General features: G+C 41.5%; 1 protein-coding gene across 5 annotated transcripts; it reads left to right on the top strand.

The window, feature by feature from the left end:
- The first annotated feature begins 39,289 nt into the window (after positions 1-39,289).
- ogdhl (oxoglutarate dehydrogenase L) lies at positions 39,290-139,401 on the top strand. 5 transcript variants are annotated; one of them, XM_041176287.1, is made up of 23 exons: positions 39,290-39,330; positions 42,998-43,230; positions 47,418-47,603; positions 51,250-51,352; positions 64,232-64,347; positions 66,004-66,158; positions 69,946-70,092; positions 72,092-72,182; positions 83,507-83,686; positions 87,019-87,147; positions 87,274-87,453; positions 89,429-89,581; positions 92,080-92,182; positions 92,578-92,706; positions 104,094-104,244; positions 107,407-107,534; positions 119,840-120,018; positions 126,535-126,606; positions 131,194-131,319; positions 131,530-131,602; positions 133,921-134,084; positions 135,114-135,268; positions 137,405-139,401. In XM_041176287.1, the coding sequence occupies exons 2-23, from the start codon at positions 43,024-43,026 to the stop codon at positions 137,526-137,528; spliced, it is 3,051 nt and encodes a 1,016-aa protein (XP_041032221.1). In that variant the 5' UTR covers positions 39,290-39,330; positions 42,998-43,023; the 3' UTR covers positions 137,529-139,401. The 5 variants fall into 5 exon arrangements, 4 of the variants coding, with proteins under 4 accessions (XP_041032221.1, XP_041032220.1, XP_041032219.1 ...); XM_041176286.1 differs by having other exon boundaries at positions 39,305-39,420; XM_041176285.1 differs by lacking the exon at positions 39,290-39,330 and adding an exon at positions 39,430-39,508.
- Positions 139,402-144,179: the final 4,778 nt, after the last annotated feature.

Here is a 144,179-nt window from a genome sequence, read left to right as displayed (position 1 = left end):
AGCCATATATTCATCTGATATATCCTGTTATTTCTACTCTCGCTAGCATGTGGCACTGGTAGTAATCCTGGAAGTCCTATTTTTAAATTTATGTCCTAACTCCCTGTGTTCAGCTTTTAGGACCTAAACCCTTTTTTTAACCTATGTCGTTGGTACCAATATGTACCATGACCACTGGCTGTTCGCCCTCCCCCTTCAGAATGTCCTGCAGCCTCTCTGAGAAATCCTTGACCCTGGCACCAGGGAGACAACATACCATCCTGGAGTCTTTTTTACAGCCACAGAAGCACCTGTCTGTTCCTCTTACTATTGAATCCCCTATCACTATAGCCCCCCCGTTCTTCTTCCTCCCCTGTTGTGCAGCAGAGCCACCTGTGGTGCCATGGATTTGGCTCCTGCTGCTTTCCCCTGAGAAGTCGTTTCCCCCAACAGTATCCAAAACGGTAAATCTGTCAGAGAGGGGGACAGCCACAGGGGACTCCTGTACTACCTGCCTTCCTCTACTCTGCCTGGTGGTACCCATCCCCCTTTTGCCTGTTCAGTCTTTACCTGCAGTGTGACCACATCACTGAACATGCTGTCCACAATAATCTCAGCAGCACGGATGCTGCACAGTGAATCCACCCGCAGCTGCAGCTCCGAAATGCAGTTAGCCAGTAGCTGCAGCTGGACACACTTCCTGCACATGTGGTCGCCAGGGACACTGGAAGTGTCCATAACTTCCCACAATAGCGAACGGGGAGCATATCACGGGTGCAAGATCTGCTGCCATGACTTCTTTTTAGATTAAGCTCGTCAATTACTTCCTTTAAAGAATACTAACTACGCTAGGGGCCTTATTCCACTCCAAACACTCCCACTACAGTCCAAAGTCCTCAGGTTATTTTGTTTAAGCTAATGCTCTGCAGCAGTTTAATTAGTAGAAAAAAATAGAAGTAGAAGTACTCACCTGACCCTACTTACCAATTGGCTGCCTCCCCTGTGTCATGTCACTTTTTGAATCGTGACGTCCTCTCGCTGCTCTCAGCCCTGAGCCTCCCTGGAACTCTTGCTCTGCCCTCACGCTACTTTCAGCCCCGAGTCCAGCTCCCACTCTTTTTAAATCTCCGCTCTGACTCTCAGCTTCAGTTCTTTTTAAATCTCCGCTCTGACTCTCAGCTCCCACTCTTTTTAAATCATCGTTCTGACTCTCAGCTCCCATTCTTTTTAAATCTCCGCTCTGACTATCAGCGCCCGTTCTTTTTAAATCATCGTTCTGACTCTCAGCGCCCGTTCTTTTTAAATCATCGTTCTGACTCTCAGCTCCCATTCTTTTTAAATCTCCGCTCTGACTATCAGCGCCCGTTCTTTTTAAATCATCGTTCTGACTCTCAGCTCCAGTTCTTTTTAAATCTCCGCTCTGACTATCAGCGCCCGTTCTTTTTAAATCATCGTTCTGACTCTCAGCTCCAGTTCTTTTTAAATCTCCGCTCTGACTATCAGCGCCCGTTCTTTTTAAATCTTCGTTCTGACTCTCAGCTCCCGTTCTTTTTAAATCTTCGTTCTGACTCTCAGCTCCAGTTCTTTTTAAATCTTCATTCTGACTCTCAGCTCCAGTTCTTTTTAAATCTTCATTCTGACTCTCAGCTCCAGTTCTTTTTAAATCTTCGTTCTGACTCTCAGCGCCCGTTCTTTTTAAATCTTCGTTCTGACTCTCAGCTCCCGTTCTTTTTAAATCTTCATTCTGACTCTCAGCTCCCGCTCTTTTTAAATCTTCACTCTGACTCTCAGCGCCCGATCTTTTTAAATCTTCGTTCTGACTCTCAGCTCCAGTTCTTTTTAAATCTTCGTTCTGACTCTCAGCTCCAGTTCTTTTTAAATCTTCGTTCTGACTCTCAGCTCCTGTTCTTTTTCAGTCTTCGTTCTGACCCTCAGCTCCTGCTCTTTCTAAATCTCTGTTTTGATTCTCAGCTCCCGCTCTTTTCAAATCTTACCAAGGCCACTGCTCCTCTTGCGCTGCCTCCCAGGTTTGCTCTGGGGGACCACCAGCTGTTTTTCATATATATAATACACACACACACAATCTATATATATATATGTATATATATATAAATATACACACACACAAATATAAATATACACACACACATAAATAGATTATCCAAATACAGATCAGAAAAAGAACAAGTCAAATTAAACGAGTCAGTTAAAATGGTTTCAAGCTCCTCTTAATGATGTTACCTCATCAAAGAAATGTCGGTGCTATAGCCCTTAGAGACACAAACAGCAGCTGTGGCATGAAGAGATGAAAGGGCTGTGCGTATCATTCATGCTGTTTAAGAGCATCAGTAGCAATATCTGGAATAAGCATCACCCCTGTGTAGAGAAGCTGGAGAATCTGAACTGGAGGAGGGGTACAAACACTAGCTTTGAACTGAATTATCTGAACCTAGGCCAGATTAATCATTCTAGTTATAAATATTGTGCATGAATTTTTATATAAGAGTTTAATTGAGCTTGTGGCCATCCTTGTCTCCATTAGTTCGGTATCCATTCATTTCCCTGTGAAGCACTGGAAATGTTTCTCCATGTTAAAGGGCATTCCATAAATGCACAATGTTGTCGATAGCCTGAATTGAGAGGATGAATCACTGATTGGTTTATTTATTAGTAGGAATATCAGCTATTAAGTTTTTCCAACTCAAAGGTAACCACACCTAAGGTCTAGCAGCTATTATTTGGATAATGGAATACCTGTTTGTTTTGTCCATTTTAATAGATTACTTATTGTTTAGTCTGTTCTCCTGCAGTGGTCAACAAGGGCTATATTTATTGCCCATCCCCCATTAACTTGAGAAATAGCTCAACAGTTTGCCAGGCCATTTTAGATGATATTAAGAGTCAGCAATGCAGCATGGGATTAGATTTGCTTGTAGGCCAAAAGAGTTAGTGATGACTGGTTCCCTTTCCTGAAAGGGGTTTGTTGAATGCATTGTGTTTTGATGATAATTCTTTCTGGTGCCAACCCACAAATTACTAAATTTATTAAATTTAATTTCACAAGTTGCCATGCAGTTGGATTTGAATTTACAACTTCTGAGTTGCTTGGTCTCTCCTATAATTATTGTACAATGCTTTTGCTCATCATGCTGCCTGGCTTTATCATGAACCAGTAACAGGCAATCAGGAAAAATGGCATTCTCAGGCAGGGTGTTGTCACAATGAGCCAAGATTGCAGTGTACAAAGATGGGATTACAGCCCTTAGGGTGTGCATTTCAAGTGAATGGGACATTGCCGTTAAATTAATGTTGTTTTCCTGAATAACGTTCAGAGATAAGCACCAGTCATATTGAACAGGCACTGCAACATGGTTCCACCATGCTGAGCCAACAAAACATATGCATTTGATCTTGTTCCACTGAATGGTTAGTATCCAAGTGGGGAGTGTCAACATTACTGGCCAAGCTCACACCTGCAATAATAGCATTTGCAGATTGAACAACAGTTAATGAGCGCTCACAGTTTCTAGCTTGAAGAGCTTTGCTCATGAGCTGTCCATCATGCAAGCTCTTTCCTGTCACAAGCAGCGCCCCTGTGGAATCCCTCACTGCTTGACTGCCTCATGACTGACAATCCCCTGAAGGAAATATAAGCTTTCAAGACAGCAGTACACAGACATAATATGAATGTAAAAACTGCTTTGAATTTCTTGTGCCAGTTTACTAAATCATAACAGAGTTTTCAATGTTTTACATTTTCTATATTGAAATGGTAATAACTGGCAATCTGTCTGTGATTTTTTTACTATACCATTGCATCTAATGCATGTTTCATACATCACACATCAACTGTTACATTTTGGTATAAATATAAAAGAATCTTTAAAAAGAGAAAGTACGCCCATCATTTAATTTGGATTCTTCTTACCCAGAGCCTGAAACTTACAAGCAAATTTCAATCTGCACAGTTTCCCTACCAATACGTGACTAAACTTTAATTGATCTAGGCAGTGGTTACTGAAGAATAAATGGATCTTATGGCTTTAAAAGGATGATTTCACAATAGAAAATACTCATGGTCATAACATACTTGTTTCCAACTGTTGGGGACATATTCCTAGAAGTTTGATCAATGACTGATTGATTTACAAGTTAAATATTATCACATTTAACTTGTAAAAGTTAAAACTGCAGAATCATACCCAGCAAAAGTTGTGTTTACAAGGGATGGCTAAAGAAAAGAATAGCAAAGAAAAATGCAAATTTGAGCTCTGTGACCCTATTGTCACAATCAAAGTGAAATAGCTCTCTTATCAGAAACTACTTGCTTAGGGATAGGATTCTTGGACTACAGATTTAAAGATTTATATATATTTTTAAGTTTGTTAAATGTTGATTATTTATACTAAGCATCAACAATGGAACTACATAAAGCTAGAATGCTGTCGATAAACAATTGTCAGAATTATTTCTGCAATAACATTTTATAAGACTGTTAATAAGAACATATGAACATAAAAATTGGAGCAGGAAAGCCCATTTGGCACCTTGAGCCTGCTGCACCATGCACTAATGTCATGGCTGATCTGATTGTGGCCTTCACTCCACTAACCTGCTTGTCCCTTGACTCCCTTGTAGATCAAAAATCTGTCTAACTCAACATTGAATATATTCAATGACCCAGCCTCCTCTGCTCTCTGTGGTAGAGAATTCCAAAGACTATCTGACTTCCAAGAGAAGGAATTCCTCTTTGTTTCCATCTTAAATGAGAGGCCTCTTATTCTGAAACTGTATCCCCTATTTCTAGATTTCCCCACAAAGGGAAACACCCTCTCAGCTTCTAACCTGCCTGCTCAAATGTTCCTCATAAAAATTCAGCAATAATATTAATAATTCAAAGCAATCCATGTCCATATGCAATAAGACTTGAACAACATTCAGCTTTGGGCTGGTAAATAACATTCGTGCCACGCAAGTACCAGGCAATGACCATCTCCAACAAGATAGAATCTAACCATCTCCCCAGTAGCATTACCATCACTGAATCCCCCATGATTCAACATCCTGGGGGTTACCATTAACTAGAAAGTGAATTGGACCAGCCACGTAAATACGGTGGCTACAAGAGCAGGTCAGAGCCTGGGAATTCTGTTGTGAATAGCTCACCTCCTGACTCCCCAAAGCCTGTCCGCCGACAAGACACAAGTCAGGAGTGTGAGGAAAAACTCTCCACTTGCCTGGGCGAATGCGGCTCCAACAACAATCAAAAGCTCGACACCGTACAGGACAAAGCAGCCTGCTTGATTGGCACCCTATCCACCACCTTCAACATTCACTCCCTCCACCCTGACACACAGTAGCTGCAGTGTGTACTATCTACAAGATGCAATGCAGCAACTCACCTAGGCTGCTTCGACAGCATCTTTCAAACACGTGACACCTACCATCTAGAAGGACATGGGAACACCACCACCTGCAAATTCCCCTCCAAGACACACACCATCCTGACTTGGAAATATATCGCCGTTCCTTCACTGTTGCTGGGTCAAAATCCTGGAATTCTTTCCCTAACAGCACTATGGGTGTACTTACACCATATGGACTGCAGAGGTTCAAGAAGATGGTTCACCACCACGTTCTCAAGGGTAATTAGGGATGGGCAATAAATGCTGGCCTAGCCAACGATGTCTACATCCCATGAAAGAATTTTTTTTAAAACTGTTGTTTTGTAGGAATAGAAACAATTTTGTAAGTCTCTAGAAAGAAACCTAAATACCAAATGTTGTGGATGTACTCAATGCCATGGGGGAATTTTATAGCCGCCTTGATGAGTGTGTCCTTGGTGGGCAGGGCATGTACCCAGGGTGGGTAGCCCATTGCCTTCCCGCCCACCCCCCACAGGTCCCCATAAAAGGGGTCCACTAGGCCGCCTAAGCTTAGGCCTATTGAGGCCCTTAACTACCCATTTAAGTGGCAATTAAGAGCCTCAATCCACCTCCGCTGCCATAATACCCTGGGCAGTGGAAGGTGGGCGAGATTGGGAAGGCTGTTTTTTCACCAAAGTTAGTGAAAGGGCAGGAAGGAAGAGAGGTTACCTCCTTCAAGGGCTGCCCTGTTCACATCAGGGGCAACTTCCCCTAAGATTATAACCACCTTTGTGCCTTATAACCATATTTGTGCCTCTCTGCCTGGCCACCAAATCCGTCCTCGCCACCCCCTTCCCCCCACTCAGGTGCCTGATCGCTCCCCTCCCAAGAAAGCCCAGAAAGACCTTGTCCAGTGTCCATGACACTTCCTTGTGGGCCTCCTTGCAGTCCCAGCAGCAGCCACTGCTCTCTTCAGATTGGCCAGCAGCATTCAAGGTCAATGAGGAGCAGGAGTCCGACACTCAGCTTGTTAAGGCCTCCTGCAGGGTATTATCACTGTGGGCCGGCCTTTTTAAAATCAGTCAGTTTGCAACTGACTCTTCTTTCAGGAGGAGAAATTCAGCCCCATTTAGCAGGGATGGATTTGCCAGTAACATTCATAACCAATAAATAAACAACAGCCTGAAAGACGAGAAAATGACATCACACAACCCATCACTCCAGCAGTGGCTGCATCTCTGCTCTTACATAAAGCCCTGAATTAGTGTTTACCTAAAATATGGCACCTCAAAGGCCTGACTTCAGTTTCACACTGAAATACTTTATCAACTTCCGGTGAAGATATGGTTGCAAAAGCCAAGAAGATTGCAGCCCCCCCAGTTCAGTGACGCTTCCTTGGGACGCCTTCTAGATGCTGTGGAGGCTGGCCATGATGTCCTGTACCCCGACTCTGGCCGCAGGAGGCCCATCAGTCTCACCACTCCGGCTTGGGAGGCGGTGGCAGAGGTGGTCAGGGACAACACTGCAAACAAGAGGTTCACTACCCAGTGCAGAAAATGGATGAATGATCTCATCTGTGCCGCCAGGGTAAGGCAACCATCCCATCACTCTAAACTCACACACGCACACACACAATCCCATCACACATTCACTGGAACTTCACTCACTGCCAGCTTAAGAGGCATTACCACTCACTCCCTCACACACACCCTCACATCTCCACCTGGCCTCATCTCCTCTGGAGGCTGCCTCCTCAGGCCTCACCATCTTAAGACCACTTGCACAGGTCAACATGTGCCCCCATGCATACCCTGGGTTATCCTCCTTCCCCAGTACAGCCCTCATCCTGAAGCCACTTCCCTTGCCTGAGGCCACTTCTCCCCCTTCCCCAAGCAAGCCCCAGCCCTGCAGCTGTTGGAAAGCCACCGCCCCCACTTATGGCTGGTCTGGCAGACAGAGACCTGCCCATGAGCCCCCCTAAAAGTGATTTTTAAAATATTTGTTTATGGGATGTGGGCTTCGCTGGCTGGGCCAGCATTTATTGCCCATCCCTAATTGCCCATGAGAAGGTGGTGGCGAGCTGCCTTCTTGAACCTCTGCAATCCTTGTGATGTTGTGCTGCCTACGAAGCCTGGTGCTGATGATCATGAGCGCTGCCCAAAGCAAGGTGGGTAAACAAACCTCAAGGTCCCGAACAAAGTGCAGCTAACCAGGCACACGTCGCTTATGTACAGTTGTGAAACACCTCAGCATGATTGCCCAGATGACCCAGCGTGGGTGGATGATTCCGACGAGCAGGGCTTATAATGAGGTGTTAAAGTATTGAAATGAGGTTCCCGACGCGCAGTGGTGGGAAACGTGGTCCGCCATTGGAGTGGTGATCGCAAACTGGTTTCACAATGGTGTGAAACTGATTTTTGGCCTTCTCGCCATATTGACCCCACCCCCACCCACCATGACACCCAACCCCAACAGGGTCAGAAAATTCCAGCCTGAGAGTGAGTCACATTTTTGAAGTTGAAAGAGTTTGGCAAACTTTTTTCTCTATAAATGCGTGACACAGTGACTTTAATTGCATTGAAACACATCATTGCACTAGTGACATGTGACAACATGAAAATAGAAATGAAGCATAATTCTTTTGTCTCTTGTCGCTTCTGAAACAGAAAATATTTTTACAATTTTTTTGAATGAAGGTGGCATCCTTTAAAGGGACTTAAAAGTATTTGTTAAAGTAATTGAAGATTCCAGGATCAGACGAGAATACAAAGATAAAAAATACAATGCGGCTTCCTTTCTATGCAGCAAATCATCTTCTCAAGCCTCTCTCCCTTGCCTCCTCCATCAATAAATGCGAGAAACTCATAGCTTTCTTTGTCGCTAAGATTGAGACCATCTGAGCAGCTGTCCCTGCCACTTCCCTCCCTTTTACCAGCCCAATGGGTTAAGTTTCCTCTGAAGTTTTCCCATGCCCTAGCCTGAATTAGATTCTCTCTTAGCTTACCTTGTCCATGAGCCCCATCTCCTGCTCCCTCGACCCTATTCCCACGAAACAACTGACCACCCAACTTTTCTTCCTGAGCTCCTGGTAGCTGGTATTGTTAACAGCTCTTTCTCCTATCAGACTGCTCATTCCAGTACAGGATAAGCAGAAATTTCCTCAAATTAAAAATTGGGAAGACTGAAGCCATTGTCTTCTGTCTCTGCTCCAAACTTTGTTCCTAGGCTCTATCTGCCCACATTCAAACCTGGGGCTGAGTTTTGCCGTCGGCGAGCAGGGGGCGGGGCCTGCTCGCCGACGCATAAAATGATGTGGGATGACATCGAGGGAAACCCGCGACGTCTTCCCGGCCCATTTAAATTTTCAGGAAGGCGGGGGCGCAGCAAAATCAGCTGTGCGCCCGCCGACCTGTCAATGGCCAAGTGAGGCCATTGACAGGATCATTAAAACGATTAAAGGACCTGCCCGTCCAACCTTAAGGTTAGCGGGCAGGCCAGGAGCCCCAGCGGGCAATAGATAAAACATGAAACCTCATCCACCGGCAGGATGAGGTTTTATGTAGGGATTTTAAAAGTTTAATAAAGTTTTAGTGTAAATTATGAACGTGTCCCATCTCATGTGACATTGTGACATGAGGGGGACATGTTAAGGATTTTCTTTTTCTATTTTAATGTTTGTACAAGTGTAAGTGATCTTCCTGAGGCAGCACTTAGCCTCAGGGAGATGTACGCTCTTTCATGTGCATGCGCAAAAGAGCGCCCTCTCGCTTTTGGGGAATCCCCCCCCATGCCCACACAGGAAGTGCATAGCACTTCCTGGCAGACGTCATGCTGGGCGGACCTTAACTGGCCCACCCACGTAAAATGGCGGCGGGACCCGCTTCTCCGGTGGGGATCTGCTCCCCGCCCACCAGAGATTGGGTCGGGCCTGCCCGCCCGACAGGCAGAAAATTCTGCCCCTGGACTCTTGAACATCTTCGATTTTAAGTTCTCCAGCCATGCCCACAGCTGCCTGGACCCTAAGCTCTGGAATTCTCTGCCTAATCTTCTGCGACTCTTCCTATAAGATGTTCCTTTAAACCTACCTCTTTGACCAAGCTTCTGGCCATCTGCCCCAGTTGTGTCCTATGTGGCTGTGTTTAATTTTGCCCTTGTGAAGTGCCTTCTTGCACTAAAGGCTCTTTATAAACATAATTTGTTGGTGATGTTTATAAAATTCCAGCACCAAATTGCAACATTTTTGAGCCTGTATAAATTCTGATTTAGCCTCTCTGATAAAACTATAGGTTCCTCTGTTACTAAACTAAAGCCAACATCTTTGACCAAGCATTTGGTTACCTGTCCTAACAGCTCCTTCTTTGGCCAAGTATTTCAGATTGTGCTCCTGTGAGGCACCTTGGGATGTTTTACTGCATTAAAGGTTCTATATAGATTCAAGTTGTTGTTGGGTCTCATTTGTATGATGCGATAGCCTGGTCATTGGCAACATGATTAAAAAATGGTAGTCTTGGCAATTTCCTGGCCTGGTCAAGTTAATAAAAAGCATTGATCCCAATTACTAAGACAGGTTGAGATCTCAAATGATTGAGGTTTAATAGTGATTTTAATTGTATGTAGCCTTCAGTGAATTGAAAGCAAAACAGTAACCTAAAGTGAAGTAATAACTCAATTTCTATTGAACCGAGCATGTTTATTTATATGTGGTTTAAGATATGTGCTTTGTTTTGTTTTTATCTTCATTAAATTATATCCAGTTGCAATTTATAGTTTCAGCCAAATATTAATTGAACTCCAAATATTTTGGTATGTCTATCGGCAACACGTCAAAGTTTTAATGAAACTGGTGCTTGCTATACACTGCGCAACATGTTAAACCATCAGATGATAAGTTATGTAATTATAATGTCAACATTACTTATCGTGACCTTAAGGTAATTCACCAGCGGTTTAGAAGCTGCTATTGGCTGAATGTAATTTACTCAAGTAATTTTATCCATCATAGCTTATCAGATCGACTATTATAATGTTCCAGAAAGCAAGAAATGATCTAGTATTTCAGGACATTGGAGCTATTTAAATATCAAAGAGCTGAAATGTTATGTTTTGAAAGGGTGTATAAATGTCACTGCCACACATGTATTGTGAATGTATTTAAATTCAAGACTGCATTCTCCTCACTTTTCCTATTCGTGGTTAAAAGGAAACAGTTTTGCCCCCACATTTGCACAGTTAAACAGCCATGTGTCTGTTTTAAGACATAGATTAGTATGGTATAAGAATTTGTTGATGAGAATAGCAAATTGGTGCATTGCAAAGATTCCCCAATACTGCAGGGTAGATTTTCGACTTGGCATCCAAATGTTATGATCAGGTGAGGAGGGGGTGGAATGGATCCCCTCTTTCCCCTCTCCTCATTTGACTGCGACAGTTTCTCTTTGTTTTCAAATGGATATACGAACCTATACCCATTGGAGTTTAGACGAATCAGAGGTGATCTTATTGAAACACATAAGATCGTGAGGGGATTTGGTAGATACTGGGAGGATGTTTCCATGTGTGGGAGAGACTAAAACAAGGGGGCACAGTTTAACAATAAGGGGCTTACTGTTTAAGACAGAGATGAAGAGAATTGTTTTCTCCCAAAGTGTCATTGGTCTGTGGAATTCTATTCCGCAGAAAGCAGTGGAGGCTGGGTCATTGAATTTATTCAAGGCAGAGTTAGGTAGATTTTTGATAGACAAGCGAGTCAAGGGTTATGGGGGGAAGATGGGAAAGTGGAGTTGAGACACAACCAGATTAGCCATGATCTTATTGAATAGCAGAGCAGGCTCAAAGGGCTGAATGGCCTAATCCTACTCTTAAGTCCTATGTTCCTATGGCATACTTGCCAATTTTGTGAGTACTTAACTGTTTACATGTTATGATCATAAAAGAACCGATAGGACAAGTTTTTTTTGAGTTTAACAAAGAACGAGGTTAGCTTTATTATACTTAAACCGATCTAAGCAAAATAATAAAATACACTTCGACTTTCACACACACACACAAACACGAGTATACACACACCTGTGCACACACACAAACATGAACACACACACACACACGCTCACACTCAAAGGCCACACACACGCAAATCGATTACAGAATGGGGAAGTGTTGGTTGGTCAAATTAGAATCCATAAAAATAAAAGGAATATATAGTCTGTCATTTAGTAGCTGGGCTGGCCTCAGGCTGAATTCAGTGGCCCTGTGACCAATGGTGTAGTGGAAAATTTTGAGGTGCAGGAGCTCTAAGAAAATGTGTTTGACATATTGGGCAGAATTTTACATTCCCTCTGAATTCAATGGGGTTTAGAATGTCTCTCCACATTTTACAGTCCCGTCCCCACTGAAACAGGGCTGTAAAATTCTGCCCATTATTTCTAAATCTACTATTGCCTTGTTTCCAATGTATTAATCATTTGACTCCCCAAAAATCAGCAAACTATGATTTTAAGTGAAACATTTCAATGCCAGTAGGCAGTAGGGATTTTATTTTTGCATTGTGTGTTATTTTGAATCATTAGCCTTTAGAGTAGCTATAATTTCATTCTGCAACAATTTACAGGTCAAGTATCCATTATCCAAAATCCTCGGGGCCGATCACATTTTGGATTTCAGGTCATTTTGGTTTTCGGATATGGCATATAGAACTAGGCCTATTTGCGTTACAATAGCCGAAGCCTATAGGCTAGCTATAGTCTGGCCGGGGTTTGGGCCCTTTAAGGCCTTTTCTTCAGCGCTTGCATGCAGGGCCTTTCCCCTAATGAGGGAACAATGGAAGACAAAATGCACATGTGTCGGCCAGTTCCTGGTTAACGCATGCACAAAATACATTAGAGAGGCTGCAGCCTGCTGGGAACTGTAGTTCCACGGCACTGGAGGCAAGTTCCTCCGGCCCAGGGTCTGTTGGGGCTGTTCGTGGGGAGTTGGGGCTGTTTGGGGAGAGTCAATCCTACTTTGGGGGAGGAGTCAGGGCTTTGGGGAGCGTTGCGGGGCTGTTTGGGGGAAGCCAGGGCTTCAGGGAGAATGGGGGCTTCAGGGGGAGTCGGGATAGTTCAGGGGGAGCTGCAGCTGTACAGGGGGAACCATGGGGCTTTTGGGGGAAGCCGGGGGAGGAGGGGGTGGTGGCTGTTCAGGGGGAGCCCCAGCCAAACGGCACAAAGCTACAGGTCAGGTGACCTGAACAGGAGTGTCATTACGGACGAGGTGGCCAACTGAGCAAGGGGGACAGGAGAAAGGTCCCAGAACTTCCAGAAGAAAAGTTAAAGTTAAAGAAATCTCCAAGTTAAAAAAGAGCTGCAAAGAGAGTGGGCCTGAAGGAAGCGTGAAGATGTGAGGAGTCAGCCAGAGGTTGGTGACTCCTTACAGCGAGCCTTTGGAACAGTTGTGTTTTGACTTGACGTGGCCAAATATCTGAAAGTGTGCTTGGAAGGTGAAACTTGAGTGTGCGTGCAGATGAGGAGCGTGCACCTACATGTGTTAAGGATCCTAAAGATAGGGGGGATCCAGGGCTTTGAGGGGAGACACAGGGCAGCCCTGCCATTGAATATAATGCACAAGCATTCAGGGTGGGGGTTAGGGTGCGCAAGGCTACTGATCACACATTCGGGAAACCTGTATAGAGCGACCATTCCTCTGCAACTGAGACAGTTCAGGCACAGCCACATTGATATGATTGGGGTCGGGCTCTTAGCTTATATGCCCACTCAAGCAGCACAGAGTCATCAAAATGCTACCAAATGCTCCAAAGCTTTCCACCCTCCCACCCTCCTCCCCCCCTCCCCGGCAAAGATTACAAATTCATGAGTATTTTAGTGGACTACAGAACAGTTGGATGACTGCACATGTTGTACAATTTCCTTGCTAAAGCTGGCCATGGGGCAGTCACTGCTGGAGGCACTCACAGCTCTTTGCAATGTCAGCATCCTGATTTGGACCAGTAAAACCCATGGTTCAAGCTAACAGGGCAGCCATGCAGCACACTAATCTCTGGCCACCCAAGTGGTGGCCAGCGCTCTCCAGGAAGCGTTAAGCGGTTATCACACTTAACCAGGACAGGTCCTCAATACGCCCACGCTAACCATGTGTTTCTCTCTTCCACCCTGTAGGAGGAGTATGTCAGGATCATGGAGCCTGGTGAACTAGCTATAGGCCTGATGGCCTACAGAGCTCGAAGACAATGGAGGAGAGAGGGACTGAGGCTCCTGGCTGCACAGAGGCAGGAGCAGCAACCTCAGGAAGAAGGGGTGGCTGGGGCTCCCCCTCTAGGACACCCTAGAGCCACAGCGAGCCGTCACAGGCCGGCGCCTAGCAACACCCAGGGGTCTATAGACGCTGCCTTTCATTCCTGCAGATGACCAAGAACCAGTGTTGCCAAAGACTGCGCATGTCTTAGGGAAATGGTCGGTCACATTTGCCAGCTACTGCAAGATATGGCGGACACGGAGAGCATCCACTGCCAGTGGCTGTGAAAGTGACTGCGGTGCTCAATTTCCATGCCAGTGGGTCCTTTCAGGGCTCCACAGGTGACCTCTGTGGGATCTTACAAGCCTCCACCCACAAATACATCCATGAGGCCACGGAAGCCATCTTTGCCAGGGCACAAAACTTTGCTCATTTCGCCCAGGAACAGGACAGCCAGGATGCAGGGGTGATTGGATTCGGCCAGATCTTGTTTCAGGGTGCGATCGACCGCACTCATGTGGCACTCAGATCTCCGTAGCAATACACGGTGGTTTACATCAACTGCAAGGGTTTCCATTTGCTGAATGTGCAGCTGGTGTGTGGCCACCAGAAACACACCCTGCAGGTGTGCGCACAGTTTCCAGGGAGTGTGCACGACACCTACATTCTCAGTTGGTCACAGATCCCTGGAGTATTCCAGGGTCCACAGAAGCTGCAGGGTTGGCTCCTCGGGGACAAGGGCTACCCGCAGAGATCATGGCTGATGATACCTGTGCAGCAGCCTCAGACTGTAGCACAGCCAAGGTATAATGAAGCTCATGCTGCAGCTCACAACTTGGTGGAGCAGACCATCAGGACGCTAGAGATGAGGTTCAGGTGCCTGGGCCGGTCTGGTGGAGCCCTGCAATATAGTCCGCAGAAGTAATCAGCATTAATCAGACTCCTGTCTGGCCAAGGGCAACTCGCTTGCGCCCTGCGATCAGGGTCATATCATAGAGACGCAGCCATGAAACTTAAGAAGCATCTAATGCTTTGTCCGCCTTCGGCACCTGAGCCCTTCAGGAGCACAGCATCATTTGCTGAAGGGATGGGGGCCAGCCCCCACCTTAAAGGTGCTCAGAGCACACACACAGAATGAGCGAACTCTGTGGTGCCTACCCTCTATATTCTGGCAGCAATGACCAGCACCGCCAAGGTGCAGGCATCAGTAATGTTTCCAGGGAGTTTGAAGCCGGACCATCACTGTGGTCTGAAGGCTGCACAAAGCACAGGGAAGAGGCCCTGGGCTGATACACCTGCCTTTATCTTGTGCAGAAAGGTTTCATATCTGAGTGGCAAGAGCACTGCTCATCAGAATAAGGGGCCGTAGGCAGGGAGAGATTCTTGGGAATTATTGACAATAGGGAACAGTATGTACAAGTGATCAACACCCATGCTCAGGCTGTGTAACTAATTCTTCTTAACTTTTCTAACCCTACCATTACGTCTTGGTTCTCCCTGGACATCCGCAGCAGAGGTGGAGGCAGCCTGCTGACTCTGAAGCTCTGTCTGTGATAATTTTGGTGGGAATCCTCTGGAGGGCCGAGACTTGGAGGGCCCCGGCCTGCTTTCGGGGTCCTGCTGTGTGGCAGTAGCACCTTCCCTGGCTTGTGGAGCTGGAGCTGCTGAGGTCACAGGAAGAGGGGAATCAGATGGGCCGGACACTCTTGAAATCACCTGGGTGAATGGCCCCAGAGCATTCACTTGCTACACCTTCTCCCTACGGGTGCCCAAGGGCCCCAGGCTGACTCCTTAAGGAGAAGGGGTATCTGGACTGAGACCGGTCTGCCCTGCACCCCTCTCTCACACACACTGTTGGAGCCAACTATGGCATCAGTGATGGATTTGAGCCTGCGCAGCAGTGCAGGAGTGACGTCTTGGACCAAGGACTCCATGGCGGCTGCCATCCTACCAGTGTTGACCTCGGTGCGTTGCAATGCCAACGCTATCACTTCAGCCTGAAGGCAGATGGACTCCTCCATTGTGCCTTGCAATTTGAGGAGTGCAGCGGACATCCCTTCCTGTTGTTCCCGAGCTTGCCTTTGGAGATCCAGCAACTGTGACATTACCAAGTCCTGAGTTTCATCTTCTGACTTGGATTCAGTAAAGTTTTGGCCTCCAGCAGTCCTCCGAGTGCTGGAAACCTGGGAAGTCCCTGCCGCCACCTGCTCTGTATCGGACAGTGCATGTTCTCACCAAATTGTGATCCCGAGGCTATTCTAAAGCTAAGTCCCACTGAGGTGTGTGTCACTGTGCTGGTGGAGGGTGTGGGTGAGCGCTGTGTTGGGACTTCAAGGAGGTTGCTTTCAGATTCTCTTCTGAGGTGTCTTTGTGGCTTGACTGGAGGCCCTGGGTCATGCACTCTGTCGGCTGTTTCCCAGATGTGCCTGCAGAAGCAGGGGTTGATAATTAGTGCATGGCAGTGGCCTGTGAAACAGGACACATCACTCACACTATGGATGTCTGATGGATGTTGCGCTGCTGGATCCTCACTTGGTAGAGCAGCACAACCTCACTTTCAGCACAGGACAGGTCCAGATCGTCACTGACCAGCTGGATGACTCTGTTTTCAAAGTTGGTGAGGATCTTGATCTCAGGCATTTCTCCCCTGGTCTGCGACCTCTCTCAGTTGTTGTGTGCCAGCTTGTCCTGCATGAATAGAGATCGAGAGACTGTAAGCAGGATGCCTGCCAGGCTAGATGATAAGTATGCCTGGCCTGTGTGGGTTTTGAGTGGTCCCACGAATGGGGTGAGGACAATGACGGTGGGTGTGAAAGAGTGAATGGTGATGTCCCTTGAACTGGCAGCGAGTGCGGGCCCTTTGGGTGTGTGATGGGTTTGTGAGTGTGTGAGTTGAGGGCGATGAAAATAGTGATTTAATCTGGTGGAACAAAGGAGATCATTCAACCTCTTGTGGCACTGGGTGGCTGTCCTCTTTTAAAGAGCATTGGCGCTGACCACCGCTGCCACCATCTCCCAAGCCCGATTGGTGACATTGCTGCCCATCCTGCGGCCAGAGCAGAGGTATAGGACATCCCGGTGGGACTCCACTGCATCCAAAAGGTGTTCCAGAGACCTGTTGCTGCCCGGAGGGCTGCAGCCTTTTGGCCTTACGGGGCTATCCAGTCTTCCATGCAGCAGTCGTGGTCTGGAAGCACTGAGACGTGTGCTTGCGGCTGGACTTTAAATATGACGCCCGGTGTGATGAAGCAGGGAGGTGACAGTGTGGCAGGTGAATGAGAGCCCGGCCACCATGGAAACGGTGTGTTTCCCTGGAGTGCATAAATATTGTGGTGGGTTGGGACCATGTGGCGATGTGCCATCACCTCAGGCAGGTAAAACATCATCTTACCCACCCTCTACCGCACTCAGTGCAAATCTGGGACGATTCCGACCAATATATTCAGGAAGTTTCAAATATAATTGCAATACAACTGAAGATATCAAGCTACAATCAGAAAAGGAAGGGAACACAATTGTTAACAACAATTGCTAGTTTGGCTTTATTGATTACAAGTTGAATTTATGATCTTTCCATGTTATTTTAAAAACTGGTCTGCCCTTCATACCTGGATAAATGTACTGACCTAAATGTGTATTTAACTACTGTCCTCTCTAGTAGAATCCTAGTAATTTGCAGAAAAGTAATTATTTCTCCCAGCAAAAATGATTGTGATGACAATCTTTTCTTGCCCAAGAATGGAGTGCATTATCTATGTCCAAATAGGAAACAAAAAGCAGTTCTATGAGTCAGTCGAATTCATTTGATGCCTTAATTTCATGTTCTGCCATTAGCATTCTAATATGAACTTTGTTTGTGTCTTAAAGCATGTTTACTTAAAATATACCCAAAGATTAAGGAATTAAACTGGCGGCCTGAGTTCTAAAGCACTGTACAAAAATATAAGCAAGAGATCTGGTTAAATCTGTAAAATAATCTTGGGACTTCCCCAATTAGATTGCAGACTTTTAACACACTCCAACGTATCAACTTCACAAGTATATTAGATTGAATGACATTGGCTTCCTCTTATTGAATTTTTTTAAAAAGCAGCCTTTTAGGGCCTGATAATGGAGACCTATAGCTATGTAACCCAAGTACTAATTTAACATAACTATCCTAACATAATTTCATAGATCTCACTCAGCCTACCTTTTCCAGTTTCCAACTATAACCCTAATTGGAGCTCTCTGACTGTGGTTTAGTGAATATAAGTGAAGAACTGCATTAGCTCAGGGACTGAAGGAATCACCTGTTTAATAATATTACTTTCCTTGCTGGAAAGAGGACAGCTACCACTCTTATTACGCCACTCTGATTGTCTGGTGCTGATTACTCCACTGAGAATGCACCAGATCTGAATTTCACTGCCTTCCACCAGGAGATCAAATACTTTTCAAGAACACAAAAAATAGGAGCAGGAGTAGACCCCACGTGGCCCATTGTGTCTGCTCTGCCATTCAATAAAATCATGGCTGATCTTGGACTTCAACTCCATTTTCCCACCCACTCCCCATTTCCCTTGATTCCTTGAGAGACCAAGAACCTGTCTATCCCAGTCTTAAATGTTTTCAACGATTGAGCATCCAGAACTCTCCGGAATGGAGACTTCCAAAGATACACAACTATTTGAGTGAAGTCATTTTTCCTCATCTCAGCCCTAAGTGATTGGTCCCTTATCCTGAGACTCTACCCCCATGTTTTAAGCTTGCCAACCGGCCGAAACTATCTCTCAGCGTCTACCCTATCAAACCCCCTCAGAATTTTGTAGGTTTCAATGAGATCACTTCTCATTCTTCTAAACTCTAGAGACCAATTTAATTAACTTCTGATCATAGAACCTCATCTCAGGGACAAATCTAGTGAACCTTCACTGTACCTCCTCCAATGCAAATATCTCCTTTCTTAAATGTGGACACCAAAACTGCACACAGTATTCCAGATGTGGTCTCACCCTATACAACTTCTTTACTCTTGTGCTCCAATCCATAGAACCATCGAAAAGTTACAGCACAGAAGGAGACCATTCGGCCCATCTTGCCCATGCCAGTCCCAGGCCACCCAGGTGCCCTTTCTAATCCCACCTTCCTGCACCCAGCCCATAGCCCTGCAGCTTACAGCACTTTAGGCGCAGATCCAGGTACTTTTTAAAAGAGTTTAGAGTTTCTGCCTCTACCACCAACTTGGGCAGCAAACTCCAGACACCCACTACCCTCTGCCAACATGCCATTTGCCTTCCTAATTGCTTGCTGCACCTGCATGCTAACTTTCTGAATTCCTTGCACATGCACACCCAAGTCTCTTTGAACATCAACAATTACAAGTTTCTCACCTTTTTAAAAATATTCTATTTTTCTATTCTTACGACCAAAGTGAATAACTTTACTACATTATACTCCATCTGCCATCTCGTTACCCACGCACTTAACCTGTCTATTTCTCTTTGCACCGTCTCACCTAGCTTGGTATCATCAGCAAAATATGATACATTGCTCTCTGTCTCTTCATCTAAGTCATAAGTCGGTTTTGGAAGAGCGATAAGATAGTACAAAGTGAAAGGAATTGTTTTGATAGAATTTTTGTTGCTCCATACATTCTTATGATCATTAGGTAATTGGGATAAATTACTGATGGGTATTTACGGTTTGTTTTGGCTAATACAATCCCAAATAATATTGGCAACAGACATTTTCTTTTCTTTGGCTCCCCAACTCATTAAGACATCAGAGGGGAAATTACATTTGACACCCTGGTTAAAAAAAATTCTTATCTTCATTCTAAAATCTTTCACAATAATTAAGCTTCCATTAGATTTGATAGGAATTAATTCCATCAACTACAGCAGCAGAAATAGACAGGCCTGGAGGTAGAAAGCTCTTACTGGAGATCACATTTACATATTTTCAGGATTAATTGTGAATTTAATCAGGATTTGGGATCTTTTCCAATCAAATGGTTTGACAGTAATATCGCAAAGTGAGGTCAAAGTGGCTTGAAGTAGCTTGAAGTGCTGAGATATAACAATTGATCTTCAGCTGATATAGGCTGTGGCTTTTCCTGAATACTTGTCTGCCCAATAAGTAGATGGCAGTTATCAATCTATATAACAGGCCAAAGCAATTATTTTACAGGATAGCTGATGTAAATAAATTATCAAGTAGAACTGTCTGAATTATTCCTATCTGATATCAAACCACCATGATTGACCGTGACTGAGCCCTTTTTATGAGATACTTTGTCATGTGCCCTGTAATTTGTATGGTCTCGACTACTGATTCAGAGCACCTTTTTTTTTCTAAATTATCTCCAGCATGCTGAATTTCAAGGGAATTATGAATATAGTGACACAAGGTGACAGGCTACCAATTGCATGGCCAAATCCCATTCCCAAGTTGTTCAAGGTTGGTGCTTACATTGGGATTTTATTGCAAATAAGAGAATTAAAGTATTCAAGCAAAAAAAATGTAGCAATTTGTATGGCTTCCAATTTGATCTATTGTTCATTAAAAATAAATGCATATGAAGATATAACTTGTGCATTCAGATATGATGTTGTAATCTAGCAATCAAATTTACTTCTGGTTGACACCAGTCTCCCTGTTGATGTCAAAATATGGAAAAATCCATCATCAATTTAATGAATTAACAATCTTGTTATAAGTACACAATCTCATTTAGGTAACAAGTATGCAACAGAAATCTTTTAACTGGGTATTTGAATATATTTAAAATTATGAAATTTGTAGCAAACAATATGAAAAATGAGTTGCAGTTCTTGTTTAATTTTAATTCTAATAACAAATTCATGACAGGGTATTACGCATTAAGCTGTGATTGGGATGTTAGTTGAAACTTAACGTGAGGTTGAATTTTATTCACAAAGGCTAATGGGGCTATATAAATTCATGTTCTTCGATAACTAGCTATATGCGACATAAATATTTTTGGAAATGAACTGATGTTGCAGGTATATTAAACCGGTTCACGAGTGAAAATATTGCGCACCCACCCCCAATACTGTTTCGACTAGTATTTGTGAGCTATAGTTTAAGATGTATTTTCTAATTACTTTCAATGGGAACTGTTTTGCAGGTAGAAGCCACTTTAATAAACTCCATGGGCAGGATTTTCCCCTTGTCGGGCAGGAGTGGCAGGCGGGCCTGGGAACGGCCGCGAGACAGACCGCCGCCCGCAATCAGGCTCCGACCGTGATTTCCCACTGGCTGGCCGGTTAACAGGCAGCCAGTGTAAAAGGCAGGCTAATAGCCTCAGCGCTGCCAGGGTGGGAGGAGCGCGAGCGCTGAAGTCTGTGCACAGGCGAGGGAGCGCACACTGAGAGCTGCCTCAGGGGGCTGAAGAATTTTATAATGATAAATAAGCACATTATAAATGATATAAACATGTCGCCACATGTGGTTCAGTCACATGAAGAGGGACATGTTAAAAATGATGTTAAAAACTTTTATTTTTTTTTTAATTAACCGTTGGAAACCTCACCCGTCCGTGGATAAGGTTTCATTAAAAACGCAAAGGCTGTTTGGCCTATTTGCCCACCCGCCAACCAAACAGTTGAACAGGCAGCAAAAGATACAAATGAATTACTTATTTAAGAGCCGTAATAGGCCTCTTAATTGTCAGCGGGCATGCTGCAGCATCTTGCACGTGCCCGCTGGCTGAAAGATCACGAGAGTGCGCAATGACACTGGGACGCTCGTCTGACTTCATCCCGCACTATTTCAGTCCCGTTCAGGATGGGCACGCGCCAGCCCATGGGACAAAAAATTTCTGCCCCATGTGTCTTCTCTCTGTAATATATTTTTATGTAATAACCGGTTTGTAATTCCCACAGTGTCAAGTAAATGGGCACACTTCATAAAACAGAAAGCAATTTAGCTGCTTGTTGTATTAATGCCCTTACTCTGCAGGATTCATTATATTAATTGTTACTTGTGGTAATATTTAAACTGAAATATTCCTTTCTTGCAATTCGGACAATCATGAGAATCGATTTGTGTGTATTTGCCATAAACAAGAAGGTAAGTTTGTTGACATGGTAAAAACAAACAGCTTTTTCCCTGTAACCCTGCACATTAGTCCTTTTCAAGTACATGCTCAATTGCTGTCTGAATGTTACTATTGCATTTGATTCACTTCCAGGTGGTGTGTTCAAAATCTTAACAAGCCTCTGCATGAAGAAATTTTTCCTTACTTTTCCTCTAGTTATTTTGCCAATCTTTTTAAATATATGGCCTCTGCTAAATGTTCCATTTTCCAGAGGTGATAGTTTATCCCTATTTATTCTGTTAAATCCTTCATAGTTTTGAATATCTGTGAGCTTTCCCTTTAACCTTACTTGCTCCAATGAGAAAGACCAATCTCTCCATATAACTGAAATCGCTCATCCCTAGAGTTATCCTGGTAAACCCTGATACTCTTCCTAAAGTGCAGTGTCCAGAATTGTGCATAATGCTCCAGCGGAGGCTGAGCCAGTGATTTGTAAAAGTTTAGCATGACTTCTTTGTTTTTGTATTGCAAAGCCAAGCATCCCAAATGTTTTCTTATCTACCTTCTCAACTTGCCCTGCCACATTCAATGATTTGTGTATCCCCAGGAATCTCTGTTCTTGCACTCTTGCTCAAAATGGTACTATTTAGATTGTGCTGCCTCTCCATGATTTTTCTGCTTCACACTTCTCTACATTTAATTGCATCTGCCATATGTCTGCCATTTCACAGGTCTGCCTATGTCTTCCTGCAGTCCTTGACTATCATGCTCACCACCTGCTACGTTGCTAAGTTTTAATTGTCCACAAATTTCGAAATTGAACTCCCTATACCCAAGTCTAGATCATATTGTTAGGAAACAGAGATAGTTTAAGTAAGTTATATTTGTACTTGTGGGTGTTAGGAATGAGTTTTAGTTCTAATGTTTACATTTGATTTGTATTTCTGTATCTGCGTGTTAAGAAAAGGTCAAGTTGAGTTTTAGTTTCACTTTAAAAGGTGCCTGCATTTCTAATGGGAGTTTACAACTGTAAGCTAGGCTAAACAAACAAGAGTAGAAAAACTGGGCTGTGAGGCAGGTCTCCCCTACAGACAGACACACACACACACACACAGACACACACACAGAGACACACACACACAGACAACTAGAAACAGCAGTTTGATTTGGAAGCTATTTGAGTTCAGTTGGTTTTTGAAGACAGCTGCCAGGCAGAAGCAGCCTAGAAGAGGCAGATAGCCATTCCCAAGCTAAAATTGGTTGAAAGTAGCTGTCAGAGAGAGACTGGAGAAAAAGGGGCAGATAGCAAGTCCCAAGCCAAAGAAAAGTCAGGGGATTGGAACAGGAGAATGTCCCAAGAAGTGTCCCCTTCCAGTCAAAGGAAAGACAGGAACCTGGAAAGGATCCTGTTAAGTGAAGTTAAGGGTGAGGGGCAGAGAAAGGCTCCAATCTTCAAGTTTAAAGCTTCAAGCTGTAGTAAGCAGAGTCAAAGTGATATAAAGGCTTGCAAGAAATCAAAAAGTCCAGAGACAACAGAAGGCCTGTAACTCATTTTTGTGAGCATGTGAAGCAGTGGTGTATTGTTGATGGCTGAGCCAGTGAGAGAGAGTGCGTGGAAGAAAGCTTCAATGAATGTGGTGACCCAAGGGAGAGTAACATCGGAAGGAAAGTTCGAAACCCTGGAGGTGAACCCTTGTGGAAGGAGTCTGGGAGAAGGCTTCAGTTTGGGAGAAGATTTCAAGGCAATTTCTTGGAAATTGGAGATTGGGAACTCTCGTGTGAAACTTGGAACATAGAAAACATAGAAAATAGGAGCAGGAACAGGCCATTCGGCCCTTCAATACTGTGACTGCTGGCAGTGCTTTATATATAAAGCAAAGTTTCCATTTCATACTTCTCTTATTTCGAGGCCTTATTCCTCCTGCTGATCATTATGATCATACTTGATCATCCAACTCAACAGCCTGCTCCCACTTTCTCCCCATATCCTTTGACCCCTTTTGCCCCAAGAGCTATATCTAACTCCTTCTTGAAAACATACAATGTTTTGGCCTCAACTACTTTCTGTGGTAGCGAATTCCACAGGCTCACCACTCTCTGGGTGAAGAAATTTCTCCTCATCTCAGTCCTAAATGGTCTACCCTGTATCCTCAGAAAGAGTATTGTAATATCTTTCATCTTTTCTTGTTTAATAAATATTTTATACTTTTGTTAGAAGTTCATCAGCTGACTCCTGTGACTCTGTTCAGTAGCCGCTCCCCACGTATCTAAACAAACAAATAAAAGTTAGGATCTGTCAAGCTAGGTTCCACCCTGGGATCAGGCTTGTCCAGTGGTAACCTCAGCTGGGATCAGAACAGTATTAAAAGAAAAGCAATTGTCATAATACTGACCCCCGGACTCCTGCATATTTCTATATATAACATATCGAACACCAAACAGACAGACAAACAAATGGAAACATTTACAAGCTTCTTACGCTAAAATTCTATCAACTCTGAGCGCAATGATTGGAGTGAGGAAGTTAGAATAGTAATTGCAATAGATATTACAATACTCTTTCTGAGGATACAGGGTAGACCATTTAGGACTGAGATGAGGAGAAATTTCTTCACCCAGAGAGTGGTGAGCCTGTGGAATTCGCTACCACAGAAGGTAGTTGAGGCCAAAACATTGTATGTTTTCAAGAAGGAGTTAGATATAGCTCTTGGGGCAAAAGGGGTCAAAGGATATGGGGAGAAAGCGGGAGCAGGCTGTTGAGTTGGATGATCAGGTATGATCAGAGGAATGTTCCTGTTTACACTGCGGTCATTTAATTCTTAAGCATTCCTAATTTTAAATACTTCACCATTGATTCATACCTTCAACTGTCAAGGCCCTAGATTCTGGAATTCCCTCTTTAAACGTTTCTGCCTCTCTACGGGCTGAATAATGCGAAGTGAAAAAGGGAGTGTTATGCATTGGCACCAACATATTATCACGTGTGATTATATCAGGTAGCATTCCCAGCATCATCAAGCCCGATCCAGAAAATACAGCAGGCGGATGGGCTAGAAATCAGGACCCTGCCCATGTTACTCAACTTTAATTAAATTGGATATTTAAACTCATTAAGGTTGACTTGTGTTATCATTACAAATCTGTATATATCTGTAAAGGTATCGTTGTGCGTGAATATGAGGTATGAACAATAAAATGCTTGGAGAGTGAATTTCACGCCAGGTGGATTTCTCATTTCTTTAACGTTAGCTTGTTAGAGCGAGTTTAAAGTCTTCTGCTGAGTCCTGAATTTGAACTCAACAGTTCAGGATACTGTGACTGCTGGCAGTGCTTTACATATAAAGCAAAGTTTCCATTTCATACTTCTCTTATTTCGAGGCCTTATTCCTCCTGCTGAGAGGTGAATTTTGACCCTCACCAGTACCTCAGCCTCCTTGCTAGGGAAAACATGGGAATAGTTGTCTCTGTGGGAGACACATCCTCCAGTGAGGAGAGGAGGAGGAGATTGAGAGTGGGAGGAAGAAGGGTGGATCAAGAGGTCCAGAATGCACTGGTGGTGCATAAGAATGACAAAGCTGTGCCAGACCAAGAACGTGATGAAGCTATCAAGAACCTTCAACAGAGAAGAACGCAGAAGGACTTATGTGGCCCTTCAAGTATATAGGCAGAGGCTGAGCTACCTCAAATGACCAAGACACAATGCCAGAGGCTCAGGCTCTCAAGAGCCATAGTCACCTCTCTTTGTGACATGCTGGCAGTGGAGATCTCTTCCAACTGTATTGGTGGTCACCCAATGCCTGTAGCTGTAAAGGCATCTGCTGCACTCAACTTTCAGCAGCATTTGGGGGCCTCAGTGGCATTACGCAGCCTGCTGCTCACCATCCTATCAAGGTCTTCTGATCTCAATGATTGGAGTGAAGAAGTTAGAATATTAATTTTGTCAGAGGAATGTTCCTGTTTACATTGTGATCGTTTAGTTTTGACGTCTTAAGCATCCCCAATTTTAAACGCTCCACCATTAGTGACCATGCTATGCAATGTCGAGAAGAGTAGGTAATTACATTTTTATCTCAATGGACCACCAGAGTCAACCCAAAAGAGCCAGAGGGTTTGCAGCAATTGCAGGTTTCCCCAGGATCCAGGGAGCGACTGACTGTACCATAAAGACTCCAGCTGGCCAGCCCTGCATGTTTATTAGCAGGAAGGGATTTCACTCATTGAACATCCAGCTAGTCTGTGATGGATTATGCAGGTATGCATGAGGTACCTGGGCAGCAGCCACGACTCATACATTCTATGTAACTCTCAGTTCCAGACCTGTTCAGCGGCCCTGATGCCCTGGATGGTTGGCTTCTAGGTGACAAGGATTGCCCTTTGAAGAGATGGCTCATGACTCCAATGAGGGTCCCAGAACAGAAGTGGAGAGGAATTACAACGACAGCCATGGACCATCGTAGAGCAGACAATTGGGCTATTAAAGTTGAGGTTCAGCGGCCTTGAGGTTCAGGTCAGGAGGGGCATTGAGTTCTGCTCCATTACGTGTGTCATTTATGCTTGTAGGATGCTGCATAATTTCACCATTCAGAGACTGGGTGCTCTTGAGGAAGAGGGGCGCCAGAAAGCAGGCATATGTCAGAAGATGAGGGGGATGATGAGGTGAGTGAACACCTAGAGGCATAGAGGTGCAATGCCCTGGACATGATCGCATGGATGTTCATGACACAAGGGCTACCTTGCTAAGGCATAAAGTCCAATAAGCTAAGAAGTCCCAGCCTCATTGATGCGTGCACTGCATGTGGCACAATGGCATTCCATGTGGCATGTGAGATCCATGTCACTGCCCTGTCAGCACACTCACCTTGTCGAGTCCTTGCCATTCGATATATCCTGCCCCGCCTCCAATTATTAAAGCTCATGTTTATCTCCCGAAAGAAGTTCAATGACAACAATATTGAAATAATCTCTGCATGAGGGATAGTAAAACTTAGCTTTATTCACATAGGCAAGATGAGACATACCATGTACAACCAGACTAAATGTTTCCATGTGATCCACTTGGTGCCCATTGTGGAGTTTTGTTAAAGCGTTTCCTAGTGCTCCAGCACAACGTTCTCCCTTCACTTGTAGCTGCACTGGTGCGAGGCTCCTGATCTGCTACTTCCCTTGCCCTGGATGACTTTGGCAGGCGTTCTCTAGGCAACTCAGGCCTCGATGGCCCCACCTCATTGGAAGACTCCTACAGAGTGGCAGAAAGACCTTCTATCGCCACGGCACTAGACAAGGGAAGTGTTAATGGATGGATAGAGGAGAAGCTGCCCCCACCAGAAGCGCCTTGAGAAATGCTTCCAGGTGACAGCAACAGCCGCTCATCCTCTCCCACTAAGAACACTCGGTCCTCCCTGCCTTCCGGTGAGGACCCAAGAGCTGGCTTAGGATTCTGGCTCCCAGTCCCCCTGACGTCCTGGCTCTGGGTCCCTGAGGTAAGAGCCAGGGTGATGGTGTGCAGCTCAGAGCGCAAACCCACAATTGCATCTGCAACACATTCGGTTTGCACCCCCAGGACAGTTGTCGTCTGTCCATGGAGGAAACTGTAGAGTGAGTGATTGCAGTGCACATGGCCTGGATGGACACGTCCACAGTCTGGGCCAGAGTACAGAACCCCTCTGGTATACCTGCCAAATCTCCATGCACCTCATGCTGGATCTCCAGCATCTGCTGCATTACAGACAACTCCAGAAGCTCATCATCTGACTCGGAATCAGTCTCTAGGTCACCTTGGACACTCCTCCAACTGCCCAAGGCTTGCTCCATCTCAACTCTCTGGCAGCTGCATGTGCAATTGTGAAGTGCCCTCATCAGTTGTGGCTGCCCTTGTCCCAACAGGTTAATCCTGCTGAGGTGCCAGTACTTACTCTGGTGCTTGGGGCAGAGGGAGGATGTGATGGTGCTTCTTCATCCTTGGAGGGAATTGTTGGGTTGGAATCTCTATCGTGGTCCACAGAAGAGGCTTCACCTATGCAAGAGACACAGAAAAAGGGCGTTAGTTGGCATTGGAACCAATTCCATGGCTGTGCAAGATCACAATGCTCAGCACCATTACAGTCATGTGTAATATGAGATATGAGCCATTGTAATCATTGTAACATACTTGCAGCAATACCACAAATTTTCAACTTGGAAGTTTCCCTGCCTTTGAATACTGAAACAACAATTTTTACATTCGTCGAATGACACCAAGCATCAGTCCCCTTCCCATTTGCCCTCTCCCCCGTGTCCCTGTTTCAGCCACTTGCTATCTCACCAGATCCATGCCTTCCTCCAATCTCACCTGTGCCAATGGACTTTAAAGATTCAACAGAGAGGAGCAGGAGAACTTCCTCCTCGTACGGCATTAGGATTGCCAGCTCTGGGACACCACCTCCACTTCTGCCTCTCTCCCTGGCATTGTGGGCACGCTTTTCCTGAAAGTAGGTGTAACCTAACACTGTTAGGTTAATTGATGTTATCCTGCCTCCAAGGAGACAGAGAAATGCATGACCAGCACAATGCTTGGCAGCCAAGATGCTGCGCACCTTCCTCATGTATACAAGCTCCACCTCCACCCCCACCCACGGAACCACAATGACAAGTTCACAGAGGCATTGGCGCTAAGACCAATGCCATTGCTGCAGAGTGCTTCCTCGGACCTCAAAATTCTCACAAGCCTCCAGCATTCTTGAACCTGACATCCTGGCACATGAATACACATGAGGATTTACTCACTCTGGACGACCTCGAGGTCATTGAGCTTCTTCTGGCATTGTGTCCATGTGCAAAGCACTAAGCCCAAGCTGCTGACCTCTGCTGCAAGCTCTTCCCAGGCTGCACGTCTCACTGAGGGAGCTCTCTTCTTCCCGTCAGCTGGCATTGGTTACTCCCGCCTGATGGACACAGCCCAAAGGAGGGCATGGAGATATTCGTCATCGCACCTTGGGGTTGCTTTTGCCCTCCTTCCCTGTCTCTCCTCTCGCTCCCTTGTCTTGGCCACCTATAGATGCTAGAACTAGACAGCTCCTATACATTAAGATCTTGAAAAATGCTCTTGTTCAAATTGAATGCTATCTGTGGTCAGTGGCAAGAAACAACTTAGACTATACACGTTTCAGGGAAATATTAAAAACATTCGCGCCTACCTGAAACCAAACTTGATACTATATCCTCGAGATAAATTCTCCGGATCTATGTAGAAGGCACGCATCTGCTGGGTCACCTGATATTGCCCCATGCCAGGTGGCCCTTTAAATGAGTGGCCATGACCTCCTTCTGGGTCACAGCCAACAACCTTGGACACCGAACATCCCACCCTCTAGCATCGATTGGGCCTTGAGGACTGGAAACCCGCCCTCCAGCCTAATTTTGCACAATTGCAGTTTTATATGGCGCACTTTGACGGCGGGAGTGGCAGTTGGAGAGCCGTTCACTTCTGGGTGTGAATCCCGCCCACCGTGACTGCCCTACACCTTTTGTTTTCCTTTTAAGATGTTCCTGAAAGAAAGCCTACCTTTTAGCCAAGCTTTTTGGTCACTTCCCTAATTTCTCCTGACATTGACTTGGTGTCAAATTTTTCTTTGTAACTCCCTTGTGAAATGTCTTGAGATGTTTGATTATGTAAACACTGGTATATAAATACAAATTGTTGTTGTATTTGCTGTCATCTAGAGTTTGAAATTAGTTTTTGGGAAATAGGAGCTCCATGCATCCATCAAAACAGTTGCTAAACTTAATTAATGCTTGGTGCCCATCAGATTAATATTAGTCTGGTTTATATCAAGGCTCTGCTGACTCCATTGCAGCTGGCAGCTACCAATCTCTAACTGCTATCTTCAGTATAACTACAACCTCACACTAGCCCTAAATCCGATCCAATTTCATGACAGTTTTTCCCCCCATTGATACTGGCATGATATTCCCTGAGCAATTATATAGTCAATTTGAGTCAGAACTCCCAAAATATAACCCCACAGGACAGCTAAGGTGAAGAACAGCTTCAGACTCCGTGTGTGAATCAATTAGCAAAGCTACTGCAAAGTATTGGTCAGATTAGAACAGTCCTCATTTTAGTTGCAATGTGGCCAGTTATTTTTTTGACCCCAGTTCGAAATGATCTTGGGAAGTGAACAGAACGCAGTCCTTCATAATGCCCTAAAACTTGAAAAATTGTATACTAAAATTAAAAACTGGAAAGAGTCCAAATACAAATGCTTCAATTAACTAATGAGACTCAAGTTAATAGAGAAATGCTGTATATAAATAGATGAAGAGGATATATAACTCATAGTTAGTGAGGTACAGTCTAAACTGTCAGAAGGAAATCCAATAAAGTCACTAATAGGCATGTTTTTTTGCCAATAACCAAATTACAAGACGATAGAGCTATATTTCCAAAGATTAATTCTAGATCATTGTTGTATTTTCTAAAAAAAAAGTATGGTGACAGGTTATCAATTATCTATTAATAAGAGATTATACCATGGATTTAAAACTCTAAGGGCATACTTGTTCTCTGTCCAGGAAAAATGGATTGGGATATATGCTTGTTTTTGGTAGTTTATTTGGAATGTTAGTTTTTATTTGGTTCTATGCTCTTTTGCATAAATATACTCAAATTTAAAGAGCTAGCCACAGTTCAGCTATCAGCAAGGATGCAATAGAACATTGATTGAAGGTCCATTTGATTCTTATGTTCATCTAAATGATGTCAAGGCAGATGAAGGGCAATATCAGCTGAACCCCTCACCTGTATGAGATACTGAACCATGTAGGTTGGGACATTAGGCAGATACTTACAGCTGTTCTTAGGAAGAACCCAGGGGAGTGCAACTTAAAGGCAATTGTTAAGCATGACAGCTACTGGCAGAGATGTCTGTGAATTTGAATTTCTTGACGGCCAGAAATTTGAACCGAGTGGTTGGGGGTGTGGCCAACCCGCTTGAGCAAAAATGATGCGCGACGATGTTAAGCGAACGTCCTGTCATCATCGCGCACATGCGCGATATTTCGGTCGGTGGGCACGTGTAGGAGTCGGCAGTGCACCCACCGACAATTACCAGGCCTATTAAGGCCATTAAAGTAATAATTGAATGAAATTTTTCATTGCCTGTCCAACCATATGGTTGGCGGGCAGGGGAAAGGGTTTTTAGGAAATCTCACACATGGGCGGGATGAGGTTTCCAGCAGCAATTAAAAATTAAATAAAAATTTTTAAATTACATTTATAGCATTTATAATGTTTTTAACATTGCTAAGTTTTTAATTTTTGAGTTTTGAAATCTTCATCTCCTTGAGGCAGCTCTGTGCCTCAGGGAGCTTTCATTGCGCGCACCCGCAAATCTCCGCACTTGCACTCCTCCCTCCCCCCCCCCCCCCCCAGCAGCGCTGAGCGCTGCAGCATGTGTTTCAGGCTGGCTGGCCGTTAGTTGACCAGTGTGAAATCGATGTAGGGCCCAATCGCGAGTGGTGGTTGGCTTTGCGACCGCTGCTGGACCTACCTGTCATGCCAGCCCAACAAGGTCAAAATCCTGGCCAAGTTTGTTCACAGGAATGTGCATTGTCTGGTTAGGTGCCCTTCAAGCTCTTCAAGCAAATACTTTTGGATATGTCTATAGCTGGCCCTATCCAAAAATATGTTTGTACACGGGCATCTTTTTTTAATTTTTTCGTGTGATTTGGGCGTCAATGGCAAGGCCAGCATTTATTGCTCATCCCTAACTGCCCTTGAGAAGGTGGTGATGAATCGCCTTCTTGAACCTCTGCAGTCCACATAGTGTATGTACACCCACAGTGCTGTTAGGAATTTGGATTTTGAGCTAGCGACAGTGAAGGAATGGTAATAAACTTCCACATCAGGATGGTGTGTGGCTTGGAGGGGAACTTGCAGTTAGTGATGTTGCCATGCATATTCTGTCCTTGTCCTTCTATGTGGTAGCGGTCATGGGTTTGGAAGGTGCTATCGAAGGAGCCTTGGTGAGTTGCTACAGTGCAACATGTAGATGGTACACATTGCTGCCACTGTGTGTCAGTGGTGTAGGGAGTGGATGTTGAAGTTGATAGATGGGGTGCCAATTGGGCTTCTTTGTCCCAGATGATGTTGAACTTCTTGAGTGCCGTTGGAGCTGAACTCATCCAGGCAAGTGGAGAGTATTCCATCACACTCCTGACTTGTGCCTTGTAGATAGTGGACAGGCTTTGGGGAGTCAGGAGATGAGTTACTCTCCACAGAATTCCCAGCCTCTGACCTCTTTTAGCCATAGTATATGCATGGCTAGTCCAGTTCAGCACCTGGTCCATGGTAACCTCCAGGCTGTTGATAGTAGGGGATTCAGCAATGGAAATGCCATTGAATGTCAAAGGGATATAGTTGGATTATCTCTTGTTGGAGATGGTCATTGCCTGGCACTTGTGTGTCACAAATGTTACTTTCTATTTATCAGCCCAAGCCTGAGTGTCATCCAGGTCTTGCTGCATATGGACATGGGCTGCTTCAGTATCTGAGGAGTTATGAATGGTGCTGAACATTGTGCAGTCATCCGCAAACATCCCCACTTCTGATCTTATGCTCGAAGGAAGATCATTGATGAAGCAGCTAAAGATGCTTGGGCCTAGGACAATACCCTGAGGAACTGCTGCAGTGATGTCCTGGGTCTGGAATGATTAACCCCCAACAACCACAACCATCTTCCTTTGTGCTAGGTATGACTAAAACCAGCGGAGAGTTTTCCCTCTGATTCCCATTGTCTCCAGTTTGGCTAGGGCTCCTTGATTCCACACTGTCAAATGCTGCCTTGATGTCAAGGACAGTCACTCTCACCACACCACTTGAGATCAGTCCATGTTTGGACCAAGACCGTAATGAGGTCAGGAGCTGAGTGGCCCTGCGGAGCCCAAACTGAGGATCAGTGAGCAGGTTATTGCTAAGCAAATGCAGTTTGATAGAACTATTGACAACACTTTCTATCACTTCACTGATGATCGAGAGTAGACTGATGGGGCAGTAACTGACTGGGTTGGATTTGTCCTGCTTTTTGTGGACAGGACATATCTGGGCAATTTTTCACATTGTTGGATAGATGCAGTATTGTAGATTTACTTGAACATCTTGGCTAGGGGTGCTGCTAGTTCTGGAGCACAAGTCTTCTGTACTATTTCTGGAATATTGTCAGGACCCATAGCCTTTGCAATTTCCAATGCCTTCATCTGTTTCTTCATATCACATAGAGCAAATCGAATTGGCTGAAGACTGGTATCTGTGATGCTGGGGACCTCAGGAGGGGGTTGGGATGGATCATACGCTTGTCACTTCAGGCTGAAGATGACTGCATATTCTTCAGCCCTTTCTTTTGCACTGATGTGCTGGGTTCCCCTATCATTGAGGATGGGGATATTTGTAGAGTCGCCTCCTCCAGTAAGTTGTTTAAGTGTCCATCACCATTCACAACTGGATGTGGCAGGACTGCAGAGCTAAGACCTGATCTGTTTGCGGTGGGATATCTTAGCTCTGTCTATCACATGCTGTTTTCGCTGTTTGGCATGCAAGTAGTCCTGTGTTATAGCTTCACCAGGATGACACCTCATTTTTAGGTATGCCTGGTGCTGCTCCTGGCATGCCCTCCTGAACTCTTCATTGAACCAGGGTTGATCCCCCAGCTTGATGGTAATGTAAGAGTTGGGGATATGTCGGGCCATGAGATTGCAGATTGTGGTTAGATACAATTCTGCTGCTGCTGATGGCCCATTGTGCCTCATGGAGGCCCAGTTTTGAGTTGCTGGACCTGTTTGAAATCTATACCATTTAGCACGGTGGTAGTGCCACACAACATGATGGAGGCTATCCTCAATGTGAAGATAGAACTTTGTCTCCACAAGGACTGTGCAGTAGTCACTCCTACCAATACTGTCAAGGACAGATGCATCTGTGACAGGTAGGTTGATGAGTACGAGTCAAGTAGGTTTTTCCCCCTTGTTTGTTCCCTCACCACCTGCCACAGACCCAGTCTAGCAGCTATGTCTTTTAGGACTTGGCCAGCTTGGTCAGTAGTGGTGCTACTGATCCACTCTTGGTAATGGACATTGAAGTCCCCCAGAGTACATTCTGTGCCCTTGCCAACCTTAGTTCTTCCTCTAAGTGATGTTCAACAAGGAGTACTGATTCATCAGTTGAGTTTCGGGGTGGGGTGGTGGGTAGGGGGGGCCGTAGTGGTGGTTGTCGGTGGTAACCAGCAGGAGGTTTCTTTGCCCATGTTGTACCTGATGCCATGAGATTTCATGTGCTCCAGAGTCGATGTTGAGAACTCCAAGGGAAACTCCCTCCCGATTGTATACCACTGTGCAACCACCTCTGTCCTGCTGGTGAGACAGGACAAACCCAGGAGTCATGATGGTGGCCCCTGGCACATTGTCTGTAAGGTATGATTCCATGAGTATGACTATGTCAGGCTGTTGCTTGACTAGTTTGTGAGACAGTGCTCCCACCTTTGGTACAAGCCCCTTGATATTAATAAAGAAAGACTTTACAACAGTGGTGGGCAACCTGTACCCTCCAGGCCGCATATGGCCCATCAGGTTTCGGAGTGCATTTTGTTAAATGTTGCCTGTGCGCAGGGTTGCCAGATTCCGCTGGTTTTTGTCTGTGTGGTTTTTTTCCTCCTGGTATTACTGAAGTGTTACACATGCAAAGCAAGGGCACGTGAAGTGAGGTGTGTGCTGATTGCACACAACATTGCCTGTGAAAGCCGTGCGCTTCCTCTGCGTCCAATCAAAGCGCTGCTACAGTTCAATCAGCATGTCCCGCAAACTCTTATTCATTGGTTCATGGTTAGTGCACATGCCTAATTTCAGTCTTGCACCCACTGAGATGAAGGAGAGCCACTCATGCGTCTCACTCACTAGCCTAGGTTGTCCATCATTGCTTTACAAGGTCAACAGGGCTGGGTTTGCCTTTGCCATTTCTAGCGCCTCAGATACTGGGTGATACATTCAGTTTCATTCTTTTTTGTAAGCTTTCTAGGGGTTTAATACAACTGAGTGGCTTGCTAGGCCATTTCAGAGGGCATTTAAGAGTCAACCGCATTGCTGTGGGTGTGGAGTCACATGTAGGCCAAATCTACATGTGTAAAGACAGAAGATTTCCTTCTCTAAAGGGCTTAGTGAACCAGATAATTTTTTTATAACAATAGACAATGATTTCATGGTCACTATTAACAAGAGTAGTTTTATATTCCAGATTTATTATTTGAATTTAAATTCAGCTAACTACCATGGTGGGATACAAACCTGTGTGCCCAGAGCATTAGCCTGGATCTCTGCATTACTATCCCAGTGACATTACCAATACTCCATTGCATCCCTCTGTTGCACATGTCCTTCTCTGTAATGGATGTTGTGGCTTTAGAAGGTGCTGTTGAAGGAAGGCTTACTGAGTTGCTGCTGTGCATCTCATATATGGTACATCTAAACCACAAGGACCTCTGTATGATATATCACCTTTAGACAGCCATCTCTTGTTCCAAGTCCTGCAAATACAGAAGGATACCTACCTCAGCAGCCCAGCATAAAATCTCGTTCAGAAATCAAGCAGCTGTAACTGATGGGCTGTACCTTTAAGAAGCTGAGTACGTTCAGTTCATTTGTGCCAAATATTAACATGGCAAAATAAGTTTCCTTTTGGGCGCAAAAAATACGGCAAGGACTATCATTAACATTCTCCTTTAAGAAGCAACAAGCAGGATAAGGGAATGAGCTTCCATTCCAACACCCATTTCATTTGGGCACTCAATATCTAGAGCGTTCATTGGGTGCTCCAGGTGCTTCATAAGGTATTGTCCTCATTTGCTTGATTTGGGACATCAGCAAGCCTTACTGCCAACATTTTGCACACGGCCTAATGTTGCAAATGTTTTGGGCTGTATTAACATACTCTGTGCATTGGATGCTGAATATGCCACTCCTTAATAATCAGACACGCTGTGTGAATTTCTTCCTGTTTTATAGCATCTATGTTTGCAAGCTGAAACGTCAAAATAATTTTATGCCTCTTTCAGTGGAAGGACAAATTTCTGTGAGAATGAGGCTCTGAATGCCAACTGATTTGCCTAAGACATCATAAATAAGGTCATTATTTCACTTATCTCCTCTGGCCTTCAACCTTTTAGCATATTTATCCCTCTCAAGCAGGATTAGAAAATATTTTTGAGCATTTTTAGAACACGAATTTTGAATGAGGTCCAGGTGGTGAACAAAATTAAATCAGTGCCTTACATTTTTATGATGCTGAAGAGGGTCTGCAGAAATCTGGATAGCAAATCTTTAATCTGGATGAAACATCATTTGGGAATAACGTTACAACATGTCCAGCAGGAGTATAGCCAGTCTTATTTCCTAAAGGTGGCACAGGAACACTAGGACCCTTGAGTCTGTACTGCTAATAAATTACATCATGACTGATATGTACTTGAATTCCACTTGCCTTATCCAAGGGATCTTTATCCCTTGTGACCCTTACCTAATAAAAACCTATCAACGTCAAACATGAAATTTTCTGTTCACCCAGCATCAAGTCTTTTGGGAAGAGGGAATTCCAGGTTTCCAGATGACCATCTGTATTTAAAAATTCTTCCTAATTTCACTCCTGAAATGCCTAGCCCTAATTCTAAAGTTGTGTTCGCTTGTTCTGGACTCACCGTCAGAGGAATTTGCTTCTCTGTTATCTACTCTATGGATCATTTTAAACCCATCAGTTAGATAACATGACTCTTACATACAAACATATGTAAGAACTTGCAAATTGGGTGCAGGAGTAGGTCATTCGGTCCCAGGAGCCTGCTCCTCCATTCAATAAGATCATGACTGATCTGATTGTGGCCTCAACACTACTATCCTGCCTACACCCGATAACCTTTGATTCCCTTGTTAGTCAAGAATCTATCTACTTCTGCCTTAAAAATATTCAATGATCATGCCTCTACTACTCTCCACAGATTCACAGAGGGAAAAATTTCTCCTCATCTCCAACTTAAATGGGAGACCATTTACTTTTAAACGGTGTCCCTAACTCTTAGAGGCTTTGGGGAGTTCTGTAAGGGCTTCCCTTTTCCCCCACACACAAGTTAGTGACACCAGATTCACACGTGTATGGTTTAAACAGAATGACCAGCGAGCCAAGTTTGTTCTGATAATTTACAATTGCTTTATTGAATCACCCACAACTGCATAGTACAAAACCCAAAATTTAAAACAACCTATTCCCAGTACCCGACACAAAGTTACCACAAGTCGGTTAAAATTTACAAAAACACAGGAAAAACAACGCGTCCTGTCCTGAAACCTTAAGAAAAAACCCTCAGACCAATATCATCAAGATATGGCAGAAACAAGTGACAAGGTACCGGCAAAAAACACCAAGTTTTCGCCCCAAACCTTCACAAAACCCTAGACCAGTACCACTACGATTTAGCTGAAACTTAAAATCCTTTACACAGTTGGTCCTTCCAGTGAGAACTGTAGGTCCGCGAGCCAGATTGACTCTTCTTGACCCTCCTTCTTGATTGCAGCCCAAAACATTCAGGCCAGTATCAGCATGATATGGCTGAAAACACTTACAATCCCCAACACAACTGGTTTGTCCGGTGTTAACTGTAGGCCTGAGTCAAGGTGACCAAACTCAACCCTTCTTCCTACTGCAGCCCAGATGCTCAGATCTTCTCTGCTTTTATAATAATTTAACTCCGACATGTCAAAACATATTTCCTGTTATTCCAGTGTCCATATAGTTGGTACCACGCAAAATCCAGACAAATGTCATCATCCTGTTGGTTGAAACAATATCAGTGCTCATTGTATGAGCAATTCTCCTGCAGTTTGATGTGGCAAAGTAACAGCATCCAGCTCCAAAGTTAATAAGGGTTTAAATGACCCTGTTCCAGTACTATTGTCTGTGGTGGTTGAATAATTCCTTGAGTGTATTATATTGATGATATGTCCTTTGTGCTACTGTATTGGGTAATCAGACTTGATTGCATTAGTTGATGGCAGGTAATGGCATTCCCCTGGTACCATTATTCCCTGATAGCAGTCAGGCAATGTCCAAACCCTTATGGTGAGTCATTGTGTTTTCACTAATTGTCCGAATTAATCCCTTGCTGCCCAGCCTTGTACTGCTGACTGCAGCTTATCTTTTTGAAATTTATAATTCCAATCATGTGGTCAAAACATGTCTGTTGGTTTGAAATTATGTTCCATAAATTTCCCAGTTGGAATGGGTTCCGATCCTACAGTTCACAGTGGTTGAGTGGTTGCCCTAAAGTGTTAGCTGGGAAATTCCTACACACCCAAGCTGTTGCTTGTACCTAATACTGTTGCTTTGCTCCAGTGTCAGTGAGATTTATATGGGAATTCTTGGTCTCACAAATGATTAGGAATATCTGCTCTTAGAGCAAAAAATCAGCAAGAGAAGTTGCTAGAGTTTGCAGAGAGATCACCTTGAGATAAGAGTGCTTCTGTGAAAGGATGGAATGTTGAGAGCTGGCAGAGCTTCTTTGTGAATTAGAGGGCTTAGAATGAAAATAGTATCTTTCTGAACTCAGAGGTAAAGAATGTAGAGTATCTCTCAGTTTAGGGATTTGAGGATTTGAGGGAATGATAGAATGCCTATTTAAACTTGTGGATAGAAGGAACAGAGGAGGACGAATGCTTTTGCGAACGAAAGTACAGCAGAGAATATAGATTGTCTTTATGGTGTGTTGGAGTCAATTGAGTGCCTCTCTGAATTGACAGGTTGGAGTTAGGGGAGCATGTCTCTTTGTGCTGAGGAATAAAGGAGACAAATGTCTCTGAACTCAGGGGACAGACTACCTCTTTGACTTGGGGGAGAATTCTGCTCTGAGCTGCTTACCTTGAGCTGAAGAGAATTGAAGGATAAAGGCACCTTTATCTATTTGAGCAGTTAGAGGGCCCATGTATCACTGGACTGATAGCCAGGTAATGGAAGCCTTCTTGAGCTGGGTGAAATTAGAAGTGAGAGTTCCAGTTTGAACCTGGGAAGTATTAGAGGGGCAAGCGTGAATTGGAGGGTTAAAGGAAGGTGAGAATGCTTTTCCAACAAGGGGTTGTCAGTAAATCCCCACACTGGGAAGTTGAAGCAGGTGAATGAGAGCAGGTAACTGGCACAATGTGGGATATGGGGAGTTTGGGATTTGGGTGGATGGGGCTAGGGAATTGGGGATAGGCGGGGCAAGGGAATTGGGGGTGGGTTGTGCTAGGGATTAGGGGTGGGCGGGGTGAGGGAATGAGGGGTGGACTGTGTTTGTGACTGAGGATGGGTGGAGTTTGGGATAGGGGTGGGCGGGGTGAGGAGTTTAGGGGCTGGACTGTGTTTGTGATTGAGGATGGGCGGAGTTTGGGATGGGGTGGGTGGGCGGAGTTTGGGATGGGGTGGGTGGGCGGGGCGAGGGGATGAGGGTGTGGACTGTGTTTGGGATTGAGGGTGGGCGGAGTTTGGGATTGGGGGGGGTGGGCGGAGTTTGGGATGGGGTGGGTGGGCGGGGCGAGGGGATGAGGGTGTGGACTGTGTTTGGGATTGAGGGTGGGCGGAGTTTGGGATTAGGCGGGGAATATATATATGGGGGGGGGGGGGTTGGGGGAAAGAGCATCATGTGAACAATTTGAGCGGGTGGGGCGAACCAGGTGAGCAGCCGGCGGGGGCATGTCCTGGCAACGTGCATTGTGACGTCTAGGGTCTCGTGCGACAAGCTCGAGCGAGTTTTCTCCCACTAGGTTGGTAGGCGGGAGGGAGGCGACGGGCGGCGTGTGGGGTCCGCCCGCTCTTCGTTGCATCGGCTCGGGCTACCTGACTTCAGCCGTGGTCTCTGGATACCGTTTGTGTTGGGGGCGGGGGGGCTGGTGATTTGTTTATTTCTTTGATTTTTTTTTCTTCTCATGATTTATGTCACTTCGACTTTTCTGACGGGGTGGGGTGGGGTGGGGTGGGGGGCGGGTCGGGGGCAGAAAAAAATAAACCCCGAGGCCCGAAGCTACGGTCGGTCTGGGTCTGGGTCTGGGGCAGCCGAGTTTCAGCACCTCCCGGGCGGTCCGTACACCCTGCGCTGCCCCAGCACCAGCACCTGTCAGTGATGATTAGGTGGGGGGAGTGGGGGAGGCGGTTATTCTCCGCTCTTTATTCGGCTTCGCGTTAACCGGCTGCTCTCAGTTATCACCCGTTTAAAAGGCTGTTTTTATTTTTTTTCCCCTCTCTCTCTCTCTCTCTCCCTTTCAGGCCCCAATGGGCGGTGCCTTCGCTTATAAAATCCCTCATTCCTGCAGAAGTTTAAGCCGATTGGTTTCTGAATGTCCAGTCCGTCCTCTTTCTGCGCCCCCCCCCTCCCCCCCCCCCATTATGTGTGTGTGTGTGTGTTGTGTTGGGTGGGGTTTGCTTTGAGGAATTTGGCAGTCATGTTCCTAGGCAGGGCTCATTAATTGTAACTTCCCTAAATGAGCATCTGGCAGTTTGCTCCCTGGCCTGCTGAGCGTTTCCAGCATTTTCTGCGTTTTAGTTATCGCAGTGCTCTTTGTATTTTTGTTCTAAAACTTGAATGAACATATATTAGCCACAGAATCACCCGCCAAGTCTCCTCTCCTTCCCCCCCCCCCCCCTTCCCCTGGTGGCCCCTGAGGGTCTATCCTTGGAGCCCCTCCTATTTGTACATATCCGCTGTTGGCACACACAGCTCTAACCCCCCACCCCACCACCACTGTCTCTAAATTGTCAGGCTTCTTTTCCAACATCCAGCACCGGATGAGTGAAAATTTTAATCCAACTAAATAGATACTGTGAAGACTGAAGCCATTGCTTTGGTCCCCGCCACAAACTCTGTTCGCTGGCCACTGATTCCATTCCTTTCCCTGCTAGCTGTCTGAGCCTGAACCAGACTATTTGCAACCTTGGTCTCATTGGCCCTGAGGTGAGCTTCCGGCCACACATTTGTGCCACCATTAAGACGGCTTTTTTCCACTCTTGGCAGCTTTGCCCTGCCTCAGCTCATCTGCTGCTGAAACACGCATTCGTGCCTTCTTAACTCTAGACTTGACTGTTCCAATGCATCCCTGATTAGTCTCCCACATTCCACACTCTGCAGACGGGAGGTAACTTAAAACCTTGCTGTCTGTGTCCTAACTCGCACCAAGGGAAGAATTTTTGGGTTGGCGCTTGGGGGCCTACGAGTAAAATGATGCATGGTGACGTCGGGCAGGTGTCCTGACATCACCGCGCGTCATTTAGATTTTTCAGTTTGGTGGGTGCGCAGCTGACTCAGCTGCATGCCCTCTGAAGGCCTATTAAGGCCATTAAGAAAGCAATTAAAGTAGTTAAGAATGCTGACCGTCCAACCTTCAGGTTGGCAGGCAGGCGAAGAGCCCCGGCGGCCTTCACATTTTTCATGAAACCCAATCCATGGGCAGGATGAGGTTTCATGAAGGGTTTATAAGTTAAATAAAAATTTTTTAAACATTTGATAAATGTGTCCTAGCTCTCATGACACTGCCATATGAGGGGACATGTCTAAATAATTTTTCTGTCTTCATTAAAAACTTTCATTCCGAACTTAATCTCACTGAGGCAGCTCCATGCTTCAGGGAGATTCCTGCACTCTCGCGCACATGCACGAAAGACCGCAGGCCCCGACTTGCGGAATCCCCCCCTCCCTGCACAGGGAGTGCTCAGTGCTTCTGGGCGTGCATCATGCTGGACTGGCCTTAATTGGCCCTCCCACGTAAAATGGCAGCATGGCCCCAATTAGGGGTGCCGATCGGGTTTGCAACCCCCCCCTCCCCGCAGCAGGGGGAAATTTCTGCCCCAAGTCTCATTCACCCATTACCTGTTTGCTTGCTGACCTCTGTTGGCTTCTGGTTAAGCATAGCCTCAATTTTAAAATTCTCATCCTTGTTTTCAAATTTATTTATGGCCTTACCCCTTCCCTATCACTGTAAACTTCTGCCCTACAATCCTCTAATATACCAACAATGCTCCAATTCTGGCTCCTTAAGCATTCTGACTTTAGCTCCACCATTGGTGTGCCTCAGCTACCAAGACCCTAAATTATTATTGTTATACATGTATTTATTTTGTTACATCATTATTTTCTTTGTTGTAGGGGTTTGTGAACTGTTATTGTGAAATTAACTTATTTATAATACAGCAAATAAAAGTGCAATACTAATGAGCTTAATTTTGTGTCTACAGTATTTCGTAATATATCAGAGATATTTTGTTCTCATAAAACATTGGCTTTAAATTACTCCATAAACATACAAGTTTGTATCAACTAATACAGAAGCACAGAAGATAGAGACCATACACATTCATTTTGTCTCGGTTTTAATGATTTGTCTCAGCTGTGCTATATTCGAATCAAAATGGGGAATAACATATTTCTGAAATGAAGCCAGTTATTGCAGACCACAGGTTGATGTTTGACCTTCTAAATGTTAACAGTGACCTGTCTTATTTTTAAGTTTCATCACTACTGGTGATACAGTACCTCTGACTCATACATGCTCTTATTTCTTCTGCTTATTTTGATTCTGTATTGAGTTCACCGTTGGTTATCTTCCAAGGAAATGCTTACATTTATACAGTGCCTTTCATGATTTCAGAATGTCCCAAAATGCTTTGGTCAATTAAGTACTTTTGATGTATTGACACTGTTGTAATATAGGAAATGCAATGACCAGTTTGCACACAATAAGTTCCAATACACAATGTGATAATGACCAGTTAAACTATTTCTGTGATGTTGATTGAGAGATAAAGACTGACCAAATGCCAGGGATAATTCCCCTGCTCCTCTTCAAAATGGTGCCATGGGATCTTTTGCATCCACCTGAAAAAGCAGGCAGAGCTTCCATTTACAGTCTCATCACAAAGGCAGCACTCCCCCAGTTCTGCATTAGTGTCAGTCTGCAATTTTGTTGTCAAGTCTTGGAGTGGGATATGAGCCCACAGCCTTCTAACTCAGAGTGGGAGTGCTACAAAGCTGTTCATTGTTCAGCTTGTTGCCACCAACCCTGTTTTAAAACAGTGAATGTTATTGTAGCTGGGGAAAAAATAAGAAACGGGATCTATCCAATTCTGATTTTGCTTGTGGCAGACCTCATCTCTCACTCAGCCTTCATAACAAAAATGGGCCCTAAGACTAATCTTTCAGTGGGTATTAAGGTCACTGCCAAAGTAATTTGTAGCGCTACAGCTACCAATATGTGCAGTGAAGCTAGCTAAGCAAAGTCCATTGATAAATGAGTGAGAACTACAATTTGTTGTTTTTGTAATTTTTAAATTCTGATTCCTCTGTTTTTATAGGATTGTACATAGCAGGAAAAACAGCCATGAATCACCTGAGGACATTGACTGCAAAATTTAAACCACAGACTGTCAAGAGGTTAACTCGGCACAATGTAGCCATGAGGCCAGTGTTACTGAGCAGGCTTTACAGTATACCTGGAGCTTCGGAACATTTCCTCAATGGAAGTAATTCAAATTATCTTGAAGAAATGTATTATGCCTGGCTTGCAAATCCAAAAAGTGTTCATAAGGTAAGAATTATTGTTTAGTTCTCGAGTAAAATCTTTTAATTTCTGAGTACATATTTCATTGCAAGGTTAGTTTACTCTAGAGCAAAGGGGTGCAACTTGTAAGCTAAACTCGAACCCTTCATTAATTGATGTATATTTTAGTTATATTCAGAAGCTAAGTGCAAAAAAACGCCTTGTAGTATCTACTATTGCTTTGAAGATATGTGAACATTTCTGTAGTCTGGAGTGATGATCAAATGTTGGTTGCTGATTTGGATTTTATGGTGCACATTGTTACCTTCAACTTTAAAAAAATATTTTAAAGTTAATACTTTTTGTATTTATGTTGCGAACTGGTTTAGTTTAACATAAGCAGTGCTGATTAGTGTGATGTATAATACCATAAGCAGTGAAATACAGACTGACATTGTGTGACCTCGAGTATATTACAGAGAGAACCTCTACAGGTCACTTCCAGACATGACAATTCCAATGTTCCCACACTCAAGCTCATCCAAAACTCTGCTGTCCATATCCTATTCCACACCAAGCCCTCCTCACCAATTACTCCTGTGTTTTCTTTCCTATCTTAACTCTCATTTTCCTAAAGCCTTCAATTAATTTGTATCTTTGTTTATAAATTCCTTCATGGTTCCACCAGTTTGTGTATCTATACTCTCCTCCAACCCTCCAGCTATTTGTATCCTCTGCATTTGTTCCACCATTGCTGTCTGAACTCCACATTCTGGAATTCTTGATCTAAAACATTCTGCTTCCACCTATTTCCCCTCTTAAGAACCATTTTAAAACCTAACTGTTTGGCTGAGCTTTTAGTTATTGCCCCTCCCCTGCCCCTGGCACTCTTTCTCTTCTCCACCCCCCTCCCCCCCAAATACTTTAATATCTCTTTCTTTATATTGGCAACAGTTCTTGGCTGATCATAGCTCAGTGAAGGACCTTGGAATGTTTGCCTGCTTTAAAGTTGCTATATAAATTTTACACTGGTACAAATCCAGTTGAGTGATGAGTATGCCGTCTCACACATAATTGAACCTTTTATATACAGTGAATAGGACTTGAGGAAGTGAGCCACTTGTCACAAAATATCAGGCCTGTGCCTTGCTCTTGCAGCTGCATTGTTGATATGGCTAGCCCAGTTAATTTCTTGATCAACCGTTACTTCTCAAGGTGCTACAGAAAATCATTGGTCATCCATTGAAGGCTAAGGGCATATGGTTGAGCTTTCTTTTGTTTGAAATAATCATTACTTTGCTCTTGGGAAGTATGAATGGGGCCCTGCCACCCAAGAAGCTACACTGCAATGGCTTAGTTACTTTGGCACAGAGAATGTAAGAGTTGTTGTTTCTAGAATTTTATTTCTGATTTCCACTAGCTGCAATATTTTGTTATATTGTTTAATTGCTGTCATTTATCCACTTTTGTAAATTGTGCTGCTGATGGGAAGGAGCAGTGTATGTGTTTTTCACTTTTAAAATATTATGCAACTGTGGTTTACTTTTAGATTTGCTGCATTTGATATTTGCCCTCAAGCCCTTTCACACTTTTAACAGTGTTTGAATATGTAACATAGCTTAGTAGGCTGATAAGAGTGAGAGCTGAGAACAAATAGTATAAAGATTAGGATCAGTCTTCAGACAAGGAGCTCTGTTATAGTAACTTGAATACAGTAGCTCAAATAATATTTGTTGTACCAATATAAGCTTTACTTAATTTTTAAACAATATTTAGTACTAAAACACTGCTATGGATGTTGTGGGAATCAGGGGGAGGGGTTAGTACAGATAGTATGGCATAGTACAAATGCTTTATTGAATATTTGACTTTGGAAAATTAAGAGTTAGATCTTCCTGCTTTGGAAAGCTGTCTATAATTTGTACTAAATCAGGCAGTTTTTTTTTGCATCAAACTACCTATAACTTTTGGCTTGCTTTCTAACATACCTTACTTAGAGGAGTTATTACATAGAATTATATAGAGTATACAGCTCAGAAACAGGTCTTTCGGTCCAACCAGTCCATGCTGGTATTTATCCTCCACTTGATACTCCTCCAATCCTTCCTTATCTAACCCTATCAATATAATCCTCTATTCCCTCCTCTCATTTGCTTATCTAGCCTGCCCGTGCATGCATTTATACTAATAACCTCAGCCACTCCGTGTGGTAGTGAGTTCCACATTTTCTCAGGGTGCAAAAGTTTCTTTTAAATCCCCTATTTGATTTCTTGGTGATTATCTGACATTTATTGTGCTTTTTCCCACAAATGAAAGCTCTATCTCTGTCTACTCTATCCAAAATTTTTCATAATTTTAAAAAAGACTTCTACCAGGATACTCCTTAGTCTTCTTTCAATAGGAAAGAGACCCATGCTGCTCATTTGTTCCTGGTAGGTATAACTTTGTGGCTCTGGGATCATTTTTATAAAGTTTTTGTTTGCACTCTCGCCGATGCTTCTATCCTTTTTGTAATATGGTGGCCAGAACGGAAGACAGTGCTCCATATTGCAGCAACTTCTGAGAAATGTCATGGTGCAATTCTGTTCTGCTTGCGTAATTTTAATTACATGAGGATAACTATTTTAACAAACTGTAATATTACTCAGTTGCTTTTGTGACACAAATTTAACCTGTTGATTGCCATTATCTTGGTATGACATCTTGGTGGAATCTGATTTATTTTAAAACTTTATTTCAGTAAGTTAAACTCTCCTTTGTCCCTTTCTTCCCAAAATGTATCGTTTGCATAAGATATTAATTGTCTTAATCTTCCACCTATGCACTTTACACAAAGCTTTCTTGCCAAAATAGCAGTGACAGTCAACACAACACAACAGTTTAAAAAAAAACTTACTTGACTGTGAAGAACTTTGGGGTGTCTTGATGATATGAAAGGATCTGTGCAAATGCAGGCTCTTCCTTCCTTCTGTAAAACAGTCTCAGAATTCTGTTGTTGGTGGCAGTGGAGCAGAGTTGGCAAAACTTTTGGAATAAGAGGCCAGATCCTTGTGCCACAACCAATGACTGCCCTATATTTAATTCAGCAATTAAGAGTTTTTTTTTTAACACCTCTGAATGGGGGAAGCAACGTAAACATTTGCCAATGCAATCAAATCCTGTAATTTTTGGAAGTAGTTTGTTTAAATATTTGAGTTAAATGGAACATAAACTTATTTATTTAAGTTTCTCATGTGAGCCATGAATATTAATGAAATAGAATTCAACATTCACAAATATGCATGTTCACAATTTTCACATATGAATTGTAAATGCTGGAAGTACTGAGTCATCAGTGGTATTGTGCATTTAAGATTCAAGCCACACACAAAATAGTAAACACGTTCCTCTTTACCCCCAGAACATCACAAAAACCTCTGTGCCTGTACTTAACTCAGCTTTTTGATTTGCACTTACCAGTCTGGCTTGGGCTGGCAAACAGCTTCTTTTCACTACTATTTGTTCTCTGTTGTGATCTTCATTGCTGCTGCTGTTGCTCATTTTGCCTCCTCCTCCACGGCTGCTGCGCTCCTCAGTTCTCAGATGTTAACAATGGAAAGCTTTTGATCACCCTCCCACCCCCACCCCCCAGATGTGTGGCAATAGCAGCTGGTGACCTTTTTGACAGATGCAGCACATATGTCAATGTTTTTCTGTGTTGAGGCGCTATACATAGTTGAGTTCTAGACTTAGCCATGTTGAAAACTTCATCAGAGAAGTTCAATGCTTTACTATCATTCTACAGCCTGACTGCATCAAAATTCTACTTAGTGCTTCTTCATTAATTATACAGGCGATGTAACTAAACACAGCTGTTATTTTATTCTCCCTCAGGATTTCTCACTATCTCTCCTAAAGGCATTGGTAAATTTTTGGGTTACAGTTAATATCCCACAGAATTGTAATGGAAGAACTCCAGAACTGGCCCGTTGTATAGTCCCACTTGGCAGTGTCACTGCATCAAATTAAATATTCCAGGCAGATGAATATTCTCCCGCTGCTTACAACCCAGCTACATGTCTTGTTAATTAAACCAGGTGGTATCAGAAAATGTAACCTATTTTAATATATAATATATTCAATTTTAGCTCAGCTAAGTTTATTGTTGATCAAGAATTTAACAAACTGCACCAGATATATTTCATGGTATAAAATCAGCTCTTCATTTTGCAAAATGTCTTTTTTTTTCCTTGCAGTCCTGGGATAAGTTTTTCCGAACTTCCAATGTGATTGTACCTTCAGACACGTTATTAGACAACCTGCCTCCATCAGGAAGCCTTCCAGCTGTAGCTCACAGTAAAAGCAGAACAGTAACATCTGCTAAAGCTGAGAAGATCGTTGAAGATCATCTAGCTGTACAGTCATTGATTAGAGCATATCAGGTAAGCCTTCTCAATGGGGTGAATACTTGTGCTAGCTAGATGAATTCCTGAGTCAGAAATTTTCAAGAAACATAGCAAACAGGAACAAAATTGATGTACTTGGGTTGCTCTTCCTGCTTTGTATACTAGTGATAAAATTCACTTTTTTCATCATGAAGCAATTATATATACTTAATATGATCTTTTTATTCCTAGGCTACCATTATGATATAAAGATGATGGTTTTGAGCAACAGTAACTAGAAATGACAATTTCTTAAACATACCTGTTACACAAACAAACATTCAAGTTAAATGGTAACAAAGGTGAAGGAAGGGATCTCCCTTCTGGCAGATGGAAAATTTTTCCTCTTTGGCTTATGGTTTCAGCATCAACAACTTACACTTGTACACGGCTTTTAACATAAAAAAAAATGTCTCCGAAGCATAATCAGACAAAACTGGATTCTGAGCCAAAGAATGAAATATTGAGATGGGTGACCAAAAGCTTTGTTGAAGAGCTGAATTTTATGAAGGATCTTGAAGGAGCAGAAGAAGGTGAAGAGATGGGACAAGGTTAATGAGGGCATACCAGTTGAAAGTATGGACACCAGTAGTGGGGCAAAGGGAAGGGTAGCACAAAATGCAAGATGTGGAGGACCATGAAACTTTCGAGATGGGGTATTTTAGGATTGTCGGAGGCAAGAGATGGGGAAGGGCATAGCAATGTATAGGTATATTGGATGAATATTACTGGGAGTCAATATAGGTCAGTGACAGCTAGAGCCAATGTGGGATGGGTTTCGGACAGCAGTGTTTTTGCAGAGGAGGGGAGGTTATTTGGGAGAGCATTAGGCTAGTCATGTCTGGAGATGGATAGGACATAGATGAGGTTTCCGGCAGCAGTTATTCCCAGGTCAGATATAGCATGTTTAAATGCATGAAAAAACTCCTGCTGTAAACCAATAATTTGTTTAAATTTGGACCATTGAAGAGAATTTTTTCCATTGTAGAATTGAGTCATAGCCAATTCTTGTGTCTTAATCTATTTTGTGCAGTTGCACCTTGCTCTCTCACCAACTCAGTTGAAGAAGTTTAACATTGAGATCCCCTATACTTTAAAAACATGGCAGTCCAAATTTGAAAAAAGCACAGTCATCTCTCAAAAGAGAGCTTCATTTTGCATGGAGAATATCATACGTAATCACAAGCCAAATCCATTTCAGAAGCATCAGCCAAAACTGCCATGGCTTTATATTACAAAAGTAAAATATTGCTGTGCTGGAAATCTGAAATAAAAACAGAAAATGCTGGAAATACTTAGCAGATCTGGTGACATCTGTGGAGAGAAACAGTTAGTCTGCAACCTTTCATCACTACTCACGGCTTTATATTGTTTTGTATAGATAGAGAAAAACCATCAGGCTCTTCCATAACTCTAGCTTCCAACCTAAAATTTCAATGTTGACAGACACAAGGGAGGTTCTAAAAGCATCGGGCCCAGATTAGCAAACTCCTCGTTTGAAAAGGGTGTAGGGGTTGATGTTCCAATTAAATTTTGTATTTGTAAACATAATGCTTTGCCCATCTAACTGTCGGTGCATGAAGCTACCCTAAATGAATGTTGTGAATTTCTGAGCTGTCAGAAGCAATGGCATTCGCTTTCTGCAGACATCAAATTTGTGCAGCTAAGCAGACGTTCTTTTCTGTGTTAAATAAATAGTCTAATTGAAAGTCAGATGGAGTTGTTTGAAGCATTGGGGAACTTAGCAGTTCAGCCTCCAGTTCAAAATCAAATAGTTATGCCAAGAATTAAGCCTTTTCATTTTTTACTTTAATGAAACCGTTTTTAGTTCCTCATTATGGTATTCTGCCAAGTTCCCTATATCAGCTCTTCGTGATGTTAAGCTTAAATTTGGGGAACTCACCCCACACACATTAGTGCTATTCTGAGTATCAAACTGAAAATGTGGTCCTGCTATTGTAATCAATTAAAAAGTTTAAGAAATATTTGTAAATTGTTCAAGCCTTGTTCTTTCACATGATCTCGTCTTAATCCATCACTTGGATTACAGTCACGCAACTACAGAATTGAATAATTGGTTAAAATTTAAATTGATTCAATATAGACAAAAGTGTTTATGGTGTCTTAGTTTTCAAGTAATCCTCATTTTGAGTACTTGAGTGGGACTATAGCTATAAATACAACTAATTGTCTATTTAGAATGGTCAACCATTGTGTGCTGAAAACTGTAATACCACATGGAAATGAGTAAAACAACTGAACAATAATGACCCATATATTGTCATTAAAAAAATGGTGTTTGTGTTTATATATAGGTCCCTAAAGTGCATCATTAAATATACAAAAACAGTAATGTGTTCTGAAGTTGATTATAATGAAAACAAACATTGTTTCAGGTTACTGAGCAGTACAGTGAATTCCTTGACTTGTATGGCAGTTTTTAATTTACTGTGGATCTGGGGTGTTCAAACTATAGCTCATAAGTCATGCCAACAGTAAACCCTGACAATCCAGTCCACTTACCGTGATGACTCTCAAGTTTGTGCTTAGGTTTCTTACTCACTGGTTTATTATATTTGTAAGTTTTAGACATGGGGGTTTGAAATGAATAGTTCTTTCTGCTGTTGTTCATTGATGGCTGAGTCCTTAATCAGAACATCAATACCTGATGTTGGTATATACTATTTGTGATATATGTAATTTAATGGAAATATAAGGCTGAATTTTATGTCCCCCCCACCCCTGTGCTGGGTTGGTGGGAGCATGTAAAATGTTACGGTGCGCAGCCCAGACTTCTCTCTCACCTCCAAGTTGTCCTCCGTAATACGGTAAGTGGACAGATGCCAAAATTGGCAGTCTACCTGCCATTTTTAAATAAATAAATGTTCAATTGAGCTTGTTACCAAACCAGTTGACCAGAGTATTATGATATCCAGGCCATAATATAGTTGGCGTGGGCAGGAATGGCAGCCTGTTTTCTAAACACAGGTTGTTAAAGGAAGGAAGGTGGGAGGGGGTGGGGGTGCCTTGGGGGCAACCCCCCCCTTTCCTGCTTGGTCTCCAAACCCAGTGCCCCCACCCTGTTCACCCCTCTCCCTAGGCTGCCTGATTCGCACGCGCACACGCGCACGCACACGCACGCTAACAGCCCAGGACCTACCACTCCCCGGGATCAATCAAAGTTCTGCATGGGCCTGCAGCGCCCACTACTCAGTTCTGGTGCTGTTGGGACTGCTAGAGCTGCTGGCCATTCAGATTGGCTGGCAACTCCTGAGGGCAAGACTTCCTCCCACTAAGGGGCAGAAATACCACTCTGCCTGTTTTGCCTGCCAGCAGCATGTTATGTCTGTGTGGGGGTGAGCAGCCCAACTCTGTAAAAGATCCAGCCTATTGTTTTAAACATTATATGTTGTGTGCAAACCTCCACAATATGTAGCTCAGCAATCTATGAAGGCAGGAAACTTGGATACTACAGCATTAGATGATTTAATGTATGATTTGGCCTAGATTTGGATGTATTCAGATGGCTTTAATGTGCTAAAATGGGAAAATTGCATTTTGCTAAAAAAGTTGCTCTCTCCCACTCTCTACCAATCCTCCCCATTTTCTTCACCTTTTCCTCCCCCACCCCTTTACTTTACAGACCCGAGGACATCATGTGGCTCAGCTGGATCCATTGGGAATTCTCCATGCAGATTTGGACTCGGGTATTCCATTTGATTTAGTCACTTCAATGGATAAACTTGGTGAGGGTTATCTGCTGATGCTTCTGCTTTTTTTAGTGCTGCCTATTACTTATGTAATTTTCACATTTTGTAAGTTTCTTTATCAGCCACTTGTTGGATGAAAAACCCAGGCAACTTACTTTTAACTAGGAAGATTTAATATTTGAACTTCCTGCTATGCCTTAAGTATTCAGTGCTATTTCCTTCCTCTTCTCCCTGTACTTCCTTTGAGTTGAAATTAATTTTCTTGTAAAGTGCTGATCGTCTAAAAGGTTTTTTCCTGTTTGCAATGAGTTCTGTACACAGACATTTCAATTGCTGTAGAATTGTTTTACTCAAGATTGAATACAATCCTCATTTTTTCCTATGATAAAAGCAGGTACTGATTAAGAGTTAATTAGGTTTAAACATTAGAGTTGCCAACCCTCCAGGAATGGTCTGGAGTTTCCAAGAATTGAAGCTCAATCTCCAGGACACTGCTGTGTGCAACCGTGGTGAAATATCATGGAGACATTAAAACAGATTGTTCTTTCTCCTTCATTTTTCTTTGAACATTTCTATTTACCAGGTATAAAAATATTGAAAATAAAAAAAGGCTGTTTTGGATGATGCTTTGACTGTCAGCCATTGGGTAGTAAGTCTTTTTGCATTCCAGTTGGTGTAGGGAGGCAGTGAGTCACAAGGATGGTTGGGTTGGCTGACAAATGGCTGGAGCGTGGGGCAAGGCATGTGATGAAACCTCCAGGAATACATTTAATTGCAGTTGGCAACCCTATTAAAAATGTACATAACTGTTTCGGCACTGATATGCTTTCAGTTGATCATTTTGCTGGAATAAATAATGGTGGATCTATTCTGTAAAATCAAAGAACTATTGGTATACTATTGGTGATATGTGCAATTTAATGGAAACATGGATTCAAATTTTATATGGTGTGTAAACCTCTGATATTTAGCTAAGTAGTCCATGAATGGTACACCTGTAAAAACAAATGCTTGACTTATATGAACAAAGCACCATAAAAGGCATCCAAAAAAAGATGATATGCGATTCTGTGCATATGAGTTTCTGTAAAATTTGGCATTTTGAGAGCCTTATGTAGTGTTTTTTAAGGATTCCATACCGCAATGCTACACGAGATTAGATATTTTTATCCATTGTAATACCTGGGAGTTTCATTAGCATAAAATTAGTCAATTTCAAAAAAAGGCCTGACATCTGAAAATAGCAAAATGCAAACTTCAAGTTGAAGGCCCTGTCATTATCTCATTAGTCATTTGAGCCTCGTAAAACTTAGCCAGTTTGTTTCACCTCATTTGCTGTCTTGCCACTTTGTGAATCATTGTCATCTGTTGAATGGCTGCAAGGTTATACTTTTCTTTATTGTGTAGCATGAATTTTATTAGCCAGTTGGGGTTATAGCAGCCATTTTTGAGTCCTCACTTTGTGCAGGCTCCATTTGTACCTATTTTCTGATGCTTATATAAATTATGTTTGAAGGCATTTTCTTTGTGTAATCATCAGTTATATCTCCTATAATCTTGCACCAGAACAGCCTATCTGGCATACAGTCTAATTTTATACATAACATGTGGATTTAATTGTGATAAAATAAATAGATTGAAATGCTTTAAATATTTGTTAATTCTGACTCAAGTCTTGTATAAACCAACTCCAATATTGTACAGCCATCAGCAGTAACGTACCCATCGTTGGTTGAAGTATCTATTTAGCTTAGTTCACTTGGAGTTACCAAACATTAATGATGTACAAATGGAAACTATATTGAAGAAATGTTTTATTTTGTTTCTCTGAAGACAAGGATAACACCATATAGCATCTAATGATCATGGGCAATATAATTTACAGAATTACCGTTCCACTGCTAATAGCTGGGTTCAATTTAACATGATACAACCATAAACTTTGGCGTTGCCATAATATTGTCTTAGTTTGAGTTTGGATTAATATAATTGAAAAGTTCAGCTTTGCACATTATGGTATATTTGATATACAAAGCTGATCATTTTCAGTTCGTTTATCAGTGCAGCAACAACAACAATTGTGTGTTTCCTGTTTAAGTCTATTAGATTGATTTTAGAATAAGGTCATACATCACCTGCTTTAGTCTGCTGCATTGAAAGAGTTCCAACTCCAGAGTTGTCTTTGGCAACTGATCCGCCAATATCTTTCATGGTTTGTTAGTCACCTTCTCCCTTAGATTTTTCTAGGTAACACCTAGCACCCCAAACTTCAAAGCTAGAACATTATACTTCTGATACATATATAAAGTTATTTTACAGTGACTGTTGGATTGCAATTTTAATCCAACCATCCTTCACACTTCTCAGACTTTTTTTATGACTTTTTCACAAAAGGTTGTCAGTTTATTGTAACATCCACCGTCTTCCAAAACAAACTGGTCTGGTTCTTACAATATTCTAATTCGATCAGGCTCAAAACTTAGCTCAAAAACTTTTCTTAAGAGGACTTCAAGTTGGAAAAGAAAACCGGACCATTTGAATATGGAATAGCTGATTGAGTTGCCAGTTTTAATCTTAGATGCAAGTTGAAGATCAACCCCATTGCATGGCATTAATTGCGTAATTCATGCATGCTTTTACATTGTCAGAACTGTGTAAATGGCTGAACTCTGGTTAACTATTATAAAATTGATGTGATCTGTTTATTTCACACAATTAATATGACAAGCCTTTTTCTCGCCCCCTTTAAGATTTTACATTCGCTTTTATTTAGCATTTTGCCAAGTTTAGCTGTATTTGGCTCAGATTTAATGAGAGGTCAACTTAACGTCAGCCAGTTTCATCTTGGGTTGTATCTCATTGCAGTTACACTCTAATCACTAATTTGTCACAGAAAATACTGAGCCTAGACATTAACTTTACATTAAAATATATATATTAGCTTAACTGTCTTATATTTTCTTGCATCATTAGATTTTTTTTGTTCACGTGATAAAGTTAGGGTATTGTGAGAACACAGCAATTAAGTCCCAAGTTAAAATTCTCCCAAGAGATGATCTGTGTTTTAAGTTTTGAGAATTTGAACTGAATTAGTGAATTTAATTACATGCAGTGCAACTGTGTATGAAATAAAATGCAGGTGCACGCATCACAAATGCCAGAATTACTCTTTGGATTTTAAATTGCAATTCTTGGATCTTTGACCCTCTTTTCCACAATGAATACCCGATTCAGTCCTCTTTGAGCAGTGTCATTATAATTATTACAAAGGGAAAAAATAAAATGAAATTACCAGCTGCTCATCCTGTCAGATTAGATGAAAACCTAATGATAACAAGACATCTTTGACATACTGTTTGTAAAGGTTACCTTTTAACTAAACTTGTCTAGTCAAAGATTCTGTCAGTCTTTGTCCTATAGTGTTTGTTTTCATGACCTCTAATTGGCAATGATTTTCAAGTGTATATTTTTTATATTTTCCAAATAATGCAGCTGCTCCAAAGTTCTGGAATAATTTTAGCCTCTACTGCAAGCTACAGTATGTAATCTGAAGTATTTTATGATTTTTCCTAACAAAGGTGATGATAATTGCTCAAACTAAAATGTTGGCTGAAATCCCACATTCAATTTTAAATGTAAGCAGATTTGAAACTTTTTTCCCTTTTTGATTGACGTTAATTGACCCAGAAGTTACAACTCAGGAAATAGTTTTGTTTTTGTTTTGTATCACCCTGTTGCTAAAAATACAATTTCTCATTAGCTCATGGGAGCTGGAGGGTTGCTAGGAAATCATAGAATCATTCTATTATCATTCAGACCATCTTGTCTGTGCTGACTGTCTGAAAGAGCTGCCCAATTAACTCAACTGCCCTACTCGTTCTCCATTGCCCTGAAAATTTCACCTTTCCAAGTATGCATTCAATTTAAGAAAAATTTCTTCATTCAATATGTTTCTATGGAAATTGGTATAAAGGGTAAAAATTCATAAGAGCATTAAATAGTTGTATTGTTACCCATTTACTTCTAATCACTTAATCAGAACTTTTAATTTTACTGCTGATTGAACAGTACAACAGCTAATTAGCACCCTCATTTCCATGCACCCCACGTGTCTTTCTTTTTTAAAATGTTTTAAGCCCAATTGTAATTTAGGTATTTTTATGTTTAAGGGATTGGTCCCAGGAGAGCAGCAGTTAAATAGTTGTTTGTAAAGCACCACTCCCATCCATTTACCTTTCTCCTCTAAATGCACCAAGATACATTTTTACTGCCATCTACCAATCAACAATTCACCTCCTGCCGCAAACAAACCTTGATTCAGATTGAGGAGATTGGTGTCTTAAATGGACACCAGAAAATGGACACCAGGACTGTCACTGACCTCATCTCCTCTGGAGATCTTCCTCCCACAGCTTCCAACCTGATAGTCACCCAACCTCGGATGGCCAGCTTCTACCTCCTACCCAAAATCCACAAACAGAACTGTCCCAGTAGACCGATCGTGTCAGCTTGCTCCTGCCCCACAGAACTCATTTCTCATTATCTTGACTCCCTTCTCTCTTTGTCCAGTCCCTTCCCACCTACATCCATGATTCCTCTGACACCTTACGTCACATCAACAATTTCCAGTTCCCTGGCCCCAACTGCTTCCTCTTCGCCGTGGACGTCCAATCCCTCTACGCTTCCACCACCACGACCACGACGGTCTGAGGGCCCTTAGCTTCTTCCTTGAACAGAGGCCCGAACAATCCCCATCCACCACTACTCCTCCGTCTGGCTGAACTTGTTCTCACACTGAACAATTTCTCCTTCAACTCCTCTCACTTCCTCCAAATAAAAGGTGTGGCTATGGGTACCCGCATGGGCCCCAGCTATGCCTGTCTCTTTATGGGGTATGTGGAACATTCCTTGTTGCAGTCCTACTCCGGCCCCCTTCCACAACTCTTTCTCCGGTACATCGACGATTACTTCGGTGCTGCTTCATGCTCTTGTCGGGACTTGGAAAAATTTATTAATTTTGCTTCCAATCTCCACCCCTGTCATTTTCAAGTGGTCCATCTCTGACACTTCCCTTCCTTGACCTCTCTGTCTCGATCTCTGGTGATAGACTGTCCACCAATATCCATTACAAGCCTACCGACTCCCACAGCTACCTCGACTACAGCTCCTCACACCCTGCTTCCTGTAAGGACTCCATCCCATTCTCTCAGTTCCTTCGCCTCTGTCGCATCTGTTCTGATGATGATGATGATGCTACCTTCAAAAACAGTTCTTCTGACATGTCCTCCTTCCTTAACCGAGGTTTTCCACCTACGGTCATTGACAGGGCTCTCAACCGTGTCCGGCCCATCTCCCGCGCATCCACCCTCACACCTTCTTCTTCCCCCCCCCCCCCCCATGGCATTCCGTTGGGATTGTTCCCTCTGGGACACCCTGGTCCACTCCTCCATCACCCCCTACTCCTCAGCCCCCACCTATGGCACCTCCCCATGTCCACGCAAAAGATGCAACACCTGCCCCTTCACTTCCTCTCCTCACCGTCCAAGGGCCCAAACACTCTTTTCAAGTGAAGCAGTGTTTCACTTGCATTTCCCCCAACTTAGTCTACTGCATTCATTGCTCCCAATGCGGTCTCCTCTACATTGGAGACACCAAACGTAAACTGGGCGACCGCTTTGCAGAACACCTGCAGTCTGTCCGCAAGAATGACCTAAACCTCCCTGTCGCTTGCCATTTTAACACTCCACCCTGCTCTCTTGCCTACATGTCTGTCCTTGGCTTGCTGCATTGTTCCAGTGAAGCCCAACGCATACTGGAGGAACAGCACCTCATCTTCCGACTAGGCACTTTACAGCCTTCCGGACTGAATATTGAATTCAACAACTTTAGATCTTGAACTTCCTCCTCCATCCCCACCCCCTTTCTGTTTCTTCCCCCTTCCTTTTGTTTTTTCCAATAATTTATATAGATTTTTCTTTTCCCACCTATTTCCAATATTTTTAAGTCTTTTATGCTCCCCCCCCCACCCCCACTAAAGCTATACCTTGAGTGCCCTACCATCCATTCTTAATTAGCACATTCGTTTGGGTAATGTCACCAACTTCGACAACTGTGTTCTTTTGTCTGTGCCATCTTTTGATTATCTGCTCCTATCACTGCTTGCTTGTCCCTACAACCACACCACCCCCCTCCACTTTCTCTTCCTCGCCCCCCCCCCCCCCCCCCCCCCCCCCCCCCCCCCCCCCCCCCCCCCCCCCCCCCCCCCCCCCGCCAAACCTTAAACCAGCATATATTTCACTCCTCTCCTTGGATTCACCTAGTTCTGTTGAAGGGTCATGAGGACTCGAAACGTCAACTCTTTTCTTCTCTGCCGATGCTGCCAGACCTGCTGAGTTTTTCCAGGTAATTCTGTTTTTGTTTCAGAATTGATGGAATCACCTACTTTATTTGGAATTCTATTGATAATGGTAATACCATGCACCTGTAATTAATGGGACTCCTTTCATTTAATATTTAATGACCATTGTCTTTTAAAATACTTTAACAGCCCAATAATTGGGTGTCATGACCATTTTAACCTTAAATATGCTTGGAATAATGAACATGTTCCATATAATAGGTAGTGGTACCTGAAATGTCTGATTATTAAATGCATGTGTGTTTAATATCTGCAAACCAGAGGAGTTTGAGAATTGTTTGTTTTTAATTTTTATTCTGCCAGTAAACCATCTTTGAGAAAAGTTACAAAAGTTGCCTTCCAGATTATTAGAGTAATCAGTTGTGATTTGTTGTTATGTTAGTTACTTTAACATTGGGATGCTGGTCCCACTGGTTCTTGAAGCACATGTTTTGCTATTCTAGCAATGACTCCAAAGCACGTTTGGCCTGTTTGATAATGCTAGCTGCTAGGAGAACGTAGAAAATGTTTTTTTTTTCCTGATAGTTGGCCTTTGTAAATCCTAGGGTTGCCACCCCTCCAGGATTGGCTTGGAGTCACCAGGAATTGAAGAACAGCCTCCAGGACACAGCTCTGTGCAACCCTGGAGAAAAATCATTGGGACTTTAAATGGGACTTTAAAAAAGATTGGCCAGAAACTTGCCTGTATCAGGTGGGCTGGGTGGGCACAGAGCCATTTGCCGCCTGCGATTGGCTGCGTGCTGCCATTTTATGTGGGCAGGCCAATTAAGGCCACCCAGCGTGATGCATGGCTGGTAGAGCGCTACCTGTGCATGTGGGAGGGAGGAGGGAGAGCCGGGGCCTGCGCGAAAGAGCACTGAAACCTCCGAGGCATGGAGCTCCCTCAGGGAGATTAAGTACGTTATAAAAGTTTATAAATAATAAAGTTAAATTATTTAGACATGCCCCCTTATGTGATAGTGTCACATGAGCTGGGACATGTTTATGAATTGTGCAAAAATTAATCAAATTTTATAAAACCTTCAGGAAACCTCATCCTGTCTGTGGATGAGGTTTCCTGAAGAACGCAAAGGCTGCTTAGGCTCTTCGCCTGCCGGACAATCTTAAGGTTGGATGGGCAGAGCTGTTAATTATCTAAATTACTTCCCTAATAGCCTTAATAGGTCTTTGACAGTTCGGCGAAGGCGTAGCCGCCTCTGGCATGTGCATGCTGAATGAAAGATCTAAAAGATGCGCAATAATGTTGGGCCGCACGCCCAGCGTCATCTCGCGTCATTTTGCTGGGCCCGCCCCTGCATGCCGACGGCAATATTAGGGTCGTTGTTTCTTTTATTTTCTTTGAACATTTCTCTTTACCAGAGATGAAAATATTGAAAGTGGTTGAAAGAAGGGTTGCTTGGCTGACAGTAAAGCATCGTCCAGTTGGGTAATTTTTTTTGCTTTCCAATTGGCGCAGTGCATCACAAGGATGGAAGTGTTGGCTGACAAACAGCAGGAGTATGGGGATAAGTCATGTGATGAAACTTCCAGGAATACATTTAATCACAGTTGGCAACCCTAGTAAATCACAAAAGTTGGTGTGTGCCTGAGACCTCAGTGTTGGAAATCAGCAGCATAAGCATTTCTTTTAAAACCAGTATAAAAGCAGCTATCATTTATCAAATTGCCGAATTGGACGATTAGCAAGTATATAATTATACAATGTAGCAGTTAGCCATATGGGTTTCTTCTGATTGTTATTTATCAGCGTTAGAATTGTTGGTATTGTGCCCAAAGTTGAAATACTGAGGCATGCTACTTAATTGATATGTTTTGGAAGGCGTATTTGGTTTTCTAAGTGACTAGTATTATATATTGCTGGGTGCATGATAATTTGGTGAGGCTTGACAACTTATTCAGATGTATCTTAAAAAGGCGTGCATTTAAAGCTGTTCCGCATTTCTTTTAGGATGCATTGACATCCTTAGCACGTTACAAGTTTTGGGGGAAGGAATGGCTTGCTCCTTCACCTTTGTTTGCTTGACCTACCCTGGCTCCCAAACGCCTCAATTTTAAAGTTTTCACCCATGTTTTCAAATCCTGTCTTGGCTTCACCCCTACCTATCTCTGTAATCTCCTCCAACACCACTAGCCCACAAGATTTCTTTGCTGCTCTAATTCTGGCCTCTTGAGCAACCATGATTTCAATTGCTTCACCATTGGTGGCCATGTTTCAGCTGCTAAGGCCCTAGGCTCCGGAATTCTCTCTCAACCTCCCCATTACTCTACCTCTCTTTCCTCCTTCAAGGGTCTTTAAAACTTACCTCTTTGACCAAGTTTTTGTTAATCTGCTTTAATATCTCCATGGTTTGTCATGGAGTTTAGTTGAGGCATTTTTTAAGGCATGAGTAGATAAACATTTATTACAGAGGAATATATAGGGTTATGGTGGGACTTGTTTTGGATTACTCTAGCAAAAACTAGCCCAAACACAATAGGCTGACTGGCTGTCTCTTGTGCTGTGAGCCTCTAAGGTTCTAATGTATAGTGCTGAGAATGGAGATGGTGGCGAGACCTTTGGGAGAACAGTGGGAAAGGAGTGAGGGAGGAAGTGGCAAAGAGGAGGAGAGCAAGGGAAACACAGGGATAGCAAGGAAACAGATCCAGGGTAAGCTGAGAAAGGTGGATGGGAGGACAGTGCAAGAAGGAGGGGAATGAGGAAGGGAAGAGGAACAAAAGAAGATGCTGACCACTAACTCGTCTCCCATTTGAAAGGAAAGAAGAGCAGGAGAAAGAAAAACAGAACAGGATAAGGGGAATCTGAAGAATGAAGCTGGAGAGAATGAGAGCAACACAAAGCTAAGTCAGATAAGAGAGACAGTGTATTCTCCATCTTATGTGCAACCCCAAAGGAGACCAGAACATTTCTATATATTTTCCTCAAAAATATCCAGGTTATGCATTTGTTTATTTTCTAATCGTTAAGGAACAGTGTGTTCTAATAATTAAATTGATCTGTGTACAGGTGAAATATGATGCCCACATAACTAGTGTAGCAACAAATTTCATGGGCAGGATTTTTACCTCGTCGGGCGGGTGGGCCCGGGAGCGGCCGCAAAATCGACTGCTGCCCGCGATCAGGCCCCGACCACGTTTTCATGCTGGCTGGCTAATTATTGGCCAGCCAGCAAGAAAGGCATGCTCAAAGCCTCAGCACTGCCAGGGTGGGGGCTGGAAGGAGCGCGAGAGCTGAAGTGTGTGTGTATGTGTGCGTGGGGGTGAACTCAACGAAAGCTCCCTTAAGGCACAGAGCTGCCTTAGGGAACTGAAGATTTTTAGCATTACAAATGAGTTGAAAAATAAGGAAAACACGCCCCCTCATGTGACAGTCACTTGAGCAGGGACATGTTAATGAGTTTTGAAAGTCTATTTTTGATCACTAGTTGAAACTTCATCCTGCCTGTGGATGAGGTTTCGCAAAAAAAGGCAAAAGGCAGCTTGGCCTATTCGCTCACCTGCCAACCGAACAGTTGGATGGGCAGCGAAAAATTTGATTTAATTAGTTGATTAAAAGCCTTTAATAGGACTCTTAATTGTTGACGTGCAAGCTGCCACCTTGTGCACGCCCACCCGCCGAGGGAAGAATTCTGCCCCATGTTTCTGACACAACTATCAAAGGGTAGTTGGTGAATTATTAAAATTTTACGTACTTTCTACCAGATTAAGATACTCTACACTTGTGTAACATCTTGTTGCTACTGTTCCCTTTTATGATGAAAGCAAAGAGAAATGAAATAGTCTTAATCTCTATACAGTGTTCCTGTTTTAACCCTCCCTTACAGATACTGATGGCTACCAGCTGGGAAACCTGGAAGCTGAACTTTACCTGTCTCACGCAGTATCGTCATACAGTTTTGCAATTGTGCTCATATATGCAGTATAGATGCTATTTTGATAACTTGGGTGAAAGAGGGTATTCATTTTATTTGAAAAGTGCGCTGTAGAGACCTAGTAAATAATTTACTACCACAACAGGCATCTCTGCAACTTGTCTTCTGTTAGAATATATATTATTGAAAGGCAAACCATGGGCTGCTGTGCTAAGTGCGGTTAAGGGTGTGTTTTTTTTGGATGATATGTTCTTGAAAAGGTTGATAATAGCACAGAGATTAAAAATACTTTTTGAAGAGCTGTTTTCACTTTGTAAAGGCACATCATGGTTATTGAATCCACTAAAAACCCATCATGCCAGGGCTGACTTGCTTATCCAGAAAGGTTTGTGTGAATATGCTGATGTTTCTGGGTTGCCAGATGATTTAAAGAAATTAAATCTATCAGAGGCTATAAAATGTTGTATTCAATTGTGACATGACATACAGATTTTGGTAACGTAGTAAAAGAACGATCCTCATTTTATTTGTTACTTTATGGAAGTAAGCAAGCTTTTGAAGGGAGTACAGAGTTGCCCTTTGTAACCTTTAGTGTAGTTGTAAGATCCAGAATAAGCTGAAGCAGAATGCAATGCCTTGTCTGTTTGCTTTGTTAATGAGATTAAGGTAATATTTGAGGGTAGAGAGCTGTCTTTGGAGTCTTGTTGTGATACAATATTATTAGCTGTTGGGGAAGGCAGTGTTGAGTTTCTTTTTTTTGTTTCTTTCCCACCAGTTTTAAAGGTGCTTTGGAAATCCACTTCAAATCGAATTTTCTCTGTTGCTTTGTTCCAAGAAAGGACCTCCTGTTATATTTATGCCTAAAACCCATATCCTTGCACAAAGTGGTTCTTAAACTCTGTTCCTTGATCTGAATCTTTCACATTTCTCCTACCAAACATCTGACACTCTTACCTGAACCTTTTTGAGGGGGAAAAAAATACCACTAGATGAACAGTTCCCTGATGCCCGTTAGTTACACCAGTTAAATAGCCTTCACTCAAATTATGCTAGCTCACAGTCATCAGTTCAATGCTCAAGACTTGCAGCGTCTTATCCTTTGACCTTACACATGTTAACACCGCTTCTGATATGTGTCAAATGTGGACAAATTGCAATGTACACATACACAAATCCTAAAGAGTTGCATTTTTTGTTTGCTTTAACTTTGTCAAACATGTCTTGTCACTGTCCCTGGTTGTATTTTAACCCTCCCTGCATCTCAATTCTACTTTGTGCTGCCTGGCTGTGTTATGGACCATTACTGTACTTGCCACATTGTCAAAATGTGACCTATTTAAGTGTATTTCTCAAAACAAAGAATTCTTAACTGATCAGTATGTCACTCGTTGGAGGGAAGCATTTGTGATTGAAGTAGCTATCCTTTCGAAGGGTAGATTGGTTTGCATTCCATGGATAAGTTTGAAGAACTGAGACTTCAGTTAAAATAACACCAGAGAAAAAGGGAAAGAATTCTCATACCTGTATATTTGAACAGGTATAAGCAGACAGAGATAATGCAACGGCTGTGGTACATTTTTAATAGTTTGGAGTTGAAGAGAAAGAAATAGCTTGCATTTAAATAGTGACTTTCATGATTTTGACTTTGGAGTGACTCCAAGAGCTTCACAGCAAATAGGTACTTCTGAGGTAGAGTCACTGTTATAATGTTGCAAAAATAAGTCAATTTGTGCAAAGCAAGATTCCAAAAACAAAAAGCAATAAATGACAAAGTAACCTGATTTCGGTGGTGTTTGGGAGACAGATGTTGGCCAGGATGTCAGTAGAACTCACCTTTTTTATGCATTGTGCAATGTGACCTTTTGCATCCAGTTGAGAAGGTAGATAGGGCCTCGGTTTAGCATACCACAAAAGACAGCACCTCCAACATGGCAACACTCCCTCATTCGTGCACAGATATATCACTCGATTAAGTGTTCAAGTCTCTGGAGCGGGGCTTGAACCCGCAAATTTTCTGACTTAAAGGCGAGAGCACAACCACTAAGCCCAAGGCTGCACATTGAAGAGCAGAAAGCATAAAGAAATCAGAAATCAATGATATTCCAGGAAGTTAAAACTGAGGAAAATAAAAGAAGCAAAATAAGGAAAATTAGATAATTGAAAAAGCAAAAAGTATATTGAAACAAAAGTGGGAAACAAAGTAGTTATATTGTGTTTGAGTGAGTGGCAATGAAATTGGCTAGGTAAGTACACAGCTCAGTAAGAAAGTAATGAAATGTGCTGAGGTTTATTTCAAGATACAATTTATTGTGACTTTTTTTCATGCAACCGATAGCCCTGAATCTTTTTTGTCTAATTTTTCAAACGATTGCCCATTTTTAAAAATATGTAAAATGATGCCTTTTTTGGTTGAATTATGTAGCGCTGTTTTAAAACCTTGATTTTGCACCTGATTTTTCCATTAACAGTATCATGTTTACTGCAACTCACTAAATTGATGTCGTTACTATTATTTCGTCATAATCTGTTTCGTTAATGGGTTTTTCATATTAGCCATGTTATGCAGCTGAGTATTGATCCTATGTCATGTGTTTTTCTTATTGCTCCCTCTTGTTCATAATCATACAGGTTTTTATGGACTGCATGAGTCCGATCTGGATAATGTTTTTCGACTGCCTACCACAACTTTCATTGGTGGAAATGAGCCTGCAATCTCATTGCGTGAAATCCTAAAACGTTTGGAGGTCAGGACATGATTGTGAATGTATGGAATGTTTTGCGCTGTAAACCAGAATTGATTTTCCTTTTAATTAAAGAAGAATTTTGAAGGTTCACAATGAGTCTGGTGGTCACCTGTAAAATTGGCTATGTATCACCTCCAGCATGTGCCCTCAATGTAATTCCCTGGGGATTTTTTTTGTTGGTTAAGTAACAAGTAGTTTTTGTGCTGAAACCTTTTCTTTTTAAAAAAAAAAAGCAACTGCACTCAGAGCATCCCAACTAACAATAAGTGGAACCGTTAGCCACTGCAAGTTTGAAGCATCAATGAGATAGTTAGCTGTTCGGGTCTGCAACTAGAACAGAGCAGTCATCCAAGATACAGTTCAATCTTCTACACTGGAAGTCTAGTTGAGGCAGTGTCCCACTTGCCTTGCCTGAAGTCCCTGTCTTACACTCTTGTAACTTTCAATAGAGAAATGGAGAAAATGGAAACAGAGGGAAGTGAGACTGCAGAAAAACATTGAATTGTCTAAATGTTTGAATCCTAATGTTCTTGTCAAACTAAAAAATGCAAAAACACAATGGTTAGAAATAAATTCCACCCACCACCACCACCCCAGAGGTGTGCTTGGAAGCAGGGTATGTGGAGGGAGGCATTTAATCTGGGCAGAGGGTGGGATCTCACCTTGCTGCCTTCGCCCAATTAAGTCCAGAGTGGCAAGGCTCCTGGACCATCTTCTCACCCGACACTAATGGAGGCCCTAAAGTGAGTGATAAATGTCACTTTAAGGGCCTCATTCGGGCAGTGGAGTCGCCACACAGAGCCCAAAGAGCAAACTCTGTTGTGTTTGCTTGTGGGCTCTTGGGGTGGGGAAGGGGGTCGTGGGACTGGTGGGAAAGGGAGGTTCCTTGTTGAAAGGCACTCTATGCCCGAGCGGAGGACCTGGCATGGAGAAGGTAATAGGTGCTGCTGAAAACGAATCCCTGTCCTTGCCTTTGACCTCCTCCCGTGATCCTCACCCCATGACCTCCATCCTGCTCTCACACACCAACAGGCCTTCTCCAGTGGATGCATTGTAGAGCTCCCACCAGTTCTCCTAGCTGGCAGGCGAGACCCCCCCCACCTGGAATACATTAAATTCCACCTAATGTTTTAACTGAAGACTTATTTTAGATGGCTTTGGGATTAGGATGATTGTACTTCAATTTCCATGCCTACATTCTCTTGCGTATGGGTTATCAACTTCTAATGGAAATAACCTTTTGTCATTGAATCCTGTACATTTAATGACTGATAATGAAGCTGTCACCTTGGTGCAAACTCTTCCACTAACTTCACTCCCATTTCGTTTATCAACTTTGGATGCAAGCCATTTGGACCAGGCAACTTATGCCATCCGTTACATCTGTCATCTCTGCTTCTACTGATATTCTGTCGGCCTTGCTTCCTTAATGCGTACTCTATCAGTATTTACTAAGTGTTCTAGCATTGCCGTGCACCTCTTTGTCTAATAGGTCCCATTCTACCTCTCACTACCCACTTACTATTTATACACAGGTGAATGATTTTTAGGTTCACTACCATTCTTTTCTAGCAATTTATTGATGTTAAATTTAAAATTTGTAATTTAGGGTGTAAATGTTTGTTACACATGGTTTAATTTTCTTATTTGAATCAGAAAACTTACTGCAGGCATATTGGCTTAGAGTTCATGTTTATAAATGATGTGGATCAATGCCAATGGATCAGACAGAGATTTGAAACTCCAGGAATATTGAAGTTTACCAACAAGGAAAAAAGAAAGCTGTTGGCTCGGTTGGTCCGTTCAACAAGGTACAAAACAAATATATTTTATTAATAAAAAATATTGTAGTGTTTCAAATACAAATCTCTAACACACAGCTTCTTAACTTTATTGTGTCACTTCTTGTTTAAGATAGCTTTAGTTGAAGTAGGTTGACCTTGGTCACAAACTTTTGGGGAGAATTTTCTCCCCGTTTGGGGGGGACGGAGCGGGTGCGCAGCCAATCGCAGCCCACGATCCGCTGCACAGCACCGTTTTGCATAGGCGGAAGCGCTGCACCCTCTGTGCAGACGGGGGGAGGAGGCTGAGTCGGGGCCTGCGCTCTTTCGCACGTGCGCATGAAAGAGTACAGAAATCTCCGAGGCACAGAACTGCCTCAGATTAGTTTGATTATGAAAAATTTAAATAGATAAAAGTAATTATTCAGACATGTCCCCTCATGTGACAGTGTCACATGAGCTAGGACATGTAAATGAATTTTAATAAAATTTATAAACACTTCACGAAACCTCATCCCACCCATAGATGAGGTTTTATGATAAATGAGAAGGCCGCCTGGGCTCTTTGCCTGCTCAATAACCTTAACGTTGGACGGGCAGCCTAGACAACCAGCTTGATTAGATTATTAATGGCCTTAATAGGCCCTTGACAGTTTGACAACCAACTCTGGTGTGTGCCCACTGAACTGAAGATCTGAATGACACGCGGTGACATTGGGACGCATGCCGGATGTTACCGCGCACTATTACATATCAGCGAGCGGGGCATGCCAGCCAGCATATTCAGGCCATAGTTTATGACTTTTACTTTTGATTTTTTGGAAGAGTCTTACTTTCATCTTCTACACTCTTGAATTAATTCAGCTGAGCTTTCCAAGTTGGTACATGTAAGAAGGATAGATAAATAAATAAACATGTAAAGAAGGAATATGGAATGCTTTATTGAACAAGGTATAGAATACAAAAGCAGGGATGTAATGCTGAAACTGTATAAAATTCTGGTTAGGCCACAGCTGGAATTTTGTATACAGTTCTGGTCACCACATTACAGGAAGGACATAATTACTCTGGAGAGAGCACAGAGGAGATTTACAAGAACGTTGCCAGGGCCGGAAAATTGCAGCTATGAGGAATGATTGGATAGGCTAGGGTTGTTTTCTTTTGAACAAAGGAGGCTGAGGGATGACCTAATTGAGGTGTACAAAATTATGAGGAACTTTAGATGGAAAGATCTGTTTCCCCTAGTTGAGGGGTCAATTACCAGTGAGCATAGATTTAAGGTGATTGGTAGAAGGATTAGAGGGGACATTAGAAAAACTTTTTCACCCAGAGGGTGGTGGGCATCTGGAATTCACTGCCTAAATTGGTGGTTGAGGCTGCAACGCTCAACTCATTTAAAAGGTACCTGGATCTGCCTCTGAAATGCAGTAACCTGCAAAGCTACAGACCAGGTGTTGGAAAGCGGGATTAAAAATAAGCAACTAGTGTCTTTTATCCCTCTTTTTTTTGGCTGGCGCAGACATGAAGAGGCTGAATAACCTCCTTCTGTGCTGTAGCTTTATGGTTCTATAGTTCTATGGATAGTCCTGTAGGGGCAATCACTGTAGGGATGGTACCATGGAGATCCCTCTGCACCCTGAACTTACCTTTCTGCAGACCAGACAGGATAACACACAATGGATTAACACAGGTTAATGCATTCATTTTATTTTCTTGCCACTATTCCTGAAATTTTAACTAAGGCCTGGATTTTTGTAACAGCGGAGAGCTTTTCTGTCATCGTGGAAATGACAGAAGAGACTGAAATCCACAAGTCCTGCCCCCAAATGCAGCACCTACCATTTTCATGGAGGCAGAATGGGCACCAGTCAAATTGCACTTGAGTTTCACGGAGGCAGTTGCCCACAGAAATCAGCAGCCATCTTGACTCGTGTCTAAATTTGGTGACCTAGACATGTGAAGCATGATGTGTGCGGGTTAGGCCTCGTAGGACAGCTCTGAACTTCGCAGAGTCCTTTGGAGATGCAGGGTATGCTTTTGGAAAGGCAGGATACCCTTTGGATATGGTCCCGGGACCCCTTTTGGGACAGGTCAGGTGCCCCCTGGAGAGGCAAGTTGCCACTTGGGGATTTTAAAAATAGGCATGAATGTGTGTAATAAGTGCATAAAATACAACTGTCAAGCTCATTGGAACTGTTTAAGGTATCAAAATGAATTATCAGAATCATGTGTCAAATGTGTCAATGAACTGTCAAAGGCAACTGTCAAGCTGTCAAGGCATTTAAAACTCCCCTTTAATCTTTGAAAAAAATGTCTGGCGTGTTTGAAAAGATCATTGAGGGTTACCATCATTGCGTTAGTGCTGACTGACTGATTTCACAACCTTTCATTGTCACAGTAGGGTGCCTTCCATGTCAGTTTAATTGACAGCTGAGTGTTTTAGACTATTTGAGGTGTGACTATGAATTCCAATATTTGTATTTATAAGGGATTAACACTTGAATGAAATGTTTGATGTAGTTGAAGGAATGTAAACATAGTGAATGTGTTTTTATGAATGGGAGTGTTCTTTTTAAAGTCTACAAGACACTTAGAACTTCATTTTTAATCTCTCAGCATGGGTCCTGAGGTTTGCCCATGGTAGAGTAAGTTGGCATGATAGGTGTAAGGGCAAACCATGGGTAGGGGGCATGAGTTGGCACTAAGTTGGCAGAGGGGCTCTGAAGTGCCTTGGGGATGGGTAGAAGGCCTGAGGTGGCATGGTTGGCATAGATGAGGCATGAGGAGTGTGGAAGATGAAGGGTGAGGGCTGGAGAGCTATTTTTTTGTTTTATTCCTTTTTAAAAAATCTTAGAGCACAGAAGCAGGCCTTCTGCCCAGCTCACTACCTCATCCGGCAGCCTCTGCACACGTTCTGGTGTCGCCTGGCCCAACTCCCATAGAACCTCATCAACCCAGAACAGACATCCCAACTTCTCCCAGGTCAGGTTACAGAGCTGGGAAATATCCCTACTCTGGGCTCCCAGTCCGGGAGCAAAAATAGTCGTACGCTTCTGATTTGGTCTGTGGTCTATATTCAATAAGCAGTTTGGTAAGGAAGGATGTGGGATGTTATTTCCTTCTGATCAATTTTGATATTTGAATCTAGCTTTCTAGAGTTGGGTCTTTGAATTGAAGTATTAAAATTAGATGGGTTTGCACTAAAAAGCAGTTGATGTAATAAACAATTTTTTTTTTGTAGACTTACATGATATAGAAAGTTGTATTTAGAATTGATACAGTATAGAACATTCTTTGTGACATCTGTAGGGGCAATCTTCAATTCTGCTTGATGGAAATAGGGCAATAGTAGCATCAAAATCAAGGTTGACTTCCACTATTTTAATTTGGACCTCCTGCTAGGCGGCCAGGCACCTGCCTAAATGAGGTAAGGTCTCATTCTATCATGAGATAGGACTCTGTTATAATCTTAAAAGCCTACTGAATGGAATGTTCACTGGATGTTCAAGTCAGTGAAACCTGGTGATCAAGAGGAAGAGGCCTCAGAAGGTCCATCTACAAATAACTTTAGAGCCCAGAATGAGCAGGAGTCTCCGTCAGAATAATTTGGATCTCTGTCTTAGCTCTCCAACCCATCACCATTCTCTCACACACACACACACACACACACACACACACACACACACACACACACACACACACACACACACACACACACACACACACACACACACACACACGCGGATTGGGTGACTAACTGGCATGGTATGTAGGCTTGCTGCTTGATAGTTAAGATTGCCCCTTCTGTGTTTTTAAGGTTTGAAGAATTTCTTGCAAGGAAATGGTCGTCTGAGAAGCGGTTTGGTGTGGAAGGATGTGAGGTGTTAATTCCAGCTTTGAAGACCATCATTGATGTATCTATTTCCAAGGGTGTGGACAATGTGATCATGGGAATGCCACACAGGTAAGATGCTTAGTTTCCATTTTCAGAAAAATCTGATTTTGCAGCTAGTGCTGATTTTAGTTGAAAAAAAAATACATATTTGCATAAAGTCAAGGATGTATGATGGGGGGCAGGCAAGTAATCTGATTTTTACCCCTCGTTCGATGCTTATACCAATTGTTGTGCTTCGTATGCTGCTTTAGATAAGATGGACAAACGCAGCATAGACCTGGAATTGAACTGCCTGATCTATGCAGCTCAGCTACCCATTTTTACCAAATGATCTCTGGGGGCAATTTTTTCTCCTGAAGAATAGTGCAATACTCGCACCACCAACTGTTGTTTAATGTGGGTATATGAATTTAAATAATAATGCAGCTCAGATCACACAAAGGTCATCCCCTGTAGTTTACCTTGTTCGTGTTAAGGTAGCCTGGCCAAGATGCGATAATGGACATTTCTCACTTCAGAGTCAGCTGAAGAGATCATGTGAAAACTATCCCTTTGTATAGAATTGTACGTTGCTTGAAGCAAAACTTTTTCAATAGTGTTTTAATTCTGTAGAAATGTAATTAAGTTGGAACATGATTTGTGTTTCTCGGATATTGGACTTGTAATATGCAGTTGAATACTTTGAGGGTGGCAAGGTTATGCAGCAGTTCTATTTCCAGAAATAACAATGGATTAGTTGTACTGTTTCATTCAAATTTGATTGCTTTTGTTGATATTTTGTTACAATTTTATTGTTGATATGTTTTTGCATTTTGCCTTAGGGAAATGATCCCTGTCTTTTTTGAATTAAATGTACAATTTCAGTAGTTTTGATAAATGAAATACAGAAATTACAAAGATAGCTACAGTAAAAGAAGAGTATGTTCCTTGATTTTAAAAAAAACAATTTTGGTGTTTTTCTTTTTGCAACTTCCTTCATACCAGGTATATTTATTGAAATAGATTCGATTTTTTTTTAATGTGTTCTGTAAAAACAAAATTTGGAGGATGCCCCACTTTAAAAACCTAATGCATCTTTTTCAACACTAGTTTTATTTCAGAAAAGTACAAATTTGGTGACACTGCATGTGTATAATTAAACAGGTAGAATGGCTTCTATGGTCCTTTTTTGTTTTAAAAAAAAAAGTAAAGCTCTTAAGTGGTATGAAAAATTCATGGCAAATGACATTTTTGCTCTCCTTTCCTCCAGCTTTGTTTGTAAGGATAGGAATAAACCACTCAACCCAAGAGTGCACTCTGCGTTTTGGGAACCATTGTCACTTTATCTTTTTAATCCCAATTCCCTGTCGTTTCTCCCTACCACTTATTAATATTACTTCACAAGTGGATTTTTTATCTCTCTATTAAAGTCATTTCGCTTTGCATCTGTGGCTTTCTTGGGATATGTGCTAGTCATTCTTCTAATCCGTTTTTTTATAATCAACTTAGATTAAGAGAACATAGTGAGAAATTGCGCTATGTTTCCTGCTGGAGGGAAACATCCTCCCCATCCACCCTGTCAATTCCCTTCATCATTTTAAATACCTCAATCATATTATCTCAACCTCCTCCTAGAAATGTAACCTGATTTACCAAGTCTCTCATCATAATTCAGTCCCTTCATCCTTCATATCACCATGTTAAATCACAGCTCGATTTTCTTTCACCAAGATCAATATATCCTTCCTGTGTTAGGCTGCCCAAAACTGAACGTTGTATCCCAAATGTGGTCTAATAAGCCCTGCATATAACTGAAATGTTGCTGAGATTGAGATTAAATTTAGATCATGGGATGAGCTGCAGAGTGATTCCCTTCTCTTCAGAAGGAGCTGGAATTTTGGACAGGCCTCGGGGAAGGATGACCCTGAAGCCACCTGATCTCAGTGACTGGATTTTAAATGCTATTACGTTAGTTCTATGATTTATGACTTGTTAATTTTGGCACCTTTAAAAACACTGGTAAAACATCGCTTAAATATTCAAAGAATGCATTTCCATATTTGTTTTAAAAAAATTGAAAACTTTCCAGAGGCCGGTTGAATGTATTGGCCAATGTAATCCGGAAGGATTTGGAGCAAATTTTCTGCCAGTTTGATCCAAAGTTGGAAGCTTCGGAGGAGGTGAGCATTGGTCTGTTTTCAACACATTGTAATTCAGTGGGTTTCGTTTGCAATTCTCAAAGTAAACTAGTAGCTTTTGCAATGTTATTTTTATGATAACAGTTGAGAAATTTGCTTGTACTGTGTTGTACTGTGATATACTGATAATCAGAATGAGATAAGGATGTCTATTTATATAAAAAAAAGATGTTTTGTTGTGTTTTTATTTAGATTTGTAAATTTTCTTGTTTTTAAAATTTCTGTGGGACTGTGCTTAATTGGCTACCGTTCATTTAAAATATTAATTAAACAATGTTTTATTTTAAGTTTCATTTTTTTAAGATATTTAATTTCACTGATGGTGATAAACTATCCAAGTGCTAAAGGTGCCCAGAGCTGCTTCCAGACGTCGGTGAGCTCTGGCTGATGTTACCATAACTAGCTACATAAAGAAAATATTTTTGCCTGTTCTTCTTAAAACTAATATCAAGCAAAATGGTACATAATAAAGAGGAGGGCACACAAACTCCAGTTTTATTTAAAAAGCACCAAACTTGTGACAGACTTTCGCACTCCATGGGCAGGATTTTACCCAACTACTTTTAATAATTTCAAGCTCGGAGGTTATCTGACTTTAATTAAATCACACAGACAGAAGCACCTACACTCACATCTATAAACCTACTTTACAATAAGCTACAATAATATTATGAAATTTATTATAGTTTCGTGACTGCTTCATTCCGGGAAATGCAAAGATAAAATGTATTCTTCCAAGTCAAGAATTACCGTCTATTCATTTGAATAGACAGAAAGCCGAAGACTGGGGTTCATTATTTCTAGATATGCGTTCCCCCTTATACACTGCTGTTGTCTGTTGGCAGCGCCAAAGGGAAAATATCTCCTGATATTCTTGTCTAAGATAGTAGATTTCCATTAGTGAATAAGGACATGGGTCAGATCAGTGAATATGGTATTCACTTTTAGATTAATTACAGGAAACCAATCAAGCCATTTTACCTTTCCCCAGTTTGAAAAAAACACAACCAAGTTCAGTGCATCAGTAAAATATAATAATTTTCATAATATTGTTGGAATTCATTGTAATGTAGGAATAGTGGGGTCTATGTGTGGGGGATTTAATTGAATTAAAGACAGCTAGTCTGAAGGTTTTGATGTATTAGAAGATCAGCTAGGCTTGAAATGTTAAATGGGTAAACATGGCTGAAGTTTTAGAATGTGGGGTGTAAAGAGAATTTTTATTTTCAGATAAACCAGAGTAATTTGAATTTCAAAAGAGGTGGTGAAATGTTACACTTAGCCAAAAGAAGCCAAACAGTGTATTTATTTTTCCCAAAGCTTACTGATAGCATTGGTCCTGTGAAAGAGTTTTATTATTGGAAAAGTGAGTTGAAAAGACATATTGGGACAATGGGGCTTACATTAAAAAGGGAGAAACCTGTATAAAGGAGATGAGGTTGTGTAAGAAGAAGGAATTCTAAGATCGAACAAGTATGAAACGCCTCCAGCCTCTAAGCCTCAAGTTGCTGTCTGCATGAACTGAAGTGAAGAAAACTCACTTTGAATTCGACCGTTCAGGTTATCATGTAACTTTGCCTGAGTCTTTTAAAATCTATGGCCGGGATGTTCGGGCCCCGTCGCGGGTGGGCTCCGCTGTGGGCGAGGCGGCGCTCCAGCCAGAACTCCATTCACTTGCGGCGGGACAGGAAGATTGCGGTGGCGGGCAGGTGAGGAAAGTCCTGCCATATGTGTTTTCCTGTTGCCTTTAATGGAGGTATAACTGGGAGTTAGATTAACTAGAGGTGCTAGGAGTTACCATAGTAGTAATTTGTAAACCTTTGTGCCTAAAATCACTTTTTATTAATGAATGTTTTATAGGCTTAAGCAACTAAATTAGACTCAGTGGTCTTATTACTACAGAATTCAAGGCATGCACCCTGAAATAAATACAAATTGTAAAATAGTTGTGGCGATTGTTTCAAGTTTCCTTCTGGGATTTGAACAGCTCAGTATTTACCATCCGCTATGCTATAACAAAACTGGGGGCTCTTTGTGGAATATATTCGCAATTCCTGGATTAGCTTGGAGTTGGTGAATCCTAAGGTTATGAGTATGAGAAGCACTTTGAATTCAAGGGTTGGTGTGAGGTTTTTAAGTGATTGCAATATGGCTTTGGCAGTTGCTAAGACTTGATTGGGAGCTGAATTTATAACTTTGGTTGGTTTACAAAAGGCAAATAAAGCTCAGTTAATGGAATTGGCAGATAAGTTACAATTAGGATTACCTGAAGGGGTAAGGAAGTCAGACATAAATGAAGGTGTAGCACAGCATTTGAAATTGGAAGGAACGCCTAAAAGATCGAGTCCTCCAAGGGGTGGTTCATTGGAATGGGCTCAAATTCAGTTGCAAATGAAAAAACTTGAGATAGAGACGACAAAAAAAAAGGAAAATGAAAGGGCATTTCAAAGAGGAAAGGCAGGAAAGAGAAAGAGACAGGGAATTCCAGCTTAAAATGTTGGCAGTTAAGAGGCACCAGGAGGTGAGGAAGGACTTATTTCCAGATCAGAACCCAGTGGGGAGATGTTTAAATTTGTACAAGCTCTTCCAAAGCTTGAGGAAAGAGATGTTGAAGCATTATTTCATTTGGGAAGGTAGCTAAACAGATGAAATGGCCACATTTCATGGAAATTGTTCGTACAATCCAGGTTGGTGGGTAGAGCACATGAGGTTTATGCTTCATTGTCAGAAGAAATGTCGGTGAACTATGATGTGGTTTACAAGGCTATTTTGAATGCATATGAGTTGGTTCCTGAGGCAAACAGGCAGAAATTTAGGAATATGAGAAAACAGCCCTGGCAAACTTATATTGAGTTTGAAAGAGTAAAACAAAGTAATTTTGCCCACTAGATACGGGCATTAAAGATAGAGATGGCATATGCAGCTCCTAGGGAGGTAATTCTTTGGAAGGATTTAAAGATTCAATTCCTTTGGTGGTGAGAACTCATGTGGAGGAACAGAGGGTTGAAACAGTAAAACAAGCAGCAGAGATAGCCGATGATTGAGTTCGTTTCATAGAGCCAAACTTGCTTTTCATTACCCTTTTAAGTCAGAGAAAGATAGAAAGTGGGAATGTGAAAGGAAGGTGGGTAGTCAGGGAAGAGGATTAGGTGGAAATTCGCAGGATTTTTAAAGAAAAAAGTTGCTGAGGGTACAAGTGACATTCGAACATTGAGATGCTTTCATTATAATAGTCAGACACATGGGGCAGGATTTTTCTGTTGGCGTGTGGGGGTGGGCCCGACATGCCTGCTGAAATGTAAACGGCCTATTAAGACCATTAAGAAAGCAAGTATTGTCAATAGTAATGCTGCCGTCCAACCTTAAGGTTGCTGGACAGGGGAAAAGCCCAAGCAGCCATCGTGTTTTTAAGGAAACCTCATCTGCAAGCGGGATGAGGTTTCCGGAAGCTTTTATTAAATAAAAACATTTTCGCAAATATAAAATCATGCTTCAACTCATGAGGGGACATGATTGAATAAATGATTTAAAATGTATTTAATTATTTTAACATTATTCAGCACCGTGCCTCAGGGAGATTACTGTACTCTTTTGTGCGCAAGCGTGGAAGAGCTCTGGCCCCAACTCTCCCTCCTCCCACTGCCCACACAGGTAGTGCTGAGCACTGCTGGCTGCGTGTTAATTGGCCTGCCTGCATAAAAAGGCGGCGCAGAGCCGATCGTGGGTGGTGATCAGCTCAGTGCCTGCCCGCTCCCACCCAGCCCACCTGCCATAGGAAAAATCCTGGCCATGAAGTTAGTGTGTTGGAAATTGCAGGAAAAATCTGTTGGGGCTATTGAGTGCAGAAAAGTTCTAGAAGTAAAAGTACCGTGGGTTCTGAGGTTCAGGCATAAGAAAAACCAGTGGATTGTGTACAGGTAAAACAGGAAGAACCAGTGATAGGTAAAGAAATGGGAATATGTTCACAATTTACCCAAGAGAATTCAGGAACAGGTTGCAGAAATGTTTAAAGACTTTGTATGTGAAGGGGAAGTCTTTTCATGTGTACAGGGTGGGATAGGTAAAGATCTTAAAATTTTAAGAGACACAGGGGCGAGTCAATCCTTAGTGTTGTGGGGTAGTGACATTTGGTGTTCAGAGGGAGTATTGCAGGAGTAGGTGATAAGTGGGTCTCATGGAGATGCTAAACCTATTCCATTATGGAAGTTAAACTTGAGGAGTAAGTGAAAAACAGGTGAAGTGATTGTTGGAGTAGTGGAAAAATTGCCTATTGCAGGGGTTCCATTTATTCTGGGTAATGATATAGCTGGGTCACAAATATGGGTATTGCCTATGGTAGCTGGCAGCCTGTAGAAGTGTTTTCAACAGAGGTGTTGCAGAGAGCATCCTGGATTGTTTCCAGATTGCGTGATAACAATATTACAGCCTCATAGGCTGAAAAAGAAGAACTGGAAGTTCTAAGGCAGGGAGAATGTGTGGAAGCCCAATTAGCTGGCGCTGTTTGATAGCATTGTTCAGGAGGAAGGAACTGAGGACAATGTAACTGAGGTATTTAACTCAAGGCAGTTGGTGGAGTTACAGAGAAAGGATTCTCGAATAAAACAGTTATATCAGACAGCTTACTCAAAAACAGAGGCAGAATGCTAATACCTTAAGGGTAATGTTTTAATGAGAAAGTGGCAGCCTTATCATGCTTCAGTAAATGAAAGCTGGAGGGAGGTGCATCAGATTGTAATACCATTTAGATATAGAAATGAGATTCTGAGGATAGCTCATAAAATTCCAATGGGGGTCATTTAGGAATTAGAAATGTGCAGCTGAAAGTACAAGACGTTTTAATTGGCCTGGATTGCATAGGGATGTTGTCAAATTCTGTAGAACATGTCACATGTTAGGTGATAGGGAAACCTCAAGCAATGATTAAGCTGGCACCCATAATTCCAATTCCAACATTTGAAGGACTGTTTACTAGGATCATGATTGATTTTTGTAGGGCTCCTCCCAAAGACTAAAAGTGGAAATCAGTCTTTGCTGACAATAATGAATGTGTCTGCAGCAATACCTTTGAAAAGTATTACAACAAAGAAAATTGTGGAACAGTTAACATTTTTTATAAGATATGGTTTATCAAAAGAAATACAATCAGATCAGGGTTCAAATTTCATGTCACAGCTGTTTAAGGAAGTAATAAACATTTTGAGAATAAAACAGTTTAAGTCAACTGCTTATCATCCTGAGTCACAAGGGACTTTGGAAAGATGGCATCGAACTTTTAAAAACTATGATGAAGGGTTTAATTCCATTCTTGTTTGTTATTAGGGATGTTCCTAATGCATCGATTGGTTTTACCCCTTTTTGAACTAGTTTCTGGGGGCCGCTGAAATTGATTCATGAGAAATTAGTGGGTCAGAATTCAGAAACTGCTCTCCTGGATTATGTATCAAACTTAAGAGGAAGATTGGACAGGGCATGAGAATTGGCTAGGGAACATTTAAAGATATCACAGTAAATGATGAAAATGAGGGCAGATAGGAAAACTACAGCTTGTAGTTTTATTGCTGGGGAGAATGTGCTAGTTCTGTAACAAGTACTGGGTGACTCATTAAAGGCAAGGTTTAGTGGGCCTTACAGGATTGAAAAACTGAAGTAAATTATTTAATAAATACTCCAGATAGAAGAAAGAAGCAGAGCATATGTCATGTAAATATGCTTAAAAGGTACTTTGACAGGGAAGAGGATCAAAAGGAGGTATTAGCAGTGGTAGATAATGAGAATGAGGTACAAATGCAGGATTCTGAACTTGATTTTCTTCTAATCAAATTGGATAATGAGGGAGTACTTGAAATTTTAAATATAATATTGAGTTACCTTCCAGGCAAGCGTCAGTGATTTGGGGAAGCTATTGCAGTCACATGAAGCTATTTGTGGGAATAAGCTGGGGAGGACAAATTTAGCTATTCATGAGTTATGTATTGGAGTTTCATCTTTGATAAGGCAACATCCTTATAGATTAAATCTGGCAAAATTATGACAAGTACAGAAAGAAGTGGAATTCATGCTTCAAAATGATATCATTGAGCCTAGTTGCAATAACTGGAGTTCGACTATTGTGCTGGCACCGAAGCCGGATGGGGAACACAGACTGAGTGGATTATTGAAAGGCGAATGCAGTGACAAAATCGGATTCCTATCCTATACCATGGTTGGAAGATTGTATTGAGAAAGTGGGACAATCAAAATTTATCACAAAGATTGACTTGCTGAAAGAATTTTGGCACGTACTGTTATTGGAGAGAGCAAAGGAGATATTGGCTTTGGTGACACCAGATGGACTATATCAATTTACTTTGGTATGAAAAATGCACCTACAACATTTCAAAGACTGACAGACAAAGTAATTGCAGGTCTGAGCAAATGTGCCGTTTATACTGATAGTTTTCAGTCAGACATGGGAGGAGTGTTTACTGCATCTGGAAGAATTGTTTTGTCGATTGCAAGAAGCTAATTTGGTGATGAAATGAGCTAAAGGTGAATTTGCAAAAGCACAAGTTACATATCTAGGCCATACCATTGGACATGGTAAAGTGGCTCCGAGAGGTGCAAAAATCAAGGCTATGGTGGATTTCCTCATGCCTACAACATAAGGAGAAGTTTTGAGATTTCTGGGCACGAGTGGGTTTTACTGGAAATTTGTACCAAATTTTAGCAGTGTGGTTACTCCACTAACTGAACTATTAAAAAAGAACAAGTTTCAATGGATACTGGAGTATCAGAACGTATTTGAGTTTGAAAACTATATTAACTACAACATGAGTTTTGGCAGTACCCAATTATGCCAAGCAATTTAAGTTGGCCATTGACACAAGCGATATAGGCATTGGGGCCATATTGTTACAAGAAGATGAAAATGGAATTGAAAAACCGGTAGGGTATTTTTCACGAAAGTTGAATGTACAACAGAGAAGATATTCAACAATCGAAAAGGAAACTTTGGGTCTGGTATTAGCATTACAGCATTTTGAAATTTACGTTGCAAACAATTCAGCAGACACAATTGCTTATACAGACCACAATCCTTTAAAGTTTCTAGACAAATTTTGAGACAGAGGTGCAATGCTATTCAGATGGTTTCTTACTGCAACCATTTAATCTACAGATTATACATGTGGCTGGACAAGAAAACCTGATTGCAGATGCATTGTCAAGAGTTTGAAGTTTAAAAGCACAATTGAACATTTAAAACCTAGACACTGGATTGAAATGATACCAAGGATTTGTAAATATATTAAAAGCAAAAAACTACGGATGCTAGAAATCCGAAACACAAACAAAAATACCTGGAAAAACTCAGTGGGTCTGACAGCATCTGCGGAGAGGAATACAGTTAATGTTTTGAGTCCGTATAACTCTTACGGACTCAAAACATTAACTGTATTCCTCTCCGCAGATGGTGCCAGACCTGTTGAGTTTTTCCAGGTGTTTTTGTTTGTTAATATATTGTGCTATTAATGCATGCATCCGGTAATGTAATAGTGTAATAAATATAGGAGATAATGTAAGATGGGGTAGGAAAATGAAGCTGTTGTTTTAAATTATGACAGTTCATTTTTTTAGTAAGGGGGGTTGTCAGGAAAATATAATTTTCAAAATGTTATTAGAATTTATTGTAAGGTAGAGATAGTGGAGTCTGTGTGTGGGGGATTTAATTGAATTGAAGACAGCTAGTCTGTAGGCTTTGATGTATCAGAAGATAATCTAGGTTTGAAATGTTAAATAGCTAAAGTTTTAGAATGTGGAGTGTAAAGGGAAAATTTGCATTTTTAGGTAAACCAGTGTAATTTGAATTTCAAAAGAGGTGGTGAAATGTTACACTTAGTCAGAAAAAGCTAAACAGTGGGCAGAATCTTTGGGCTGGCGTGCGGGTGGTGGAGCCCGCATGCCAGCGCTTAATGTCCAGTGCGTGGCATCACAATTTCGGTTGGCGGGCACGCTCCTCCCATTAATTAAAGGCCTCATTAAGGCCCTTAACTTGCCAATCGTCGATGATTTTGAGGGGCTGGTGCGAACATCAGCTCAGCGCACGGGCCCAACGGGCAGGCGTAGATTTTTTTTTTTACAAACCTCATCCAGTGGTGGGATGACGTTTGATAGCGGTTTTAAAGTGTAATAAAGTTTTTGTTTATTTCATTAACATGTCCCATCTCGTGTGACATTTTCACATGAGGGGGACATGTTAGTTAATTTTTTATTGTTCTATTTTTATATTTGCCAGCCTTTCAGTGATCTCCCTGAGGCAGCACTTTGCCTCGGGGAGATATGTGCTCTTATGTGCGCAAGAGCGCACTCTGACAGTTGGGGAACTCTCTTCCCCCCCCCCCCCCCCCCCCCACCACCACCACCACAGGAAGTGCATAGCGCTTCCAGTCGGGCAGTCCGCTGGGCGGGCCTTAATTGGCCCGTCCACTTAAAATGGCGGTGGGACCCGTTTCGGTGGCAGCAATCAGCAGCCCGCCCACCGCTGAGCCAGTGGGGCCTACCTGCCCATCAAGGGCAAAATTCTGCCCAGTGTTTATTTTTTCCAAAGCTTATTGATAAAATTGGTACTGTGAAAGATTTTTATTATTAGAGTTGAAAAGACATATTGGCACAATGCGGTTTACATTAAAAAGGGAGAAACCTGTATAAAGGAGATGAGGTTGTGTAAGAAGGAATTACAAGATCTAACAAGTGTGCAAAGCCTCTAAGCCTCAAGTTGCTGTCTACGTGACGTGAAGAAAACTCAGTTTGAATTCGACTATTCAGGGTGTCATGTTACTTGCCTGGGTCTTTTAAAATCTGTTTTGCTGCTGCCTTAACGGAGGTGTACCTGGGCGTTAGATGAGCTAGGAGTTATCATAGTTTTCAAACCTATGTGTGTGCTTAAAATTTTTTAATTAATGTTTAATTTAGTTTTTAAGAAATCTGTAAGGGCAGAATTCTTACCTCGATGGGCGGGTGGGCATCTGGGGCCCACTGCCATTTTGAGTGGCCGGGCCAATTAAGGCCCGCTCAGCGGCCTGCCTGACAGGAAACTGTATGCCTTTTCTGTGCGGGGGAGTGGAGGCCATCCCCATCTGGCAAAGTGCACTCTTTCGCGCATGTGCGCGAAAGAGCACACTGCTCTCTGAGGCAAAGTCCTGTTTCACGGAGATTCGTGAGGTAAGTAAACTCTAAAAAATAAATATTAAAATTATTAACATGTCCCCCTCATGTGACAATGTCACATGAGATGGGACATGTTAATAATAAACATAAAATTTATTAAATTTTTTAAAAAACGAACATGAAACTTCCTCCCACCAGTGGATGAAGTTTCATTAATAATCTGCAGCCCGGTGGGGCTCCTGGCCTGCCCGCCGGGCAGGGTGTTTAATAAGGTTAATTAGCCAGTCAATGGTCTTAATTGGCCATTGACAGGTTAGCGGGCGGACAGGTGATTTTGCTGACCGCCTGCCTTTGTGAATATTTAAAGGGGCCAGGATGACCCAATGTCATCCCATCTCACTTTCCCCTCAGTGAGCATGCCCCACCCCCAAATCGCCGAGGGGAAAATCTTGGCCTAAGACTCTACTACTGAATCCAAGGCATGCATCTCAAAATAAATACAAATGGTAAAATATATGGCAGTTGTTTCAGGTTTTCCTCTGGGATTTGAACAGCTCAGCATTTACCATGCAATGTGCCATAACACCTTGTAAACTTGCTTTAAACATTTTTTTCCAAAAATCAGCTATAAAGTAGACACCATTATGGGAGCCATTTGGTATCAGAAAATTTAATATGCTGTAAATATCTTTGAAGTTAATACTTTTGCAGTTCATATTTGATTTAAATCTGACAGTGGGGCAGGTTATTTAGTGATTCTCCTCATATTTCAAAATATGAGTAACTGATCAACTTTCTGGTAAGCTGCCTCAATTCTTGAATGATTGCTGGTAGTTTGAGAAGTCATTGCTTTGAAGCTATAATTTTGTAACATATCTCCAGTACTTCGATGTCACAGTTCAGCAGAACATGAATATTTTTCCTTGCCTCCTTTTATTTTGTCATAAAATTACTATCCAAAGTTCTAAAAATGAATTATGTTCTAATATAGTTTTGATTGAAAATCTAGGCTTAGCAACAAGCTTTAAAACAAACATCTGAGGGGAAAAGAATGAAGTCTAGCTTCATGTTTCCTTCCAAGATACCATCTTTTATAAAACAAAAGATAGTCATTCAGTGGTACAGAACTTGAGTTTTGCTGAAAAAAGAGACATTTTGTCGAAGCTTTTCATCTTGCACTCATCGGGGCAATCCGCAAGAATACAACGTAAGGGACGTACAATCTACATACTAGCATCACACAGGCACTGAAATTAATGTTACTCATTTGTGTCATAAAAGCTTGGTGGATCGTATCAAACAGCATGTCCCTTCCGTTGTTTGCAATGGGCAAGGTACAGACCATACTCAACCAGCCCGTGCTTTCAAAACTCAAAACAAGTGTCCAACATTAGATGTGATTCAGCGAATGGACAACATTTGCTAACTAACCGTCAGTGTGCTAAGAATTATGCTGACAACCAACTTAAGATTGTCAGTCGAGCTCAGTGTAGCTCATTTGCCTGTACTGCAAACGGAAAGTACATGTGTACACATTGCACCTGTTTCAGCTAAACAAAATAAGTGACTGCCATTTTCTGGTTCAATCCCCTAGGGCAATGCCTTCACCAATCAATGTCAAGCTACCTGGTTTAAGTGTCAAACGATGCTTGGCAGTTAACTGTCAGTCACCATCAACTGGTGCATTCTCCCTGGCAATGCCTTTTCCAATCGGAGTCCACTTGCCAACCAATCACCATTCTCATCTCATACAGTATAAATTTGTTGTTTTCCCTCATTGTCCTGATGCGTACAAGAATACAGTTTGTAAGACAAAACATCTCTTTTTCAGCTATAAAAAAACATGATGCTAAATAATTGTACATCAGCTATGTTAAACATCTAAATTATTAATTAGCCATAACATTCAGAATATGACTGCACAAAATTATAGGTGCTTATATCAATTTTAGCATAATTGCACCAATCGTTGCTTTGCTTTGGCAGCTTCTGTTGAATCTTGGAATTTTTCTGTATTTGTTCTTTTGTTGGATAGTGTTTTTGGTTCTGACTGCCTCAACTGCCTACAGTTTTATGACAGTTTATTTAAGAACTAACAGTGAATTAAGAGTAGTTATATCAATATGAGCAATCATGTGCAACTTCCATAATGCATCATTTAGGGATCAGGAGATGTTAAGTACCATCTGGGTGTTTACCAAGAAAGGATCAACCGAACGAATAACAAACACATTACCATGTCACTTATGGCGAATCCCTCGCATCTTGAAGCAGTGAACCCAGTGGTACAGGGAAAAACCAAAGCAGTACAGTTCTACTGTGGAGACTCCACAGGTCAAAAGGTAAGGGGGAGAGAATTTTTTGTTTTAAATTGGAAACAATTTTTGTTTCATATCAACTTTTGTTATTTAAACTACTTAGTTGTATTAACTTTTATCAAATAAAAAAAATAATCATAATGCCTTGAAGTGAAAGGTTAAGTCAAAGTTGAAGTGCAGAAATTCAATAACTTGCATTTGTAAAGGGTCAGCCATGTCTAAGAACTTGATTGAATTTTTTGAAGAGGTGATTTAAGTAGTAGAAACATCTATGGGCACAGTTTATATGGACTTACACAAGGCATTAAAAGATTCCACATAAGAGACTCTTCCTGAATTACTAAAATATTTAATTCCCTTTGCAATTTTGTAGTGTAATTTTCATTGTATTAGGGCTGCCAACCAGTGCGTAGCTGTATAAATGAAATTTAGACATCTATATTTGAAATGTGGCCTACTCGGAATACCAGTGATGGATATTTTGATGAGCAGATAGAGAAGAATGCAGCAGCTTCCAGCAAGTGCTCCAGTCAGTTCTTCCATAGAAGTTAACCTTGGTTCTTGATACTACTTTTAATGGATATAGATAAAGTAATTGGGCATAGCAGCTGGTTTTTTATTACACTTTTCAGATGATCACTAAAGAAAGGTATTTTTGAAATCTGTACACATGCAATCAGGAAGAACAATAGAGATGATAAAAAGATGTATTGTCATCATCCCAGCTGATGTTACTATTGGGCAAGTCAGATCCCAGGGTGGAACCCAGCTTGATAGATCCTAACTTTTATTTTTTGTTTAGAAACCTGGAGGGTGGCTACTGAATAGTGTCACAGCCAGCTGATGAACTTTTAATGAAAGAATAAAACATTTAATAAGCAAGAAAAGATGAACTAAATACTCCTTCACCCACAACCATATCTTTACAGATGTGTTATCTTTACGAATCTGAATATAAGTTACAAAAGCTATCTTATACCCTGATGTTCACAGTAAGTACACAGTCCATGTAAACTGATTGGCGACCTGTGGTTAGGCACGCCACACTCTGAAACCAAGTGACAGATGTCACCCCCAACAGATGTTATGGATCTCCCATCAGCTTCCCCCAGACACTTGCCACACCGTGAGCCAACCAGTCTCAATGAACTCCATCTTTCACATGAGAATTTCTGCTCCCCACTCTCAAAGAACTTACTTTGGAATCTTCTCCAGAACAATGCTTTCTCTGATTCCTTCCACAAGGGTCCACTCCAGGATTTTAATCTCTCCTTCCGATGGTTCCTCTCCCCTGGATCGCCACGTGTATTTAAGCTTTGCCTTCCATGCGCTCTCTGTCAGATGCTCAGCCGTGTCTACAGAACACCACTGCTTCACATGCCCATAGTAAAGAGTTAGAGACCTTTGGCAGTCTCCTTGGATCTTCTGGCTTCTCAGAAGCCTATTTTGCTTTGTCTGCTTCTTGCAGCTTTCTCTCTTTAACTTGGAGCCTTCTCCTCTGTTTACTTTAACTTCACTGAACCGGATCTGTTTTCGATCCCTGTCCTTGTTCCTTGACTTAGCTGTTGTCTTGGGAATTTTGTTGTCCATACTCTTTAGTTTTTGGGCTTCTTCTTTAGTCTGGGATTTGCTCTCTGTTCCTTTTCATGTGCAGCCTGCTCTGACACTTCCTTCCAACTGAACTCGGATCTGCTTCTTCAGTCTTTGTGGACCTCCCTTGTTGCTAGGCAACAGCATTTTTTTCTACTTCGAGTCATAAAACCTCATTAGAATGCATAGAATGCAAGTATATAAACAAACCTCCCCCCCCCCCCCCCCCCATAGTTGCAGCTATCAGTTTAAAATTAAACTAAAACTCAGGTTCCCTTAACACACAAATACAGAAATATAAATTAAAGCTAAAACTTAAAGTTAAAGCTATAGCTTATTCATAACACCCACAAATACAAATGCAACTTACTTAAACTATGTTTAATTCCTAACAGTATTAATGTGTTTTATTGATTATAGTAAACATGAAGAACTGATGAACGTGTCAAGAGTCTTTTGACCTTGATGGCTAAGATCTTAGTGATGAGAAATCTTTATTGGGAACAAACTCGGCCATAAAAGACATGATGTGCTTTCTCATATTTATTCAACATGTATAATGAAAATATTCTGAGTGAAGACCTTCCTAGGTTATTAGTTGGAGGTTGCAACTTTAAGACGAGATGTGCTGATGATACCATTCTTATTGCTGACTGAAGAAAAACTGAAAAAGATTTTGTATAGAATAGTGAGTGAAAGTGAGAAGAAAGAGCTGAGCATGAATTGTAAGGAAACAAAATGTCTGGCAGTATCCTAAAGGAAAGCCATACCAGAATGTAAGATCAAAAGGTAATACACTTAGGCAAATTTTGTTCCCTAAGAAGTATGTTAATATTGGACGGAAAATGTGACCAAGAAATAAGATGGAGGATTGCAATGGCCAAAGATGCATTTCAAAAAATGAATCAGAATTATGATCAACTCAAAATTAGCCATGAAAACAAAGCTGAGAATCTGGGTTGCTAATTTTGACATATGGAAGTGCGTGTTGGATGATCAGTGAAGCATTGCAGAGAAGAGCTGAGGCTGCAGAGTTGTGGCTTTTGAGGCGAATAATGAAGATATCTTGGGCAAGTCACACTACCAATGAAGAGGTGCTAGTAAAATCTGAGACCAAAAGAACTCTGCAGACCAAGATCAGGAAGAGACAGCTGGAATTTCTTGGGCATGTAATAAGAATTCATGATTTAGAAAGTCTGATGCTAATGGGAAAGATTGAAGGTAAAAGAGTTCGAGATAGACAAAGAACGATCTTTCTAAAGAGCCTCGCAAACTTGATAAATTTACCACCAATAAAGATCATCCATGCCTCCAGAGCTAGAATAACTTGGAGGCCCATGGTCGCCAACGCCCTTTTTAGGGCATGGTACCTGAAGACTGAGAGATCCATTAAATGGAGCTCAAGAGCAAATTATCTGGATGAAGTCTGAGTGTCTCCTAGAGGAGGAGGCAAAATAATATTTGCTTTCAAAGTTGTACCAGTCAAAAGTATAGATAGGAATAGTTGACAATCAATCAGTAGAATTCAGTTAACAGGAAGGTAATTTTTTTTAAAAAGTGTATTATGGCTTGGACTGCATGGGGCTTATCCATTTAAAAATTATTTACAAAAAGCTACTGTATCAGGATTGGACTTAGTTCTTCACCAAGGTTTTACAGCTTAACAAAAGTATGAATTCAACCATGTAATTTAGTACCTTCTTTAACAATAAGGATTGAAGAGTGCAATGACTAATACAGAAAATAATTTACTTTTAAATTTAAAGGTTATGTCAATCCTTCTACATGGGGATGCTGCTTTTGCTGGCCAGGGTATTGTGTATGAGACATTTCATCTCAGTGACCTCCCATCCTATACTACACATGGTACTATCCATGTAGTTGTGAATAACCAGGTAAGAAAAGGCACATCCCAGTTAATACGCAGTAGAATATGACTTTGGAACATGTGTATCAGTGAGTTGCTGAATTGTTTCTGATCAGTGAAATGCATTTGATATTGAAGTCACATGCTGTTGCAGATTGGGTTTACTACAGATCCTCGTATGGCCCGTTCATCTCCATATCCTACTGATGTTGCACGTGTTGTGAATGCACCCATCTTTCATGTGAATAGTGATGATCCGGAAGCAGTGATCTATGTGTGTAAAGTGGCTGCAGAGTGGAGGAGCACGTACAATAAGGATGTTATAATTGATCTGGTAATTACAAGATGATATACTGCAGATTTTGAAATGTTACACACATCATTTCACGTATGTTTAGAAAACTATGTGCAAAATCTTCAGCTCGGGTGGGGTGGGTGGTGGTGGGGAGGGTGCTCGCCGAGGCGTAAAATGACGCGCGGTAATGTTGGGAGGGTGTCCCAACGTCACCACACATTATTCATATTTTCAGTTCAGCGGGCGTGCAACCAACTTTGGTGTGCACCTGCTGAACTGTCAAAGGCCTGTTAACTATCAATTAAAACAATAAACTGAGCTGCCCATCCAACCTTGAGGTCAGCAGGGAGCAGGCGAAGAGCCCAGATGGCCTTCACATTTTTCATAGAACCTCATCCACGGGTGGGATGGGGTTTCATGAAGGTTTTTAAAGGTTTGAAAAAGCTTTTAATATTCATAGACATGTCCCAGCTCATGTGACAGTTTCACATGAGGGGACAAGCCCTAAAAATTTTTTTTTTCCTTTATTAAAAATTTTAAATTAGCCTTTTTTCTTACACAAACATATAATTTCAGTAGAATTTTGGGTCTTTAAAATTTAGTAATTTTATATAACTGAAAGGGCAGGCAGTAATATTATTTAATGCCTGGAGGACTGCATCTGTAGGACATCGATGTAGTTATTTTCTGGCTGCCAAATTGCTCTAGAAACATGAGAGGAAAAGATGTGGAACTGGGGAGCTCAGTAGTTTAACAGGCTATCCTCGTATCTCTGGTGCCTGCGGTTTAAATACAGCCCAGAATGAAAGACATACCGGTTTGCTGGCAGTAAAGGTTATTTGCAAAATCAGGATCCTAGGATCTGTGAACCACAACATTAAACCACTTGTAGTTTGGTCATCCTCCTTTTAGAAGGAAAGGGAGCTTATGGCCAGGATTTTACAGTTGGCGTGTGGGGACGGGCCCAACACACTGGCACGTAACATGACGTTGGGCTTACGTCCCAGCGTCATCACGCTGTCTCGCGACGTTTCATTCGGCGGGCACGCACCAGAGTCAGCTGTGCGCCTGCCGATAATTAATTGATAGGCCTATAACATCATTAACGAAGTAATTAATGTCAAGTTTATGCTGCCCGTCCAACCTTACGTTGGCGGGCAGGCGAAAAGGCTTTTAAGTTTTTTTTTAGGAAAACTGATCCACAAGCAGGATGAGGTTTCTTAAAGCTTTTATGAATCAAATAAGTTATCCTGAAAAATAAAAACATGTCCCGTCTCATCTCAGAGGGGACATGTCATTAAATTTTTATTGGTTTCATTTACTGTTTTCAAAAGCGCTTCAATCTCCCTGGAGCAGCTCCGTGCCTCAGGGAGATCTGCGAGAAAGAGTGCTGGCCCCAACTCTTCCTCCTCCCGCCAAGCCCGCACAGCTAGCGCTGAGTGCTACCACTCACGTATTATACTGGGTGGGCCTTTGTTGGCCAGCCTGTGGAAAATGGCAGTGCGGAGTTGGTCCGCTCTCTTCCGCCGAGCTCGCCTGATGCGGGGAAATATTCAGGCCGATCTGTTGTGAGAAATGGAAAATTTTGCACTCGTGTCCTCGATTGGAAGTTAATGCATAGATTTGGGCAGAATGGAGAGAGCTTCAGCTGGCAACTGGATATGTTACATCTCACCTCAGAACAGACAATGAACATGAAAAAATAATCAAAAATACATGGTTAGCCCTTTTTAAATAGCTCACTAAATGGTGTTTAGAGTGCTCATGAAGGTGTTTGAATGTTTTGTATCACCTGTTGATCAAGGCAGGGCAGTGAAAATGGACATGTTTGATTTTTTTTCAATTAAGCTTAAACAAATTCTAGCATAAATGCTGGACAACTTATTTGTTTTTATTTATTGTTGACAACTCATCTGAGGTGATTTTATTGGGCAGTGAATGTGTACATAGGTATAATACAATAATAGCTTTGCTTTCAGATAATTTTCTCTTTCATTTTGGTGTCAACTGGTAGGTTTGCTACCGTAGAAGGGGACACAATGAAATGGATGAGCCAATGTTCACACAGCCTCTGATGTACAAGCAGATCCAGCAGCAGGTGCCTGTTCTGAAGAAGTATGCAGATAAATTGATATCTGAAGGAGTTCTGACACTGCAGGAGTATGAGGTCTGCATTGTATACCAATTACCAGTTGTATCTTAAATTAGCAGTCTTTATGCAGTAATATAGTTTGCTTGGGTGAAATTTAATGCAGGCCCCTATGGCAAGTTTGGTGGCAGGGGGCATTTAATTGGACGGAAGTTGAGGACCCTGCCCCTTCCTGCATCTGCCATGATTAAGTCTGTAGCAGGAAGGCCTGTGGATGACCTTCCTACCCTGCCGCCAATTGAGAACCAAAGCTCGCTTAACAGCCTCATCCTGCTGTTGCTGGTGTTCACCCAACAGAGGGCGGGACACTTGCCATGCAGGAGGCCCGAAAAGTAAACCCTGCTGGGGTTACTTTTGGGCTTCCAGGGAGGATCCATTGTTAAAAAGCAATCGGTGCCTGATTTGAGGGACCTGGCATTGAGAAGGAGGGGCTTGCAGAGAGCCAAACCTTAGCCCTTATTGCCTTCCTCCCTCTCATTCGAATGACCCCTCCCATCACTCACCTGTGCCTGGGTCCATTGGCGAACTTGGGCCTTGGATGGGTATAGTACTGGCAGCAACAATCACCTTCCCTGTGGTGTTATTGAACAATGAAGAGCTGCCAACCTCTGGCCGAAAGCTCTCAGCATATATGACTCTGCCTCTAGGGTCCTTGATCCCGTGGAAGGCCAGCTGCTGCCCAGTTTGTGTCTGATTGGCACTTAATGTGGCGGGACTTCCCAAACAGAAGCAACATGGGGGTCTTCAGTTGGTGAGCAAGACCTCTGTTGCTTCCATTAAAGACAGCTGCTTATGTGGGCCCCTTGATGCTATAAAGATTGCTCTTAGAATTCTTTGTTTTTGAATTTAGAGTATTAATCCATGTTTGCAATTCCATGTTAAAACTCCCTATGTTTCTTATTCTCCAGTAATGTACATAATGATTTGGGAGCAGGCCCTGCCCCCAAATCGCCGAGGGGAAAATCCTGGCCAGTGATCATGAAACATCATTGTTATTAAAAAGCCATCTGGTTCATTAGTGTCCTTTTTAGAGAAGGAAATCTGCTATCCTTACCTGGTCTGGCCTATAATTGATTCCAGATCCACAGCAATGTGGTTGACTCTCAACTTCCCTCTGAAATGGCCTAGAAAGCTACTCAGTTCAAGGGCAATTAGAAATGCACAACAATTGCTGGCCTTGCCAGCGACACATGCATCCCATGAAAGAATAAAACATGTCCAAACTTTTGATATTCTCCAGTAATTTTGATATGTACATTTCTGGAGAATGACATCATCCCAGGCCATTTAAATCCTGAAGGTGGGTGGACAGCGAAATCAGCCTTACTTGGCCATTGAACAGGCTCATTAAGATAGTTAAATGCCCTGCCCAGCCAACCTTAAGGCTGGCGGGCAGGCCAGGAGCCCCAGCGGCCTATAGATTATTAATGCAACTTCATCCACTGGCGGGATGAAGTTTCATTACCGTCTTGTAAAAATTTAATAAATTGAGTTTATCAACATGTCCTATCTTGTGTGACATTGTCACATGAGGGGGACATGTTAATAATTTTAAAACGTCTGTATTTTTTGACTTTACTTACCTTTCACTAAACTCCCTGAGACAGGACTTTGCCGCAGGGAGCAGTGTGCACTTTGACAGTTGGGGATTCCCTCCCTCCCGGAACTGGAAGCGCATAGCGCTTCCTGTCAGGCAACGCCGCTGGGTGGTCCTTAATTGGCCCACCCACTCAAAATGGCGGCGGGGTTCGGCTGCCCGCCCGCCAGCCAAGGGCTAAATTCTGCCAGCTATTAGAGTCAAACTTTATATTCCAGATTTTATTAACTGAATTCAAATTTCACTAGCTGCTGTGGTGGGATCTGAACCCATGTCCCTAGAGTTTTAGCCTGGGTCCTCTGGATTACTAGTTCAGTGACATTATCACCATGCCACCATCTTGCCATGTGCAGCCAGAACTCTTGTCAGTGCTGCCAGGAAGTTCAAAAGTGACTTTTTTTTTCCTCTTCTCCGCACCCCCCCCCCCATCTCTTTTGGAGAACACCCCGGGACAGTTTTTTACATCCGTGGGATTTTATGGTCTCATCAAAGTCAATGGACTTTAGAACGGCTTGTCGCATTTTATGGCCCCAGCCCCGCCATGACAGGGCCGTAAAATTCCACCACTGGTCTTCAGGTAGCTCCTCTTTGTCGGACAGTTAAGCTCTGTAAGTTGCAGGAATGAACCCACATCTACCCCAACGTGCTGTACCATTAGACAATCAGAAACTGAAAATATTTTAAGAATTTTACACTGATAAAATTGCCAGTAGATAACTTGTGGCTTATGATAGTGATTTAAATGAATAAGTATGAAATTGTAATTTTGATTCAGCTGATTTTGAGAGTTTTAAAACATGATCAACCAAATCATCTTTGGTTAACAGGTTGTAAACTTTTCAAGACATGTAACCTGCGGACCTTGTAGCTGGGTTAACATAAATTGATGCATGCATTTGATGAATCTGTCTGTTTCTAGGAGGAGATAGCAGACTATGACAGGATTTGTGAGGAAGCCTATACCAGAGCGAAGGATGAGAAAATTCTTGCAATTAAAGAATGGCTAGATTCCCCTTGGCCAGGTGAGCAAAATTTGATAACTTACTAGAGGATATTGTTCTAAGACATGTTCTAAACGTACATAGTGATAAATTATGATTTTACAAAAATGTGTAAAAAGCAAGTAGAACCTGATAGCGCACAATAGAACACAGTAGTTGAAGAGTTTATTTTTTATTTAAAAATATAAACAAAATTAAATATTAAACTGGCTTCCATTCTTATAGTTTAGAATGTCACGTCCTTGCTAGACGTATTTAACCTGCGTCTCAAAATAAGCATTGATCTTGTCTTGATTAATATAAGCAGTGTTAAATGATACCTCAAAGTACTGAAAATTAGCAGTTAATTTTTTAGTGAAATCGATCATTTTTTCATTGTACCATCAAGTTAATGATGAAAACATTTTTTACCTTAGGTTTCTTTACTCAGAGCGGAGAGCCAAAGAGTATGACTTGTGCTCCAACTGGCCTTTCTGTAGAAATCCTGCAGCATATTGGGAATGTAGCCAGCTCAGTGCCTATAGAAGGTTTTACCATTCATGGAGGTATGTATATATGTTAACAAATCACGTTTGTTAAGTGACAACATGTTAAATGAAATTATTTTATGCAATGATGGTTTTGATAATTGGGAGATTAATAATATTTGGCATATGCTACTGTATTTTTTAATTCAGGTTTACACATGAATGTTCTGTTTTTGTTTATCAATATTACATTGTATCAGAAACTTCATGGTATTAGCTCTCGGCTGGCTAAACTGCCTGTCGAGTGGGACGTGGACTGAAAAGGTGCTGTGGGTCAAAGCAAACACCATCTGCTGTTCAAAGGAGTACAAATGAGCTGCTCCCCTAATTTGGCATGAATGTTGAGTTGCTTTAATTGTGAACTTAACAGTCAGCCAGCCAAATACAAGCGCTTATGTATAATGTTCAAATAATATACATTTTGAGTAGAGTAGGATTCATATTACCCCATCGGTCTTTTTTATGCATAAGACTACAGCTGTATGTTATTGGCCATCTGCAGTATGTTCCCTTTCCCTACCCCCAATCCGTACTGTGCTTGGTACAGTGACAAATCTGTCACTGGATGAAATAGAGGCAGAGTTGGAGAAAGGTGGTTGCAGGTGGGTTTAATTATTTTAATATAAAAGAAGTAAATATAAAATATGATTCATGTTGCACCTTTGAAATGACCTGCCAGCCTGAGTGTTTCTTGTGCACCAATATAATTGGTCTTTTACTGTGTATTACAGAAGTACTATTTGCAACTTTTAAACTGATGCAACCAATAAATAGATTTTTCAGAAGCGCTTAAAAAAAAAAAAATTGGATGAAATAGGAGCACAATAAAACAAAGTAAGAGCAAGAAACTCAACTGCCAGCTTTGTAATGAGTCAGGAAGATCACAGGTTCAATTTGTGCTCTGTGCTGTTATCAGATTTCAGTGAGTGATTGTAAGAACCCTGTAATCAATCTCACGGTTCCTGAGCTTTCATATATATTACAGAACCATGATTTTCACATTGGTGTAGCCTGCCATCTTTGGACCCTACCCAAGATGATGGCCAGACTGCCAGTGTAAATGGGGCAGTAAGTGACCTAACACCATTTTTCAGGCTGCCACTGATCATTTATGCTTCAGAGTAAAGTAGACTCAGACCTTTGGCCAGAATCTCCTGTTCGGTTTGCAGGGGCAGGCCCCGCACGCCAACGTGTAAAATGATGCTTGGTGACGTCAGGCATATGCCCCAACGTTACCACCCACGCAGCATTCTGATCTTCCATTCGGTGGGCCTGCACCACAGTCGGCTGCGCACCCACCTGCCTGTTGAACCCATTATTAAACTAATTAACTCTATTGAGAAAGCTGCCTGCCCAACCTTAAGGTTGGCGGGCAGGCGAAGAACCCATCACATTTTTCATGAAACCTCATCCGCGGGCAGGTTGAAGATTCATGAAGGTTTCATCAATTAAATAAAAATTTTAATGAAAATTCATGAACATGTCCCAGCTCATGTGACACTGTCATATCGAGGGGACATGTCTGAATAATTTTTTATTTTTTCAAGTTTAAAACTGCGCAGGTAGCGCTGAGCACTTCTGGGTGTGCGCCACGCTGGGCAGACCTTAATTGGCCCACCCACGTAAAATGACAGCGCTCAGCCAATTGGGCTCTGCGCCTGCTCTTGACCGGCCTGTCCGACAGGGAGAAAATTCTCCCCTCGGTCTTTGATAGGGTAACAGTGGCTCAGGAGAGGACCAGGCAGATCTCATAAGCAACTGTTAGGGCACCAGTGGTTGTTTCCTCTTGTCTCTTTCCAGATGAACTGTACTGCAAAAAATGGTGCAAGCAATGGCACTGTACAGAACATAGTCTCCATCCTTAAATATGAGGATCTAATGGCTTGTTGCAACACCATTTTTTGACACAAATGGTAAAGAACCTTTTCTAGATATATAGTAGCCAGATGGCAGCTTTGGGACTTGCATTGAAGACTGCACTGATCTACACCTGATGCGATTATAGGAACTGTATGCAAAACTGCCTGGTATTCATTTGCATGTAATTTACTTTGTCTTGTGCAGCTTTCAGAAAATAACGGAGAGTATTAGAGTGCATTATATTTAGGACAGGCAAAGGATCAACACACTTTTTGTGTTGCGCTTGTTTTTCAAGGATTCTTTGGTGCTGAATCTAGCTGCCGCAAGAGCAACACCCCTCATTTTAGTGACAAGCATTTTCTTCTCCCAATCCAAATTAAGTTGTCAATTACAGAAGCATGCAGATACTCTTGTAATTTTACGTGCCAATCAATAAATTCATTTACAAATAGCATTCTTTTCCACTTGCAGAAATGTTATTGATCTGTGGCAACCATGTGACTACTAAGTTTCTTGCTATTTGTCAGTGGCAAGACTGGCACTGGTATGGTAGCATAGTAGTTATGCTGCTAGACTAGTAATCCAGAGACCAGGGCTAATGGTGTTCAAATCCGATCATGGTAGCTTTGGAATTTAAATTCAGTTAATTAAATAAATCTGGACTTATCATTAATAGTGACCATAAAACTACTAAATTGTCTTATAAATGCAACTGGTTCACTGATGTCTTTTGGGAAAGGAAATCTGCCATCCTTACCTGGACTGATACGTGACTACAGCAATATGGTTGACTCTTAACTGCCCTCAAATGGCCCAGCAAGCCACTCAGTTGAATTCAAGAAGGCTACTCACCACCACCTCTCAAGCAATTAGGAACAAGCAATAAATACAAGCCTTGCCCGGGATCCCTACATCCTGTGAATGAATTTTAAAAAAAGAATATTATTGCTTTTAATTTATATGGTTAAATGAAATGGAAGAGTAGTTTCTGCCAGAAAGTAAGCAGCTGTTAATAGCTGCTCCATGCCTTATACTGAGGAATCTCTGCATTGGTATTTGTTGGCTGCCATATTGTATTTCCTTTTTAAAAAAACAGTTAAAAGATAGAGTGGGGAGAGCTTTTGAGAAACAGCAAAAGAAAAATGAGAAACAGTTGGAGAAAATAAATATGAAGACAATGATTGAAAGAGCATGACAGGGAAGGAGAAAATGAATATCAGACAAAAACATGAGAGTTAGAAATAATTACATTGAGCAACTAGCAAAGGGGCAATTATGTAAAGACTTAGGCCCAGATTTTCACTCCCGGGGTCAGGTGTGCAGAGATGGGAGAGTTTCTGGCTCCGCAGACCTGACCTTTAAAAATATCTGCCCGGAGCTTAGATCTTCAGTCAGGGGGAGTGGGCTAGGATAGGAGTCAAGGCGGGTGACCTGGAAAGAAGTGAAGAGGCTGCCAGATGCAGAGGTGGTTTTTGTGGAAGGCCTGCCTCAGGGTTCTGGCACTGTGTCCAAAATTTTTTAAAAATGAAAACATAAAAAATCTCTCCAACCCTCTTCTCTTTCTTTCCTCTCTCTCACTCTCTCTCACTCTCTCACTCTCTCTCACTCTCTCTCACTCTCTCTCACTCTCTCTCACTCTCTCACTCTCTCTCTCTCTCTCACTCTCTCTCACTCTCTCTCACTCTCTCTCACTCTCTCTCACTCTCTCTCACTCTCTCTCACTCTCTCTCACTCTCTCTCACTCTCTCTCACTCTCTCTCACTCTCTCACTCTCTCACTCTCTCACTCTCTCACTCTCTCACTCTCTCTCTCTCTCACTCTCTCACTCTCTCACTCTCTCACTCTCTCTCACTCTCTCTCACTCTCTCTCACTCTCTCTCACTCTCTCTCACTCTCTCTCACTCTCTCTCACTCTCTCTCACTCTCTCTCACTCTCTCTCACTCTCTCTCACTCTCTCTCACTCTCTCTCACTCTCTCTCACTCTCTCTCACTCTCTCTCACTCTCTCTCACTCTCTCTCACTCTCTCTCACTCTCTCTCACTCTCTCTCACTCTCTCTCACTCTCTCTCACTCTCTCTCACTCTCTCTCACTCTCTCTCACTCTCTCTCACTCTCTCTCACTCTCTCTCACTCTCTCTCACTCTCTCTCACTCTCTCTCACTCTCTCTCACTCTCTCTCACTCTCTCTCACTCTCTCTCACTCTCTCTCACTCTCTCTCACTCTCTCTCACTCTCTCTCACTCTCTCTCACTCTCTCTCACTCTCTCTCACTCTCTCTCACTCTCTCTCACTCTCTCTCACTCTCTCTCACTCTCTCTCACTCTCTCTCACTCTCTCTCACTCTCTCTCACTCTCTCTCACTCTCTCTCACTCTCTCTCACTCTGCCATCTCATGCCACCCTCTACCCCCCCATGCTCCTTATATCCCCTGTGCCAACCCATATCCCCACTCATCCCCATGGCCTTTAATAGCCCTATGCCAACTTAGTGCCAACCCACTGTCCTTCCCCCTTACCCCCTCTATGCCAATTCATCTAGTATCCAACATGGGCAGACCTCAGGAGCTATGCTGACATATAATTAAGTTGCACGTATTGATGACATTATTTTAAAAAAACTCTCATTGAAAAAACATTCAATATTGCTGAAAAAGACATGTCGAAGCTTTTCGTCTTGCACTTTTAATTCACACGGTTTACATGCCAGCTTTATACTAGTTACATAGATCATACGTCCCAAAGACTGGCGGATTGTATCAAACAGTATGTCCCAGCCGCTGTCCACAACAAGCAAGGTACAGACCATACCCCAGCTGCCTGTCCTTGAAGAACTCAATACACAGTGGTCAGAATTGTCCCAGATATGCACGAAGTGCGGTAGCAGGCGGGTAAAACGACATTTTACTCGCCAGCCGCAATGACTGATTTTCATGCTGTATCATCCCAAATTCACCACATTAGTTATGCATTCCCACGAAACAAGCCGTTTCGTTGGAGGGCGGGCTCTCATTCGCACGCCACGCCATCACCTCACCGCTTCAGGCCGGGCGCCATATTTAAAGTCCAGCCGTGTGTGCACATCTGTGCTTCCAGCCCATGACTGCTGCAGGGAAGATGTCCACAAAAGGCCAAAAGACTGCAGCCCCCAGGTTTAGTGAAGCATCACTGGAACACCTTTTGGATGCCGTGGGGGCCCCATTTGTGATGTCCTCTATCCCAATTTTGGCCGCAGGATGGGCAGCGGCATGACTAACCAGGCTTGGGAGGCGATCAGTACAAATACTGCACAGAAGAGGTTGGCCATCCAATGTAGTTAGGGGATGAATGATCTCATCCATGCAGTCAGGGTATGGCAGCCATCTCATCACACTCAACCCAGACATGCAATGCATCACACATTCATTGGCATGTCACTCACTGTCAACTCAAGGAACATCAGCTCTCGCTCTCTCGCTCTCTCGCTCTCTCGCTCTCTCGCTCTCTCGCTCTCTCGCTCTCTCGCTCTCTCGCTCTCTCGCTCTCTCGCTCTCTCGCTCTCTCGCTCTCTCGCTCTCTCGCTCTCTCGCTCTCTCGCTCTCTCGCTCTCTCGCTCTCTCGCTCTCTCGCTCTCTCGCTCTCTCGCTCTCTCGCTCTCTCGCTCTCTCGCTCTCTCGCTCTCTCGCTCTCTCGCTCTCTCGCTCTCTCGCTCTCTCGCTCTCGTCCATCTGGCCTCATCTCTGGAGAGTGCCTGCTCAGCCTTCACCACCTTGAGGCCACTTGCACAGATTGTCCTTCCCTAGTACTCTGCAGCCTCTTCCCTTCCCTGAGGCCACTCTTTCTTTCTCTCTCTCTCTCTCTCTCTCTCTCTCTCTCTCTCTCTCCCTCTCTCTCTCTCTCTCTCTCTCTCTCTCTCTCTCTCTCTCTCTCTCTCTCTCTCTCTCTCTCTCTCTCTCTCTCTCTCTCTCTCTCTCTCTCTCTCTCTCTCTCTCTCTCTCTCTCTCTCTCTCTCTCTCTCTCTTTCCCCCCCCCCCCCCCCCCCCCCCCCCCACCACCACCACCACTTCCACTCCCCTCTTTGCCAAGCAAATACTAGCCCTGCAGCCATTGAAAAGTAACCCATATTTGGCTGATCTGGTAGGTAGAGACCTGCCATGAGTCCCCCTAAAAGTCATGTGGTGCTGCCTGTGAAGTCTGGCCCTGGTGACTGCGAGTGCTGCCCAAAGCCAGGTAGGCAAACAAACCTCAAAGTCCCGAGCGAAGTGCAGCCCGCCAGGTGCACGTCGCTTATGTGCTGTCGTGAAACACGTCGGTGTGTTTTCCCGGTGCGTGGACGATCTGGGGTGTGATGGGGACGATTCTGGCAGGCATGATTCCAACAGGCAGGCCTAATAATGATATGCTGATGTATTACAGTGAGGTTCCAGAAGTCCGATTAGTCTGGAGAAGGTGGCCCACCCACTGGCGGGCTGAGCAGGCGATCACTAACTGGTTTCACACCGTCGTAAAACCAATCTCGTCGTCGTGTCTGTTCGTGCCACCAAAAATGCCCAATGCTGCTAGGCACAGAAAACCCAGCCAGTGTCCAATGTTAAATGAGATTCTGCAATTGGACAACTTTTGCTAAATAATCCTCAATGTACTAAGAATTATGGTGACAACCCATTTAAGGTTGTCAGTTGAGCTCAGTGTGGCGCATTTGCGTGTACTGGAGACTACATATTAATACACATAGCTGTGTTCTTCGCAGACAAAGAACATGTGCATACATTGTGCCAGTTTTAGCTAAACAAAAGTGACAGCCATTGGCTGACATTCCTCAGGGTAATGCCATGACCAATCAGGGTCAAGCTGCCTGGTTAATTTCAAACAGTGCTTGGCAATTAACTGTCACTCACCATCAGTGGTGCATTTTCCATGGCAACACCTCTACCAATCTGAGTCCACTTGCCAACCAGTCAGCACTCTGTTCACATACAGTATAAATTGCTGTTTTTCCTTTATATTGGTATTTTTTCGAAGTGCCCTGATAAGTGCAACATGAAAAGCTTCAACGTCCTTTTTCAGCAATTCTCAAGTTCTGTGCTACCAAACGAACATTTAATATATTGAAATCTCTTCAACTAATCTCTTATGAAAACAAACATTTAATTCTATAACCACTTAAAGCTGTCAGTCAAACTGCTCACTTAACAGGCACCCCACTATGATAATGTAAAGTCAGCCATTGCAGCACAAATCCTATAATTATTCCCTCAGGCTTATGTCAATAGACTGGATTTTGCTGTTGGCAAGCAGGGGGCGGGGCCTGCTTGCCGACATGCAAAACGACATGGGATGACGCGAGGGGAACCCCCGATGTCATCCCGCCCCATTTAAATCTTCAGGAAGGCAGGGGCACAGCGAAATTAGCTGTGTGCCCGCCGACCTGTCAATGGCCAAGTGAGGCCATTGACAGGATAATTAAAACAATTAAAGGACCTGCCCGCCCAACCTTAAGGTTGGTGGACAGGACAGGAGCCCTGGCGGGCTTCTGAAAAAAACATGGAACCTCATCCACCGGCTGGTGAGGTTTCATGTAGGGTTTAAAAAGCTTTAATAAAGTTTCAGTGAAATTTATTAACATGCCCCATCTCATGTGACATAGTCACATGATTTTTTTATTTTTCAATTTTTAATGTTTGTACAAGTATAAGCGATCTCCCTGAGGCAGCACTTAGCCTCAGGGAGATGTGTGCTCTCTCTTTCTCTTTCCTCCCCCCACACGCACACGAAACTCATAGCGCTTCCTGCTGGGCGTCGTGCTGGCAGCAGGGCCCACTTCTCTGGTGTGGATCGGTTCCCCACCCGCTGGAGATTGGGTCGGGCCTGCCCGCCCGGTAGGCAGAAAATTCTGCCCAATGAAACATCAAGCACTGATTTTCTTTGAACTCCAAACTTTTTTTAAATTTAAAGCTCAGCAGATTCCAGCCCAACTCCGCTCCCAACCCTGCGAGAATAGGAGATGGTCTGCCGTGGCAAAAATTTGGGCCCTAGATTTTCACACCTTTGTAATCAAGTGCTGGCACATGAGATCACTGTAGCTTTTAAATAATTTCAAATTGTGAAGTTTTATCTGAAAAGATTATACATCTGTACAATAACTGAGCTAATGAAATTGAGGCAATGGCAATAAACATTGTTTTTTAAAGCAGGGTTTTATCAGGTTAATCCAACACGCTGAGATCCAAGTTCCATGAAACTAAGAAATTGCTCTTCCGTCTCATTGTGCGCATATTTTTCCAGGTGGAGACATAAACAGCTACACATCCTTGGTGATAATGGTCTCTGTAATTATGCTAATCACATATTTATTTAAAGGAAACCATTATAGCTTGATAGCTTAAGAAATTCTCCAGGGTAACATTTCACTAAAGTCTTGATTCCATTTGTTAATTCTGAATCTACAGTACAGAAATGAAATTTACTCTATTGGAGTGTGTGAAATAGAGCAGTGATATACTTGGTGAAAGACTATAGCATACAGCATTGTCAGTCTATTATGTTCAGGTGGAAAAACCTAGATTTTTGTTCATTTTGAACCAGCAAGATTGAATAGTTAGACACTCTGAATACAGGCGAACCGTTTTCATACATAGCTTGAGAAGGCTGTAAAGACGCAAAGAACACAGTGCTGTTATGCTATTTATTATCTGTGTGGCAGATGAGCATGAAGGATTTTAGCGATGATGTATAACAGCTAATGGCTGTTTATTAATTGTGTTATTTATCTTCATGCACATTACGTATTCTTAAGCATCATATATTCTTAAGAGAACCTTAAGTAATAAAGGCAATTGAGGAACACTTACACACCAGCCTTTTGAAATATTTTTAAGTATATGCTACTAATAAGGTTTGACAGGCTAATTTTATCATTTGAATGCAAATGATGTTGGAAACAGTTTGTGTCGTGCAGCAACACTAGCTATTAATCCCCTAATTCAAAATGATTCACTGCATGTTTACACACAACATGGTGACTGGCATACTTTCTTGGAAAAAATAGGCAGGCTGATAACCATCCACATACCTATTATGCATAGCCTATTGAACATTAAATTCTCTGCACCATATTCTAAGAACATTTCTAGGAAATGGATTTTTGTCCTGCCTCATATTTCACTACACGAGAACATTTTCTTGCACCCTCAGTGGATTTTGATTTTTGTTTGTCGACTTGTAACCCAATTTAATTTTTTTAATCCTGAATTTCCAATTACATTTGAAAATGAATTTGTAGCAGAGACACTAATGGCTCAGTGAGTAAATACTCTGGTTGACATGGTACTGGACCATTCAGATTGGGAAGGAGTTGCATACAACTGAATGAGCTGGTGTCCACTAGTTGGTGTTTGGGGGAAGGAGTATTGCAGTTGACTTGGGTGTCCTCTGGCAAGAGAAGAGAAAAAACAGGTGTAACAGGTGTGGATCTGGTTATTATCCAGTGATCTGCGATGGAAGAGTATATGTGGACATCAGGTGAGGATAAGATTGAGCTCCATTGCAACATTCCCCAAAGTCGGCTACTAAATGAAAAGGTTAAATTCCGAAAGAGCTGATAATGTTTGTGAGACTGAGTTCTCAAGTCGCAATTTCAGAAGAACAAAGAGACGTTTATGTATAAACTTGTGAAGGTTATTGGTTTGTCTCATATTACATTGACAATGTAAACATTGACTGCAACCTTCAATATATTGATAGAAAAAATATTTTGTGAAACTTAGAGGAGCATAAAATTCAGCCCATTATCAGCAGCTTTGAAGGCGGGAGGGCATGTAAAAGCCAGGGGATGGCCTCCCCACCACCACCTGCCCTTCGGCCTATTGAGGCCCTTAAGTGGCCACTTAAGGGCCTCATTCCACCCCTGTAGATATTTTACCCATGGTGGGAGAGGCCCACATCATGTGGAAAGCCAGCAGCTTTAGCTGTGTCAGGTAAGTGAAAGTCTTCCTTTGGTGCCTTGGGCTGAGTAAAGGCAACCCCCCCACCATCTAATGTTATCCTTCCTCTTCAACCCTTCTCCAGCCTGTTGAACCCAGTTCCCTGCCCTCCCCCTCACTGAGACCCCCCAACCACAGACTTACTTGGGCTCCTTGGTGTGGTGGAACTGCTTGTAGCCCCAGCAATGGCCAGCACTCCTGGCTGGTGCTGCTGGGCGATGGACCTGCAAGCCATCTGACTGGGAGCTTTGTGTGGTGGGATATCCTCTCGAGACGGGGCCTTGCCTTAAGGCAACTAATGCTACTCAGAGTGGCTGCAGGGCAGACATCGGGATTGTGGGCAGGCTCCCACCCCCAACCTTTTAACCAAGTGGTGACAGGGACTGTGGCATCCCATAAAATCCAGCCTTATTAAATTGTTTTTGAAAATAGAATTGTCAAGAATTGTTTTGCTGTATATCCACAATTATCATTGCCTGGTTATCATCTGATTATTATATTGCTGTTTATGGGAGCAAATTGGCTGCCATTTTTCCTATATTGCAACTGTAACTACACTTCATTAAATACCCCATTGATTGGAAAGTGCTTTGAAATGACCAGTGGTTATGAAAAGTGCTATCTAAATGCAAGCATGTCTGTCTTTCTTTCATCGCATGTCAAATATTTTGTACAGGTTCCTGTCAAACACTCTATTCTGTCTTGTAAATGAGTGCTGGGAACTGTCTCCTTGACCATACATCTGGGGAAGTTAACATTTCAGCTCTCAACTCAAAATCTCTTAATTGGATTCTCGCCACTCTGGGATCCTTAAGGATATTAATATGTAGGAGCATTACTTTCCATCTGTTCATGAATACTAAGTAATTGCACTAGTTATTCAGGAAAAAAGAATTTTACTCTTTGGATCAAACCACACCCTTTTAGAGTTTATCAATTTCATATACTATTTGAAGAATAAAATTGAGTTGTGATGTGCAGAGAAGAAACAACTTGAATTTATCTAAGGCTTAAATTTATCTTTAGGTCATTCAGTTAGTTGCATATAGGATTGTTCTGGAGGGAAATGTGATTGCTAGCCTGCACACCAAGGACTCAAGCAGAAAAAGAATAAGTGATTAGTTAGTGTTTTTTGTGGTGTTGGCTAAAAGGAGAATATTATCCACGTTACTGGCACTGTACCCTGCTCTTCTTTGAATAATGCCTTGAGATCTTTTACATCTCCCTGAATAGAGATGGTTTTTGTAACAATTTACCACTTTCAGTACTGAACTCCAGTGTTAGCTGATATATATTATGCCCCCAAGTTCTAGACTTAAACCTCTAACTTATCTTGGAGGTTACTGCCTCAGGCAAACTGACACAAGCTGTAAGAAAGGTGAACCATGCACATTCAGAATAAAATAGAAAATTATATTTTATGGGAGGGAATAATTAAAACATTCTTACAAACTAAAAGGTTTGATTTTTGCACACTAAATGATTAGGGATCGTTAGCCCTTTAATCATTGATACTGACATCTTGTTTTAATTTCTTTAATACTGTTTTTTGTTATTTACCAGAACAACTATTCATAATTTTTCCAGGTTTGTCTCGTATCCTTAGGGGACGAGCGGAGATGGCCAAGAATCAAATAGTTGATTGGGCTCTGGCAGAGTATATGGCATTTGGTTCTTTACTGAAAGAGGGAATACATGTAAGGCTTAGTGGACAAGATGTTGAACGAGGCACTTTCAGGTAAATTGGAGTTCTGAAAATAGTGGGTAACCAAAGCTTCTGTATAGTCTTGTGTGAAATCTTTGTGAAAGCCCATGGAAAGCTGAGTATTTTTTATCTGTTCACACTTTCCGAACTTCATTTTATAATCTATAACTTCAACTGTTCCAATATTTAGAATCATTGGCCAGAATTTTTCGCTCGACATGTGGGCCCACACCCAACACGCTCGAGCATAAAATAGCCTGCATTGATGTCAGGTGAGCTCCCCCCCCCTCTGCCAACCCACCAAAAATTAAGAGGGTTCTTAAGTACTAAGTCCATTAACGGCGCAATTAACTGGGATTTTTCGCTGCCCATCCAACATTTTGGTTGGCAGGTGGGCAAATCGGCCAGGCGGCCTTCACATTTTTCAGGAAACTTCATCCATGTGCAGGATGTGGCTTTGAGATTAATTTTTAAAAAATAAAAATGTTTGGACACAAATTTCAGCATCCTTATGTTTAGGTAACTCATTCTGATGTGTGGGCATTTTTTTTCAGATTTTAAAATCTGTTTTTATTGAATTTTAAATTCTTCAGCTCCTCTGTGTTCAGGGAGTTTTCATTCTGCACTCTCCCATGCCTGCACTAACTTCAGCACTCACCCACTCTCTCTTTTCTACACCCCCCCCCCCCCCCCCACCCACCTTGGCAACGCTGAGCCTTTCAGCACACGCTTCGTGCTGGCTGGCTGTTAATTGGCCAGCCAGTGTGAAATTGCGGTCAAGGGGGCCAATCATGATCAGCGGTCAGTTCTTCGGCTGCTCCCAGGCCTGCCAATCATGGCCACCCGCCGATCCAAAAATCCTGTCCGCTGAATCTTACAGCATAGAGGCCACTTGGCTGATAAATTAAATAATGTTCAGGTCAGAACATATATTTTTCTTCAGTAAATCGAAGTCTGGTGGATAGCTAACGTAATTCCTATATTTAAGAAGGGGAACAGAACATGCCCAGGCAATTATAGACCAGTCAACTTAACATCGATGGTAGGAAAAATAATCCTGCTAAATCAGAGGATAGAAGAACATCGAGAAGAGAAAATAAGCAATGAATAGTCAGCATGGATTTCAAAAGGGAAAACTTTGTTTGACGAGCCTTATTGATTTTTTTTTTGTGGAGGCAATAAAGAGTAGACAGTGGTAATTCAGTAGATGTAATTTATCTAGATTTTCAAAGTGCCTTTCATAAGGTGCCCCATAATAGACTAATGAATAAGGTCTGAGAATGTGGAGTCAGGAGACAAGTGACAGGATGGATTGTTACCTGGCTTCAAGACCAAGAGCAGAGAGTGGGAGTAAAGAGTAATTATTCAGAGCGGCAGATGTAGGAAAGGGTGTTCCACACGGATCGGTGCTGGGAGCATGGCCCAAAGCTTTGGAATCAAATACACCATCTCTAAGTTTGCAGATGACACCAAATTAGGATATTAACCAACACTGAGGAGGACTGCAACAAATTAGAGGAGGATATTAATAATCTTGCAGAATGGGCAAATAATTGGCAAATGAAGTTCAACACTGTTAAATGTGAGGTAGTTAATTTTGGTAGGAAAAATAGGGAAGTTACTTATTACTTGGAAGATGAGTCTAGGTGGGGTGGAGGAACAAAAGGAACTTGAAGTACAAATGCCCCAGTCACTAAAAATTGTGGCATAGGTTAGCAAGGCCATAAAGAAATCAAGCACTGGGCTTTATTTCTAGAGGGATAGAATTGAAAAGTAATGAAGTTATGCTAAAGCTGTAACAAGCCTTGGTTGAATCACACTTAGAGCACTGTGTACAGTTCTGGTCACCATGTTATATAAAAGATATAGAGGGCATTGAAGAGGGTGCAGGGAAGGTTTACAAGAATGATACCAGAAATCCCTGGATATACCTATCAGGAAAGGATGGACAGACTGGGTCTCTTTCTCTTGAAAAGGACTAATAGAAATCTTTAAAATTATGAATGGTTTTGCTAGAGAGGATACAGAGAGAATGCTTCTACTTGTGAGGAAGAACATAACTAGAGACCATCAATATAAGATATCACCAAGAAATCTTACGTGCAATTCAGAGCAATGTTCTTGACCCAAAGAATGGTGAGAATGTGGAATTCGAGACCACAGTGGTTGAATAGAATAGTTGCAGCTATGGAGAGGCTAGACAAGGGAAGGGAATATCTGTTTATGATAGGCCTCCTTCCATTTTTCCAATTTAAACCTAAGTGAGACATAAATGCCTGGACTGGTTGGGCTGATTGGTCTGTTGCTCTGCTGTACTTGTTATGCAATTGTAGTCTGATTATAAATGTTAGTCAACCACGTACAATTAATTATTACATTTACAGACTCCTGTTTCTTGTTGTAATTGTGTGAAACAAATACTTTATTTACCTCTTTCATTGTGAATTGATGTTTGTTTGAAGTATGCCATTTTTACACTGTTGGAAAAACAAATAATCTCCCTTCCTCAGAAGGAAATGTTTAAGTTATCCATGATAAGTCAGCTGTTCTCAATAAATCTTAATGCCCCAATGCTAAAACTATGACATGTATTGATGCCCTTTATGTTAATATGTGTCTAAATTATGGTGATGTAGTATTTTAATTTACGCTTTGAGCTTTCGACCTGCGCGAGATGAAGTTTCTATTTGAGTCATTTTCTTCCAAGAAAGCTTGCAGAAATCAATGCAGCAAACTAATTTCAGATACTTGATTTGATGCAGACCCATCAACTTGTATTGAGTTTGTATCCAGCATCAAACTGTCGGACAAAAAAGTAATTTTTCTTATTCATGGAACAGTGAAAAATTGAGACAGCTAAAATCTTTCTGTCTTTCTTCCCCAAAAATAAATTATTCTCAGGTCTGCCCTAGCCTTTTTTTTACCTGACGAGATTAAGAATTGCTCTTTTTTTATATCTGACCAAATTAATACTTCTGTTTATTTTGTTACTGCTGACTTTTAGCAACATGTGTAACTCTAATTAAAACAGTTCAACAAAAGGTTGATAAATTGAATTGTAAGGATAAAGTCTTTTGCAGTCTGAATTATGTTGACCACAGGAGTGGAGTCTTTTGGTAGTAATACATTAGTTGCTACTTATCAGTGTGCTATTGTTTGCTTGGATCTTAATGTCATACATTGTTACTTTCACAGCCATCGTCATCACGTATTACATGATCAAGACATAGATAAAAAGACTTGTGTGCCGATGAACCATTTGTGGCCAGATCAAGCTCCCTACACTGTTTGCAACAGTTCACTTTCTGAGTTTGGTGTCTTGGGTATGTTAAACTGTTAGAACCTTCATTTTTCTTTGAATGTAACTTTAATTTTTACTACTGATCAGTGTAAGTGCTGGACCAGAACTGGTGTAGAAGCAATAGATACGAGATCAATATAGATTCAAAGATTCCAGTGTAGTGGTTACTTGGGAGTGAGGGTAGTAATTCATGGGAACAGTTTATCTCTATTCATTTGTGTTTTGCAAATAAGTTAAATCATTATGGTTTCTTTACTGTACATTTTAGCAAAATTGCCTATAGTTGATGCACATAGAATTTTCTTTTAGATGTTTCTACTGTGTGAATTTCTTTTACGATGCTACTACTGTGAATTTCCTAATTGCAAACAATGATTCAATGAAATTCTCTAATATTCCTCACTGAGCCAGTTTAAGAAATAATAGTGGTGTAAACTAGGCTACCCTTATATCTTTTCAGATTTGTAAACCTTATTTATGTGTGAATAGCTAACATAGTGAATGGACTAAAGAAAATGTGAGAAAATGGCAGAGTTAGGAACATGAAGGATCTGATCATTAGGTTGGAAATTTAAACAAGTTTACAACCGAAATAAGAGATACTGGCAAAGTACAGTGGATCCATCTACTCCACAATAAAAGAACTCTCAAAAGGTAGGGCACAGTTAAGCACATAAATGTCAACATAAAATATTATACCTGTAAAAATATCAATGTGACCAAGGTTACACAGATACTATTTCTTCAGTGTAGTGGTAGCCTTCTGTCTTGGGAGACGATAGTTTGCTCCATGGTGGTCAACTGTGTTATACATCACTTGGTCTGGCTCAGGAACCAGACTCTGGCATGGCAGTCTCTGCTACATTTGCTGCAGAGAAAGTCAGTGGGCGAAGATGGTGCACAATTTGCTGGCCTTTTGTTTTCTCTGGGCTCTCTTAAACCAGTCGAGCTTTTCCTTTCTGCTCATCTCTTTCAATGCCCTTCAAAACAATCAGCCTCCAGAGGTCACAGCCATCAGTGACTGACTCCCAGCCGTCAGTATCAGTGTTCACCAACTTCATGACTATCTTGCAGGTGACATTGTAGTGGAGGTATGAACATCTGGGAGGTCGTTACCCAGTGGCAGGTTCACCATACAGAGGGTCTTTGCATATGTGGCTGTCGTCTATCCATTGAACATGGCTGAGCCAGCCCAGACATTATTGGCTTAGCAATGTGTATGCTGATGGAATTAGCATTCTCCAGAACCTCTGAGGTGGTGACCTTGTCCTGCCAAGAGATGCAGAGGATATATCTGAGACAGCGAAGGTGGAAACTGTTCAGCTTGTCCTGCTGCCTAGCATATGTTGTCCAGATCTCACCATTGTAGAGAAGTTCAACTCGAGGTAGTGTTCCACCCCTCTCTCCAATTAGTTATTGCAGTCAATGATGATCTCTCCTGGCTTTGTTTTCAATTGAGCCATTTTCTTTGCTGACAGACCTATTGCATTTATGATTCCTTCATACATGCCTCTGGCTTTCCCTGTGATGAAGGACATCTGGATATTCTGGAAAAGCTATAACCAGTAGTCTTTGGCGCACTTGCAGTGTGGTGGACTTTACTTTGAGTGGCTCCTAGTGCATTCAGAGTCTTCTCACTCAGATCTGATTAATGAGAGCTGTCTGTTTGGTTTCAGTGATAAGCTCCATCACAGTGATGTTAGCCTTCAGCTGGTCAGCATTTTCCTGCTGTTGCAGTATTGTAGATTGATGGTGGCTTGAAGTATGTTTTATTTTGCTTCTGCACTGTGTGGAATGCACAAGAGCACTTGTTCAAAAGAGTTGAAGAATTGTTGGTTTTTATCTGGGTAGATAGTATGGCTGACATTGATGCGAGGACAGCATTTCTGTTTTGAGTCAAATTGCATCCTAACCATGGTGCACACCAGAGACTAATCTTTACAGTAGTCAGCGCAGTGGTAGATGCATGTATTGAGAGTGCTGTTCAGAGAGTCATGTCTGGTGATGATCAGATCCAGCTTGTGCCAATGCCAAGATCCTGAATGTCTCCAGGGCACCTTTGAAGCATGGTTTGTTCTGAAAGACAGTGTTAGTTACACAAAGCTTGTGATAGTAGCAAAGCTCAATCTCTCTCCGTTCTCATTTATCTTTCCCAGGCCTCATGTCTGAGGCAAGAGGACCATGGTTCATGCCCACTTTTGCTTTGAAATCCCCCAGTAGGTAAAATGTTCTGACTTATGGTTCCTGCTGATAGCAGTGTTAAGCTCCTCATAGAACTAGTTGTTTGCCTCTGGCGTGGAGCATAGCTTTGGAGCATAGATACTCATGAGATTAACTGGCCCTGTTTGAGTTGAGAGGTGATTGGAGAGAACTCGTTCTGAACCATTTATGAGGGTTGTATCATTGAGAGTAGCGAGTTCCTAACAGCGAAGCCTGCACTCTGCTCCCATGTTTCCTCTGAACTTTTCCCCTGCCAGATGAACGTATAATGTCCTTCTTGGCGAGCCTGATCTCTTGGAGGGAAGCTATGTCAATGTCCAGTCAATCAAATTCCATGCCAATTACAGTTTTGCACACGTTATCAACCAGCTGCAAATCATCTGTCAATCCCATGTGTTTAATAGGTGGATATACATTTACTGAATCAGCAGCAGAAGATATTCTGTGAATCACAACTCTTTTATTGTTAAACTATCGTTCAGTACAAATACCGGTTTCCACTCTTCCCTTCTGAATCTTTTCCCTGTCCAAAAGCAAAAACCCCACTTACTAGGGAAAAACCTAGCTTTTAAGTATAGGCATCAATGAGCATCACCTACTCTTAATTCACTCTGAAGCTTATCCTGGTTTACTCTTAAAGGGACCTGCATTTCTAATATTGTCACATGTACATGGTCCTGACATTCCAGTTTGCCAATCGACGCGTTGGCAATTTCTTCATTATCATTTGATATTTGTTTGCCTGGTGCAGTGGATTCCATCTACTTGTTGAGCAGAGACTTGAAGCTCCATGCACCCATTGAAGCAAATGGACCATGGCGGGTCATCACTTTACTAGTCAGGGACAACCCGACTTGAAGTGGGCAATGGCTGACCAGTGGGACACAGTGGTTCCTCCCATCATTGGAGACCTATTCTGTACGTTAGTAGAATTGGATGAATGACTCGTAACTGCTGTCTTCCATGTTGTGTTAACAGACTGCAGTGAAACTGGAGTGTCCCTTCCAGGGCACAAGTCTGGGCAAAATTTGTGGAGACCCTGGCCAGAATTTTCCTGTTGGTGATTTGGGGTCGGGGCCCACTCACCGATGGGGAAACTGACACGGGATGACGTCGGGAAGCACCCCCGACATCATCCCACCTCGTTTAAATATTCAGGAAGGCAGGCGGACAGCGAAATCAGCTGTGCACCTGCTAACCTGTCAATGGTCAATTAAGACCATTGACAGGATAATTAAAGTAATTAAAGGCCCTGCCTGTTCAACCTTAAGGCTGGCGGGAAGGAGAAAAAACATGAAACCTCATCCAATGGCGGGATGAGGTTTCATGTCTGTTTTAAAAATCTTTAATAAAGTTTATGTAATATTTATTAACATGTCCCTTCTCGTGTGACATTGTCACATGAGGGGGACATGTTAATTATTTTTTATTGTCTATTTTTGATCTTTAAACTGTCAGTGCTCTTCCTAAGACAGCACTTTGCCTCAGGGAGCAATGCACTCTTTCGCGCGCATGCACGAAAGAGCACACTTTGATAGTTGGGGAATCCATCCACCCCCCACACAGGAAGCCCATCAGGTGGCCTGTCACCGAGCTGGTGGGGCCCGCCCACCCATTGAGGGCTAAATTCTGCCCCCTGTGTTGCCCAAACATCAGGGTCCCCCTCTCAACCTCCTCGGTTGAGTCCAAAGGAATACAAAGCACTATTGGCACTGGATTGGTTGCAGGAGCTGCCAGACAGATGACATATTTAGACAACTCTGCCTTTGGGTCCCGCTCCAGATTTTTTTGTAAGGGTTTCCTTGCTTAGCCTTCAACTCTCCCAAGGTATCCACAAGGTAGTGGGCTATTTGAGCTGGGAGCTTGATCCATGAGTGCAGGGCGTGTCCACATGTCAGTGGACCTGTGCATTGCATGTCTGGGTGCTTTCTCTTACTCATTGCTGCTAACCTACAATGTATGCTGAAAATGAGAAGCAAACTAGCACAGAAAAGCATGTTAATTCTCTTCACCCTCATACCAGGCACATCACACTTCTTGGACAGACTTCTTAATATTATTTCTTTAAACCTTCTGTCTGCTAATTTGACTAAAATGGCCTGTTACACCATTGTATTGATATTTCCTGTGTTTGCTTATCTTTTTTGTTATTAATTAACTTTTTTTACCAATTCATATACTAGTTTGTTTCATCATTTGTCTGTTCTGAACCCTTTGCATACGTTATTTACCTGTTGTGTGTTTCCAACATCATCTGTTTTGTTTTGGGCTCTTACCATGTTTAGTTTTTATTTACAGTACACTGCTTTTGAGAGAGGATTGTTATCATTTCCATAAAACGTAGCATCATTTTTACCACTTGCATCTATATTTTAAGTATTTCTACATCTGGTCTGATATACTGTTAAATTTTCAGTGAATTGATCAGTAGTTGTACTGAAGAACTGTTGAAATGTCTGCTTATTTTAAAAGTTCTTCTATATGAATGAATAACTGGTTGTAGTTTTTAAAGTATGGGTAGTTCCCAAGTGGTTTAAAATTTTAGAGCTGATTAATTCCAAGAACACCATAAAGTAACCCAGTGAACCAGTGTTACAATAGCATTCTAGGATTTCCCTCAAGCTATCTTGTGTGGAAAGCACAAGGTAAGAATCATTACAAACAAACTTACAAATAGCTGGGCTGCCAGATGTTACCTTTATAATACTGGCACCTGTTCAAAACTTGGAAGCTTTCTATCAAGTTAGTGCTGAGCATAAAATGAGTACCTGGGGCTATAAAGTGCTCCTGTGGGAGAATTTTCTGAAATGAGTGATGTGAAGCTAAATATGGAGTTTAAATAAAATCTCACCTATAACAGAATTGCAAACTTGTTGGAATTCTAAGTATTAACTAATCGAATAATCTTTTGAGATTTAATTTAGGGAGAGATGCTACTTGATATTTTCTTAACAAACATGGCCTCGTGTTCATATTTTCAGTGATATTAAGTAATTGCACTCACTGTCATCCAAACACCCATGAATGATTTTTCAGATTATTAGCTACTTAGTTTATTTTTTCAATGCACGTTGTCTAGTAGGTGAGAATGCCCTTGCTTGTTTCCACTTTTAACCTGTTAAACTATCTCCATTAATGGTGTCCCTTCTAGACTGCACTGCCACCGTCACCTCTGAATCAGCCCAAAGATCTACCCTCAGTCCCCCCCCACCTCTTCCTCCTCTGTGTGCTGCCCTGAGATGATAGCATCCACAGACATGGCATCAGATGCCCCATGTATGCCAATGACACCCAGCTGTACCTCTCCACCTCTCTTGACCCCTTCACTGTCAGTGTATGTAAGATTGCATGGCTCACATTCATTCCTGCATGAGCTCAAGCTTTCCCAGTTAAACATTGGGAAGAGGAAACCATCGCCCCTCTGCTATAACCTTGCCACCATCCCCTTACCAGGAAAATGCCTCGGATTACAGAAGACTTTTCACAATCTTAGCCCCCTTTTTCAACCCTGAGTGGAGTTTCCAACTTCATCCATCACAAATAGCACCTATTTTCATCTCCATAACATTGTCTGCCACTGACCCCTCTCTACCAGCAACGTGTATAATCCTTAGATTAAATGGCTGTAATGATAGACTCCACCTGAAAAGTCTTGCACGTTTGTCTCAATTTGTCCAAAAACTTCAAGGGATTGTGGTCTGTATAAACACTGGTTTCTGATGAATTGTTTGCAACACAAATTTCAAAATGCCATCAAACCCAAGATCTCTTTTTCGATCATTGTACATCTTCTCTTGTACGTTCAACATCTGTGAAAAATACCTATTGGTTTTTCAATTCCAGTGTCATCGTTTTGTAACAGCACAGCTCCAATGCCTATATTGATCATGTCAGCAGCCAACTTAAATTGCTTGACATAATTGGGTACTACCAAAACTGGTGTCGTAGTTAATACAGTTTTCAAACTATCAAATGACCTCTGAAACTTGTGTCCATTGAAACTTCTTTTTTAATAGTTCAGTCATTGGAGCAACCACAATGCTAAAATTTGGTACCAATTTCCAGTAAAACCCACTCATGCCCAGAAATCTCAAAACTTCTCATTTTGTTGTAGGCACTGGGAAATCCACGATAGCCATGACTTTCTCATCTCTCGGAGCCACTTTACCATATCCAATGGTTTGGCCTAGATACACAACTTGCACTTTTGCAAATTCGCTTTTAGCCAAGTTCATCACCAAATTAGCTTCTTGTAATCGAGAAAATAATTCTTCCAGATGCTATGTGTTCCTCCCATGTCTGACTCTATACTATCAGATCATCAATACAAACAGTACAATTGCCTAAACTTGCAATTACTTTCAGTCTTTGGAATGTCGCAGATGCATTCTTCATTCCAAATGGCATGACTTTAAGCTGATATAGTCCATTTGGCATCACAAAAGCTGATATCTCCTTTGGTCTTTCCGACAACGGTACCTGCCAATATCTTTTTAGCAAGTCAATCTTTGTGATAAATTTTGATTGTCCCACTTTCTCAATGCAATCCTCCAACCGTGGTATAGGATATGAATCTGGTTTTGTCACCGCATTCACCTTTCAATAGTCCACTCAGTCTGTGTTCCATCTGGTTTCGGTACCAGTTCAATAGGTGAACTCAGGTTACTGCAACTAGACTCAATTATATAATTTTGAAGCATGAAGTCAATTTCTTTTTGTATTTGTGATAACTTTACCAAATTTAATCTATAAGGATTTTGCCTTATTGAAGATGAAACCTGTACAGACACATCATGTATAGCTAAATCTGTCTTCCCCATCTTATTCTCACAAATAGGTTTGCGTTTCTGCAATAGCTTTCCCAAATCTCTTTGATACTTATTTGAAGGTAACTCAATATTTCATTTGTTTTCCAGCACCCTCTCTCCAATTTGATTAGAGGAAAATCAGTTTGAGTCCTGCATTTCTACTTCTTTCCTATCATCCACCATTACTAATACCTCTTTTTGTTCCTCTTGACCATCAAAATACTTTTTAAGGATATTTACATGACACACCCTCTGCTTCTTTCTTCTACCTGTAGCATTTATTAAATAATTTACTTCGTTCAATTTCTTTTCAATCCTGTAAGGTCCACTAAACCTTGCATTTAATGAATCACCTAGTACTAGTGACAGAACTAGTACTTTCTCTCCAGAAACAAAACTGCGAGCTTTAGCTTTCTTATCTGCCTTCACTTTCATCACATGCTGTGATATATTTAAATGTTCCATAGCTAACTCACTCTGTTCAATCTTTCCCAGAAATTTGATACATAATCCAGGAAAATAGTTTCTGAATTTTGACCTACCAATTTCTCATGAACCAATTTCAGTGGTCCCCTTACCTCATGAACATAAACTAGTTCAAAAGGGCTAAAACTAATCAATGTATGAGAGCGTCTCTAGTGGCAAATAACAAGAATGGAATTCCCCATCCCAATCCTGTGGATAATCTTGACTATATGCTCTCATCATGGTTTTTAAAGTTTGATGCCACCTTTCCAAAGCTCCTTGTGACTCTGGATGGTAAGCTGTTGACATAAACTGTTTTATCCTCAAACTGTTCATTACTTCCTTAAACAGCTGTGACATGAAATTTGACCCCTAATCTGATTGTATTTCCTTAGGTAAACCATATCTTGTAAAAAAAAAATAAATAAATAATTAGTTAACTCATCCGCAATCTTCTTAGTTATCATATTTCTTAAAAATATAGCTTCAGTAAACCTGGTAGATGCATCCATTATTGTCAGTAAGTACTGATGTCCACTTTTAGTCTCAGGGAGGAATCATGACCCCTGGTAAAAAGTTCTTCAAATGCTGCTATTGGGATCGAAGGTCCCAGCTTAATCACTGCTTGTGGTTTCCCGGTTACCTGACATATATGACATGTTCTACAGAATTTGACTACATCCCAAATGCAATCCTGGCCAAAAAAAAACTTCTACCCAATGCAGTCCTGGCCAAAAAAAAACTTCTATCTTTTCCTGTGTTTTCCTAATTCCTAGAAGTCTCTCCCCCCCCCCCCCCCCCCCAAAATTGGAATTCCATGCGCAGTTCTCAGAATCTCATTCCTATACCCTAATGGGATAACAATCTGATGTATCTCCCTCCAGCTTTCATTTGCTGAGACATGATCCAGCCTCCATTTTCTCATTAAAATCTCTCCCTTAAGATAATAACATACTGGAATACATTTTGTTTCTGTTTGAGTAAGCTTTCTGATATAACTGTTTTAATCAGACATTGAACGTAGGGGAGGTATGCTTAATTTTTTTTCCCCCCGATAGAAAAAGACTTGCATTTATATAGCACCTTTCACAACCTCAGGATTGCCCCAAAGCTTTTGAACAGACAGTGAAATACTGTTGAAGTGTAGGTGCTGTTGTAATTTAGGCAATTACCTCTGCACATATACTCTAAAAGAAAGGGATGAGGATAACCTTGGTCCATAGACTTCTTTACAACCAGTATTAATTAATTCATGAGAGCATCCAGGAGCAACCATCAGTTGAGCAATGAGGGTTGTGTAATGTTATCCAGTGTTACGTGAGATCTGTCAAAATTCACCCAACTGAAGTATGTGAGCTTTATTGATAGGCAACCATGGAACTTGAACGTTTTTCTAGTTAAGCCTGTGGTCTCAGCTGCTAAATCTACAAGGAACTGCCTTCATTTTCTCTTTTTCCAGAGGATCCAATTCTACATTTTACTTTACAGACATTTCTTAATATGATTTGCTGTCTCTTGTTAATAAATGTGCTGTAGGATAATGTGCATGGGCAGTCAGTCTTATGTTTGTGATAACAACTTGACATGTCTGTCTCCAGATCCCATAGCTCTACCTTATCCCCAGAGTTTTTCTACTAAAGTACAGTTTACTTTTGATTTCTTTTAATTGCGAACATTAGTGCACATATGATTAAAGTTGAGCTGGCAACTGTTTTAATTAACATCAGATCAATGTGGAACCTTTTTAAAAGCAAAACAGCTTAGCTTTGGCTGCCTTACACAGATTTTTCCACATTGGAATTGCATGCTTGAATAAGTGAAAGCAATCCTCCACCTTGTTATATGCAAAGATTTTGTTTTATAATACAATAATTGAAAATATCTGGAGGAATATCTCATCTTCTAATTAGGCACTTTACAGCATTCTGGACTTACATTGAGTTCAACAACTTCAGGCCATGAGCTCCATTTTGAAATTTAATATTTTTTTTCTAACCCCTCCCCCACACAAGGGCTTGTCTATAACTTGGACTCATGTTTTGCTTTCAGAGCGCTGACCCTTGTTCTGCTATTAACACATGTTGCTAATGGACCTTTATGCCACTATTAACACCTGCCTTAGTCTTTAACATAATCATTACCACTCCCTTTGTCTTGTGTCGATGCTATCCTTGTCAAATCTCTCCTGAGCTACTACCTATCCCTGACCTTCAATTTTGCTCCACCCCCTCTCTTCAATAGTATGAAAACCATCACATTTCGACCTCTCTTCAGCTCTGAAGAAGTCATATGGCTTTGAAACATTGACTGTGTTTCTCTCTCCATGGATGCTGCCAGACCTGTTGAGTTTTCTAGCATTGTCTGTTTTTATTTCAGTTTTCCAGCATCTGCAGTATTTTGCTTTTATTTTAAAAAAAATCTAGTTATGCCATGGGATTTATAATGTGTTCGGACCATTGCATTTTTCTGCCTCTGCCCCTATTTCTCCACCACTGGAAAAGCTTCAATCTGCCATACCTTTCTTGTCTTGAAATTAGCCTTCTGAAACATTCTTGAGGTAATTCCAACTAATTCAAAATATCATGCCCAATAATTTCATCTGTGCCCCTCTCTTTGCCACTTGCACCATGCCTTGAGGAATTAATTTAAAGATTCTGGTCCTTGCTCTCATGACTTTGCTCCTGTTCCTCTGCAATCTCTAGGAACCATACATATCCATGTTCGCCCTCTGCTTCTTTGATTCTTCTAAGCCTCATCCCATTCTTGCACTCTGCATTCCATCTTCGATGATGCTATTATGGTTATGCTCTATCCTCAAGTTACCTGCCTTTTCACCTGTCATCCTGTTTTTGGAAACTTCCTGAAAAAAATCCTCTTTGACCTTATTTTGGTTCCACCTGTAGCTCCTTACCCTCTTTCCTTTTTGGAATACTCTGTTTTGAGCCATATTTTTGAGAATGGGTGCTATAACAAGTTAAGCCATATATGATGGTTGAGTGTAAAACATACCTAATACCATTTACAGATTGAGATCCATGTTTTCATGTTAATCAGTTTGTTTTAGAACCATGACTGAAGTTACCCAGCATATTTACTGAAAATTCCAGGAGTTTTTTGCAAGTTGTAATTGATTTTACTTCTAATGATGGGGAGGCAGTGACATAGTGGTATTGTCACTGGACTGGTATTCCAGAGACCCAGGGTAATGCTCTGGGTTTGAATCCCATCACAGCAGATGGTGAACTTTGAATTCAATAAAAATCTGGAATTAAAAGTCATGATGACCATGAAACCATTGTCGATGGTTGTAAAAACCCACCTGGTTCACTAATGCCCTTTAGGGAAGGAAACCTGTCATCCTTACCTGGTCTGGCCTACATGTGACTCCAGACCCACAGCAATGTGGTTGACTCTTAATGCCTTCTGAACAAGGGCAATTAGGGATGGGCAATAAATGCTGGCCTAGCTAGTGACGCCTCCCCATCCCATGAAGAAATGAAAATAAAAAGGGCACTGTAGTTTTAGTAGGGTTCTAAATTTCATGGGTCAGCCTGGAAACATTTTACATACTTTTAGTGATTGAACAGGTCTGTTCACTACTCATACCCGAAAGCTGCTTTGTACTGACAGGGTGCATATTTTTTGCTTATGCATGCTCACAAATGAAATCCTTTTTTTATTTTGCTGTGTTGTGTTGGTATTACCTTTGTCAGAAAGTGAATGTTTGCCCATATCACTGATGTTAAAAGCAAAATACTGCGAATGTTGGAAATCTGAAACAAAAACAAAAATTGCTGGAAAAACTCAGCAGGTCTGACAGCATCTGTGGAAAGGAAGAGAGAATTAATGTTTGGAGTCTTCATCAGAGTCATACAGACTCGAAACATTAACTCTGTCTTCCTTTCCACAGATGCTGTCAGATCTGAGTTTTTCCAGCAATTTTTGTTTTTGTCACTGATTTTAAAACTTAGTTTTATTGGATATTTAAAGATTGATTTTTTTTAAATTGTATACACCAAAGCTTTATACAAGCTGCACAAAATAGCATTATAATATTGGAAAACAATGGAAAGCATTAGTTAAATTTAAAGACCATGTTTGATATTCACTACCCCTTTTAAAAAAAAATAAAGAATTGTCCGGAATTTCAAAATCTTTGTTCCTGATTTTTTAAAAATAATATTTAAATAGAGTTGTTGCCAATATCAAGCACAGCAAACTGATGGAGCTAAACTAATGTATAGATGAAGCTGAAATACTGTGGGTTAATGACTGTATCCTTGTTGATGTTACCTCAGCTTTGTTCAGCTCAGTAATTGCTCCAAGCAACTAACTGTTGTAATCAGCACTTCTGTTTAAGCAAACAAAAACTGTAAACTATAGAAATGGGGATGGAGCTGAAGAGGGATTGTCAAGCTGCCAACAACTAGTGGTTTCAAGAAGTGATGGTTGAAGAAATCAGAATTTTTCTGTTTTGGGGCTCAAGTTCTGAACTATTTAATATGAAGCAAATAAAAAGCTTTTGTGCATATCTAACAAGGTGCTGCCTTCATTGTTGCAAGAAGTAGCAAAGTGAAAAATATTGTTCCTATGTATAAAATAAATTGATATATTTTATGGTACTTTTGTGTCAAGGGAGGATATATATTTATTGTTTTTAAATTCCATGATTAATTAGAATGCATTGTTTCACGTTGGTCTCAACCAATAGTTAAGACTTAAGCTATCAAATGTGATGATTTTTAAACTTTGAGTCAATGGACTGAAGAAATAATATATTTTGTAATGTGGTTACTTGTATTTTAAGTAACTTAGATTTGTCTTCTGATTCTAGGCTTTGAACTTGGATTTGCAATGGCTAACCCTAATGCTTTGGTGTGTTGGGAAGCTCAATTTGGTGACTTCAACAACACTGCACAGTGCATCCTGGATCAGTTCATAAGCTCAGGCCAAACAAAGTGGGTTAGAAACAATGGAATTGTGCTGCTTCTGCCTCATGGAATGGAGGGGATGGTAAGGTCGGCTTTATGTATGCCTGTGTATACATATGGATAAGCTCTATGCTCAGGGTACCAAAAGCTGGTTATTTCTTGTTGTTTTCCTTGATCTGGCCTTTCCCTGAGGTTGGGAACTGAGGATTTAATAGCAGCTGCCAATCTCCAGAACTTGGCCTGTAATTAGCCTATGGATGACCCTGTTTAGACCATTACACCACGTCGAGGACCTGAGCAGTGACCTTAAAAGGACAGACCAAGTTAAGCATGGCTCCATCTTGGTAGTGTTACAGTTACAATGTTTATAAGATTATGTTTTGGGACTGTCTTTAATTTAGAGTAAAATTAAGGGACTGTGACCTGTGCTGAAGTCTGCCTGACAACATGGCTGAGTGATGGATCTGTTAAAGATTAAAGGAAGTCCCCGATTTGTTTGCTGGGGAGAAGGTGTAAGGTGCTCACACTTGGAGACAATGGCAGCAGCATCTGTGTTTCCAGTGGTTAGATTGATAGTCTCCAAAGTCCCAAGAAGGTGTTGAGAATGTTAGGTTCTAAAAGTTATGCTTTAAATTGTCCATTCACTTCTATAATAGAATACAATTGAGGTCTAAAGAATAGCTAATCAGTATTCCTACCTGAATATAAGGCTCATGTGATTCACATTGCCATGATGATGGACTTTAGGTGGGATAGAGTGCAGAGGAAGCCATTGTGATGTTGGGTTGCACACTTTCCTATAACTTTACAGAAAATCACAGGTTACTTAGTCTTCCAGGATCCACTGGAGAGAAGGAGAGAGCAGCAGCAGCTATAGGCCTATGTATGGTTCACCGTGCAGGAATGTGGGTGGGAGCTCAGGCTCAGATTGAAAATTCATGAGGATCTGAAACAGGGCTGGAAGATTCATCTGTCTTGCGCTTGAGGAAGAACCTCCAGGAAAAACCATCACCATGAAAGACAAGTCCACCGTTAAATTTTACCAATCTGGGAAACAGAAATAAATTCTTGGGAGCTAAGAATCGCTTTAGGCTGGGTTCGGGAAAATCGAATGACAACTTAAAGGATAATGTGTTCGGGAAAATTGAATGACTACTTAAGGGATAGTGTGAAGTATACTTGTGATGTGGGTTTTATGGCTGTTAAAAGCAGAAGGTTAAACTTCTGTCCTGTGGTTTGAAGTATAAGTTGCTTACAAAAGTAGTGTTTAGTCAATAGTCCTTTTGTCTGTGTTACAGTAAATGTCTTAAATGTGAAATCTTGTTGAGTCGTCTTTTCAGCTACGAACTGGAAGCTTAAATTTCTTTTTAATCAGTTATTGGTCTCCACGGGGATCGTAACAGTGACTAAGCATCACAAGCATTCTCCAGACCCAAGACTCCATGATCTGAAGTAACAAAACATTAGCAAGTTTAAAAAAATGTTGTATCTGAGCAAATTCAAAGATGCTTTTTAACAAATTGCCTGTTTTCTTACAAACTAACTTTCCTGTATGGATATAATAATTAGAATTGTTTACATTTCTCTTCACTTAATTTTGTAAGTAAAGTATTGGATTTCCACATAAAGCAAGCAAAGGTTTAACTTTTGAGTGTTTTTTCAGTTGATTGCTTGCTTGAAATGCAATGTCAAATTAATGCTTAATTTTCATTGTGATGTTTTTCTTTTTGACCCACCAAAATGTAACATTAACATTATGCACGTTTAGTGAGCTGTCACTTCATTACGCAAACGTAAAATTATATTGATTGACTACTTAATCAAGAATTTCCTATGTCATATAACCCTTGTAAAATGTTTTCATTTTGTTAAGCTTCACAATAACTTATTTACCCTAATAATGTGCACCAAAGCATTTCACAGGAGCATTATAAGACAAAATGTGACATTGAGCCTTGAAAGAAGATATTGGGGGCAACATCTTCCGGTCAATGAGCGGGGGCGGGGCCCACTCACCGACGCATAAAATGGCTCGGGGATACGTCAGGCATGCATATCAACATTACCCTGCGTCGTTTAGATTTTCAGTTCAGCGGGTGCACAGCTGAACTGTCAACAGCCTATTAAGGCCATTAAAAAAACTAATTAACCTGATTGGACCTGCCCATCCAACCTTAAGGTTGGTGGGCAGGCTGGGAGCCCAGACAGGCCTTGGAAAAAGCATGAAGCCTCATCTACGGTCAGGATGAGGGTTCGTGAGGGTATTTAAGCTTTTATTAAAGGTTTCAATAAAAGATATGGACATGTGACACTCACATGGCAGGGAAATTTTTTAAAAAACCTTTATTTAAAGTTTTTCAAATGGGAGACGATCTCTCTGAGGCAGCACCTTGCCTCAGATCTATATGCTCTTTTGCAAATTGGAAGGCCTGTGGCCATTCCTGCACTTCTCCTCTCTCCTCCCCCCCCCCCCCCCCCCCCCCCCCCCCCGCCCCCCCAAAACAGGGGGGAGAGAATGTTGCCCTAGGACATATAGAGGTATGATTTAAGGATTGTCTTAGAAGAGGAAAGTGAAGTAGAGGGGCAGAGAGGGGCGTAGGGAGAATATGCCAGAGTTTAGGGCCTGAGCAACTGTAGGCAAGGCCACCGATAGATGCTCAAGAGGCCGGAATTAGAGAGCGGCAGATATCTGAAGGTTTTGAGTCTGGAGGAGATCGCAGAGATAGGGAGGGAAAAAGCCATGGAGGGATTTGAAAACAAGGCTGAGAATTTTAATATCAAAGCAAAGAATACTTCTTTGTTTAATTGGGGTTGGTTTAAGTTTACTCATAATTTAAACATCAATTTTACTCAGTTCTTGAAAATCGTCTCAATAGTCCATTGCTAGTATTTATTGAGCTTCAGAAGGACACTTGTGCATTCTTCAAAATTCACTGTTATTCTCTATTTTAGCACGAATGCTGTATGGAGGGTAAACAGCATATTGGACTTTCAATTAACCATTTAGGATAAGGATAGTTTGCTTAAAATAGATAATATTTAAGATAATTACGTTGGTATCTAAGCTCCGTGTTAATGAAAAACAAAACAATTAATGAACAAAATTACTGAACAGATAGATTAGCCAAATTTTTCTCACCACATCGATTAAAGCATTTTGAACAATGATATCCTTTTTCATTGCTAAGTATCTACTCCCTTATAAACACAACAGTGAAAGAAGGATGAATGTAGGAAACATCTTGCCACTTCACAGAAATTGGCTTAGAGCTTCAAATGTAATAAATTATTTTACAATCAAGAGACTGTGATTATGTAGGCAAATACATACACTAAATTGCTGATCAGAATGGGATCCTGCAAATTAATTGGCCAAAAAATCGTAAACAATCTAAGAAAATGCAGATGGACGTTGATGTAAGATCATGCGCAATGGAAAAGCAAATAAACATGGGTACAAAATGACCTGATGTCCATTGATAAAAATGGAGAAGTAAATAATTGTTTGTGATTATATATCATTTATGCAAACTGGCCAGTTAGGATAACTAGCAATATCTCTAATCCAATCCAGTGCCAGGTTGCTCCCAAGGGTGTTTGATTAAATTAAAAGGTTATTATCCTACATGTTTCCTGCTCAGAATTTTGCATGTTTTCTTTAATTCATCATGTTGAAGGGCCAGAATCTATAAGACAATGGCAGTACTAAGGTTGAATAAGATCAGGTAAAATGTCACCTGCAACTGAACAATGTAAATCTAGTTATGAATTCTTCAAAGGCACAAGTTTTTCATATCTTTCTCAATTCTAACTAAATGTTAACCAACACCTTTTTTCCTTTTGATGATCGCCTCAGACCTCAAAATGAACTTCCACATCTTCATTGCTAAACATCTCATACTTTTTTAAAAAAAAAATGCATCTTCTCAACAACCCTTAACTAATGATAAAACCCAACTCCATCCAACATTTGAACACTTTTTCTCTCATTTTTGCACCCTTCCTGCATTCCTGCATCAGATTTGAGATAATACCTTCCCGATAATTGGAACCTTTCCTACCTCTAGGCCTGAATTTTTCAGGCAGCGGGCGGGCTCAGCAGGAGCAGGTGGGGGTGATCGCAGAGCCGTTTGCCACCCGCAATCGTCTCCGCACCGCCGTTTTGGGTGGGCCAATTAAGGCGTAATAAGTGATCGATAGCGCTCAGTGCTACCTGTGCGAGTGGGGGGAGGATGGAGAGTCAGGGCCAGCTCTCTTTCACCAGCATAGAGCTGCCTCAGGGAGATTGAATGGATATTGAAATATTAAATGGGTCAAAAATTTATTTAAACATGTCCCCTCTGAGATTGGACGTGTTTTTATTTTAAGGGAAAAGTTTTTATTTATTTAATAAAAGGTTTAGGAAACCTCATCCCGCTCACGAATGAGGTTTCCTAAAAAACGCAAAGGACGCTTGGGCTTTATGAAGGTTGGTTGGGCAGCGTTCACAATCACAATTACTTTCTTAATGGCCACATTTTGGCTGGTGTGCAGCCATCTCTGGCATGCACCCGCCGAACGAAATATCATGGGACCGCACCAAGGCGTCGGGACACTTACCCAACATCATTGCACGTCATTTTATGCGTCGGCGTGTCGGGCCTGTCCCTGCACGCCAACTGTAAAATCCTGCGCCTAATTTCCAATCCCCCTCTAACACAACCTTTCTTGATTTTCTTTCTCAATATTACTATGATTAGTGCTTTTCTGAATTTCTGTCCTCTTCACTCTAAGCTTCAAAAATGTTATCCTGCACAATTTTCCTCCTCTCTTGAGCTCCCAGAATGTTGTAACAAGACTTATTTTAAAGTCTGCTACTCAAACCTATTTTCTCTCATCCTGCTGAAGTCCCCATCTCTACTTGCTCCTATAACATTCAGTCGTTTACAACCCAAGCCTGGCATTATCCTGTCATTACTTTGACTTGCTTTATCATTTTTTTTTTTTTACAACTGTGGTTCTGCCCTGCACTTTGGGTTATCGTCTTTTTCTTCGCAGGTTGAAACACGTACCAGTGCAGGTGTGTGCTCTTTAACCTAATCATAGTAGATTTGATTGAAACATACAAGATCCTGAGGGGTCTTGACAACGTGGATGTGGAGGGGCTATTTCCTCTTGTGGGAGAATCTAGAATTAGGGGCTGCATCTTCCGGTTGGCGAGCGGGGGGCGGGGCCCGCTTGCTGACGCATAAAATGATACGGGGTGAAGTCGGGCGTGCGTCCTGGCGTCATTCAGATTTTCAGTTCACTGGGCGCGTGGCTGAATTGGTTGCACACCCACCGAACTGTCAAAGGCCTATTAAGGCCATTAAAAAATGTAATTAAACTGATTAATGGACCTACCCATCCAACCTTAAGGTTGGCAGGCAGATGAAGAGGGCGGGCGGCCTTCAGAAAACACTTGAAACCTCATCCTCAGGCGGGATGAGGTTTCATGAGGGTATTAAAATTTGTATGAAATGTCTAAATAAAAGAAATTGACATGTCCCAGCTCATGTGACAGTTTCACATGAGGGGACATGTCAATAATTTTTTACTCAACTTTATTCACTGTTTGAAACCTGAGCCAGCCTCCCTGAAGCAGCACTTTGCATCAGCGAGATCTGTGCACTCTTTCACGCGCATGCACAATAGTGCATTCCCAGTGCAGGGAATCCCCCTCTCTCTCTTAATTGGCCCGCATGGGAATACCACCACCTGCAAGTCCCCTCCAAGCCATTCTCCATGCTGACTTATTTCGTCGTCCTTCACTGTCACTGGGTCAAAATCCTAGAACTCCCTTCCTAACAGCACTGTGGGTGTCCCTACACCATACGACTGCAGTGGTTCATGAAGGCAGCCCACCACCACCACCTTGAGGGAATTGGAAATGGGCAATAAATGCTAGCCTAGCCAGTGAGGCTCAATGCCGTAAACAAATGAAAAAAAATTGCTTCCCTTGTTCTTCTAAGTGGCAGATGTTGCGTCTTTGAAGTAGCCTTAACGAGTTGCTACAGTACATCTGGTACTCACTGCATCCACTGTACACTGGTGATGGAAGGAGTAAATGTTTAAGGTGGTGGATGGGGTGTGATTAAGTGGGCTGTTTTGTCCAGTCTTCATTGCTACAGTAACAAATTTTCATTTGTTTGGCTAAGTTACAATACAAATAATTTCCTTTAAGTAGCATTTTTCTCTCTTCTCACCAATTACCGTATCTATCTGGCCTCCCTTACTTGTTCCCAAGGTTCATTTTTGTCACAGTACCCACTAATATCACTGAATATTGGTGAATTGCAGATGGCTTACAACTCTTATCTATCAAAAATGTCTATAAAGATTAAATGCTCTAACAATCTTGAAATTCAGATAATATCCAAATTAAGCAAAGCCCCTTGTCTGCTGGTAGCATGAATTGGAAAATTGTGATTTGATGACTAAGGGTATTGAATCATTTAAGTTCCGTTGCCTGTTCTAAGAAATTACCCCACTGTGATGTATTCCAACTATTTATCTCATTTCAGAGTATGTTAATTTCCCATTGATACTAATTATTTAATTAGCCGTTTATAATTTTTAGGGTCCGGAGCACTCTTCAGCCAGACCAGAACGATTCCTACAGATGTGCATTGAAGATTCAGATGTATATCCTGTGAGTTTAAATATCTGTCCATTATTCTATTTGTGTAACCACAAAAAACATGTAATGGTGAAAAAGCATCCACATAAAATAAAACATTCAGAATAAAGTGATTATGCAGAAAACAATGACAGTATTAATTGTTAACCAGCTTTGAAGCATCTTCATTATCTATGTAAAGTACAAGTTGAATCTTTGAAATGAAAAGGTTAAAGTGATATTCACCCTGCTGCTTGTAAATATAAAGGGCATAACCTGAATCAAACATAATCCTTTAAGAGTACTCTGTATTCCCTCATTCAGGTTTTATTTTTATACTATCTCAAATCAGATTTACAATCTATTCTCTTTCATTAAATAAGCAAAAATCTGGTGCCTCAGGTTTTGTATCAACCAGCATTATGTGAATACTTCAACTGCAAAAATTGCATACATTGCTCCTTTAAATAAAAAGCAGTGAGGGTAAGTCAGATGATTTAAATCCATAACGCCTACTAAAATGTAAAATATATCCCCTTTAGGCCCAGCTCTCGCAAACATCTTTGTTGGGTTCCATGAGAAACATGATTTCGATGGAATGACACCCAACCTTCTACATCTTGCATATTTCCGATATGTGGATTATACATTTGCTATATTTAAATCCGCAGATGCATGTAATAATTGCCTTGTATTTCTTAATGGGGTCTATCCTGCACTCAAATTCATCTTTGGAATGGAGCAATCGAATGAAATCCCTTTGATTATGAAAGTATATTGGCAAGAAATATAAAAACAGACAATAAGAGCTTCCATGGGTATATAAAAAGAGAGTAGCTAAAGTGAGTATGGGACCCTTGGAGGATGCGACTAGAGAATTGATAATGGGGAAGAGGGAAATGGCAGATAATTTAAACCAATAGTTTGTATTGGTCTTCATGTTCGAGGACAGTATAAACATTCCAAAGATATCAGATAAGCAAGGAGCAAATGGGAGGAAAGATCTTGTAACAGTCTCTATCACAAATGACAAAGTATTTGACAAACTAATGGGCCTAATGGCAGACAAGTCGCAAGGATCCAAGGGCCTTAAAGGAAGTGGCTGCAGAGACAATGGAGGCGTTGGTCGAAATATTCCAGAACTCACTGGATTCTGGGGGCGGGGGGGGGGGGGGGGGGTGTCCCACGGATTGGAAAACCGCTAACATGAAGCCCCTTGTCAAGAAGGGAGGGAAACATAGAGCAGGAATTATAGGCCAGTAAGCCTAACATCTGTCGTTGGGAAATGCTAGAGTCAATTATTAAGGAAGAAATAGAACACTTAGAAAAGCTTAATGCAATCAAACAGGGTCAGCATGGTTTTGTGAAAAGGAAATCGTGTTTGACAAATTTGCTAGAGTTCTTTGAGGATATAATAAGCAGAGTTAATAAAGGGGACTGATAGAAAAAGTGTATTTGGATTTCCAGAAGGCATTTGATATGGTGCCACATAAAAGGTTATTTCACAAGATATTGGGGTTAATATGAATTGAGATTGGTTAATACTAAGAAGACAGTCGGGATTAATGGGTCTGTTGCAGGTTGGAAAGATATAATTAGTGGAGTGCCACAAGGAACAGTCCTAGGGCCTCAATTATTTACAGTTTATATTAATGGCTTGGAGGGGGGTGGGAGGGGGAGTGGGGCAGAGTGTAATGTGTCCAAATTTGCTGACAATACAAAAATAGGTGGGAGGGCATGTTGTAATGAGGGCATAAGGAATCTGCAAGGGGTTAAAGTGTGAGGTTGTGCACTCTGGTAGGAAAAAAATCAAAAGGTAGTCTTTTATTTAAATGGAGAGAAACTCCAAAAAAGTGCAGCTCAGAGGGATCTGGGTGTTCTTGTGCATGAAATACAAAAAGTTAGCATGCAGGTGCAGCAAGTAATTAAGGCAAATGGAATTTTGGCCTGAATTGCTCAGGGGTTGGAGTTTAAAAATAGGGGAGTCTTGGGAAGAACTTTCCTGTTGGTGAACGGGGGTGGGGCCTGCTTCCCGAACCGTAAAATGGCACACGGTGACATTGGGCAGGCGTCCCGACATCACTGAGCATAATTTAGATTGCCAGCTCGACGGGCACACAGCCATGTCGGCTGTGCACTCGCCGAACTGCTGAAGGCCTATTAAGGCCTCAAAGAAAGTAATTAAAGTTGTTAATGCTGTCCCTTCCTCTTTTCGCAATGGGCAAGGTACGGACCGTACCCAACCAGCCTGTGCTTGCAAAACTCAAAATAGTGTCCAACATTAGATGTGATTCCACCATTGGATCATTATTTGCTAAATAATCCTCAGTACACTAAGAACCAATTTAAGATTGTCGGGCTTGCAGTGTGGTGTATTTGCATGTACTGGAAGCTGCATATATTAATACACAGGGCCCTGCCCTTTACAGACAGGAAGAACATTGTGCCTGTTTCAGCTGAACAACAGAAGGGACAGCCATTTCCTGGTTCATTCCTGAGGGCAATGCCTTGATCGATCAGAGTTAAGCAGCCTGGTTTAAATTTCAAACGCTTGGCAGTTAACTGTCAGTCACCATCAACTGATGCATTCTCCATGGCAATAACTCTACTAATCAGAGTCCATTTGTCAAACAATCAGTACTGTCTTCTCATACAGTATAAATGTTGTTTCCTCTTGACATTGGTATTTTCTTGTGAATTGTACATGGGTGATGGGTGATGGGTGCAAGGTGAAAAGCTTTGACAAAAATTGCCTTTTTTCAGCAATACTCAAGCTTTGTACTATCAAACAACTAATTAATAAACACCAGTGGAAGAGATGAAAAGTCATTGATCCAAAACATTAACCCTGTTTCTCTGTCCAACGTTGCTGTTTGACTAGCCAAATATTTCCAACATTTTCTACTTTTATTTCAGATTTCCAGCACCTGCAGTATTTCACTTTTTAGTGAAATAAGGCATATGTATAGTCAAGTAAAAGGAAATTTTGGAGTCACTTGAACTTTGTGACTTTTATCACTTCCCAGCCAAGTTGCTACAAATAAATTGAGACGTTCTGTAGTTGGGAGAAGTTGGGACTAACTTTATCCAGCTCAACAAGCTGCAGGTTGCCCTTGTTAATTATGGAGTTAAATTGGTGATGGTCGTGTAGAAGTCCACAGGCCAGGCTGTTTCATCAGTTCATCTAAGGGAGGGGTGCTTATTCATGGAGCAACCTGCAAAGAAGGAAAGAGGTGCCATGGATACAATGAATTTCCCTTAGATCCTCCTCTTCCTTCAGCTAAGAGGGTGTTGGTAGCCATGGACTTCCTTGGATTGTTCCATGACTAGGCTTGGCAAGGTACTGCAGTTGCTATGACCTGTTTGGTCATATGAATGCACCTTCTGTGGCCATCAAGTCCTGAAGTGGGACTTGAACTTGGAGCTTCTGGCTCAGAGGTAGGGACACTCCACTGCGCCACAAGACCTCCAACCCTTTTAGATACTGAACCAAATGATTGTTGAATCTCTTAATTTTAGTTTAAGCTCCTATGCTGATGTATCACAGTTAAATGAATTCCGATGCTAAACTGCTTTTTTTGTACCATTTCAATTTGAAGTTTGAATCCCTTCAACTAATTTCTATCAAAAGGCATATCCCCAAAAATCTGTGTACTGTTCACTAAATTAGGCAGTATATATTGTCCTCATTGATCTAAATTAAACTGATTTGGATAAGTGTGAGTTGTTTCAATTCAGATTTTCAGTGTTCAGTGCTGTTTTCAAGTACTGAATCATTGCACAAACTAAAAATTGCTGAAGGAAAATTAAGGAAGATTGCTGGATTTATGTATTTTTACTTTTGTGTGTTCTTTGGTTAACGAATACATTGAAGCATTCAGTTGTGTTGTGTTTAGTTAAGGCCATTAAAAAGCTGTTGGCAAGCATCCATTATAAACCATAGCAACAGATAGCCCTTGCAGTTTGCACTTTTGTTTCAAAACCAGATAAATTAACCATAATGCTTGTGTAGAGCAAAAATGCAGTACTGGACTGCAGTACACAGACTGCTTTACTGGCAACAGCAGTTATCATTGTTTTGACCAAAATACTTCCTAAATGGATTAAAAGTTTTACTTTGATTTGCTTCTGGTGTCATCAATGCATTTTTGTTTTGGATTTCCAGCATCTGCAGTTTTTTGCTTTTTATCAAGGTCACAGCAGGATACACCATTTAATTTGTTTCTCTAAGTTATGTTAAAAATGAATAATTAACAAAAATTTCAAAAGGCAATTCTTGAACAAAAAATGCCAGTATGAATGCAATATTTTAATGACTGAGTTAGGATCAGTCTCTTGGTTTTCAATGCAGTAAGAATTCTGATTGACCTGTTCAAGTTCCGGTCGAGAACTTGAGGTATAATCTCTCAAAGCTGTGTAAACTAACATTACAGTGTGCTTCAGCTAGAACTTTTTCTTTAAAAAATGTATTGCTGTATGATTATTATGATGGTTTTCTGAAAGTATGAAGGCAAGTGATAGCTTGAAGTAGGCTTAATTAATATTTCTGAAGAAAACTTAGAAATCATGTAGCAAAATATTTACATCTGAATTTTATGAATACTATGACTTTTTCCTCAGAAATATACTGAAGAATTCGAAGTAAGGCAACTGTTTGAGTGCAATTGGATTATAGTAAACTGCTCCACACCAGCAAGCTACTTTCATGTGTTGAGGAGACAGATTCTACTACCATTTAGGAAGCCGGTATAAAAACTTACCTTATGGTCATAATCATTTATAATTTCATCAGAAAATTATTATTTTAAGAAAACCCTTTTTAAGGATTTTAAGTTACACATGACCAACTACTGTCATAGTACATCACTAGCATGCTGTGTTAATTTTTGCATGCAACATTAATGTTCTGCGCTTCATATTTATTTTAAACTTCTTCTGACTCGCTTCCTGTTTCAGTTGATTATCCTCACGCCAAAATCTCTGCTAAGACATCCGGAAGCCAGGTCCCATTTTGATGAAATGAAAACAGGTACTTTTTGACTCTAAGAGCAAAACTTATCAAAACAATACAGTTTTACAAACAGCTTTAGAAAGAATTTTCAAAATTTAGAAACTGACATTACGGGTGAAGTTTCAGTTTTGGGCACAGTCAATAACCATGGTGAATTGCATTGTTTTCTGCACTGAAGTTTTTGCTCCAGCTTCCACTCAAACTCATTTGCATATTGCGAAGTATAAAATCTTCCAAGAACCAATGGTAAGCTGGTGCATTTAGTTTTCAGTATTCAGTCATCACCTGTGGGTAACCTGATTTTAAACCACTAAAATGACTTTAAAAATTACATAGAAACATTTATTAGTTTCATGGCAGTACAGTAGTCAGTTTCTTCATAAATTATGTAATATTTGAAAACGTTTAAAAGGTGTCTAATTGTGCCCTTGTGCAATTAATGGCACCCCCCCCCCCCCATTATCCTAAGATATTCAAGTTACATTATTCTGTACTTTTCCCAACGTTGAAATTATTGGATTAGCCCTCTGGTACCTAAAGGTTCAGGGCCTAGACATTCAGTGGGGCCAAGTGTGCTTAAAACATTTAAATAAGGGTCCTAAGCTTGGCCAGTGATCAGATTAAGAACCCTCCTCTAGCCTAACTTCTAAAGTCCATATGCTGCTGATCTCTGGTGTAGTGCCAGCTCGGGTCAGGTTGAGTGACACTGCACCTTTAGGTAAACTAACCTCTTCCAGACGTGGTAGAGGTATAACCACATTTTCAGTACCTGAAATGAAATACAGGAGTGAGGGTTAGACTTTAGTATGAATGCAGAGCAGAGAAGAAATAGCTGATGGCAGCTAAATTTTGCTACGCAGAGTACATAAAATGAGATTGAAGTAAGAAGGTAATGTCACAGCAACAACTCCCTCCCTGCCTGTGATGGCTAACACTGTTTCTTCTGTGGGCATTGGATATGTAGATGAGCTCCCCCTCCTAGTGTGCACGCCCTTGGGCAAAAAAGAAGGATGTGCGTTGTTGATAGTCTCATTAGGTTTGAGAGAATTTGCCTTCCGTGTTTCAACAGTTGATGCGCAATATGTAAGAAGTGAGAGCTGCACTAGTGTTGAGTTTGTGACTGAGGAGAAGGAGTTGGAGTGAAGTTTGGTCAATGATTATAAGAAAGTGAAGGCAAACTAGGGAAAGGAAGTATTGTTAATAGTGAGGTTGAAGGTGTGAGCAGAAAGTAAGAGCAGCATTCTTACCTTAACAAACCTGTATTACTGCCATGTCCTGGGAACTAAACTACTGGCATTGACCTCCACCACAAACTTTGGCAGAGATGATGCCTGGGATAACTGCCCACTGGAGGAGAGCAGAAACTCCATTCTCTTGCCAATTGCATGGGCCAGGGCCTCCAAAGCAACATCAGAACCTGAGTGCCCAGTCTGGACCTCTCCCAGGTGTCTTCAATTTGGGAAGTTTCCCTGCTGAATGCAACCAGTGTGCACTCCTCCTTTTAAGAGATGCTGTCTGCCATTAAGTGGTTTCCATCTCACCCTTCCCAAAACAGATGTGCCATCAATAGGCAGAGCTGGCTGCTTCATTTAAATTAAATCCCAACAGCCATTTAACATGCTGTCTAGGGCCACATGAACAGGCACATGAGCCCTTGTATTACCAGGCATGATCGAGTTTCAGGGTCGATATATTTAATGTAGCAGCCATACAGCATCCATATTTGTTATGCTAAGGTTAATGAATGATGGGTAGAGGAACATGATAGTGTAAAAATGTTAATAAAACCATTTCACAATTAACTTGGAAATACTCTCCTTTTCAGCCTTGGGGCTGGAGCTTGACTTCAACTCAGATTATTAGACAAAGTCTCCTTAGCACCCATAGAGATCCTGGCTACACCACCACCTTTTTATATTTCAGATTTTATACTGATACGCTTGTAAATTTGGCCCAGAACTCAACTGTAAAAGTGATATACTTTTGATAGTGTTTCCACTGAGACTTCCGAAGATTGGTCATCTCAGTGCAAGATAAAGAATCAACTTAATACCCCAGAATTCTTTATGAATCACCATCATGAACCATGTATAAGTGCACTTCTTTACAATTACTTATGAGTTGGAGTTCTTAGATTAACAATGCGCCAGCATCCAAGTATAGCATCAGATCAGTTTATATTAATTTTGCATACTGAACACTACTTTTTTAATAAAAAAACAAAGAATTTCAGTGCAATTATAATGCATCGTGCCTCCTTGTTCAATGATGCATGTTTTGAAGCAAGCTAAGGTAATCAATGTTGAAGAGTTATCATTACCATTGATATTTCATAGGAACAACATTTCAACGCATCATTTCTGATGAAGGGCTTGCGGCTCAAAATCCAAATCATGTGAAGAGGCTGATTTTCTGCACAGGCAAAGTTTATTATGAGCTTGCAAAAGAAAGGATAAACAGAAAAATGGAGAAGGAGGTGGCTATCATTAGGCTGGAGCAGGTAATGTCTAAATGGAGTTTAGGGAAGCAAAGGACTGGGTATTATGATTTTCAGAAATGGCTCTCGTGTTCATTTATCAAAATAACATTTTGGTACTTTTTAAATTCAAAAATAAGATTTTTTTATATGGGCTTCTGCACTTTCCTGATTTATGATTTTCCATTCATGAAAGCAACCGCCCTGTGGTGAGTTCAAAAGCAGAAAACTCTGGCCTATTTTTTTCACTCCAATATAATTGCAATGTGCTGTAATCTGCACATTTGACTGCAACCTCTGCAGGTTTAGTTAATGCTGAGAGAAGAAAATGAACTGGCACGTTGGATCTGCACACTGTCCTCGTTTCTTGAACCTAGACTGAAGGGATGAAAGTTTCACCATTTCTTTCTCTGTAATGGTACTGAGTGGCAAGTGTCAACCTAGTACTTGGTGTAAGTGCAAGCCCTTTGAACAAAACAGCCTCTTTTGCAATTTAAAGTTCATTCAGAAGCCACAAGGATGACTGGTCATGTGAAAGGGGATTTTACCCTAAAGAATATATTCTCAAACTCCTCTAAAAATTACTCTTTCTGCGTGTTGGAGGATTTTTAATGTAATTCTATTTTGTGAGTAAACATGAAGCATAATATAACTGGTCAATTTCAAGGTACCCATATTTTTTTTAAATCAGTCACTGAAGCACTTTTTGTTTCAGGTTATATGGTTTCAGTTGATAGTTTAAAAAAAAAATGTCCAGATTGTGATCCAATCGGTAATGGGCAGTTATAGTTGTGTAACATGAAAACCACACCTTGCACAAGGGCATCACCCTGAGCCACCATAAAATTATCTGCACAGACATTTAAATAATTAGCCTTCCCAACAATTACTTTTGAAGATGTACAAGTTGTAATGACAAAAATGTTTTATGCCTTTTTCAGAAAACATTCCGGTATTGTACTTAGGATGGAAAGATAACACTTACTTAGGTTTAGTTATGACGTGAAATTTTTCTCACGTTTTTATCTGTATTCTAATGTTCCCTTTTTGCAGATATCACCATTCCCCTTTGATCTGCTGAAAATGGAAATTGACAAATATCCTAATGCTGAACTCACCTGGTGCCAAGAGGAGCACAAAAACATAGGCTACTTTGACTATGTGAGGCCTCGTTTCAGAGTGACAGTACAGTTTAAAAGGCCTGTTTGGTAAGTATGTCGAGTTAAATGATTTTTCATTCCATTTTCTAAATATGTTGCTTCAGAAACAGATGAATGATTATAAAAGAGAGAATAAAACTGGAGTGTGGCATTGGTTCAGGTAGTACTTGCACGTGGTGGCACAGCTTTTAAGGTAAAAAGACTATTCAGAATATGTCAGCTGTGGCTCTGATAGCATTTGTGTCTCAGTCAGAAGGGTTGTGCGTTCAAGCTACACTCCAGTGACTTGAGCACAAGATCTATTCTGATACTCCTGGTGCAATATTGAGAGTTGGGTATCATCCTTCAGATGATCCATTAAACTAATATCTCTTTTCTTTAAAAAAAAACATTCCCATTTGTGGGGCCTTGCCATATGCAAATTGGCTACTGCATTTGCTACTTTAAAACAATAGCCATATTTCATTAGCTGTAAGGTGCTTTGGCATGTGCTGTGATAATGAAAGGTGCTATATAAATGCAAGCCTTTTTTCTTTACAACAGTGTAAAGTTTTTACATGAGCTAATGGGGGAATCCTATGCATAATTTAGACAAACACTTTATTGCAATACTCAGGGAGCACTGTGATTCAAAAGGTGGACTGAAAGAAGTGGTGAGTTATTCTATAAATATAAGTTTTCTTCGTTTCTTTCTCCTGTTTGTTTTGAAGAGGTTTTAACATAACTTGTCATGACCCAGAGGCAACAGGTGCCTTTGGTGCAGCTTGACTGTCCTGCATTGATATTAGGGGAAGAGTTTAAAGAGAAGTGGGAAAGATTATTTTGGGTCTAAGAGTTCTTAAGTTACAAGAAAGGCAACTTTCAAATGATGGCTAAATAAGCCTATTAAATATAAATATCTGCAACTACATACCAAAGAAAGTCCAACGTAATAGCCATGCTAATATAAAATTTCAATTCTGTATTTCCTGGATGTTGTTGCAATCCCTTGGAAATACGATAAACCAGAAAAAAGCTTAACGTTATTTCATCACTTTTTAGAAGGGAATTTCAGAAGCACAGTTATTATAAAGAAGTCATATTTAAATTAAAACGTTAACTCTCTTTCCCTTCCCACAGGTTCTGCTAGACTTGCTGAATATTTCCAGTGCTTTATTGTTATTTTATATTTGCACAGTTATTGTGTTGGGCTTTCTCTGGTATGCAGTCGCAGAAATTAATATTTAATAGCCTTATTTAGTCAGCATTTGAAATTTAGTGTGGGCATTTTTTTCTTAGCCTGTCTTTTCAAGCTATCTTCAATTTCAAGCATCCTTACTGGTTATTAAATTTAATTAGACTCTTGGTTATCGTTATATTCTTCTTATCAGTGGTATTTGTTTATCCAGATCCCCAAATAATTACAAGGGCAGAATTTTCTGCCTGTCAGGAGGGTTGGTTGGGAGCAGATGTGGCTGGGCATGGAGCCGATTGCTGCCCGCAATCAGCTGCACGCCACCATTTTACATGGGCGAGCCAATTAAGGCCCGCCCAGCGTGACGCACACCCGGTAGCGCTCAATGCTACCTGTGCAGGAGGAGGGAGAGTCAGGGCCTGCGCTCTTTCACGCATGCGCACGAAAAGGTGCAGAAAACTCCAAGGCACAGAGCTGCCTCGGAGATTAAGTTCGTGTTGAAAGTTTGAAATAAAGCTAAAATAAAATTATTTAAACGGCTCCTCATGGGACAGTGTCACATGAGCTGGGACATGTTTATGAAATGTGAATAAATTATTTATAGATTTTATTAAACCTTCAGGAAACCTCATCCCACCTGTGGATGAGGTATCCTGAAAAATGCGAAGGCCGCTTTGGCTCTTTGCCTGTCTGCCAACCTTAAGGTTGGACGGGCAGTGTTAATGATTAGTTTAATTGGCTTTTTAATGGCCTTAACAGGCCTCTGACAGTTCAGCAGGCACATAGCTGCCTCTGGCGCGCGCTCACTGAACGAAAAATCTGAATGACTCAGTGTTGTCAGGACGCACGCCGACATGAAAATTCTCCCCCAAGAGTACGTTTCAAATTTTAGGAGAGCACATTGTGAACATTTTTCAGGTAAAGAGCATACATTTTATACTTATGTTCAGCTGTTTGGGGGCTCACATCAAGTTTCACTCCGTTTAAACTGACTTATTCGTCTTTTACAGGTATGTTGGGCGTGACCCTTCACCAGCCCCAGCCACAGGTAACAAGAACACTCACCTCACAGAGCTGCAGGGCTTATTGAACACATCTTTCAACCTCCAAGCTTTTGAGGGCATGACGGTTTAGATTGAATGAAACCAACCCTTGTGGACATATTGGGTGTTGTTTCAGGGAAATACACATCTTAAACTGCTGAGAAGTAATGCATAAACAATTGTTGTTTGTTTCATATATTTTCCCCATTGCTCTCATTCATCACATAAATGAGGTCCTCTGAATGTTTTCAGCTTTTCTTTGGTTCATGGGATGTAGGCGCCGCTTCCCTAATTGCCTTTGAGAAGGTGGTGGTGAATTATTTTGGTAGGTTATTTTGCAAAGCTAATTTAAACCGTTTTTTAAATCTTGTTGTTTAAGTAAAATGTGAATATACAAGTTGAGAACCAGGAGAAAAGAAGGATATATTATTCAGTCATTTTATTTTTATAATCACTTTTTTGTCTAGTCAAGGTTTAAAAACAGAGTGCACTATGGGCTTTTTCAGGTTTTCTTCATAATTTTGAAAGGCACACTTGGGGTAGCTACAATAATAAAACGTTTTAACAATATCACTCAGCTTTCTTGAGAAGATACCTTTAATTGTACTTGTAGTTAAGAAAAAATATACAGTTCAATATATATAGTTGATTCTTGATGAATATCAACTAGGTAGTCTCTCTCAAAACACTGACAAGGGCAGTTGGAAATTTGACACCTTCATCAGTACATGATGAAAGGCACTGACCTGATGTCCTATTGGTTCCTACCTATTGCTTCTAAGGATCTACAATCTAAGGAAGCATGATTCTTTTGGGAGAGGTGGGAGTTTATTTGAAAAGTAGGGAAGGAGAATTTACACCAGCCTATTAAGAATTCGTTCTGTGCAATACTTTTATTTTTCCTTGCCCAACACTAACTCCCCCTCACCATGAAATAAATTGAGACCAGCAAGTTGCCTTCAGAATTGAGCTTTCAGCAGTACTGAGATAATATTCTGTGAAATTTTAAATGACAGTATTTATTCTGCAAGTGAGATTGACCTGATAAATGATAAAATTGCAAATATTCAAGATCATCTTTGCTTGTGGAAGGAATTCTACATTATATTGTTCATGATTTAGCATTCTATTTAAATATATTTTGCATTACAAACATAATTATCTGAATGAACTACTGTCCTGCCCAGAAATATGAAAATAGAAATTGGCTGCATATTTGGGGAAGGTTTCTGCTTGTTTCACCAGTGAGGCACTGATTATCCTTCATTAATGTTCAAAAGCACATTGGATTTGTATTTAAGCTTGGTTTAATCATTTATAATGTAAATATATCAAGCTGCCAATTTCTAAATTTGTTAAGAATAAACTTAAACTCATGTTTTGAAATCAAAACCAAATTGAATCACACTGTTGCGGATCCTGTACAAGTATAATAATTTTTACTGCTATTACATTTTGTTTACCGTTGTAATCAATGGTAAACCAATTTTGGTTACCATTATAGCAGAAAAAATAGGCGAAGGATAATTGCAGTGACTAGCTGTTACTCCTTTTCCTTATCTGCCACAACAAGAAACTATAAGTGGAACACTTGCACAGCTTACTGTGTACATAACAATCGGACTCGAATGAATTCTGGATCTGTGGTAAGGTATATTTCAATGGTCTCAACTTCCAATGTCACCCTTGACTAACATTGACTGACTTCAAAATTAAAGTAATTGTTTTTTGCTTAAGCTGTCGTGGAGCTCTTATCATAATGAGGTGCTTCAACTTATGGAAAAGGTCAAAAAGAAACCTGTTTGCAGAGCTATCCAATTCCTTAATGTGCCGCTCCCTTTTAGTGAGACACAGCAATGTTCCTTGATTTAATAGAGTTGGCACATTTGGAAGATAAGCACTTGAGTCATAGCAGTGTATATTGTTCAGCTTAAATTTAATGCAAAATAAAACATATAAAAGGACATTGAGCTACATTTCTTGTTGCTAATTTTAACAAAGAAAAGTTGATGTGAGTATAAAGTGATTAAAAGAATAAAAAAGGAACTTGAGTGCTTGGCAAAGGGGATCATGAAGAATCACATTGTGACACATCAAAGTAGAAATGACAAATGCTGAAGAAAGGATGACCAAACCTGCATGCAGGAGATATAGGAATAGCTGAAGAGGGATTATTCACAATAGATTGATACAGCCACACACACTGTTTAATATAAATCTCCTAGTGCAAGGGATTTTGATAGTTTTTAAGAACAGGATATTTCTTGCGATTGATGCTAATATATAGCTTGTTTATATTGTGATTGTTGAGTCATCAAGACTAATGTTGAGCAGTCAATCAATTTTTTCTTCCTCATTAGTTAAATATTAAAAGTCTGTTTTTCTCCTTTCCAGTTATTATTTTTACATCATTATGTACCTGTCATATTACATTAAATCTTGAACTTTTTACACAAAATTGCTCTACATAATATTCCAGCATACAAAATGAGATACAACCACCTATCATCTTGCCCTCCAAAATAAAATTAATCACATACAATTTTTTTTGTTAGCCTACACAGGAACTTTGAAATGAAACAACTTCTTCCTGCTTCTGTAACCAGCTCACACCCTGGACCCTGGTTATACCTTCCCCCATATTTTTCACTCTGCACCTAGCTGGCCAACTCTACACATTTGGAGGCCTGATGTAAGCAAAATGTGCACATGCAGGAGTTCACGTTACGTAAACTCCTGCAGTTCCTAAAACTCCATGATCAAGATGCCAACAAATACATATTGGAGCATGCTACTTTCTGGTGGTCAGGCTTTGACCCAGCAGAGTCAAAAAGATCCTTACAACAGGGTGAATTTTGTTCATAATTTGTTTTACTTCAGAAAGCACTTTAAAAACAAATTGAGTGACAAATCTTAAAGGGCAGCAATGTAATCAAGTGGAAATTTTACTGGAATAAAATCCTTAGGCTTTCAATTTTGCATATCATATTATCATACTGTAGGGATGGGATAGGAAAGATATGCTACAGAACACATTTATTATGATGATTCCAAGGATGAAAGGTTCTGAGAGAATCACAGAATTGTTGCAGGACAGGAGGAGGCCATTCGACCCTTTGTGACTGAGCTGGAGCTCCAAAGGAACAATTTACCTAGTGCCACTCCACCACCACCACCACCTCCCCATAGCCCTACACATTCTGACTTCTCAGATAATTTAATTCCCTCTTGAATGCCTCGATTGAAACTGCCTCCACCACACTCTCTCAGACAGTGCATTCCAGATCCCAACCACTTGCTGCATGGAAAAGTTTCTCCTCATGCGGAGAATTTTCTCCCCTTCGGGGGTGGGCAGGAGAGGGTGCGAGTATGCGTGCAGCCGGTCGCCACCCAAGATTGGCTGTGCGCCACCATTTTATGTGGGCGGGCCAATTAAGGCCCGCCCAGTGTGACGCACACCTGAAAGCGCTGAGCACGCTCTATACAGTTGGGAGGGGTTGCCTGTGCTCTTTCGTGCATGCGTGTGAAAGAATGCAGAAATCTCCCTGAGGCACAGAGCTGCTTCAGGGAGATTAGTTTAAGTTCAGAAAAATTTAATAAAAAAATTTTAAGACATATCCCCTCATGTGAAACTGTCACATGAACTGGGACATGTCTTAATTTTATTTAAAATTTTCACGACTTTAAAAACCTTCATGCAACCTCATCCCACAGTGGATGAGATTCCATGAAAAATGCGAAGGCCGTCTGGGCTCTTCACCTGCCCACCAACCTTAAGGTTAGATGGGCAGTTCAGTCTATTGATTTAATTGATAGTTAACTGGCCTTAATAGATCCTTGATAGTTCGGCGGGCGCACAGCCGAGTCAGGTGCACGCCTGCCGAACTGAAAATCTGAATGATGTGTGGTGACGTTGGGACGCACGCCTGATGTTACCGTGCATCATGCCTCAGCGAACGGGCCCTGTCCCCACACGTCGAGCCAAAGATTCTGCCCATGTCTCCATTACTACTTTATGCCAATTATCTTAAACCTGCCCTCTTGTTCTCCTATAGAAACTGTAAATTTTTTCAGTCCAATGGAGAAGATTTAACAGAGATCTCTGATAAAAGTGCTCTAAAGCATGAGGGATTTGGTAAGATAGAGGGGGAAAAATTCTGATGGTTTGGTAACCAAGGGGCATAAATTGAAGATCATCACAAGAAGAGTTTAAGAGAGTTTGTACACAAGTCATTAAGTACCCAGGTAGTAGAATTGGTGGAAACATAATCGATAATAACTTCTTTAAAAGGCTGAAGATAAATAGAAACATAGAAAAAAGGAGCAGGTCATTTGGTCTTTCGAGCCTGCTTTGCCATTTAGTAGGGTTAAGGCTGATCCTCTATCTCAATGCCATACTCCCGCTCTCTCCCCCTACCACTTGATGCCTTCAGAGTCCAGAAATGTATCTATTTCCTTCTTAAATATATTCAGTGACTTGGTCTCCATAGCCTTCTGGTAGAGAATTCCACAGGTTCACCCACCCTCTGAGTGAAGAAATTTCCCCTCATCTCAGTCCTAAATGGGCTACCCTGTATCCTGAGGCTGTGACCCCTCGTTCTAGACCCACCCCCGCCAGAGGAAACATCCCTACATTGTCCATCCCTGTCAGAATTTTATATGTGTCAATAAGATCCCCCCCCGCCCCCCTCATTCTTCTAAACTCCAGTGTATACAGGCCTGGCTGGCCCAATCTCACCTCACACAGCAATCCTGCCATCCCAAGAATCAGTCTGGTGAACCTTTGCTGCACTCCCTCTATGGCAAGTATATCCTTTCTTGGGTAAGGAGACCAAAACTGCATGCAATACTTCAGGTGTGGTCTCACTTTCAAATACTTAGTCTTACTAGTAAGTGAATTAGAAATAAACATTGTCACAGTAAAAATCTCCTTCAAAATTCCATTCCTTCCACAGGTAATGCTCAATCCAACCAATCATGGACTCTACCCTACCTAATTTGATTTCCTGCAAAGATAGTTACACAAAACTTAACTATGTCTGCCTATTTGTACATGCGCCTTATTCAAATATTCACTGTCCTATTACATTTCCCCTCCTCCAGGTACAATGCCCTAAGAGGGCGATGGCAACCATGGACTTCCATTAGGATTTGTCCATGATTATACTTAGCAAAGTATTGCAGTGGTTTGCCATTGCATTCTGCAGTATGGATGACCAGGAAACTCTCCCACTCTTTACCACTTGCCATCAGGCATATTGGAAAGATTAACCAACCTATGAATGCACCTTCCATGGCCATCAAGTCAGGACTTGAACCCAGCGCTTCTGGCCCAGAGGTAGGGACATTACTCGTGTGCTACAAGACCTCCTTGCACCTTCCCCATGCAATTTAAATATGTCCAAGATACTTAAATTGCATTTGATTCAAGTTGAATGTATAATGTCTTAATTTTAGACCATTTGTATATTTTGTCAAAAAAAAAAGCTTTAAGGCCAGCAACTGAATAACACATATCATTCAGAAAAGACCTTTGCAGAATAAAGATAAATGAACTATAAGCTAGTCTTTTGTGCAACTTCCTAACTCTGCAGTCAATAGCTTGCACTCCAGAGGCTCACCAATTAGCAGTGATGTTTCCAAGTGGTTTGATTCAATTTGCCTGTTTTATGGGTGAACCAAATCAACAGAAAAGAAATTTTAGAGTTTGTGTCTGTGGACTTTGCAATCAGCTTTAACTTCTCTTATTTGAACACGAATGCAATAGAGTGACAAGGGACGCTTCTTTCTAATGCCCTCCTTTGAAATATGTTTAAATGTCAGGATGTGAATTGATGAAAAGAACGCCAAAATAAAGGTCATAAGTGAGCTATAATTGAGGCTCGTCACTGATACTAAAATGCCAGAGTGAAGTCTATTTCAGATCAGAAAATCAGCTATTTTTATATTTTTAGAATAATGTTCATGTTATAATGTCTACTGCAGCCTCCTTTACTGTCATTGGCCAAGTTAATCAACGAAATGATTTCAGAAAAATATTTTTTAACAACTCAGCATTGCACTTGTTTAAAGTATCCCTGCAGTTACGAAAATAGAGCATTTCCATCAGAGCCAGGCGGTGAGGGATAGAATTGGGACCTGGTTTATATACACTTAGGAGCTTTTATTTACAGAGAGACGCATTACCTGTAGTGCATCTTCAATATAACAACCACTGTTTCAGCCTCATATATACTTTAACTGGGAATTCAATCGCTCATATATAATGTCCACCATTTGAATACCACTTGAACACTTGGTTATATACGATTAGCAAGCAGTCTGACATAACTTTGTAACTAAAGACTACTAGTAATCGGTCAAATCAGCTATTGGCAGGAACAGAGTAAAAATAACCATTTTGAAACTTAAGTCAATCAACACCATCACCACAATACATTGAGAAATGCAAATGTACCACAAATTAACAAGTCGTTTCAAAATCTCAAGATACTTACACCAGGGCATGAGTTATAAATGTGAAGATAAGTACCTCCTTTGTAATTGGATGAGTTACCTTTTGTATTCTTCATTTGAATTACCACAAAACATTATAAATAGTATTTTGTAATAAAGTTAACATTTTGTTAGTTTTATACCTTATACAACTTTGAAGAGATTTTTAGTAAATGAAAAGGTTATTCTGGCATTAAGTACTCGAGTCAGTAAATATTGTTCCTCAAATTGTTTATTAAAATATTGT

This window comes from Carcharodon carcharias, chromosome 28 (assembly GCF_017639515.1).
Source record: "Carcharodon carcharias isolate sCarCar2 chromosome 28, sCarCar2.pri, whole genome shotgun sequence".
NCBI lineage: Eukaryota > Metazoa > Chordata > Chondrichthyes > Lamniformes > Lamnidae > Carcharodon > Carcharodon carcharias.
Note: the sequence above shows the minus strand (reverse complement) of the source record. Positions and strands in the feature narration are given on the sequence as shown.

What these genes read in the sequence shown, in the direction of transcription:
- ogdhl (XM_041176287.1), top strand. Translation starts at nt 43,024, where the DNA reads ATGAATCACCTGAGGACATTGACTGCAAAATTTAAACCACAGACTGTC. An exon ending in CACTTCAATGGATAAACTTG is followed by an intron (nt 51,353 to 64,231) that starts GTGAGGGTTATC and finishes ATAATCATACAG; the next exon opens with GTTTTTATGGACTGCATGAG. An exon ending in CTCATGGAATGGAGGGGATG is followed by an intron (nt 120,019 to 126,534) that starts GTAAGGTCGGCT and finishes TATAATTTTTAG; the next exon opens with GGTCCGGAGCACTCTTCAGC.